The 144,179-nt window shown below is 41.7% G+C and overlaps 2 protein-coding genes and 1 pseudogene across 3 annotated transcripts; 2 read left to right on the forward strand and 1 right to left on the reverse strand.

The window, feature by feature from the left end:
• Window positions 1–15,704: 15,704 nt before the first annotated feature.
• LOC309835253 (uncharacterized protein) lies at window positions 15,705–106,620 on the forward strand (the record flags this gene model as incomplete). Its single annotated transcript, XM_082674666.1, has 5 exons — window positions 15,705–16,018; window positions 16,111–16,229; window positions 78,019–78,130; window positions 98,401–98,544; window positions 106,372–106,620. The coding sequence occupies 5 exons, from the start codon at window positions 15,705–15,707 to the stop codon at window positions 106,421–106,423; spliced, it is 741 nt and encodes a 246-aa protein (XP_082530792.1). The 3' UTR covers window positions 106,424–106,620.
• Window positions 106,621–111,034: 4,414 nt separating this feature from the next.
• Window positions 111,035–123,506, forward strand: LOC309835254 (ferritin light chain-like; annotated as a pseudogene). The gene is made up of 2 exons: window positions 111,035–111,063; window positions 122,873–123,506. The product of its transcript is annotated as a ferritin light chain-like (transcript).
• An 11,432-nt stretch (window positions 123,507–134,938) lies between these two features.
• On the reverse strand, window positions 134,939–138,079 carry LOC309835415 (UDP-N-acetylglucosamine--peptide N-acetylglucosaminyltransferase 110 kDa subunit-like; the record flags this gene model as incomplete). Its single annotated transcript, XM_082674859.1, has 1 exon — window positions 134,939–138,079. The coding sequence occupies one exon, from the start codon at window positions 138,077–138,079 to the stop codon at window positions 134,939–134,941; it is 3,141 nt and encodes a 1,046-aa protein (XP_082530985.1).
• Window positions 138,080–144,179: the final 6,100 nt, after the last annotated feature.

The raw sequence follows: 144,179 nt of genomic DNA on the forward strand, positions 1-144,179 counted from the left end.
CTGATTCACTTTGTTATTAAGCAGAAACTAACACACCATTGTAAAGCAATTATACTCCAATAAAGATGTTTAAAAAAAAATAACCACTTAGAGTTAAGCCTGTGAAAAGTTAGTAGCCTCTGCCCCAATCACCTTGTAAGGACTAGGTGCTTGCTACCCCGCTCTATCTCCTGCTGGCTTGTGACCTGGGGTGGAAGACTGCCCTTCCCCTGGCTCACTGTGTCCCTTTGCTTCTGGGATATATAAGTAATAAATCATTTTTTTATTTTTTAAATTAATTTTTGTTGGAGCATAGCTGCTTTACAATGTTGTGTTAGTCTCTGCTGTACAGCAAAGTGAATCAGTTACACGTATACATATACCCCTCCTTTTTAGATTTCTTTCTCACTTAGGTCACCACAGAGCATTGAGTAGAGTTCCCTGTGCTATACAGTAGGTTCTCATTAGTTATCTATTTTTGAAAGTAATAAATCTTATGACTCTACTCCTTTTGTATGGGTGTATTGAAACGGCACCTTTCCTCCAAATGACCCCGGGGGTTTCATTTCCCCACAGAAGGAGTTTGGATGCTGAGGGAGCTACCTGCCCACACTGTGTGGGCGGCTTGTGCCCCCGGCCAACAAGAAATGAACACTTTATTTGGGCTTTAAACTCTCCCCCAACCCCTGAAAATCTGGTAAGCTGTGCTGGTCCACAAGAGTGAATGCTTGTCCTTGGGTTTGAATAGGTTTGAACTGAAGCAAGTCATGAAGCCTGTTCTAGAACGCTCTTCCCTCTCTGCCTATATCTTACCACTGGAAAAAGTGGGAAGGGCAGCACAGGCACAGCCTTCAGCGGGATGTGCTCTGTGCCATTCCCACCCCTCTCACGTAGGGCAGAAACACCCCGCCCCTGCCAATTCCTGAGTTAAAGCCCTCACCTCTAATGTGACTGTATTAGGAAATAGGGTCTTTAAGGAGGTAATTAAGGTTAAATAAAGTCATAATGGTGAAGCCCTAATCAGACTGGACTCGTGTCCTTATAAGAAGATAGAGACATCAGCGGCCTCTCTCTGTCCATGCACACACACAGGTAAGACCATGTGAGGACTCAGTGAGAAGGCAGCTGTCTGCAAGCCAGGAAGAGAGGCCTCAGAAGAAAGCAACTCTGCTGGCATCTTGATTTTACACTGCAAAATTCCAGAACTGCGAGAAAGGAAATTTCTGTTGTTTAAGCCTCCAGTCTCTAGTATTCTATTATGGCAGCCCAAACAGACTAATGCACCATTTTATGTTGGCTTTTTTCCCCAGGAGAACAGTACCTATAACAGTAGACTAGCATCCTGGTCCCCAGGTCATTTTGGTTCAGTTAAATTCTTAAGGTAGCACTTACATCTTACCTCACACTGAAATAAATCCTTTTGTAGCACGTGAGTGGCACAGAGTGGAGCTTAAAAGATTTAGTGGGCCATCAGGCTCTCTCTAACCCACCCCTCGAACCTGTCTTATACCATCTTCTTTGCTTCCCAGTCCAAACCCTGTGTTCCAGTCTTTTCCCTGTCCCCCATTTATAGTGCCCACTCCTTCCTTGCCCAGTTGGAATTTTCTCTAGCTTCCATGCCGACTGCCCAAACCCCATCTCTTCTTCAGGGTCATCCTAAGCCTTACATCTTTGGGGCCTCTTCTCAACCTTCCAGCCAACCTCTGCATCACTCTGGTACTTCCTGCCTTTGCAGAAATTTAACAGAAAGAGAGGAGGGGATTGGAGGCACTGTGCCTAAGATCTCAGGTGGATGAGATTCTTCCCTGCAAGCCAAGTGTCCGGCTGTAAACAATACCTTCAGGGCCTAAACAGTGAATAGAGGGATAGAAAGTGACTTGACTTTGGTGTATGTATGTGTTTATACCCATATATGTGAAGTCTGTGTTCTTGGAGTAGAGCCCCATTCATTTAGAGAAAAAAGAGCCTGCTCCAAATTCCCCATCTGGAACTAGCAATTTGTCCTTAATGAGGCACATGTATAACACAGGTTATAGATTAAGACTGACCTGAAGAGAGCACACTGACTTTCGTCTAAGCACGTCACACGTCAAAGACAGCTAGACGTGGAAGAAACCAAGAAATCAAGTGTAGGATTTCCCAAACTGCAGTCAGTTACTAGCCACATTAATAACTTTTTTAAACTTTATTCACATTGCATCAAAGGGATGCTTTGATGCAATGCTGAGGTCTTCTCAGCAAAGCTCATGGGAATTTGGTGTATGAGGATCCACAATAGCGATCCATTTCATCGGTGTCAATCTTTCTGGACAGTTTGGGTGGAAAGGACAATTCCTGAAGGTGCGATACCTTCACTGCATGTACTAGCATTGGGTCTTGCTTGTGTGTGTGTCACCGACTTCAGCCTTGCTGTAGCAATAATAGCTAAGATACTGTAGAGCTGAGAGGCTATTTAAGTATTTATAGATATATACATAAGATAAAAGCACCTAACTTTTTTCTACCTATTGCTTACTTTCCACAGCGGTGTACACACCACACTTTAGGAAACAGTGATGTTGTCCAATTTGTCTTCTCATTTGAAGATGAGAAATGAAGGTCTGGAGACCTTTCATTGCTCAACGTCATTCGAGTGTTTAAGGGCAGGATGCTGGGGTTCCTGACTTCCAGGGAACCTAACTTTTCTCTGAAATTATACTGCCCCTTAATCTCTTAGCAGTACATAAAACAAATATTGGTGACCTCGTGACATGCCAGCCCTTGGGTGAAATGGCGGTCTGTGACTGGTTCTCAAACTTTTAAGAAATGGGAGTCTAGAAAAAAAAACCCAAAACAGTCATGCAAAGACTCACTGGGCTGGAAGGGGAGCCCGTGGTCGTCTAGCTCAGTGTTGGGCTGAACCCTGGATCGTCCAAGGAGGGTCTTGGAGGCCTCTCTGGAGGCCAAGAAGTCAAGGCATAAGGGGGAATAAGGCAGGTTTGCTTCTGTGTCTTCAAGTTATTTTCATGTAAGATAGCACTGAAAATTTCAAAAGTAACACTGGAACTGTGCTGTGCTTGTCCATTTTCTTCTTATAGATAATGACATGAAGGCTCAAAGGGGGACCGTGTTTTGCTAGTTAATAACAGACAACATTCCTCATCCAGCATTCCTATAGCTTAAAAAAGCAATAGAGGCAAGTGTGTCCATGAACGTGGGTTTTGTGGTCATGCAGATTTGAACTTGCATCCCAGCAGGGCTTGAATGGAGTTTTTCTCTCCAAATTAGGCAGATTGTTTCTCCAAGGCTCATGGAGTGGTCAGTGTTGTTATAGGGGAGTGAGGTAAAAGCATTTTCCTGCCCCAGACATGTTATCTGAAAGGAAGGAAAGAAGGAAAAATGGGAGGGATATATGGAGAAAGAGGGAGGAAACTAAGGTGGCAGAGAACGTTCCTAAAAGTCCTCCATGTTACTTCTGCTGTGCTTCCACACGCGCCTTGGGACCTTGCTTGCCAACAGAAATGTTGATTAAGCACTCTGGTTCTTATGTACGTTCTGCATTGGGAACACTTATAATTAGGTTTCAGGGCTCTGAACTCCCCAAACTGGGGAACTTGTCATTAAAAGGTCCTTTTAAAAAGCACAAGTGCCCCAAAGTTTAATGGCATTAGATTTTGGCAATGATTTCTTGAATATGACACCGAAGGCACAGGCAACAAAAGGAAAATAGAGAAATTGACTTCATGAAAATTTTTAAAACTCTGTGCATCCAGACCCTATCAACAGAGGAAAAGGGCAATCACAGAATGAGAGGAGACGTTTGGAAATCACATATCTGATAAGGGATTAATATCTAGAGTGTACAGAGAACTCCTAAAACTCAACCACAAAGCAAACAACCTGGCTAAAAAATGGGCAAAGGACTTGATTAGACATTTCTGCTAAGAAGATACATAAATGGCCCATAAACACCTCAAAAGACGCTCAGCATCAGCGATCATTAGGAAAATGCAAGTCAAGACTACAGTGAGATACCACCTTACACACATTAGGGTGGCTACTATGAAAACAAAAAATAACAAGGGTTGATGAGGACGTAGGAAATTGGAACCCTGTGACTACTGGTGAGAATGTAAAATGGTACAGCCATTGTGCAAAATATTATGGTGGTTCCTCAAAATTAAAAGTAGGATTACCATATGGTCCAGTTCCACTTCTGGGTATATACCCAACATAACTGAAAGCAGGTTTTGCAAGATACTTTGTATACCTATGTTCATAGCAGCATTGTTCACAATAACTAAACTGTGGAAGCAACCCAACTGCCCACTGACAGATGAATAGATAAGCAAAACGGGATGTATACACAACAGAATATTATTCAGCCTTAAAGAGGAAGTTCTGACACAGGCTACAACATGGATGAATCTTGAGGACATGATGCTAACCTACCAGTCACAGAAAGACAAATGCTGTCAATTCCACTTGTATGAGGCACCTAGAGTGGTCAAGTTCATACAGACAGAATGTCGAATGGTGGGTGCCAGGGGCTGGGGGTAGCGGTTGCTGGAGGGCAGAGAGTTCCAGTTTTTCCAGAAGAAAAGAGTTCTGGAGATTGGCTGCCGTACAACGTGAATGTCCTGAACGTTTCTAAACTCTACACTCATAAGTGATACGATGATACAATTTTATGTGCATTTCACTACAAATAAAAACAAAACATGGACTTCCCTGGTGGCGCAGTGGTTAAGAACCCGCCTGCCAATGCAGGGGACACGGATTCGAGCCCTGGTCCGGGAAGATCCCACATGTCGCGGAACAACTAAGCCCGTGCACCACAACTACTGAGCCTGCACTCTAGAACCTGCGAGCCACAGCTACTGAAGCCCGTGTGCCACAACTACTGAAGTGCATGCACCTAGAGCCCGTGCTCCTCAACAAGAGAAGCCACCACTGTAAGAAGCCCGCACACCGCAACGAGGAGTAGCCCCCGCTCGCCGCAACTAGAGAAAGCCTGCGCACAGCAACGAAGACCCAACGCAGCCAAAGATAAATAAATAAATAAATTTAAAACTTAATTTAAAAAATTATTTAAAAAATAAAATACCAAACACAAGTGCCTCTCGGAGACACAGTAAATATTTTTGTCGTTCACAGTTTAGAGCTGCCTCATTGTCAGGGTGCTAGTCTTCAGTCAACTAGCTGAGAACTGGTACGGAGGGGATGGGAACTTCCATGAAAGAGCTTCTGAAGCTAAGTAGCCTGGTCCATTTCCTAATTTCTTTAGCGAATATCTGAGTGCTTGCTGGAGCCGGGCACTGTACTTGGTCCTCGAGATAGACAGCTGTGAAAAAATTATACAGAGATCCTTGCAATCTGGGAGTGAGAGGTGGGGTAGGGAAGGACCCGCAAATAAAAGCATGGAAGTTTTTAGCATGTTACCAGATGATGTAGGTTACGGGAACAATAAAGCATCAAAGGGAAAGAGGGCTACCCTAATTTGAGGGGGACATGTGGACAGACTGGAGAGAGCAGCCCCTGTGGTTATGGAGAGAAAGAACATTCTAGACAGAGAGAATAGTAAGTGCAGGACGCTATGGGGAGGGAGCTGCTAGGAACAGCCAGGGACAGCACACCAGTGTCTCTGGAAGGGCTTGAGGGAAGGGGAGGGCCGGTGTGTGTGTGTGTGTGTGTGTGTGTGTGTCAGAGAGAGAGAGAGAGAGAGACAGAGAGAGACAGAGAGAGAGAGAGACAGAGAGAGAGAGAGACAGAGAGAGAGAGGAATGGGGAGGGGGAGAGGGGAAGAAGACTGCTTTTGTTTGAATCCAGATGGGAGCCTCTGAAGGGTTTTGAGCTCCGAGCAACACGATCTGACTTGGGACTAACCAGGATCACCGTGACTGCTGTACCTAGAACGGATTGAATGGGAGGGGGAAAAGCAGAAAAACGCATTTGAAAGGGGTGCACAGAAGGGGAGAGCAGGGCTGGTGGCACCTGAGGGGAGAGGTTTTCTGTCTCTTGCAGGGTGCCAGCTAGGGTTTAGTCTGGGTGTGGCCGCCCCGCTCCCCGTCTGCAGCACTCTGCCCTCCTCACCTCCTGTAAACGGAGGCTAAGTACATCCTTGAGGCTCTCCCAGAGAGTTGATGGCCTGCCTGGGACAGTCCTGAGTCACAGCCCCTTGGCTGTCACCAGCTCCAGGGATGCTCCTGTCCTGAGCATTAACCTCCCTCAGCGGGAGTCCTCATTCTCCAGGGAGGAAATGGATATCTCACTGCTGCGGGCTCTTAACTCCTGTAAAGCTGCAGGACAAATGACTTCGCTGAACATGCTTCATGCAGGGAAGAATGGGTAATCTCAGAGAAGGGAATAAAACTTCTCAAAACTCCGAACCGGGGGATTGCAGAGAAGCTCGCTGTTTTCTCTCTTGGGTGCGTGTGTGTGAATCGGGGAAGGAGAGGGCGGGCACCGACTTGGGTCTCGGTTCGCCCCCGTGGACCATTCTTCCAGGGCACGTTTTTCTTAGCGTCACTCGATTTCCTGAAGTGGCAGAATGAATACCCAGTGTAGAAAAGGGGGAAGAAAAACGTGTTAGTTAGCATGAAATATGGTCATCTGATGACTTGTCCATTATGTATTTGAGGAAGCGAAGATTCTGAAGACCTTCACCTACTCAAGGAGAGGAAATTGCCTCTGTCTAGACCAGGACCTCTTACTTTTGCCACTGGTGACATTTTGTGTCCGATGATTCTTTGCTGTGGGCTGTCCTGGGCATTGTGGGATACTCCTACAGTATCCCTGGCCTCTGCCCAGCGGACGCCGGCAGTCCTTCCCCAGCTGTGACAGCAGAGATGGCTCCTGAACTTGTCAATTGTCCCGGGGGCGGGGAGCTGGGGGGAGGGCAGCAGAGTTGCTCTGGGTTGAGAGCCCCTGACCCAGGCTCAGCAGGCACATGGGTGAAGTCAGGACTGTGTATGTCATGTCCTCTCTGGCTAACAATAATTGATGGAGTTAAAACTAATAGTGGCTTCTGCTTGGTCACTGGGACAGCAGAGCATTCACTGTTCTGCCTTAAGAGAACAATTTTCCTGTGTTTTAACTAATAAGGCCCTTGTGACAGCTGGATTCTGGGCACCCCAACTAATAAGCGTGCCTATAAGGCAAAGAAACCAAAACCAACGTCCTCCCTGATTGCCAGGGAGGGGGCATGTTTTCTTTCCTCTCCCTCTCCTGGATCCATGCAGTAATTAGCCAAAGTAAAATGAATTTTAGCTCATGCTTAATTGCCTTTACAGCATACTCGCCAGCACGGATGCAGTAGTGCTAAACTAATTCTTAAAATAAATTTTAAAAAATTTATTTATTTTTATTTTTGCCTGCCTTAGGTCTTTGTTCCTGCGCGCGGGCTTTCTCTAGTTGTGGTGAGCAGGGGCTACTCTTTGTTGCAGTTTGCGGGCTTCTCATTGGGTGGCTTCTCTTGTTGCAGAGCACGGGCTTTAGGCACGTGGGCTTCAGTAGTTGTGACACTTGGGCTCAGTAGTTGTAGCTCGCGGGCTCTAGAGTGCAGGCTCCGTAGTTGTGGCGCACAGGCTTAGTTGCTCCGTGGCATGTGGGATCTTCCCGGACCAGGGCTCGAACCCATGTCCCCTGCACTGGCAGGTGGATTCTTAACCACTGCACCACCAGGGGAGTCCCTAAACCAATTATTTTTTTAACTTTATGGCTTTAAATAATCCTTGGCTCTGAAATTCCCTGTACTGCTCAGCTACGTAACCACAGGCCCCTCTGCCCTAAATCCTTTTCTTATACTTTTGTAGCTTTTTAAGCAAGGCCCCTCTTTAGGAAGACATAATCCCTTCTCTGTAGAAAACATGAAAGACCTGAACAAATCAAGATTTCTCCATGCAGAATTCAGCTAGTCCTGTGCTTAGCTCCGAACAAGGAAATCCATCTCTCTACCAAGCATGCCATTACCCGGACTAATGCCTGACTTGAATAACAAGCAAATTGTTGTGCTTTTAATTGTACCCTGCTGGGTCACAAAGCTTGTGAGAGAGGAATGTGCCCAGCTTCTGCAGGAGAAACAGGTCAGGCCTCTAATCCTCCTTTTCTGTCACCTTCCCCTCCCCCTTTCCAATCCTTTCTCTTCCCAGCAGAGCAGAGGGACAAAAAAGAGACAGCTAAATTATGTTTAAAATGGAAGAGTCTAAAAGAAGAAAAACGGTGGTCAGTACTGACTTGGGAGAGGATGCATTATCTATCCACAGCCTCTGCACTGTGGCCCATTTGAGGACAATCAGTGTTCCAACCGGCTTGCTGGAGGGCGATATCTGCGAGCCTAAACCAGGCTTTCTCAGCCTCAGCACGACGGCTGGGTGGGGTTGGATGCTTCTTTGCTGTGGGCCTGTCCTGTGATGGAAGGACATTTAGCCTCGCGTAAGCTGTGACCATCCAAAGTGTCCCAAGACACTTTCAAATGTCTCCTGGGTGCAAAATTGCCCCTGGTGGAGAACCACGGCCCCAAGCCCTTCCATATTGGGATGTACTTGCTCTCTCTCTCAATCTCCCCCCACCCCAGTACACAAAACCCAAGAAAATCATGGTTCCTGTGTTAAAACTGGGGAGATCAACGTGCTCTTCATGTAGGTAGAATGAGTGGAAAGGAAAAAGACGCTGACTTGTGTGTAGTCAGGGGACAGAGTGGGAACCCCCTCAACACCAAGACTGAAAAGCGTCTTAGGATGTGGGTGTGTTTGTGGCTCCCACTGGGAAGTGGCAATGCCCCTGGTTGAACAAGCCAACTTTCGAACGCCTCTACCCTGTGCACTTTGGAATAGGGCTTGCTGTGGGCGAGATGAGGAGTGATGGCAAGGCTGCAGAGATGAAGGAGCCTCTGAAGGTGCTGACTGTCTCCTCCCACACTACTTGGGACAGGGGAGAACTACTCACCTTCACAGATATACCCATTGCTCAGACAATGACAATCCTGTCTTGGACCTAAACATCGGGATGAAAGAGGGCTACTGACAAGACAGACGTTGTGCAAGCATGGGGTTGCACTTTCATTACAGACATTGAGGCAAACATTTCACTCCTGGTGATATAATGAGACCTCCCTATTTTTAGGAATTTACAAGAAGCATTATTGCTTGTCCTTACCGGCCAGAAGGAAAGGCGGGAGAGCGAGCACACTGCAGTGAGCCCCCATATCCACTAGATGGCGGTGTACATCTTCCTCAGAAGCCAGGCGGGCAGCGCTCTGGGCAGCTCGTTGGCCTAAGCAAGACAAGGGCCACTTTTCTTTCCGGAGACAAGGCGTCTTTTCTCATTGTCGGTACAAACAGCCCCAAACAATTGCACTGACCACACAGCTCTAAGTCATGTTCCAGGGCACTGCCGTCTGTTCAGGAGTGAATGCTGGGGAAATGAACCACGCTGCTAATTTGCTTGATTGGGGGCAAAAATAAGATCTCAAGTGACAGTGGGTGTGATTTATTTTTCCAACAAGAATAGGGGCAAAGCGATTTCATCCCACCCCCCCACCCCCGCCCCAACTGCTACCATAAATGAAAGCAATCACCTAATTAGTCCTGAATTACTAACTGGCAGGGTAAAGATCTGCTGGAATTCAAGCTGAAGTGGGGAGTCTGGAGAAAGGGATGTGATTTCTGCAGGGGAGGAGGGGAGGGGTAGGGCGCGGTGGGAGGGGCGGGAGGGGAGGGGAAGGCCTGAAGCCCATTGTGAGGTCCTGCGCCCCTGTGGTCTGGGGGCCGTGCTGGCCCTGACCCTGGGAGAAAAAGAGGCTCAGTGATGTCTTCAGGCCGTTCATTTTGTGCAGGAGAATGACTTTATAAACTGAAGGAAAAAGAACCTGTTGGAGAAAACCTATCCGAGAGTTTCTCTGAAAATGCTACAGATGGAGATGAACTGGCTTGGGAAGGAGAGCACAGCCCTGTGGCGCCTGGCCACCCCGCTGCTGGTGGACCCCCCAGGAAGGTTCTGTCATGGAAACGACAGGCAGATCTGAAACCAAGTTGGGCTTTACGTCATTAAGAAATCCCCCAAAGGAATGGAATAAAGGCCTCCTTTCACACTTTGGGTTTTGCATGTGTCCTGAGCAAGCGCCTCTTCCCCAGCTGAGACAGCGCGCTGTCCCCGCGACCCAGTGAGCGGCCCCCGTCCTGCGGGGAAAGCAAAACAGCAGCGGGGTGGGGGCGCGCCCAGAGCTGCCCCTCTTGCAATTGATTTGTTCAGGGGTGACTTCTTGCGTTCTAGTTAGATGTGACTTTAATCGAAGTGCTTTCCTAAGGCGATTTATCACAACTGTGAACCGTCAGTCTGCACAGCTGCTGCTCTTTTAGGGAAACGCACAGGCTCGGGAGGCGGAGGGGCCGGCGCGGGCTCCCCTCTTTCCCACGGACCGGCCCGCGTGCCCCTCGCCCACCAGAAATACGTGCACCGCGTCTTCAGAGGCCGCCGCTTCGGTGCTCCGGCTCCTCTGCTGTTTCTGGCTGCTGAACAGCCATCTCCTCTCTCCTGGGAGGGGCAGCTGGTTTCCTTTTGGGGCGCTCCCCTTCTCCCCGTCTCAGCTCCTGCAGCGGAGACGAGGCTGCCCCTCTCTCCCTGCACGCTGTGGGCTGGGTGTGCAACCCGGCTCGGGCCACAGTCCCCCCCACCCCGTCCCCGCCGACCCCGCTCGGCGCCCACCACAGCCGGCAAAGCCCACACGGGGCGCTCAGTTAAAGCTGAACCTTAGGTGAAAACCACGACTTTTTAGGGTGTCTTCAACATTGCATGCAACATACTTCTACTAAAACAGTTACTGTTTATCTGATTTGAACAGGTGGATCCAGCTGTTCTTGAAGCTGGCCCGGTGGGTGGTAGAGGTCAGGGTGCTGATGGCCAGGAGGGATAATAATTTCCTACCCCTCAAATCTGGGAAGTGAAAACAGCAGGGCTGAATGTGCCCACGGGGCATGGCTTCTGTTCAACTGGAAGAGTGGTGAATGGCTATTGGGTGACCAAAACAGTCAGTCTACTATATTCTTACTTTGTTTGCTAATTGTTTTGCTGCATGTAAACTCTCTGTTGCATTAGCTCTTGTTCATGACATCATGTCTGGAGACAGGGTCTGATAGACTTACATGTGGAATTGGAGACTTCAATTTCAAATCTGCCTCTGCCTGGTTGAGTGGCTTTAGGGTTCTCGTAACTTCTACAAAGTTGAGTTTCTGGGTCTGAAACCTAAGGACAGAGGTGATCGTAATCCATTTGGACTGCTATAACAAAATACCAGAGCCTGGGTAGCTTATGAACAACAGAAATTTATTTCTCATAGTTCTGGAGGTTGGAAGTCTAAGATCAGGGTGCGAGCAGATTCACAGTCCGGTGAGTATCCTCTTCCTGGATCACAGTTGGCGTGTTTTCTCTGTAACCTCCCATGGCAGAAAGGTCGAGGGACCTCTGCGGGGTCTCTTTTATGAGGGCACTAATTTTGTTCCTGAGGGCTCTACCCTCATGACCTTATCACCTCCCAAATGCCACACCTCCTGATACCATCACTTTGGGGGTTAGGATTTCAACATATGAATTTTGGGGGAGGCAAATGTTAAATCTATAGCAGAGGTACTTTCCCCATAGGATGGGGGAGAGGGAAAGTATGTAAGCACCTGTCATAGGGCCTGGTGTGGAGCAGGTGCCCCATACAGATGTTATTACAAAATATTGAGTATAGTTCCCTGTGCCATAGAGGAGATCCTTCTATCTATTCTATGCCTTCTTTGAATGACCGTAGCACTTGTTGTATCATTTTTATGTCTGTTGTTGCTTTGTGACTGAAAACGAAAAATTTCTATTTGTCCATGTCCTGGCCCTTACATAAAAATGTGTTCATTTATCTATTTCATATTTATTGACTACATCTTAGACACCGTGTTAACTGCTGGTTCTAGATGTTAGTAAAATATAGACCTTCCTGCTCAAAGGGTCACAGTATTTGTGGGAAAACAAAAAAATGAACCACCTATGTCTCAAAGAGCTTTGTACTTCCCAAAGAGAACACACCTCGTAGGTACAATAAATCCATGTATCATACGTAAATGTATAAATAGTTAATGGGATTATACACCTGAGATAACTGCTTTTCGATTCTGAGGAAATGATGATTATATTTCACCAGGAGCTCAATACCACTCTGAGAATGAGGGCTTAACCCCCGACTTGACTCACTGCATCGCTTTCCTATATAAAAATACACAAGTCTGTACATACACTCTAGAAAAAGGCTTATCTGGCATGAATTTCAGATAGCAAGAAGAAAACTGCAAGAGGTTCAGAGAAGCATCCAGAAGCTCAGATGATTGTCTGGCACTAATACAACATGCCTGACAGGAAAATAGAGCTGTAAATCTCACAAAATTAGATGATCTTTTAAGAATTTCAAAACCTCCTGCTATTAATTGGAAAACCTAGAAGAATAGCTTCTTTTAAAATGTACTGATAATATGCTTTACAGCTTAATATTCAGAAGCCTATGTTTTGGCTAAGTGAGCTTCAGGAAGGAAGGACATTTGCGGTTTACCTCCACTTACTTTGGAACCGCTGGTTCCAAACATCTACTTCTATGCACAGTCATCTTATCATCTGTAAAATGGAGGCAACTCTAAGACAACAGAGTTACAGAGATGTTGCACAGCTCCATGTGTCATTGTCTTCATTTGTTTCAGAATACCAATAACATCTAAGCGACTACTGAAAGAGGGCTATATTATTTGGGGTCATCTAGTGCAGCTCTGTCAAAGTAAAGAAAAGGGACCTAGAATGACTATAATTTTCCCAAGAGGACACAATTATTTTATGGTAAATCTGGGACAAGAACCCTGATCTCTTGGATCCCATTCCATTGTTCTTTCATTGGGTTCTGAACAACCCAGAGAAATAAAGAGAAATAAAACTCCTGTGTGCTGTGTCACTGGTACAGGACATGGCAAGATTGGAATTGGAGCACTACATATTAAGAGGTATCTGAGAAATTCTTCAAACTAATTGAGATATATACCAGGTACATAGAAAACAGTATGTTTTATGAAGATGATTCTGTGCAATGAACAGAACTGGTAACACACACTGGAAGGTGAATTCTCATTTTCTGGCACCTTGGAAACGCCACCTCAACATACACGTTAAAATAAACATTTGAACTGGGTCATATTTAATTCTGCATGCTCTTGTAAGTCAGCAAAATATTCCATATATCATTTAAGTCGTCACTCACTTTTTAACTTGACTTTCAATTTCTAAAAGTCTTTCCAAACATAAAACAGAGGTGGGAAAATGGTATATGGGAAGCTGCAGAGATGAAATAACCTTATTTCATTAGGCATAAAGATGAATATCCAAACAACTTCTTCATGGCTGAAAGTGTCCAAATCTACTGTCTTCATTTTGTAGTCAAGGCTTCCGGAAAAATATGCTAATGGATTCCTTATTACCCAAATGCCCCATATCAGTTTCAGTAGGTATCATTATATATTATGGAAATTTTTCTCAGTGACAGTGAAAGACATCCTGGCTGAACATCCCCCTGCCCATGACACAGAGATGATGGTCTCAAGCTATCTTGAAGGCATTGGAGCCCACACTATCCGTTACTAATATTAATGGAGGATAAAACTTCATATTCTGTTTGCTCTATATTTGTTCAATCACTTCTTCCCTTTACTAAACTGGATGGCCCATAATTGAGTCTGTAGTGTCTATCATTGGAAACTGAACAAAGTTTTGTTCGTTTTATTAACATCATACGTTTCTAGGGAGGGTCTATTCAATAATTAAGTCTAGTTTCACAGTTACAAATAAATGATGATGTAACTTTGAATAAATTAAGCTCATCATAAAGGAAGGATACTGAGAGTTGCTACTACCCCTTCCTTGAGGGATTCTCGTAAAGCGCTAAGTAAAGTAACAGAGGTGTATATGTATGTATATATTTTCAATGATATTTGTACAGACTTAAAAAGAACTCTACAGAATGCATTATAAAAACCTTAATGCTGTGTGTCCCTAGTTCCCAGCTCTCTCATTAGAACTACTTAAATGAACACAATCTTATCTTTTAGGATAGCTATCAGAGTACTCCAAATACTACTTCTTGCAGTACCCTGTCCCAACCATTTGCCATCCTCTTCCCATTAGTCCTCACGTCAGAAGCCCCGAAGATCTGTTCATTAATTTATGAACACATTTCTTCATCCAGCCAAGAAAACTGATTGATCCCTTACCAAATTTCAGGCACCATTCTTCAGTATGATGTATAGGCATGTTCAGGAAACACAGCAGTGATTAACACAGATGAATATAGTCTCTCTTGAGCTGAGGGGGGAGACAAAAGTAAATAAGCAAATATAAAATCATAAGTATAGGGCTTCCCTGGTGGCGCAGTGGTTGAAAGTCCCCCTGCCGATGCAGGGGACACGGGTTCGTGCCCCAGTCCGGGAAGATGCCACATGCCGCGGAGCGGCTGGGCCCGTGAGCCATGGCCACTGAGCCTGCGCGTCCGGAGCCTGTGCTCCGCATTGGGAGAGGCCACAACAGTGAGAGGCCCGCGTACCGCCAAAACAAAAAAAGCTATGAAAACAAAACCTATGGATGGAGACCTACATGAAAGATGGAAGAGTATAATAATGGCCAGAGTACATTACTGTGGCAGAAGCAGCAGCCCTTAAGGAGGACAACTTTATAAATTACAAATTGGATTTAAATAGACAGGGAATTGAAAGTGGAGACATTATTTTCTGCAGAAGATGATGGACAGGGGAGAACAAAGAAAATAAAACTGAGATTGTTAGCAAAATACAATGCTAAGCATATAAGATAGGACTGAGTCCTTAACTTTCATTTCTACTAATGAGTGGGTGAGTATAGATTACTGACTACACAGAACCAAACCTGGGAACACATTTTATATTTATGATCTTTGTGCCTAAAACTAGATTCTCCTGCAATTTAATATGACACTAGGACAATGACTGGCCAAGTTTTAGATTAATCACTCTTACACAAAGATTTTTCATTCATATAATCTCAAACAAATACTGCGTCACCAATTAACTTCCAGATCCTATGCACTCTGGCTGAAGATATAATATCTTGCAAGCCCAGCGTCACTTTCCTCTTTCTCTGGTAACAAATCACACTTTCTGTTATGACAATGGCCCCAGTTATCGGCCCAGGAATAAACACTTGACTCAGGAAGAGCCAATTAAAGCCCTCCTTTAGAGTTGATCGAGAGCTTTAAGGTTAGAGCATTTCAATCTTACGAAATTTTTGTAAAACAAAATTATTTCAAAATCGACTAATTATTCTTTAAGTTCTAGAAACTGCATTCTGTGACTAAGAGGCCAATTTATTTGCCGTCGTTTCTGCTCTGCCCACTTTATGTTTCTGTTACTGTGAGATAAAGGCAGTGGGGAATGGCAAACCAATTCTGATTCATTCAACACATGAGTGCTTCTTAGGTACAAAACACCATTCTGAACATTGTCCGAGGTAAAAAGATAAATAATACCTAGCCCCTTATAATACCTAGCCCCTTACCCGCAAGTTACCTCCACGTGTATTTTATGTATGTATACCCATACAATTAAGAAGTCTTTGGATGTTTTATCTTCAAGAATAATTCAGAAAATGGATTACTTGAATATCATAAACATTTAGGGTTTAACAGATTTGTTACTTATAGACGTTGTATCATGGATTTAAAAGACCATAGCAAGCGGGCAGCGGCGGGCAGAGCGACCGAGGGGGCGGCGCGGGCTGGGCGGCGGGTGCGGGGGTCCGTGCTTCCTCGCGGTGGAGGGCTGGGGTTCGCCGGGAACGCCGGGTTGCTCCGCGTTGCCAGGTTACCGAGCGCGTGCCCCGCGCCCGCTCTTCCGCCCGGGCCGCCCTCGGCGCCGCCTGAGCCGCGGTGCGGGCTGCGCGGGGGGCCGGTTCCGCGGAAGCCTGGGTCGGGCGCTGCGTGCGGGACTCTCGTCGCTCGTGGACGGGGCGCGAGCGCGCGGGGGACGTAGGGCGCCGACCTGGGCCTCCCCGGCGCTCCGGCTCCGCTTAGGGCCCCCGCTCAGGGGCCTCCGGCGCGAGGCCCCCTTCGTGGTCAAGATGGCGGCGCCCAGGCGGGCCGCGGCGAGGTGAGCTGGAGCCGGGCCCGGAGAGGGGCGAGTGTGCCACGCCCAGGACTTGGACCCCGGGCTGGTCTCCCGTCTCCCGGGGAGCGGCGGGTGAGTGGGCGCGGCCGCGCGTAAGTCCCTCTCGTGGGGTGGTCAGCTCTTCGTGCGTCCGCAGACTTCTGTCGTCTGATAGTCAGATCTGGGGTGGCCCAGGTTGGAGGCGAGGGTGCTTGATTGGGGAAACCTGAGGGGTTTAAGGACTCTGTTGGGATCGTTTCAGACCCCAGCAAGAAGCTGAGCAAGTTTCCTCCTGACTCTCTTCCCGGCTAAGTTTTCTGCCTTCTCTGAAGGCGCCAGCTTTTCTGAATCACCTTGTTCCCCGGTGGGATACAGTTGGTGGTTCTGACCGTGGAACGTAGGACCCGGCGCGGGGAAGCCTGAGCTGGTTCTAGTTACTTTGTTTGCAAAGCACTTGTCTTGTCTTTGGAATCTTTGTGTATGTAACAAACGTTGGGAAGAGCCAGCGTTTTCTCCTCCAAAACACTGCGAGGGGTAACTTTATATGTAAGAAACAAGTGGGCGTTCACATCCATCTCTTTTCCAACCACTGAGTTTTGGTTGTGTTTCCTTTCTTTAAGTTTGTCTCGTTCTGAAGTGATAACAAAACAAAAACAAAAACAAAAACAAAAAAAAGGCCATAGCCAATTACCCAAAGTATACTCTAGTCTCAGTCCTGCCATTAATTAGCTTAAGTCATTTAATTTTTCTAGGCCTCATTTTTCTCATGTGATGTTTTTTCTTTGAAAAAGTATAGTTTCTGGAAGTCTCTAATCTCTGTGTCATAGTTCAGCTTGGAGAAAACCTGTTCTTATCCAAACTCCATGACATTGTATTTCCAGCTCCAGCTTTGGACTTTGAGTGAGTTGGGGGCAACTTTTTAAGGATATTTTCGCACAGCTTTTTTAGTTAATATCAGTCTAGCTGACTTGTCATACTCAGACTTTCTCCCATATTCTTTTACCAGTGTGTTCCTTAGTCATATATATAAAGACTGTTGTGGGAAAAATGACCTCCTGGGTCAGCTTACTGCATGGTCATCGACACAGGGCAGGGAGTAAGATTCTGTGGATTTTACAGAAGGAGATACAGGTTTCATTATCCATGTCCTCTCCCCTTTCATCTTACAAAAACAGCAGGCTTTTCTTGGAGAACTGCCAGATAATGCCATCCTGCCTCCTGACGGGCCCCGGGGATGAGTTGCCCAGGGACTGAACTCCAGTAAAGCAGGTGATTGGCTCATGGGTAGGCATCTGACCTCGGCTAAGTCTGTCAGACTGCTCCCCAGGACTTTTGTCTCAGAGCAAAATGGAAGAATTGTCTTTTCTCTCTGGAATTTCTAAGCTGGGGAGATATGACTCTGGGACTCCCAGTGACCATCCAGCACAAGAAGAGACTTTCTGTAAAATAAAGTCTTGCAGAGGTAAGCAGGGCTGAGCGATGGAGAGAGAGCTGGAACCCTGCTGATACCCTGGAACGTCCAGATCCAACTGTATCTGAATATGGCTGCATCCCTGAATTTCTAGTACTTGTTTGTTGAGGTTGTTGTTGTTGTTTGGTTTTTGTTTTTAAATTTCCTTTGACTATTTTGAATTTGTTTTCAGCCATGTGCATTTGAAAGCATCATAGCTAAAAGAGCTAATTTCCTACATTAATGTCAGGTTTGCTGACTGGCATTCCTTAAGTGAAAAATCATATCCGCTATTTTCTTTAAATAAAATCCTTCTAGCTCAGGTTTGAGATATTCAAAACTCTGCCTCCTACCCCCCTCTTTTCCAACATTTACTGTATCACCTTGAAGCATTTGTGACCACATCTTTCCCATCTAGACGCAGTTGAGAGAGAGAGCATAGACTTCTGATATAAACTGCAACCTATACGCCTCCTACCTGGAAGCTTTAGAACATACTTGATTCTTGTCATTAAAGCAAATCTTTTGTTGTTGTCTCCAGGGCACAGAAGCATTTTCATGGCATAATGGAGTACAAAGTACATTAAGCCTAACTCTACTTCTCACCCTCTTTTACTTTAAATAGGCAGAAAAGAACAATCTCAAACACATTTTCCCAACAAATAAAATACATGTACGATTATGTTTAGAAGACGTTTATGCAACATATAGTTAGACTGATTAATTAATGGACCTTTCGCCAATTGGCACAGTAAATATATATGTTCAATGTGCTCAATTAAAAAGAAGACAATAACATATTTTTACAGGTTAATTATCTGAGAAGAGTATTGTGCCAGCACACTTGATACTACAGTATTTCATGTTTGACAGGTAATCTTCTTTCAGTTATATTTACTGCTAAATGTTTCTTGGATCAAGCTATTAAATTATAAGGTCAAAAGTAAAATGATATGAAATTACAATGGTAAAGGGACACATATCCCACTTTATGAGAATAGAAGTTCTGATTTCTTTTCAGTACTACTAGTAGTGACCACAGTACTAATTTGAGCCCTTACTATGAGCCACTGTGCCCATATACATTTAGTTCTTACAGTAGTTCTGCAAAGGGCATATAATAATCCACAGTGTAAAGCTGAAGAAAGTGATTCTCATAGCTGAAAGTCACATAGCTGGTGAGTGGCAAAGTCTAGATTCAAACTTAGAGTCGTCTGACAATGCCCAGGTTGTTGACCACTATGTACACTGCTCAGTTGTTGTACCAATAAAGAAGTGCTTGAAATAATTATAGATTTGCCTACCCCGAAACTGCAGTGATTTAAAGACATCAAAGTTGCCAGTTGCTTAACCACATCTACTTACAGTAAGAAATTACATTTTATTTCATTTCTAAAACAAGATTAATTCTGCAGGCCCATCGAAACTTGAGCACACAAATCCTACCTCCAAATGAAAGATGCTTGTTTTCCATTATTCAACAGATGGCCCTGTACAGAGGCAATAAATATATAGTAGAATTTTCATTCAAATAAATGAGAAGAGAGGTTTCTTCTTGTCCTGATTCAGTGCCCATCATTATGGATTATGATGGCTCTTCCCAAACTTTACTTCATTCACTCCACTCTTTCTACAAAAGTCCAGTAATGGAATCCATCATTCAGATATATGTGCAAAGCGAAAGGACTGTATTAATACAGTTGCTGAAAGTCAAGTTTATAGAGCACAGGAAATACATCCTAATAAATGCAGCATTAATGTTTGTGTGGGCCTTGGAGTGAGGGGTAGAAGAATTTTCAGTTTAATGGAATATTTTGCCTCTTGCTATGAAAGTGTGGCTTAGTAGTCTTGTAATTGGTCATTTACAGAATCCTCCATCTCTGGGTTTCATGCTTTCTTTACTCTGCAGCTGTTGATTTCTTCTCTTGTTCTGGATGGAAGAGAGCAACGAAGCCACTTCAAAGGGCTCAGCCTGCCTTTTTGTGTTATTGTTTAGATGAAGATATTTCCATTTATTAAAGCAGACTATTTAAACATTTTTATCATGTTTTAAACGTGACTGTGTTCTGAAGGTATGAGCACAGGCAGACATAATGGGGGATGTTTTCCAGGAGAGAACATACCCTTATCAAAGGAATTATCAGAGTTTTCATGTATGGATTGAGAATCAAATTCTGGAGTTAGACCTGAATATAAATTCATACTCACAACTTACCACCAGTCTCATCTTGATCAAACGGTTACCACACTTCTCATCAATTTCCTTATCTTTGAAAACGGAATAAGAGAAGTATGCCTGGTTGAGTTACACATAAAGCTCATCTGATAGAATATTCATAAGGATTTTGCACAAAATGTACATGGAAATATTTTAGCACCGAGTTTAGCATGCGATTCGTCTTCAATACATTTAAGAGCTATTATTTTATTATTATTATGCTATCATTAAATATCACTATTACTTAAATGTTATTATTGCTAACATTGCTGTAAAACTACCGGAATAACCCATGATGAATTCCCCTCTTCTGTTTCCTTTGTTTAAATGGAAAATATATATATAAATCTAGACAGAGAACACTTTAGTGATCCTATTCAGTGGAGTGAGAATTTCCATGGCACTGATTAAAACAAATCCTGAATTGCATGGACTTAAGATAGCAGAGAGGGGCTTCCCTGGTGGCGCAGTGGTTGAGAGTTCGTGACCCGATCCGGGAAGATCCCACATGCTGCGGAGCGGCTGGGCCCGTGAGCCATGGCTGCTGAGCCTGCGCGTCCGGAGCCTGTGCTCCACAACGGAAGAGGCTGCAACAGTGAGAAGCCCGCGTACCGCAAAGAAGAAGAAAAAAAAAAAGATAGCAGAGAGGCTAAGAGATTTGAAGTTAGGCATCCCCAAGTGTGAATTCTACTGTGACCCTCTTCTAGCTCTAGAACCTTGAGGAAGTTACTTAAACTTTCTGAGCTTTACTACTAGTTTCCTCATCTGTATCTTTTTCAGGACTGTTTATCAAGCATCTTCCTGTTCTCTATGCTTGGACATATCAATGAATAAATTAGACAAGAGCCTTTGCCTGCGTGCTCCTTCTTGCATGCTTTCTCCCTCCTTACACTCTCGTGTGGAAACGGATGTTATAAATAAATTCTGTGCCTTGTCACAGGTTGATGGGCGCTACGGGATAAGGAAAAGGATGTGAAGCTCACTGAAGAGGCTTGGGTTGGGAGTGCTGGAGGAGTGTACAGGTAGGTTCTGATTTTAAATAGGGTAGTCAGGGTGGATTTTATAAGTTGACATTTGAGCAAAGACTTGAAGTGAGGGAGTTGTCAGAATGTATGACGGGGAGACCACTCCCTGGGAGCAAGAATAACCAGTCCCAAAACTAAGGCAGAAATATGCCGGGCAGCTTGGAGGAATATCAAGGAGGCCACCCTGGCTGACTTAGTCAGTGGGGAGGAAGAGACAGCAGGAGGGCTGGAGGTCGGATATGTGATGGGATGGATTGGGTAAGTCCTGGGAGGCCATCACATGCATTGTGTCTTTTACTCTAAATGTAGGCAGCCAGGGGCAGGATTTTAGCCGAGGTGTGGCATGAACTGTCTCTTGTTTGAAAAGCATAACTCTATCTGTGGTCTTGAGGATGTGGGGAGAGAGTGGAGTCAGGGAGAATCTCGGGAGGTGACTACAGGATCCTCGAGGTCTATGTTGGTGGCCTGCACCAGGCTGCTAGTGGCTGGTAATTCTCAGAAGTGGCACATTGGGAAGGTTGTGACAGCATTTCGTGGTAGATTGAATGCAAGAATGGAAAGGAAGAGGGGGTCAAGGGTGAATTCGAGATGTAGGGCCTGGGGAACTGGAAAGGTGTGGTTACTGTCACCTAAGATGGAAAAAGTTTGGGGTAGAGCGTGTTTGGGGGATTAAAGACCAGTTTTGGAGGTATAAGATTTGAGATGTTTTCGTGACGTCCAAGCAGAGATGCTGAGTACACAGTTGGATACACAAGTCTGCAGTTCTGAAGAAAGGTCTAAACTAGAGATACACTTTAATACAATGGAGATATTAAGAATAATTACATGGAAGCGCTGTTTTAAAGATAAAATGAAGTAATGCAATTAGCACTCTGTCTTCTCAAAACATTTAATAACTGTTAGCTAAAATAATTACCTGAAATGAAAAAATACCTATAGTTTGTTTGGTTGTTTGCAGTAAAAGTGAATAAAATGTCACAATTATTTTAATAGTATTTGTGACATAGTAGTTTTAGTTAAGACACCATGACTACAAACATTTACACTAAACCTTTCAGTCTCCTGCTTTTCACTGATAGGGTACTTGGAACCATATTTTGTAAGGTTTAAGTTAGTTGTCATAGGGTACCTCTTTAATTAGAAGTAATTCTGAACTGTCTAGTTCCATGCAGTTTTATATACATATATGTATAATTATTATTTTATGATTTATCAAACTCAGTTGAAAATTTGCATCACTGATATACATTAGAATTTAAGCATTTACCCAGGTACTCAAGGAAAAAAATGTACTTGTGTTGTAATTTCCATAGGGGTACTTGCTTTCACATCTTCCCTTCACTTTGCAATTGCAAACATGGCAGGGGAAATATTATCTTACTGGTCTTTGAGTTCCCCTTAGCTATCTGCAAGTCCTTAAACAGCCTTTGTGGCTTAACCAAAATTCTCTTCCATCTTCATTCCGCTAACAGATATTGGTCTAAGCATGTACTTATACTAAGAAATGCATGACCACGTTGTCTCTACACATCTATAATTTTATGTTAACACTATCATTATGTAAGCTATACTTTAATTGTAATTATAACAGATTTTATGTCAACACACATCCATTTCTAGTGTTCATCTGGTGTTCAAGGAGAGAGCAGCATGTCGTAAATTTTATCAAAATAGAACATCTGAAGAATAGAACAGAGGGTAATTGTGTAATTCTGTATTCACTCTAATTAAGTTCAGTGGAGTTGGCATAATAGAATTAAGATAAAAAAAAAGGACATCGAGGTACCATGGCTCCCTCTCCTAACACACCCTTTTCGTATCCGAGAGCAGAGACTCAGCACCTTTCTGTACAGAAATGGAGACAGGAAGAGGCCAGAGGATGAATGACAGGCACGAATGAGGTGGAACTTTGAAGAGCAACATGGAAATGAAATACTTCTTTTGTATTTGGTAGGTGGGGAAAATGTACCAGCGTGTATGCCTACTGGGACCACGTTTTCCAGAACAGTTAAGCCCAGTGTCAACTGTGCTGTCCCACCTTCCTCGTAAGTAGGAACATACTGTTACTTGAATCTTTGCTTCCTGTTTCTTGATAGCTGGTTGAGAAGATTATCACAGGAACTGCATCTTGTTGGCAAATACAGTGTTTTGAAATGATTGACACTCACTGAAGAGTGGCAACTCCAAGCTTGCTCTCTCTTGATCTTGGACTATTTAAGTCTGGAGTGCAGGAGTGGGTTATGGGGAAAGACCATTGGAATTCTTATGTCTTCAGCATAATGGTTACAGCATAATGGTTAGGAGTGTAGGTGCTGGTTCAAATCTCTGCTTTCCACTTGCTAACCATATGAGCTTGGGCAATTTACCTGATTACCTGAACCTCAATACTCCTGCCTATAAAATGATGTTAATAATATTTCATCCCCATAGACTTGTTTTCAATGTTAAAATGAAGTCACTTACACCAAGCACTTAATACAATGCCTAGAGCATAGTAAAGTCTATTATTATTACTATTACTACTACTACTACTATTATTATTATTACTATCACGATGCCAGGTGTTTTTCGTATGTGCCTTATTCCATTATCTTCTGCCCTGTCCCCCCATTTCTGTCTTGTTTCTGTACAAGGGTAGGTTTGTCACAAAGCATTTTCTTTCCCTAGTGTCTGACTCTTAGTCATCAAGGTGACTGATCCACGACCCGGCATTCATTGCTGCTCGTTGAAGCAACCCATTTTGAGAAGGGGAGTTGGATATTGATGCCAAGTTGGGTCAAGGAGAGAGAATTTTCTCTCTTCTGCACTCAGCTAAGTGAAATATTCAGGCCTCAGAAGGAGAATCAGGCAAAGGGCAACATGCTTAATTTCATACCTTAGTGATTAAGAACAAGTCAGACAGGCTGGATTTGAACTCATTTCCGTCATGTACTGACAAGGGGATCTTAGGTGCTTTTGTAACCCGTCTGAGGCTCAGTCAACATCTGAAAGAGACGAATAACATTATCAGGACCTAGCGTATAGCCTCGTTGTAATAAGTGAGTAAATCCTTTTAAAACGTTCAGCACGTTGTTTGGCATATAAACACTTAATAAAATTTAGCTTCTTTGACTACTACCACTGGTAATATTATTAAGTAGCTGAGCAGATCCAAGGCCCATTTTTTTCTTAGATTGCACATAATCGTTTGGACACCCAGCTCACATTGATCAACCGTTGCTTATATATAAACCCCCATGAACCCAAAGGTGCTTTAACTCTCTCCCAGTCAGAGCCTGTTCTGGGGGCAGAAGCAACACCGGCACTACCCCCGTCATCTTTGCCTTTATTGTCACTACACTCGCCTGCCGTACTGAGCACTTTCTGTGTGCCAGGCACCAAATTTAGCCCTGCGTATGCACTATATCATGTAGTTCTCACACTCAGGTGGGAGACATTATCATCATCCCCAATTTTCAGATAAAGACGCCGAGGTGTTGGAAAGGTAAGAAACTTGACCCACAGCAAGAGATGGAGCCGGAGTATTCAAACCCTTCTCTCTGACCTCAAGAACCCTTACATATTAGCATACTACTACATCCTGGTAAGAAAATCTGCTTCCAGCCACTCTGGTGAGAGTAGAAATGATTCTCAGTCCCCACATTCCTCTATTGCCCATGCCACCCTAGCCTCAGGACTAGGGGGGAAAGGAAGTGATCTCTTCAAAGAGCAGCCAAAGGGAACCTACTCCCTTCTGCCTTTTCGTAATCAACTAACCAATATTTTATTTCCTTCTTAAGAGTCCCCACGTGTTCCTTTTGGTACTTAGCTTGGCCTTTTAGAATTCTGACATTCTGTACATGACTCATCCACTGTATTTCATGTTAATTTATTGAGGTCAAGTATAGGGTCTTACTCATCCTGAAGTCCAGTTATCCCCTGTCACATCTAACTCTGTTCTTTTCTTCTTGTAGGACATCTGCAGATATTTATTTGAATTTTGTTGAATTGTTCTCATCAATAGTAAGTACATTAAAAGTTATACAGAAAGTGCTTTCTTATAAGGAAAACCATCTAAATAGATTTCTAGCTCTTTACTTTTTATAGCACTATTGTAGAGATTATAGATCTCCAGGTAATATTTTTTAGATTGAGTTCTTCATATCATCTTATTTTTACATATAATGATAAATCTGAATTTTCTCTATCAAAGCTCCGAGACTTCACTGGCTTGTAACTTAGCGTGTTGATTATGTGTGGTTGACTTTTCCATTTACAATGATATTTGATCCTGGTAAGGATGGGGCTGGATAGGAAGGTACATCTTAGGGCCATCAATTGGTTTTGTAGAGAACTAACATAAAGATCTAAAGTCTCATCATATTTCTGCAGAACTCATGAATCATTTTATTATAATTCCATTCATTCAGGGAGTATAAAACCATTTTCAAATTGTTATTCCTAATTTGTTCATCTTCTCTTCCTTAGTCTTAGTGAGAAGAGAGCAGGCTGAATGGAAGAAAGTCATTATGACCACTGGGGCCACTAGGGTAGGCATCAGTCCCAGAGTTTTGTTTTCGTCTCTCCGCTATGAATATTGGCTAATGTCTTGAGTGCTTACTTGGTGCAAATTACTTAGCCGACCACGGCAAATGGATTGTGTCATTTCATCCCCTGATAGTCATACAAGTAATGTATGTATTATTATGATATCCCATAATGCATACATGGAACAGAGCCTCAGAAGTAGTTATTTGCTCACCAAATTATGGTAGATGTGGAATTTGGACTGAGGTCTGATAGACTCCTAAATCACTCCTAGTGATTTTTACCACGAAATTAAAGTTGTATACCTCTGGAGAGTAGATAGTTTCTAAAATTTCCTCAGCTCTAACGTTTTATAATTAAATTTTTGTCTGATGGCAAGCTTAACAGTTAAGATGGGTAGGAAGGAATGCCAGCCTGTTGAATGGAATTTCCCTGAAATAAGCCTGTTTTATGACACCAGTTCACTCATTCATTCACTCAGCATGTATTGAATGTTTGCTCTGTGCAAAGGCATTTTAGGCATCACAGTGGAGTGAGCGCCCCTTCCATAGACTCTCCTGCAGCACTCAGAGAAGTCTTGGACTGGTTTGCCTGTTATGGAATGGGGCTTGGTGATAGAAGCCTGGTTTGTCCTCCACTGATAAAACTAAGACATACTCATATGAGTTTATAGGCATCTTGAAGCCGTGGGATAGTAACACACATGAATCTTACCATTTTTGCCTGGGATTAATGATATAAAGGCTTTGGATTTGGGTATGGAAATTCGGTGCAATTATGGGTGTGTTGGTTCTACATATATATGGACATCACGTGTCATCAGCCTGCAGCTACCTGCCATTCTCACTACTCTTTCTTTTCACAAACCAAACAAGTACCTTCTTATCTCTCCTGTGGATAAGCTCTTGACAGTGGCACTAGGGCCTCCCTCAATAAGTACATCATTGGCTAAACCAGTGGTTTCTCAGATATGCTCATTGAACAACCCTTAAGGTGAATTGACATTCCACTGCCTAGAATAGAATATGGTGTTCTTTAGAAATCGGGGGGGAAAAATAGGCCACCAGATGTACTTTCTTTAATTTAAATTGTTTATATATATATGTATGAACAATTGTTATATATGTGTATGTATACTTGTTCATATATATGAATGATTTAAAATTGAAGAGGTAGATATATACACACATATATATATGTATATTTAAATTTTGGCTTCTGTTAGCAAGTAGTAAATTAAATTATTAGCAGATCCATACTGCAGGGAAATAACCAATCAGATTTCATTCAATAGCTTGCTTTTTTGTAGATTTATGGTTGTGATTTTATATCTGCAGGTATGTTTGCTGAAGAAAATATTTCTACCACTTTACACAAAATTAAATTCATTTAATACCATTGCGTCATGTCTCAAATGTCTTAATACAGTTTTAATCTTGAATTGCATCAGAAGGATGAAATTAGAAACATACCCCAAAATCATTTGAAGATACCATTACTCTCATTTCCCTTATACTTTTGAGACTTTTGAAAAATAAGTATTTAGTTGTACTTATCTGTTTCTGTCTCTCTAAGGATAGCAAACACTGAAACACAATTCTTTTTAAAAGTCAATATTAAAACTGTATTGTCCAAGATGATCAAAACTAAGGAAGTGGCGAAGAAATTCAAAAATTTAAACTTTCAAAGGGTGCTTTTTTTGTGAATGTGTAGTACTTGTTCTTCTGAAGGAATTAATCTTTTTAAAAATTTAATTAACTTATTTTTTATTGAAGTATACTTGGTTTACAGCGTTGTTAATTACTGCTGTACAGCAAAGTGACTCTTATACATATGTATATACATTCTTTTTCATATTCTTTTCCATTATGGTTTATCACAGGATATTGAATATAGTTCCCTGTGCTATATAGTAGGACCTTGTTGTTTAGCCAATCTATATATACCAGTTTGCATCTGCTAATCCCAAACTCCCAGTTCATCCCTCTCCCACCTGCTTCCCCCTTGGCAGCCACCAGTCTATTCTCTATGTCTCTGATTCTGTTTCTGTTTCATAGATAGGTTCATTTGTGTCATATTTTAGATTCCACATATAAGTGGTATCATGGTATTTGTCTTTCTCTTTCTGACTTACTTTGCTTAGTATGATAATCTCTAGTTGCATCCATGTTGCTGCTGCAAATGGCATTATTTCATTCTTTTTTTTATGGCTGAGTAGTATTTCATTGTATATATGTACCACATCGTCTTTATCCATTCATCTGTTGATGGACATTTAGGTTGTTTCCATGTCTTGGCTATTGTGAATATTGCTGCTGTGAAGATCAGGGTGAACGTGTCTTTTTGAATTATAGTTTGGTCTGGATATACGCCCAGGAGTGGGATTGCTGGATCATATGGTAGGTCTATTTTTAGTTTTCTGAGGAACCTCCATAGTGTTTTCCACAGTGGCTGCACCAACTTACATTCCCACCAACAGTGTTGTAGGAGGGTTCCCTTTTCTCCACACCCTCTCCAGCATATGTTATTTGTAGACTTTTTAATGATGGTCATTCTGACTGGTGTGAGGTGGTACCTCATGGTAGTTTTGATTTGCATTTCTTTAATAATTGGCAGTGTTGAGCATCTTTTCATGTGCCTATTGGCCATCTGTATTTCTTCTTTGGAGAAATGTCTCTTTAAGTCTTCTGCCTATTTTTTTGATTGGGTTGTTTGCTTTTATTGTCATCAAGTTGTATGAGCCGTTTGTATATTTTGGAAATTAAGCCCTTGCTGGTCGCATCATTTGCAAATATTTTCTCCCATTCTGTAGGTTGTCTTTTCATTTTGTTTATGGTTTCCTTTGCTGTGCAAAAGCTTGTAAGTTTGATTTGGTCCCCTATGTTTATTTTCATTTTTATTTCTATTGCCTTGGGAGACTGACCTAAGAAAACATTGGTATGATTTATGTCAGAGAATATTTTACCTATGTTCTCTTCTAGAAGTTTTATGGTGTCGTGTCTTATGTTTAAGTCTTTAAGACATTTTGAGTTTATTTTCATGTATGGTGAAAGGATGTGTTCTAACTTCACTGGTTTATATAAGGCTGTCCAACTTTACCAACGCCACTTGCGGAAGAGACTGTCTTTTTCCCATTATATATTCTTGCCTCCTTTGTCAAAGATTAATTGTCAAAGATTAACTGAGGTGTGTGGATTTATTTCTAGGCTCTGTATTCTGTTCCGTTGATCCATATGTCTGTTTTTGTGCCAATACCACGCTGTTTTGATTACTGTGACTTTGGAGTACTGTCTGAGTCTGGGGTGGCTATGCCTCCAACGTTGTTCTTTTTCTTCAGGATTGCTTTGGCAATTCTGGGTCTTTTATGGTTCTGTATGAATCTTAGGATTATTTGTTCTAATTGCGTGAAAAATGTCATGGGTAATTTGATAGGGATCGCATTAAATCTGTAGATTGCTTTGGGTAGTATGAGCATTTTAACAATGTTAATTCCTCCAACCCAAGAACATGAGATGTCTTTCCATTTCTTTGAATCATCTTCACTTTCCTTTATTAATGTCTTACAGTTCTCAGCATATAAGTCTTTTGCCTTCTTGGTGAGGTTTATTCCTAAGTATTTTATTTTTGGGGTTGTGATTTTAAAAGGCATTGTTTTTTTACATTCCCTTTCCGATATTTCATTGTTGGTATAAAGAAATGCAACCAATTTCTGTATGTTAATCTTGTATTCTGCTACCTTGCTGAATTCGTTTATCAGTTGTAGTAGTTTTCATGTAGAGTCTTTAGAGTTTTCTCTATATAGTATCATATCATCTGCATCTAATGACAATTTTACCTCTTCCTGAAGGAATTAATCTTGAAGTTCTACTAAGACTTTTGGGATACCTGTTTTAATGAGCCACTACTTCCTGCCTGAGATTGCACTATGCACCAGAGATTCTAGAATTAGCATAATAAAACTAATAATGCAAACAACAGCAACAAATCTTCACAAACCTTCCTTGCAAGGAAGTAAAGTCCACTGGAAAAACAGACAAGTGAAACACACATTCAAAATGGCAGTGATTCTCAAACATTTATGTGCTGAAAAATCATGACAAGCATGATAACCAGGGCAATTACTAGACCCCTTCTCCAGCTGGTCAGGTGTAAGGTCCTGTAACTCTATTTTTGGTGAATGCCTCCAGGAGAGTCTGAGACAGATGTTCTCAGTTGTCGTCAACCTTTAGTGTGCATCAGATTTGCCTGAGAATATTGTTAAAACACAGATTGCTGGGCTCCAGTGCCAGAGTTCTAACCAGTTCCCAGGTGTGGCTGATATTGCTGGCCCAGGGACCACATTTTGAGAACCACCTTTCAAAACTCTGCAGTATGCGGTTGTGTGTGTTGTGAATGCAGTATGCGGTTGTGTGTGTGGTGAATGAGACGGGCCCAGAGAACCAAAGGAGGGCAAAGGGACTCTGCCCTAAATTAGCCAAAGGTAACAATAGCAGCTAGAATTGATTGATCCAAGAAAAAATTATAAGAACTTTACCTGCATTTGCTCATTTAATCCTTTCAGTAAGGTACATAGGTGCTACTTAGTGTTCCTCTTTTACAGGGGTGTCCAGAGAAGGTAACTACTTTGCCCACGTCCTAAACTGGTAAGTAACAGATTAAGAATTCAAGTCTAGGAAGTCTGATTCCAGAGCCCACACCTCTACCCTTTCTGCTTGTAGAGAGGAGTAAAGGGTTGTCAGTGAAGCCTTCCTGGGGGCCCTGGCCTCTGAGTGTAGATAGAAGGATGAGTGGACATAAAGATCATTATTTGTGTGTGGTGGGGGTAGGGGAGGAAGTATGAGGGCTTCCAGAAGAGCCCGCCCTCCCCATACATCTGCTGTAAGCAAGTCTGATGATCAGGAGTCCGGAACATGAGTATGACTATGGGATACTGAGAAGGGTTCTAGAACCCTGAGGTTAGAGTTCTGGATCAGTTAGTAGGTAACAGAAAGTGAATGAGTGATTTACCTTACTTTCCACGGGTAGCAGGAAGTTTGGAGATAGTCCCTCTAGCGTTAGTCCAGCTGCTGAAGGGCATCACCAGGGGACTGGGTTGCTTCGCTCTTCCAGCTTCCACATCTCTAGCACGTCCACATAGCTTCAAAGTGACCCCAGAATCTCCAATAGTGTTCCAACAATTTGGGCAGGAAGAAAGAAAAGGAAAAAAAAAAAAGAAATTAAGTAAGAAAAAAAAGACAGTGTCTAACTCAGAGAGCAAATTTTTTACCACAGGTGGTCAGCCGACTTGCACTTAGATCTCATCAGCTCGGATTTTAAACTGGCCACCTTAGCCTTAAGGATAATGGGGTCTCCTAAACCAGGGCTCTGATAGTAAGGAATAAGGAGAGAGTGGTACTGATTAGCAGTGCCTGCTGTCCCAAACAAATATTATCCCCAAACTATTTTTTTAATCCTATATTTTACTTTAAAGAATGGAGGGGAAACATTATGTATCTGTAAATAGCCTTTTAGAAAGGGTACAATTATATAGTTATACAACCCCCTGGAGGGCTCCTTTCTTCTAAAATCTCTTTAAAAACTGTTCAAGGTTAAGGACATTTTTATCTTAATTTAGTCACTTGCAGTCGATTATCTTGGAATGACATCCTCTCTCTGCAGATGTTCTGTCAGGCTTTAGAAAATTCTAGAAGTGGACAGAGAAGTGTTATGGTACATGTATTTGCAATATGCACGTCTTTGAAATGAAATCCATTTAGGGACCAAAAGGCATTTCATGTCTTTGCTATACATTTTCACATATTTGCCTTTCCAGAATTCCTTTGAGCAAATCTGTTAGATGTAACCCATCCGTTTCTCCCATCTGAAACCTTTATTACTAAACATTCTTCAGTATGCTCTCACTCCCCTCTGTCAAAGGCGTTTCTCTGGGTCCTCACCCTTCTCATCTCATATGTGAATGCGTATCTTAAACTGAAGCAACAGTCTGCTATGACTTCTCCATAACTTGAAGAACCCGTCTTTGTGGGAAAAAAAGTAGACTTACTAACTTAAAAGGTAAAATGCGCGCAATGTTTCTGAGAATTAAAAACTAAGATAAAAACATAAGCAATGGAAAAAACTTACAGTGGATCCTTTTCAAAGACTTTATTTTACAGAGAAGGCAACTGAGGTTTAAAGAAAAAATGCGTTAGTTAGACACTAAATAATAAACCTTAAACCTCAGTGGAGCAACACATGGACAGTTCATTTCTCACTCACTCCGGAGTGTAGTATGGACTTTGGTGGTCTGAGGGTCAGTTTTCTGCTCAGTTATTCAGGAACCCACCACCTTCATCGAGTGGCTCTACGTTTGTCCTAAAAAGGAAAGGAGAGAGGAAGCTGCAAGCTACAATTATCAACTCGTTATCCTTCAGACATAAACTCTTCAGGTCACCTCTGGTCACATTCTTTGGGATAGAACCATACCCAGATGCAAGCGGAGATGGAGAATGTTGTTCCTATCTTGGTCCTAGTGATGTCTCTGCAGGCTGCAGGAGCTAATTAAAGTGTAGTCAACAGCTCGTTGTTTCTGCCACAATGAGTGATTAGCCTAAGACTGTGGATTAATTATGTGTGTGTGTCACATATACATATAATACACACAAACATATATATATGTGTGTATATATACATTTTTTAGCATGAGTTGACACATGGGGCTTCTACCGTATCAAAAGAGTACAAACTGCCTCTTGTTGCTTTTTCTTAATTGAAGTTGACTACTACTATCTATTTGCCTTCATTTTGCTACCTCCCACCCCCGCCTTTCAGTATTACATGAAAATTCTGAAAGAAATAATTTCAAAGTTTCCAGTGCTCTTAAAGATAATAGAATACTCAGACCTTAACAATTTTCCTGTGTGAAACTTTTGCCAGACTAAAATGTTAACTTATGAAAAGTAAATTTAGATTGATACAAAAGAGAAAATAAGCTGATTTTTTTTTTTTTTTACACAAATACCCTGAGCCAGGGTAGAAAATAAATGGAAAACTGGAGGAATTTAGATCCTTTTGTTGTAAATTTAAATATTTTTAATTGTAAAAATAATACAGGCTCATTGCAGAAACTCCAAAATTGAGAGGATTTAAAGAGAAAAGGAAAAATAACTCAAAATCCCATTTCTGATAAGTCATCTCTGTAACATTTTTGAGGGTATCTTTTGAAACTTTTTTGTGACGGGGTGCATATAAATACAGTGCAAGTATAAAATACCTTTAATTATTATATCAAACTACAAAACAGTTCTATAACATTTTTATTTAGTAATATAAGTATGATTACTCATCACCTAATAAAAATCTGCAGCATCATTTTTAATGGTTGAACAGCATTCTGTTATTTATTTAACCAGTCCATACTGTTCAACATTTAGATTATTCCTGTTTTGCTTTGCTAAACAATGAGAGAAGCATCCTTGTTCATATGTCTTTGAGCATTTGTTTATTTCCTTAGAATGGACTTCTAGAACTTGAATGGCTGGTTGTCAGTTCTGGTACATACTGACATATTGTCTTCCAGAAAGGTTACCGTGCTTTTTATTTTTACCAAGAATTTAACATCCAATGTGGTTTCTTACACACACTCATCAGTACCAGTATTATCAATATCAATACCAGTATTATCACTATCAATACCAGTATTATCAAGTTTTTTAAAACTTTGTCATTCTAGTCAGTAAAATATGATACCTGAATTATTTTATTTGTATTTCTTTGATTAATAATAGCAAGGTTGAACATATTTTCATATCTTTATTGGCTGTTAATACTTTTTAGTTTGTGACTTTATGGCATCCATTTTTCATCGATGTATAACAACCTTTTATATATCAATGTGTTTATTTTGTTGTTTGTTGTAAATGCAATTTTTTCTCTTCATTTATTAATTTTTATTTTGTGATGTGTTGAACTTCTTTAATACTGTCAAGTCTATTCAAAAACCCTTTAATGAACACAACAAATGTGGAAAATCAGTCATTCTCCTGCATTTTGTAATCAATTTATTTCCTTTTGGGCAGTATGGAAATGTAAGTTCTTATTTCATCTTATGGTTGGAAAGAATCTATTCCCTCGGAAAGGGATTATAGTCTCCATGATGCAGTAATGGGAGATTTTATAGGGTAGACAGGGTCTGCAGAAGAAAAAACCCTAAATCACACTCCATTGGTGGTTGCCTTATTTATAAAAATGGCATTTGAGGTTGTGTGACTGCCATCAGGTAAGCAAAATTAATTTTTAGCATGAAGTACTCCTATCAGCAAGAACAGCCTAGGATAGGCTAGCAGTAAGAAGTGAGGGGTTATGGGATTGGGGCATAGCCTCTGTTTCCTCCAATGCAGCTGGAAATTTAAACTCTGGGGCTCCTGCTTGATCCAGTCAGCCCAGCTAGTATGTGTTGCCAGGTAGGGTGAATAGACTCAGAAGTACAAGAGCTCATCCTTGGTCCCCTCTGGAAATGAGCAGAGAATACTGTGTCAAGCAGAGGTGATCAGTCCATGGTCTGGAGACTTGGATCTCCCCACATAGTCCTTAAAGTCAGGGTGAGACAAAGTGCCAATACAAATTATATTGATGACAGTATCAATGAGGTGACATTGAGTCCTTTGACCCAACGTGTGTCTGCAGTGTGCCATCCATTAGTAAATGGGCAAAGCCATTTGACAGATCTATCTGATACAGTGAATGAATCTGACACTCATAGTTTGAAAAACTGAAACTGTATCCATTTGTCAAGAACAGTGGCTACTTGTTCTGCTTTATTCCCCCTGGTAGATCTAGGTAACATTGCAGGCAGTAAGACGTTCCGGCATTTCACCCTGGAGTAGCCCCCAAACTGAAGAAGCTGTCTTATCAGTAGTTAGCTCCTTGTCACCAAGAATATTAAAGTAGATTTGTATGATTAGCAAATTAAAGAGACTGTAGTGCCTACCACTACTGTATTCACTAAGGCACCCAAGTTATTCTAAAGAAATCCTAATAATACATTAGGACCGTTTTGAATATTTTTATTTGATTAGCCATAATCTTCTAGTTATAACATCCATCACCATTTTGGCCTTCTTTTCTTACAGCCTAGCCCTGTGGTCTTGGGCTAATCACTAACCTGCTTAGATACAATTTTCTTCTCTATGAAATAGGAACATTATTATATGCTTTGAAGGACTGCAGGAAGATGAGCTGTAATGTTTATCAAGTGCCTAGTAAGTAGCCTGGCCCATAATAAATACTTGGCTAATTGTAGATGTTAGTTTCATTTTTAGTTTTATTTCCAAACATTGCTCTTTACTTTTGGAACTCTAAAATTTGTTTTGAGAGTGGAGGACTTGTTGTTTGGATTCCTCCAACACTCTCTGTATATTCTGTACTTCTATCCCTACATCATTTATATTAATGGAACAAATGATCTTTGGTCTGGTGATTCCAAGGTGACGAGGAGCTAAGTGGAGGTTCAGTATACACCTGGAAGTATGGATTTTCATGCCCAGTGCAAATGTGGGAAAGGCATTATTCCCACATTATAAAGGGGGTAAAGACCTCCAACTTGAGGAGACTCTGGGTTGAGAGATGAGAGATTTACAGGTACTGTGTTTATCCTACAGGGTACGACAGGGGCTTTTATGTTCTGTAGCAAGAATTTGCACCTTATACCCTTGTAGTTAGAAGTAAAGCATACCACATAACTAATATCTAGTAAGCATTAGAGGTAGAATAAATACCATTTATTTAACGTTTCCTTTGTGTTAAGCATTTTACAGTTACAACATATGGATGGATACTATATTGTAGTGGTTAAGAGTGTAGTTTTTTGAGCTGGATAATCCTGGATTGGAGTCTCTTCTTTATTACCTCTTTTTTTTTCTGTTTTATTGAGGAATAATTGACAAAACTGTAAGATAGTCGAAGAGTATATCATGATGATTTGATATACATATGCGTTGTAAAAGGATCCTTCCCATCACGTTAATTAATACATCTTAACAGCTTATGACACCTTTTTCCTTTTTTTCTTTTTTTGGTAAGAACACTTAAGTTCTATTCTCTCAGAAAATGTTAGTTATACAATACAGTATTATTGACTGTAGTAACTATGTTATACAGTAGATCCTCAGACCTTATTCATCCTGCAGCTGAAAGTTTGTACCCTTTTACCAGTCTTCCCCTCTTTTCCCCACCCACACCCCAGCTCCTGGCAACCAGTTTTCTACTCTGTTTCTATGAGTGTGGCTTTTTTTCTTTTTAGATTCCATATATAAATGATATCATTCGTATTTATCCTGTCTGGCTTATTTCATCAGCATAATGCACTCCTGTTTCATCTATATTGTCACAAATGAAAGGATCTCCTTCATTTTTTTAAGGCTGAATAATATTGCATTACCTCTTAAATGAGTGACTTTTGGTGCATTGTTTACACTTTCTAAGCCTCAGGGTTTCTTTTCTTCTGTAAAAATATATATATATATATATATATATATATATATATATATATATACACACAGGTTATTTTCTGATATGTGGAATGTTTGTTGAATCAACAAATAATTAGTTGAGATCATAAATGTGACACTTAGCACTTTATTAACATTTATTAATACTCTGCCTGTTAATTTCTACAATAAACTGTATAATAAGTAACAATAATAGTAGTACTACTAGTAGTTTTAGCAAATGCATAGGATGTGCCAGGCATCATATACTGTACTACCCTCCTTCATGTGTACCACAATTTACATGTGGATATCATCTTCCACGTTGTTTCCTTTAAAGAAAATTGAAGCTCAGCAAGATTGAGTAGCTTGCTCCAGATGTGAACTCAGGTCTGAATCACTCCACATAGAGGTTCTTAATGACTCCATGTCTTTAATTCCACATCTGCATTTGTTTGTTGTTGTTGTTTTTAACTTTCCAAGCATCTGATCTGAAATTCCTTTCTCTGGGGAATTTTCCACTTTGTGGCTCTTGGTGAGAAACAGAGCCTTCCTCTCGTTATACAAGCTGAACATGTCAGATACACTGTTTACTCACATGCTCAGTCTCCCTTACAGATGGAAAACAGTCGGGCGACCTCGGGTTGGCCAACTGCACCCCTCTCTTGGATTTTGAATTACAAATAAATGATGTAAAGAAGCAAGGCCAGCAGTGCTGGGTCAACCTCCTGTTTCCTGTTCCTGCTTGGTAGCAAGGCCAGCTAGGACTTATAACATCACTTTGTCCTGATCCTATAATTGCAATAGCATAGCCTTGGCTTTCGGTTGTTTAGTCTAGTTACTGAGACCTAACCATAAACTTCCAAAAGTTTCCTTTTCTGCTCAAATTAGCCGTATCTGGTTCCTGATGATTACAAATAAGACCTTTCCTGATATACAATGGTGACCTACTTATCCAGGCAGCTGTAACATCGTCCTGGCAGGGACAGAGGGCAGGCAAGTTCCTTGAACAGCTGAACAAGAAGAAAAAGACCTAAGAAGGAAGAATTGAAGCCAGTTCTGCTTGTGTTATAATTCTACCCGCAGCTGCCTCTGTTTCACAGAGCACATACTAAGGACCATGTCCCTTCCCCTGTAACAGACGAGCAAAGTAGACCCAGGCCTTCCAACCCAGAGACCAGCTGAGCTGTACCGTGGGCAATCTAGGATGTGAAAGACTTCACTCAATGTCTTTGTCACTTGACACATTGTTCCTCTCTTTGGGAAGTAGCTTCTTTGTGTGACAAGAATATGCTAAACCAACACTTAAGTGGACAGAGGTGAAAGATGCCAAAATTAGCTACAGAAAAAAAGGCGTAAAGACTTGTATTTTCTGTTATTTGAAGGTGTTAAGACCCCACATAGAATATGAGTCCTTTAAAGGAAAGTTGTGAATGGCCCAGGCAATGTTGAATTTCCATGTGGCAATATGTTCTTGATCGGTCATGATGATGATGATGGTAGCATCAGTAGCATTTATCAGTGTTTCCTGGGTGAGAGGCACTTTATCCTGATGACCTTTTATCCCCATGACGACCCTGTGAAGTAGGAAATACTGTTTCAGCATCTTCAGGGTTTTTCTTTTCTTTTTTTTTTTTTATCAGGAATTTACCCTAGATCACAGTTGGGTGGTAGAACGACCAGAACTGGACACTAGCCTTTCCTGAATTCCCAGAGTGTGATCTTAGCTGTTGTATTGCCTGATGCAGAGCCATGTAAATGTTGCCAAAGCAATGAAACGTGTACCTATTTCAAACAGATTCTAACTCAGAAGCTCTGGGGTTAAGTGCAGAGCAGTTGAGTGTGATTGTCTTTACAGACAGTAGATAACTTAAGAGAAGTTGTTTAAAAGTATATTTGCATATTGCACTACACTGTCATATCTGTGATTGGTTAGCTATTGAGTAACTAACACAAATCCCAATCCCAACTCTAATCTCATTCATCTCTTGTATGATATTTGACCTAACTGAGGCAGGTTTTTTTTTGTTCTTCCCCACAAACACACATCGAACATCCAAAACATGCTTACCATTTGTGAGCATATTCTCTTAGTTATTGAGGAGTTGAGTAAGAGTGAGAGAGAAGGGCTTCCCTGGTGACACAGTGGTTGAGTGTTCTGCCTGCTGATGCAGGGGACGCGGGTTCGTGCCCCGGTCCGGGAAGATCCCACATGCCGCGGAGCGGCTGGGCCCGTGAGCCATGGCCACTGAGCTTGCGCGTCCGGAGCCTGTGCTCCGCAACGGGAGAGGCCACAACAGTGAGAGGCCCGCGTACCGCAATAAAAAAAAAAAAGTGAGAGAGAAGACACATAAGTATGAAATACGGTCATCATTTTTTTAATATCTTTTATGTTGTTAATCCCTCTTAGTATTTACTGCCATTCATTCATTTGTATTATTTGGGGTATAGCAGTTTATTCACACAGCATTTTTACATATGGCTTATCATTTGTATTCTATTTTAATAACACTAATAATTATAGACTATTGACAAACTCATCAGACCCTACATATTCATTTCAAAATCATGAAAATAAGGTGTAAAATGAGGTGTAAAGTGGAAAATCTATGTGTATGTTTTCATTGGTGGAATGAGGAGCTACCTGAATATCACTCCTTTAGCTTTTCCTTCAAATGGTGCACTTTTTCCTCCATGCATAGGAGTCCCTTCCATTAGGTAAACAGTAGTCTTGAGGGCAAACCTCAGAAGTAGAAATGGGAGAACTTTTCAGTTATGGTAAAATCAAACATATTGTTCTTCAGTAGTGAAAAAAAATTCTTCATGAGAAGTTCAACCACCGTGAGTTCCATGGTGAAAAACTTTCCACTTATAGATGCAACTTCCCCCAGAATTCTGAGAAATGTTGGTAGTAGAGAGGGGTGTTGCATACACCTGTTTCATTTCCCTCTGACTTTTCCTTCTCCTTTCTCTATTGACATTAAAATCTATAGTGAAAGCACATAGTAAGCAGTCTAGGACAATTGATATGACATTTGATCTAAATCACCAAAGTCTATTTTAGATGGGGATGCTGTGAGAGTCACAGGAGGGGAAAAAATCTAGAATTATTCTTACGTGATCAAATGTACTAAAATAACAAAAGCAAATCTTATTTCTAGCTAATAAAATAGCATTCCTTATATGATGTCATATTATGGCAGAAAAGAAATATGTGCGTCTATTTTCTTCTATATTAAAACTGCTAAGGAGTGGGGACCAATGAACTAAATCAATTGTTTTGGGTTCAAGTTGTAGTTTTTAGTAGCCATCCTTCTTAGCAAGTTTTCAGAAGCAAATGTAGTTTGTTTGCTACCACCACTAAATGTGCCATTGTGTAGATTTGTGGAAAAAAGTATTGTCAAATATATATACTTCAAAATGATTTGTGTAAATTTATCTATTCATATTATTATTCTCCCCAAGTAAATCAAAATCTACTATATACTGTGTTTTTCTTCTATAGCTTAAAAGGGGAATGTATGTTGAAACTTATTCAAATATTTATTAGGTGTCTACTAAGTGCCAGGCACTCTACTAGGCAGTAGAGATGTTGTATTAGAGGTGGAAAATGTCCTTGACCTCCAGAACTGATACTCTTGTAAGAGAAATACTGGGTCAAACTAAGTCAACAGTTTCTTTGCTACAGAGCTTTTTACGAGTCTTGTGAATTATGAGTCTCTGATAAGGAGATGTAGTGGACAACATATCCCAAATTTATTTGAAATCTTTTCCTTCATGGACTGTCTCATAGGATTTATGATCCACTGAACACACCTTGAGAGACACTAGTATTCTGCAGTGGTTAGTTAATTGTTTTCTATTAAACAACTATATACTGAATCCATGATATTATTATCTGGATTTTTTGGAGGATACAATGATGTACATGGCCACTGTGATGATAAGGGGGTCCAGTTTAGTTAAGAAGAGAAACCACAGGGGCTGTAACTTAATGTAACAAAGAAATACACACACATATACATATATTTATATGTAAATTACTATTTATATAGTATACAATGTCTTCTGAAGAAGATAGAGTTATTTGTAACTTGGGATCTCACAGGAGGTTTCACAGAGAAGGTAGACCCTGAGCTGGGCAGAATTTCAGTAAGTTAATTTGGTCCTGACCGTACGATAAAATGAGGTATTTGCACTGGTCAATCTGACCTTGATGGAACAGCATTCCATTTGCAGGGAATGGTGTGATCAAACATGCAGTGGTGGAGATTGCCAGCTTGTAATATTCCAGTACCTGGAAAGTGTTGGAACATCTGCTTTCTCCACGGTCTAGAAAAGTGAATCTCAAGTGAAATGCAAGTACAATGGAGGCCAGTGCTCTTTGCTTTGTACACTGCTTTGATTCTACAACATGAACAATGTAGTGATCTGTTTCAGATTGTCATTATTCGAGAGGGTTCTTAGTAACAGGAGTGGAAAAGGAAGACCTCTCTTCCTGTGTTTCTGCCCTATGCTCTTTTTTGTTGTTGTTGCTGTACGCGGGCCTCTCACTGCTGTGGCCTCCCCCGCTGCCGAGCACAGGCTCCGGACACGCAGGCCCAGCGGCCATGACTCAGGGGCCCAGCCGCTCCGCAGCATGTGGGATCTTCCCGGGCCGGGGCACGAACCCGTGTCCCCTGCATCGGCAGGCGGACTCTCAACCACTGCGCCACCAGGGAAGCCCTGGCCTATGCTCATAAGCCAGAAAAGGTACCAACATCACTGACCTGACCTTGTCTCAGGTATCTATCAGGATCTACTAGAATCATTCTAGTGAAAGGTAACTAGACGTCCAAAGGACTTAAAAGATACACTATAACCTTTGTATACTTTATCTACCTGGTGAAACAAAAATGTCACCTGAGTGGTCCCCTTCCCTAGAAATACCAGTATGTTTTTCCAGTGCATGGCAGAACTTTGCAGGTAAAACTGGGATAAAGGTGAAGAACAGTCTTAAAATTCTAGTCCTTGAACAGCACCTAACACACAACAGGTTTTCAATAATCTTAGCAACAGTATTCACAAATAATGACCATCAGCGTAACTGCTCTTTTGTGCCAAAATACATTACCATATTACTTTTTTTCCTTCAGCTTTACAACTTGGGTTCTATTATTGTTTCCATTTTGCAGATTAGGAAAGTGAGGCTCAGAGATGCTAAGTCATTTGGGCAAGGTCACAGAGCTTGTAGGAGATAAACCTGCACCCTTACTGTTGGATCCTACAAACCAGACCATAATTTAAGTCCTTCAAAATATACCTCAGAACATTTGAGTAAATTAATGAATAAATCCTCCTAGTCAGACTGACCAGATCATTATGTTAGGTTCAGCTATAAGTGGAGGAAAGTCATAATCATAGTTGGACAGTTAATACAGTAATTTACTTGCTTTGAATTTTCTAAATGATATTTAGCTGGTAGTTTCATGATGATAACCATCGAATAAAAACAGGCATATTTTGGTGTTTGGAATAAGATCTCATATTGAGTAAAATACATATTGATTCCTAGACCTATATGATGTGAGTAACAGATGACATTGAGATGTCATCTAGAAGTACTCCTGTGCAGTTCATCATGTCAACCCAGCTAATAATTTTAGAATCTTCAGAGTGAATAATATATGCAGCCATAAATCATATATCTAATCAATGCAAATAATATTTTTCCTATGCTAAACCCAGAGTGAAGTTATAACACGCATCATAAGATTAATGGGCCATTTTTTCTTCATCACTTTGCTAAATTACTTAGTCTGGAAACCATTCAGAAGGTTGCGAATTGGAGCTGAACAGTAGTAGTGAGACTGTGCCTCTGATGATGAAACTTTCCACCCCGACCCCTACTGCTCCCTTCTTGGGAAAGAAGGCAACATTTCTCCTAGAAAAAGTCACAGGTTTATAAGCTGGCTTGAATAATACGTTTGGAGGAATAATGTCTTTTAAGCAGAGCCTATCTCGCCATATAAAATAATTTTTACCTACCATTTAATGAAATTAACACTCACTTTGAGGCTAGGTCTTTTGTCATTTGACTCCTGGATCACGTCTATGGATATATGTTTTTCTTGAGACGAAGTGTGAACCCAATATAGTATGCATCATTCAGTCTGTCTAGCTGATGTACATCCTCTGAAGCACAAGCTCCGTGAGGCCAGGCACTTTATCTGCTCTATCAGTGTAGCCCTGATGCCTAGTGTCTAGCTTTTGGAGATTCTTAATAAACATTTGTACTGAATAAGGTATGTACATGGTGAGCAAAAGTTGGCTTCCCATTTTACAGTCAAGAGTATCCCACTCATGTTCTGTGAACACTGGATAGCAGAACCTTACTATGTTATTTTTCTGTTCCCTTTGCAAGTTTCCTGAAAGGGCATTCCTGTCCTTAGAATGTCCATCTCCTCCCATCTTCCTGGAGAATAACTCTTCTTTCTTAGATACTTAGCCCCATTATTGACTCTTTAACATTGAATGTATTACCTCCTTACAAACAGGAAAATGCAGTGCTTTTTTTTTCGACATTTATCACCAGAAAATTATTCTAACACCTGAAATTCTGGACCTAAAATGCTTGGACTAGTGGTTCTCAAAGTCTGGTACCCAGACCAGCACATCAGCTGCACGTAGGAATTTTTAGAAGTGAAAGTCTTGGGCCCTGCTCCAGACCTACAGACTCAGACACTCTCGGGGTGGGGCCCACTACCTGTTTCAGCAAGCTCTCTTGGTGATGCTGATGCATACTCAAGTTTGAGAGCCACTGCTTAGACCTAGAACTTAAGGTTTAGGCTTTGGACAGATCTGAGTCCTAAACACTACTGAGACACTGGGGTGACCATGAGCAAGTTACTTCTGGGAACCTCTTAGCATCTGTGTGCCTTGCTTAGCTAATAGTGATTTTAATTAATTAGAATAATGCATACGGTGTATTCAAGAGAGTAACCAAAGCATGCTTTATGTTCCATAAATTCTAGCTGTTTACCATTATCATCAATCAGAGCTTACTGACATATCCTGAAGACATTCTTCTAATAAGTGTAATAATGTGGTTTGTAAAATTAACAGCTTAGAAGAGCATATTACGAAGTTCATCAGACAGGGTCTCAGCAGGAAATCAGGGGTACATCAATAAGGATAAATTGAGCCCACTGTAGAGAATCAAGAGAGAGTGTAGTGCCCTGGGTTCAGTAAAAGTGTGGCTACTTTATAGGAGATGAAAGAGAAAGGAAGCCTTGCTGGAGAGAGAGTCCTCCCCAAAGATGCTGTGATGCCCCACAGAGAAGCACTATATGTTAGTTGGGGGATGCAGCCAACTTCCAGCAATTTGGCAAGAATTAATACCCTAACTTGAGTCCCCTCCTTCATTCCCTACAATCTTCTATTGGTACTCTTCATTTCTGAGCCAAACAGAAGCCAGAGCAAGGACACTTACTAAGATAGGCCATGCAAGCCATCCATATAGAGTTGGGTGGAGAAAGGATGTGGAAGGGCAAATAGGACATATTTCCCGTAGGTGGTGAGCGAGCTGTAAAATCACTCACCCTTCTAACATCATTGCCATTGCAGGAGCACGGAGGAGCAAGTGGTTAGTTCTGACTTGGCAGATCCAGGAGACTGCAGGACAGAACTGGTATATGAATTGGGCTTTAAAGGTAGATTTGAATTTTAATGGAGAGTATGGAGTAAGAAATGGTGAAGAACCAAGGGAAAGGGAGATTCATTGCAAATGGAGAAAAGAAAAGTGGCATAAAGACAAGAAAAGTCAAGACTTATGGAAGAGATAGCAAATACTCTGTGTGTGACTGGAGCAGAGAATGGGCAAACGAAGGCTGGAAGTTAAGATGAAGTCATCCTTGAATAACATTAAAGTTTCCTCCTTTAACCTGAATTTCCACCTTCTACTCCCTTCATTAACATTGGAAAATTAAAAGTGAATTTGACTGGGCTGGTGACAATGGCAGTATGAAGCAAAGAGAGGAGAATAAGAGTAAAAAATTTAGTAGTACCTTTGTGAAGCTGGGTAAATGATGGGTGGTGGTGTCACGTCAAAGCATGGGCAAGTGATTGTGACAAATATAGGCTTATTTCTTGACTATATGACTTCAGTTAAGGTACTTAAGCCCTCTAGGCTGCAGTCTCCCAACCTGTAAAATGGGGATAAAACCTCGCTTCCTCCAAGGTTTCTGTGAGGATCTAATGAGAAATGGAAGTAAGAGTTGAGTCCAGTAATCAGTTTTTAATACATATAAACTAATGTGAGGATAAGTGTAAGAATACTTGCTATCATTTATTGAATACTTATTATGTGTCCAATATTGTGCTAGTCTATTTACATATCTTTTCTCGCTTAGCTTTCTTTTCTCTTATCTGCCTTTCTATAGGCAAGAGATAACTGATGGCTCAGTTATGAGGAAACCCAGTTGTGAGGAAAATGTCAGAGGGAAAATGTACCAGAAAGTTAATTCCTAATGGATCTGTCAGCCTTAAACAGAGCATGTCTGTGCTAAACTGTGTAAAATATCTGGCTAAAACTACTCAATTGGACAAGTTTTGATAAAGTATTAACTTAATGAATAGGCATAAACAGCTTGGAGCTTTTTGGAGGGTATGTGGTAATATTAGTATTGGTGTGATGACTTTTGAAAGTTCTATGGCGTGTAGAAGTCAAAAAGAAGACCCGGAAAGGGGCAAAACTCTCTCTGAAAGTTATTGGGGAAGTCTGGCTAGTAAGACTCCAAAAGGGAGAATCAGTAAGAGGCCAGGTTATTCATAGGCCTTCTAAGAATGTGTCCATGAGAAATATTTACAATGATTGGATGCCGGAATAAAGGAGAACACTGGCTCCATAAATGGTAACTTATTTTACACAAACAGGCTAATGATAAAAATAATGAAAATCTGATGGATTTTTGAGAGTTTCATTGACCAAACTGAGACAAAAGTGCATAACAGCTAGATGCTCATAGTTTTAATCAGTTCACTTTGGAGTCAAGCAAAGATAGCACCTGAAATGGTAAGGGACGTTTATGCAAGGTCACAAAGATTTTTGGTGGTGCATTTGGGATATAAACCCATTTCTGTAAGAATGCTTTCAGAGGTCAGATGTTTGCTTGTCAAAAATAGCATGAACTTACTTCCAGGAAAAGTTCCTAAGAAAAAATAATTTGAGTAATGAAGAACACTGATGTAACAGTTAATTTAAGAACCCAGAAATAGAGGTAAAGAGTAAAGCAATTAATGGTTAAGAGTCTGCATAAATTCCCCTGGAAGGGGGATATGGTCAGAGATGGCAATTTGAAAACAGTGAGTCACCAAAAGTAAAAGTTTAAATTACAAGCTGTTTTGGGGGTCTTCAAGAGAGATTTTATAGATTGAACAACAACAGCAGCAAGGATAAGATATAACGCTGTCATGTAGACTGCAGCCTGAAAAGAAAGCATTGCAGAAAAGCCACATCATCCTGAATTTATATTTCCGTGCATTTGAACAGATTGGAGAGCAGTAAAGTTGTTTTAAGAGCGAGTGATTTAAGTCAGCCAGCTTGTGAATAATACGAGATATTTTTGCATTTACATTAACTTATGTCCATAAATAACGAACTTTAACAATGAACAAAATCCGTAATCCTGATAATGCTAAGAAAACTGGAAAGATACCGTTACCTTGAAAAGACAGGATAAAGAAGACAGCATAGAAATTTAGGGAGATTGCAGTTTTGGAAAAATTATATTAACATTTATTAGCTGCTACAGCTTTGAAATGTGATGATTTAAAGAAAGAAGTAGACTGTTGATTTCTAAAAGGTAATGTGTTGGCTGAAAGAGAAGAGAATCTTGTTGAGACCTAAAGTGTTCTTTTAAGGATATATTTCAATGCCATTTCAAAAAATAAATGCATTTCCCATAACAAAACAGTGAGGTTAATGTAATACAGGTGAAAGCTTTTTGGCCCGAAGGAGTTCCATCCTTTGGAACAAAGTTTTATTGTTGAACACACCATGACCCAGGCCTGTGAGTGCCAGCACAGTGACTGTTTTTACAAGATCTGGTACAATATGCACAGTAGTTCTGGCCTTAGCACTAGGCAAGGATCATTCTTTTTGTATCTTCCTGATTGCTTCCTCTACAGAAATGGGATAATCCCTCCTCTTCTAAACTGGAAATTAGTTTCTTCCCTCAATAAAACTAGTTTCTTCTCCAGGTTGAGCTTTTCCAACTCTTAGAGGTCTAAAATGAATGATATGAAACATACTATATTTGCATCTATTTTTATTTAAGAGTTATCTAAGGAGATTTATCTAATAGGAATTTCCTAAGAGATGCCAAAATAAACAATCAACAAGTTTTCTTTAAAGATCATATATATTATATAACAAGATCCATCTAAGAGTTAAAATATAAGTAGGTATACAATTTAACTATTTGCAGATAATTTTTCTTCTTACCACTGAAGCAATAAGCAGGTAGTAGTACAATTTGGGGAAAACAGTATTTCTGGCTTTTGTTTGTTTTATTTTAATTTGTGATATTCATGAGATCTTTTGTGAAGCCTTTGGGTATATAGTAAAATTCATGGGTTTTTAACTTTGTATTGACTCGTATTTTTGTAGGTTTTAAATTTTCTTCTGGCTTTAATTTATACTATCTCTTTTTACTTCTTCATTGAGAAATAATGTATTTTTCTCAGGATTGCAATCTCAGTGCAGTCCTCTACTTTTCTATTTGTTGGACGTTCTCTTAGACATCTACATTTTTATCTAGTTAGTACATTTCTAGTTTTTTATACAATTGATAAGAACTCTTTAATCTTATGAATTCTTTATATTTTCTCTTTGGAGACAAGATTTATAGGGATTTCCTTGGGCTTAAACTAGAAAGAAAAACGAATTTGCATATGAAATGTTGAAGGCTTTGTTACAAAGTGGGTTAACATTATATGTGTGTTTGAAATAAACTACTTCAACCAGAGCACCTAGCTGTTAACCTCCAGATTAATATCTATCATAAAATATGTGCATGCTTCCAACACATGGCATTGCCTCCTATTACTGCATGTCCAGGAGAAGTTGTTTTGTCTTGTAGCAAAAGGCATTAGCTCTTTGCACATTTTTTTTTTTTTACTGACAGCTATCCAAAAATCAAGCTGAACCCTTGTATGTGAGGACAGAAAAGGACAATTTTTAGACAGGTCTAATATCCAGTTGTACCTTTCAGTCACTTAGAGAGAAGGCTTAGACCCCTGAAGCCCAAAGTCACAGGTTTTTTAGGATTATGGTGGTATATACCTCCAGTTTATAGAAAAAAAATGCATTGTAGAAAATCCAAGTTAAATTAGGACTAAAATCCAAGTTAAATCTAGAACTAAAGTTTTACTGCCCCAAATACTTGTAAACTCTAGGTTACTGCTCTGTTGTCCATTTCATCAGTTGCAGAATATTCAAGTTAGTCTTTCAATGCTAACAAGAACATAAAAATGCATTATGTCTAAAAGCAGAACATGATTGCCAAGCCAGATCTGCGCATTACCTGAGAGTTTGGGGGGCCACCCAAGCGGCATCTACTTGTTTGCTACTGACCTTCAGATAGACTTGCTCAAGAATTGTTACAATGTAATAACATATACCCTTATGTACTCTTGAGTTTATTGAAAACACACAGCAAACGTGCACACACACACACATACATACCAGCACACCAGCACGCACCTACTCTAGAGCCTAGAATTTTAAGAGTCAGAACTGTTTATTTGCTTCTGGATTAAGATGGAGCCTGTATTTCCTCAGCATGCTAATTAGAAACTCTATAAACAATTCAAAACCAGCTTCTTAAAATTCTGTTTTACAAAAATTGATGTTAAATATTGTCCTCAGAGAGTTCTACTCTGACTTTTCAAATTGTTTTTTTCTCCCTTCATGGGATAAACAGTTAGGGTTTCTTTTTGTTTGTTTTTTATCTCTCATTGTAAAAAATTCTATCTTAAAAGCTGATTTATTATTTCTTCCTTAGCATGGATGACATGGGAACAAAGATGATATTTCATCAGTCTTGTTTTTATTTAAGTTGAAAGGTTATATATTTCTACTATCTACTGCAATAATGCTAAATATTTTTATAGTACTTGTAAATCTTATGACATTATTTTTTTAGTTTGTATTTAAGGCATTTACTCAAAAGGGACCATATGCCTCAGTTCATGTCACTCTATCATCAGTGTGTATGGTCACTCTATTTTCTAATACTTTTAAGATTGGTTTTGGCCCCGACGTTCCTCTGCCAGATTTATTTCCTTTATTTTCCCCTATATAGCACCATTTGGGCCATTTAATATGTAATTTCCCAACTCACCTTTCATAGTTATTTTAAACATATGTATATATTTGAAATACCGAATTGTTTTGTATTTTCTAATTTTTGCAAAAGTAGTATTGACTAAAAATCACATCCTATTCTTTTATTTTTTCTACACAAAGTTATTGTTTTAAAATTTGTGTTGCTCCATAGAAATTATTGCTTCTGGCCACTGTCTAATATTCCACCATATGTTAATACCATGTTTTGCTTATCCGTTACCCTGGTGATACATAGGCTATTTTCAACACTTTATGTCCACCATAAAGCATTAATACACTCTTTCCACATGTCCCCTTGAGTAACAGTGCAGAGCAACAGTGCAGCCGTGGAATGGCTGAGGTAGAAGTCATATATATGCCTTATTTCACAGATTCCTCCCTGGAATAGCTGTACCATTTTCCCCTCACCAGCAATACTTGGAATTTCTCTCTTGCCATATCCTTTGTCACCACATGCTGTTAATCTGCACTTTTAAAAATTAATCAATTTATTTATTTTTGGCTGCATTGGGTCTTCGTTGCTACACTGAGGCTCTCTCTAGTTGCAGCGAGCGGGGTCTACTCTTCATTGCGGTGCGCAGGCTTCTCATTGCAGTGGCTTCTCTTGTTGCGGAGCACAGGCTCTAGGCGCTCAGGCTCAGTAGTTGTGGCTCCCAGGCTCTAGAGCGCAGGCTCAGTAGTTGTGGCGCGCAGGCGGAGTTGCTCCACAGCATAATTTGCACTTTAACTTCTGGAAATTTGGCATGTGTGGATTCATATGAAGTAAGGTGTTTTAATTCTGCATTGCTCTGATTCTAGAAAAGTTAGGTCTTCATATACTTTCTTGCTATTCATGTTTTCCATTCTATGAATTGCCTATCATGACCTTCGCTCATTTTTCTATTGAGTATTGTGTGTCTTTAGAGATGTAGAAGTTTTTGTATTCAGATGTTGAGTCCTTTGTTAGGTTTTAGATAATGTATATGTCTTCTACCCATCAACTGTTTTTCAGTCTGACTTTGGTATCCTTTATTGTACATAAAATTCTAATTTTTTATTAAAGTATAATTGATTTACAATATTATGTTAATTTCAGGTGTACAACATGGTGATTCAATATTTTTATAGATTATGCTCCATTGAAAGTTACTATAAAATATTGGCTATATTCCCCATGCCCTACAATATATCTTTGTATCTCATTTATTTTATACATAGTTGTCTGCACTTCCTAATTCCCAGCCTGTATCTTGCCCCTTTCGCTTCCCTCTCCCCACTGGTAACCACTAGATTGTTTTCTATATCTGTGACTCTGTTTCTGTTTTGTTGTATTCATTCATTTGTCTTATTTTTTAGATTCTACTTATAAGTGATATCATTACAGTATTTGTCTTTGTCTGACTTATTTCACTAGCATAATACCCTCCAGGTCCATCTATATTGTTGCAAATGACACAATTTAATCATTTTTTATGGCTGAGCAGTGTTCCATTGTGTATATATGGCACGTATTCTTTATTCATTTATCTGTTGATGGACACTTGGGTTGCTTCCATATCTTGGCTATTGTAAACAATGCTGTTATAAACACTGGATGTGGGTGCATGCATCTTTTCAAATCAGTGTTTCTGTTTTCTTCAGATATATACCCAGGAGTGGAATTACTGGATTATATGGTAGTTCTGTTTTGTTTTTGTTTTTATTAACATCTTTATTGGAGTATAGTTGCTTTACAATGGTGTGTTAGTTTCTAACACTTTATAACAAAGCGAGTCAGCTATACATATACATATGTCCCCATATCTTCTTCCTCTTGTGTCTCCCTCCCACTCTCCCTATCCCACCCCTCTAGTGGCTACATCAGTTAACATTCCCACCAACAGTGTACCAGGGTTCCCTTTTCTCCACATCCTCGGCAAGGCTTGTTAGTTTTGTTCTTTTTTATGATAGCCATTCTGACATGTGTGAGGTGATCTCTCATTGTGGTTTTGATTTGCATTTCCCTGATGGCTAGTGATGTTGAGCATCTTTTCATGTGCCTGTTGGCCATCTGTATGTTTTCTTTGGAAAAATGTCTATTCAGCTCTTCTGCCCATTTTTTTAAATCAGATTTTTTATATTAATAAATTTATAATTTTAATATATAGTTAAATTCATCACTTTTGCTTCATACAATGTATGCTTCTTTATTTTTCAAAGATCTATTTCATCTCTTACCCTGAAATCACAAATATATTACCTTGCAATTTCTTTTATTCTCTCTAGATTTTATATTTCACATTTAGATATTAAAACTATTGTATTTTAGTTTTGTACATTAGGTGGAATTATATAACATAATGGTTAATAGAATGATTTCTGTGGGGTTTAAGTTCCAGCTCCACCATGTACTTTTTAGGCTAGTCATTTTATCTCTCATACCTCAGTTTTTCCACCTGTAAAATGAGGATAATAGTTTATGCCTTGTGGATTTTCTTGTGAAGATTAGGTGAGCTATATAGGACTGGGTACAACATAAGTGATATCACTAGGTTAAGATCCAGTCTCATATCTCTTTTTAAAATGAGACTGTTTCCCCAAAAGCTGTAATTCAGCTTCCTCCATTGGACTATAATTCCATCTCTTTCATGTGCCAACTTCCTATCTGTATATAGCTCTATTTCTAGGCCACCTGTTTGATTTGTTTTCTTGTTTGCTGTTTCTTCCAAGGGCATCACACAGTTCTTATCTATCATGACTTCCCAATATATCTTAATGTGTAGGGCACATTCTCCATTTTGAGCTTATTTTTCAAAACTACCTTAGCTGTATGGAGAACTTTATTCTTCCAGATACATTTTATTTTATTTTATTTTATTTTAATTTTTTTATAGAAGATAGAGCAATCTGCTCTTTTTTTTTCTTTTTTTTTGGCTGCATTGGGTCTTCATTGCTGCATGTGAGCTTTGTCTAGTTGCAGCGAGGGGTGGGACAGGAGGCTACTCTTTGTTGTGGTGCACAGGCTTGTCATTGCAGTGTCTTCCGTTGTTGAGGAGCACAGGCTCCAGGCTCGTGGGCTTCAGCAGTTGTGGCTCGTGGGCTCTAGAGTGCAGGCTCAGCAGTTGTGGTGCACCAGCTTAGTTGCTCTGTGGCATGTGGGATCTTCCTGGACCAGGGATTGAACCCATGTTCCCTCCATTGGCAGGCGGATTCTCAACCACTGCGCCACCAGGGAAGTCCCCCAGATACATTTTAGAATCACTTTTTTATGCTGTCCCTCAAAAAAAAAAAAATACAAACGAGCTTGGCCTTTTATTACAGTTGCATTTAATTTTATAGATTAATATAAGGACATTTATATTATTATAGTAAGTCAACTCATCCATACCTGTGATATATATTTCTTTTACTCATGTGTCCTCTAATAAAGTTTTCATTATGAAGATTTTCTGCATAATTTATTAGGTGAAACCCCATACTCTCTATAGGTTTTGTTACTATGGTAAATTCATCTTGTATTGTATCTAGATATTGATGCTATGGAGGAACACAATTGATTTTGGTGTATTAATTTTTTTCCAGCCCCTATGTTGAGCTCTTTTCTTAGATTTAATAGCTTATTGATTTTCCTGTGTTTCCAATGACATACATAATCAAAACAATCTATAAATATGACATTTTTATCTATATTCTTCTAAACCTTCTCTCTCTTTCTATTTCTCTCAATACACAGCTCCAAAAAGGTCGGTTCCAATAGACCAGTAATGTTAGAAATCTTTATCTCAATTCTCTCCTTAAAGGAAATGGTAATTTTTAAAAAAAATTAGTAGTATAATAATTTTTGTTAGTGTATACATGTGCCATGTATTTTTGGTATATAGCCTTTATCAAGGAAAGATAGTTATTATTTGAATCTAGTTTTATAAAATTTACCCTACCCAATAGATTTTGAACCTCATGGGATGCTTTTTATCTCTCCTATCTAAAAAGAATGATGATATGATTTTCTCCTTTTATTTAACTAATACAGGGAATCACATGATTTGACTGGCTGATACTGAACCAACCGTGCATTCTCAAGGATAAACCCACTTGACCAAATCGTATTATAGTATAGATTAGCTTTTGCTGTATTACAAACCACCTCAAAACTTAGTGGCTTAGGGAGATCAGCTTGGTGCTTTGTGACCACCTAGAGGGGTGGGATAGGGAGGGTGGGAGGGAGGGAGACACAAGAGGGAAGAGATATGGGAACATATGTATATGTATAACTGATTCACTTTGTTATAAAGCAGAAACTAACACACCATTGTAAAGAAATTATATTCCCGTAAAGATAAGAAAAACAAAACAACAACAACAAAACCTTAGTGGCTTAAAATAGCAATTACTTGGCCATTTGGGACTGGATTCATCTGGGTAGTGTTTTACTTTTGGTTTTATCTGGGCTCCTTCATGCAGTTTTAGTCAACTGATGGATCAGCTGAGTGAGAGCTGGTCTGAGACAGCCTCACTCACAGGTTTGGTGGTTGGCTTGGACAGTGGGAGCACCTGGTCCACTTGTCTTCAGAACCTAGTGGGCTAGTTCTCGGCAACTGAGCCATCAAGCTCTTTTGCTATTGTCTCATCATGTGGGTTGAGTATGCCAAACCCAGTCCTGCTGAAGTGGTGACTCAGGAATGAGGGTGTCAGAAGGGTATTGTACCATAATTTTTGAAACATCCTATCACAATGTTTTTAATATACCTTAAAACTCTGTGGAATAATAGTGTATTTAGGTTTTTGACTTATATTTTTAATAAGGAAAATTTGATTGTAATGTTTTTTTATATTGCCCCTGTTTGGTATAATATTCTTCTTGCACCTCTAGCCCCATTATTCTAGCTTGGGGTACTTAAAATGTATTGAAGGGGATAGAAATGAGTATTGCATCTTAAATAAAATAGTCTTGGACAAGTGGTTCCCACTTATCACTGAGGTTGTTCAACAGGCTGCACTCTCACAGTGGACTGTTGAATCCTTATGCACACCAAGCATTACATCTCACTTATACCTTACTAGCATTCTTGTGCTGGTTCCTTGATTTTAATTTAAAAAGTAATAAGTACTTGAAAAATACAAAGTAAGAACCAAAAACCCTCCATCACCCTAGTCTCTTTTCCTCACAGGGGAAGCAACTATAAAGTTAAGATGTCAATTTAAAAATATTTACAAGATGAAAATGATTCTTAAAAGTCCTTGGGGGCATTTAATCATTGAAGGGTATGCTGAAGAAGGTAAGTGACAGTTTGACCTCCAATCCAGAGACTATTGGCAATAAGTGTAAACAGTGCTCTAACAACATGGCCTAATAGAACTATAGAACTAAAGAAAAAGCTAGGATTAGGATTATTGGGCCCAAATTCACATTGTTCCTAATGAAGAACCTTAAAATCATGAAATATTGACTGATCTCTAATTCTAAGTCATTCCAGAATGCTATTTTCTATGTCGAGGAGTGGAGTTTGAGAGAGAAATAAGAAGGAATAAAGTCCAATTTGGTTTTAAAGAATCATGGAGAAATGAAGATTATTTCTTTCATAATTTCCCTGTAGATAGAGCTCTTCTATGACTGACTGTTTCACTAAAGCAGGGAAATACAGGGTGTTATCCAGAAAATCATATCAGTTTACTTCAAGTCAGTCCTCTTCTGGGCAAACACATCTTTAACTTCATTTGTATTATATAGTATTTTAAATTATGAATTGTTTTGTCTTCTCAGGTCAGTTTCTTTTAGCCACGTGGGTTTGTTCTCTGTTTATTCCTTCCTCCTTCCCTCTCTTCCTTCTTCTCTCCTGTACTCCCTTTTTTATTAGTGAATTGGAAAGACGATTTCCTTATATACGCTCAACTGTGCAATAGCAAACCCCCAAAATATAACTAACGTTTTATGAAGAAGACAATAACGAAAAAAATTACAGTGGAAAAATCTTAGGAAACTGGAAGGAATTTGGGGGTCTTTCTGTCTCGAAGTAGATTTGGAATGTGCATTTCAGGTTCTCTTTTTTAATGCAGGGTTCCTAGTTGAGGCTTTATTTTGTTTCCAGAAAAACAATCAGCTTACATATTTTTTTTAACAAGGTTTGCTTCACCTTTGGAAATTAGTAATGATTAAAAAGAATATTATATAGTTAAGTGATGTCTAATTTTTTTCCTCATGGGTTCACCGTAGTTCAGGTTATAGCCCTGATCTGTTTAATCCTCCAACAACCCTGAGAGGGAGCAAAGGGGCAGATGTTCTTTCCTCATTTCACAGATGAGAAAACTGAGGTTCAAAGATTCAAAGTGAGGTTAAGTGCTTCTGCCAAGGTCATTCTCTGAGGTGAAGCCGGAGCCAGGAATAGCACCTCATCCTCTTGTTTTCTCTCATGTGATTCTCCATCCGCTGACCCACTCTCACTATAAAAACAAACTGTACCAGGCCTCACACAATCCCTGAAATGTCCTTTTAGTAGGACACTATGGTAGTGACAAGATTGAACAGATATAAAGAATGCTGTAAAAAAGGACCTGTCTTTTTTGTTGACTCCATCCCATTAACTTCCACAGCCACACTGCATGACAAACATGAGACATCCATTAAGATCATGTTCCCATTAGTGCCCAAAATCTAGCTAGAACTAGATTTTGCAGAAATTGAAGACACATCTTGTGGCCTGACTGCTGAAAATGAGTGTCTCAGGAGTCAGAGAGGCATTGCTGCTCAACGAAGTCAAGAATGCCCTTTGCTAATTGTTTCTCCTCCATTTCTGAGGGAATTTAAATTCATGATCGGCACCATATATTATACTTCAATACTATTCATCATCCATCTTGTACGTATTTGCAGGAAAGAATGTTGCCCAAGTCATTATATCCCGCCATGATTCACAGTCGTATGACTTTGGGTGGCAGCTCAGCAGGAGCTTACCGGTGCCTTAAATCATCCCTGTTGTGGACAGACAAGAGCGTGACCTCTGACTTCCCAAGCTGTCTCTTCATGAAATGAAAATGGAACTGAGAGTTTAGGGGAAAGTGTCTGGCTCTTGTAGTCATCTAATGAGGTCCTCATTTCTAGCTGCTAAGCATGCCCTTTAATTGGTGGTCACTGGAAAATCAATGATAATATAACTGTCCAACTCTTTGGAGCTATTTTCCTCTCTGCTTTCTATCCTGCAAGTGCATGATAAAAGAAACCACCCATTCAGCCATTATCTTGTGTCACTTACTATTCAGAGATCAGTCTTCCTTTATGTGCTCTTTCAGGAAAGACCTGGGTTATATTTTTCACTTGCATTTCAGGCAGAGAGTAGAGTCCTTGGCACAGATTAAGTCCTCAAAAATGTTAGATGGGTGGTGGGTGGGCAGTTGGTTGCAGCACATGAGCAACTACAGTAGCATTGTGATACATGACACGGAAATGACCTCAGTTGGGGAAATAAATGCCTAGCACATATGCCACCACTTTCCCCTTCCATCTTCATTACAGTCCTTACTAATCTATTATGACATTTTTTCCCATTGGGTCTAGACATGACCTCAGGATCCTTGTAGAATATAAACAGTCCTGTGCAATGTAAACCTTGTATAATGTAAACAATGCTTTACTGTTTGATTTGAGTTGGGACACGAGAAGAATCCTATTTTCCGTCCATAACATAGACGTTGGGAATAATAGCTAATGCTTATGTAAACATATAGATTCATAGGATAGAAAAAATAATTTTTAAGAAATGACCTAGTACAGACTCAGGGGGAAAATATATGTTACCTTGATTATAGAAATTTGGTTCAGCCACTCAGCTTCAACCTTCAGAAATCATGTCACTTTTTATTTTAAACCAACATATGAATCCAAGGTGTAGCAAAATAAACCATAAACCTTGCAGAACAGGGCCCTTCTAGATACGATCTCGTTAGGACCTGATCCTCCATGGTTGTATCTACACAGAGGGGTAATGCCAGGTCCCCTACTGGGAAGTTGAATTGGGGGAAGAGATAGACATAGAGGTACTATGGATAATTCTAGACTGACATGGTCATCAGGAAGTCCTATGAAAAATAATTTCTGGTGAGTATAGAGTAAATCAGCAATGAGAAATGGAGAGGATTGGAATTAAGTAGACTCATCACTAGTCCGTGGTTATTACCGGTGTACCAGTTTAGCAATGAATTACTCAAGGTAATTGATGCTAGGTAGTCTAACAAACACTCCTGAAAGCCAAGTGTCTTAACTTAATAAATGTTTATTTCTCTTGTCAGAGACCAGTGTGAATTAGGTGGTTCATTCTTAGCAGATTGCTTTCAAGTAGTGAATCAGGAACCCATGCCCCCTCCACCTTGAGGTGTTGTCTTAAATGCATGACTACCTAAACTACAGCAGAAGGGAACATGGGCAATCATGCATAATATCTCCTGGCCAGGCCTGAAAGTGGTAGACCCATACCCTTTCAACAAGAATGCAAAAACTTGACCTCTGCCTGGCTCCAAGGGAGGTTAGAAAAGGTCATTGTTCTGTGTGTGCAGGAAGAGGAGAATGGAATGCATCTCACTGTCTCATCCATAGCTGAAGGCAGGTAATCTGTGAGAGAGAGCAATGTTTGCAGATGGTGATACATGAAGATTGAGGAAGATTGATTTCTCAATCATTGAGGAGTACTGTTCCATCTAACTGAGTTCGGAATGGTAATAAAGTCATCCACTGAAAACTTACCAATCTAGTTTGTGTGCAAGATATTATGAATTATAGTCTTACCGTTAATTTAGCAGACCCACAAATATTTACATCTACCAAGCACCGTGCTGGCAACTGCAGCTTACCAGTACTTCCTTCCTGGGCCCTGGATAATTTCCAGTAGTTGGTATCAGGATCTAAGCTATCCACTTGATGTGGACACTACTCCCCTTGTAGCCCTGTCACAGGAGCCTTTAACCATTCGTGGCCAAAAACAAAGGAAATGGGCAAGAGTTACTGCTCTGCTTATCAGAAAGTGTCTCCTAAAGTCTTGTCTCCTAAATCATTTTTCTGGCCCCTTTATAGTAATTCTTTCTTTATTCACATTTCTTGGCCTACTGAACGCTATAATCAAATCCTCCTTCAATTTTCTTTTTTCTGAAGTATATAAAACTACATTTTCTTCAGCCTTTTTTTAAAAAATGATAATTATCTTGTTTATTTGTATTTGGAAAATCTAATGATATCGCATATTTAAAAATCACATACTATCAAAAGATAAATAGTAGTAGTAATTCCTTCTGGAATATTTTTGCCCCTCATCCAACCAACGTTAGGTCCCTTGCCCCCTTTCTTAGCAACTTTTATTAATTTCTTATGTGTCTATCAGAAGTTTTTTGTGGCAAAGGTACATGTGTATGTTTCAGAGGTTACTGTTGTCATGAATTCACAGAAGCCAGAGCCTGGAAAGCATTAAGTGGTCCTGAGCACCCCATTTCCACTGAGAGAGCGTAGCAGTGCTCAAACGGCTGGGTGTCCTATAATTCAACTCAATTCTGGCACTATCTACCTATAGATAGCATCAGATCTCACATGTTAAGGGCTCAGTCCAGCAGGAATGCACACACACACTTCAGGTGTCAGTCACCAAGTATTATGTTGTCACCTGTTCTTCTGACCCTTGTACCACAGGTCAGAGGTTCCAACTACCCCCTTCTTAGCTTTAATTAATTTGCCCAAGTGACTCATAGAACTCACAGCAATATTATATTAACTAGATTAACCGGTGTATTATAAAATGATAAAACTCAGCAACAGCCAGATAGAAAACATGTATAGGACGAGGTATGGAGAGAAAGCATGGAGCCCACTCTCCCCAAATCTCCATGTGCTCACCAACTGGGAAGCTCCCTGAACCCTGTCCTTGGGGGTTTATGGAGGCTTCAGTACACAGGCGTGACTGAATAACTCATTGGCCATGGGCGATTGAGCTCAATCTTGAGTGGCTGTTCCCCGCCCTGAGGGCAAGGGGGTGGGACTGAAAGTTCCAACCTCTAATCACAAGGTTGGCTCCACAGGCTGCCTGCTTCCATCCTTAGGTGCTTTCCAAAGATCACCTTGTTAACATAACAAAAGACACTATTATCATCTCATCACTTAGGAAATCCCAAGGGTTTTAGAAACTCTGGCAGAAACTGGGACAGAGACCAAAAATATAATTCTTATTACTCCTAAAGCGCAGTTATCTAGGTAAATGTTTGTATCACCCCAAACAGGCAGTAGTCACCAGGGAAAATAAGTTAATTGCCAGTCTTTTCTATTAATTTTTAAAAATCAGATTTAAGAAGAGAATTTTTTGAATGGCCAGTGAAAATGTCTCTTACTTTAGCTCTTGCCCTTTTCTACTTATTATTTATTTTTTCAATTTTTAGTTTAGTTTTGAAAAGTGTCTTTAAGTTGTTTTAAGGTTAGAACCGAACCTTCCAGGGTTAAAAAAATATTGCGTCTCTTGAAAGATTATTTTAGACTTAGTGAAATGGATTTGATGCTAGAGAACATGTGATATCATACATTTGACCTTTTTGAAATGATTTACATTATATCAGCTACATTTTAAGTCCAGCAACTGTAACCAAAAAAAAGAAAAAAAACCCTACTAATTAAGGCAACTTTGTAGATTGATGGCGTTAGATTATCATTTAAGATCTCAGTTTTAAACCAGATTTTTCCTCTAAATAGTGATCCAAAGAACACTAGTTTTATGGTCATTCTAATTAGTCAGACAGCCTTCTGATTGTTTAGTGCCTTCACTTGAAGTTTGTTAAATATTTTGAATAGCACCTATGCTCCCATGGGACATTAGTGAACGTGAAGTCAACAAAAAAGAAAAAAAAAGTAAGAAAAAGGATTTTGTAGTAAAATAAACTTGAGAAATCCTGGGTTCAGGAAATTTAAACATGTTTCGTGACTGGAGGACTTTTGAGATGTGGAATGAGCTATAATGTGCTCTGTGAATTTCACTGTTAAGTAGAGTTTGGTCTGAAGTGTTTTTAAACTTTATTTGGCTCTACAACCCTTTGTCAGTGGAACATTTTAAAGGACTCTTTGTTTCTAGCAACTTTGGAAAATGCTGTTCTGGTCTCAGTTAAGCCCTTGAAATCTTAGCATTTGGAAGGAGATCCACACACAAGCTCATCCAATTTCTGGTACAGAAATCTACCATGTATCCATGCTATAGGCTCACTCAGCTGTGGATGAGTATTTTGGTAACAAAATGCTCACTACCCATAAATCAGCTGATTCTATAGTCGGAATGCTGGTCTGTTAGGAGGTTTTAACTTTTTAAGTGCCTTTTACTATTAGAAAATTTTAAGTTTTAAAATTTTGTCTATTGGACCTAGATCTGATCTCTGGATTAAGATAAGTCCTACTCAAGTAAAAGAATCCTTATTTTTCAAGGATGATTTGTACATGAAAAAAAAAATCCATATACTTAAAATCATCTGTAAATAGTGATTGAAGAGTAATTGAAAATACATTTGAAAATAATTTTCATTTGAAATTTATGTCAAAATATGTTATTATATAAACGAATCCAGTATATTTTCTCTTATAGCCAGTAAAATTTAGGTTAAATTTTAATTAAGCACAAGTGCTACAATTAAAAAAAAGAATTACATTCTGTTTCGAGTGATTATTTCAGCAAAACTGGTTTATGGGACAGTAAACTGTCCTTCCTTGCATGTTCAATGTTAGCAGCTCAAACAGGCTAATTCTGGTAAAAATTCAACAGTTTTCCAAGGCCTTCTCTTAATTATTTGATACTCAATTGTTTTTTCTTTTACTTCTATTGTATCTCTTTTTTAAATTGTTAACTGCACATCCTCATTTATCAATGGCTTTGTATGTTTAACCCAGCAGATCTCTGGTATTATTTACAATGGCTTCATGATATTATATCTTTAAAATTCAGAATTTCACTTTAAAGTTGATTTGAATTTTATTTCTATTATACAGTATTATGTTTATGTTATGAATCCATCAGTGAGTAATTTTCTGAAACAGGATGAGCAGTTTGCTGACTTAGAAGGGCTGGAATCTATAGACACCTTAAAATTAGGATGTAGATAACGAATAGTTGGATGACAAGAAACCCTGTTATATGAAAACAGGAATAATAATGAGTGTTCCAAATCTTATCTTTTCTGTTCTTACTTTTCTCCAAAGGTTAGTACTAGAGACCTTAATTCTCCATTCAGTATTAAATGATTGACTATTTGCAGCCTTCCCACCATTCTCCCCACTTCTAGGTCTGAGTTGGATAAACCTTTTGGTTTCATCCTTTCTTTGTGAAGTAGTGTTCCTAGTCAAGCCAGAAGGCTGTTCCATTAAAGGTTTAGCATTTTAGTGATTTTAGTAGTAAGGGTAAGGATAAGTGGTCTTCAGCCCGTCACAGTCTTCCACCCAACCTTTCTTCATATGAATTTCCTGCAGTAGAAAAATTAGACAACCAGGCTGAATGATTGAGTCCCTGACTATGACTAGCAATGAACTACTCAGCCCTGGCTTCCTGAGCATGCCATCCTTCAAAAACAGCCTGCCAGATGGAATCTCAATCCCCTAGCTTGGCATTCAAGATACTCATACTCTAATCCACCAAAATCCAGTTCCAGTAGTTCTCCCCACTTCTTTCATACAGCAAATATCCATTCACCCAACTGCATTCACTCATCTGGAGTACAAGTTCTTTTCCTTATATTCCAATATATCCCTATTTCATCTGCCTAGGAAGTCTTTCAACTTCTTCACAATCTTAAATCCTACATGGTCTTTACTTTCCTACCTTTACAACTTGACCTTAAGAAAATTTTTGCTTTCCAAGATCTATAAGTCAATCAATCAATAAACCATTAATAAGTTCATAGGCTGCTTCAATACAGTTCTCCTCAATACAAATATAGTTGTCAATCCTTAATAATAACAGCTTATATTTGATCACATAGAAATGTATTTTAACTCACATATTTGTTATCTAAAATGATAGTATAGCACTCTTCATTTTGTTGGTTATTTTCACGTATTTTAATGTCAGTATCACCTCTTTGAAGACTTAAAGTATATGTTGTCCATTTTTTCAGTATTTTAGTATCCTGCCCTGTTTTACACTTAGTGGGTGTTCAATAAATGACTTCAACACTTCACAGAATGGAGAAAATTTTCCCAAATCCTATAAGCGTTGACCCTCTCTGACTTTGCACATCACTTGTTAATGGCAGCTGGGTAGTTGTGTTTGATAGAAATTCAAGAAAAAATTTCTCCATGTTTCAAGACCAAAGCCACAGTCATATGAGGACCTTAGTCAGCATCATGAATATATTCTTAAACATATACAATGGAGAATTGCACTTTTATGATTTTGTGATGAACCACATGTAAAACAGTCATTCACATTTTATTTATTTATTATTATTTTTAAATATCCTTATTGGAGTATAATTGCTTTACAATGGTGTGTTAGTTTCTACTTTATAACAAAGTGAATCAGCTATACATATACATATATCCCCACATCTCCTCCCTCTTGCGTCTCCCTCCCACCCTCCCTATCCCACCCCTCTAGGTGGTCACAAAGCACTGAGCTGATCTCCCTGTGCTATGTGGCTACTTCCCACTAGCTGTCTATTTTACATTTGGTAGTGTATATATGTCCATGCCACTCTCTCTTTGTCCCAGCTTACCCTTCCCCCTTCCTATGTCCTCAAGTCCATTCTCTATGTCTGCGTATTTATTCCTGTCCTGCCCCTAGGTTCTTCAGAACCATTTTTTCTTTCTTTCTTTCTTTTTTTTTTTAGATTCCATATATATGTGTTAGCATATGGGACTTGTTTTTCTCTTTCTGACTTACTTCACTTTGTATGACAGACTCTAGGTCAATCCACCTCACTATGAATAACTCAATTTTGTTTTGCTTTACAGCTGAGTAATATTCCATTGTATATATGTGCCACATCTTCATTATCCATTCATCTGTCGCTGGACACTTAGGATGCTTCCATGTCCTGGCTATTGTAAATAGAGCATCAAAGAACATTCTGGTACATGTCTCTTTTTGAATGATGATTTTTTCAGGTTATATGCCCAGCACTGGGATTGCTGGGTCGTATGGTAGTCCTATTTTTAGTTTTTTAAGGACCCGACATACCGTTCTCCATAGTGACTGTATCAATTTACATTCCCACCAACAGTACAAGAGTGTTCCCTTTTCTCCACACCCTCTCCAGCATTTATTGTTTGTAGATTTTTTTGATGATGGCCATTCTGACCGGTGTGAGGTGATACCTCATTGCACTTTTGATTTGCATTTCTCTAATGATTAGTGATGTTGAACATCCTTTCATGGGTTTGTTGTCAATCTGTATATTTTCTTTGGAGAAATGTCTGTTTAGGGCTTCTGCCCATTTTGGGATTGGCTTGTTTGTTTTTTTGATGTTGAGCTGCATGAGCTGCTTGTATATTTTGAGATTAATCCTTTGTCAGTTTCTTCATTTGCAAATATTTTCTCCCATTCTCAGGATTGTCTTTTCATCTTGTTTATGGTTTCCTTTGCTGTGCAAAAGCTTTTAAGTTTCATTAGGTCCCATTTGTTTATTTTTGTTTTTATTTCCATTTCTCTAGGAGGTGGGTCAGAAAGGATCTTGCTGTGATTTATGTCATAGAGTATTCTGCCTGTTTTCCTCTAAGAGTTTTATAGCGTCTGGTCTTACATTTAGGTCTTTAATCCATTTTGAATTTATTTTTGTGTATGGTGTTAGGGAGTGTTCTAATTTCATTCTTTTAAATGTAGCTGTCCAGTTTTCCCAGCGCCATTATTGAAGAGGCTGTCTTTTCTCCATTGTATATTCTTGCCTCCTTTATGAAAAATAAGGTGACCATATGTGCGTGGGTTTCTCTCTGGGCTTTCTATCCTGATCCATTGATGTATATTTCTGTCTTTGTGCCAGTACCATACTGTCTTGGTTACTGTACCTTTGTAATATAGTCTGAGGCCTGGGATTGTAATTCCTCTAGCTCTGTTTTTCTTTCTCAAGGTTGCTTTTGGTATTCAGGGTCTTTTGTGTTTCCATACAAATTGTGAAATTTTTTGTTCTAATTCTGTGAAAAATGCCGTTGGTAGTTGGATAGGTATTGCATTGAATCTGTAGATTGCTGTGGGTAGTATTGTCATTTTCACAATGTTGATTCTTCCAATCCAAGAACATGGTATATCTCTCCATCTGTTTGTATCATGTTTAATTTCTTTCCTCAGTGTCTTACCGTTTTCTGCATAAAGGTCTTTTGTCTCTTTAGGTAGGTTTATTCCTAGGTATTTTATTCTTTTTGTTGCAGTGTTAAATGGGAGTGTTTCCTTAATTTGTGTTTCAGATTTTTCATTATTAGTGTATAGGAATGCAAGAGATTTCTGTTCATTTATTTTGTATCCTGCTATATAACCAAATTCATTGATTAACTCTAGTAGTGTTCTGGTGCATCTTTAGGATTCTCTATGTATAGTATCATGTCATCTGCAAACAGTGACAGCTTTACTTCTTCTATTCCAATTCAGATTCCTTTTATTTCTTTTTCTTCTCTGATTTCTGTGGCTAGAACTTCCAAAACTATGTTGAATAATAGTGGTGAGAGTGAACAACCTTGTCTTGTTCCTGATCTTAGAGGAAATGGTTTCAGTTTTTCACCATTGAAAACGGTGTTGGCTGTGGGTTTGTCATATATGGCCTTTATTATGTTGAGGCAAGTTCCCTCTATGCCTACTTTCTGGAGGGTTTTTATCATAAATCGTTGTTGAATTTTGTTGAAAGCTTTTTCTGCATCTATTGAGATGATCATACGGCTTTTCTCCTTCAGTTTGTTAATATGGTTTATCGCATTGATTGATTTGCATATATTGAAGAATCCTTGCATTCCTGGGATAAACCCCACTTGATCATGGTGTAGGATCCTTTTAATGTGCTGTTGGATTCTGTTTGCTAGTATTTTGTTGAGGATTTTTGCATCTATGTTCATCAGTGATATTGGCCTGTAGTTTTCTTTCTTTGTGACATCTTTGTCTGGTTTTGGTATCAGGGTGATGGTGGCCTCGTAGAATGAGTTTGGGAATGTTTCTCCCTCTGCTATGTTTTGGAAGAGTTTGAGAAGGATAGGTGTTAGCTCTTCTCTAAATGTTTGCTAGAACTCGCCTGTGAAGCCATCTGGTCCTGGGCTTTTGTTGGAAGATTTTTAATCATGGTCTCTATTTCAGTGCTTCTGATTGGTGTCTTTATATTTTCTATTTCTTCCTAGTTCAGTCTCAGAAGGTTGTGCATTTCTAAGAATTTGTGTGTTTCTTCCAGGTTGTCCATTTTATTGGCATAGAGTTGCTTGTAGTGATCTCTCATGATCCATTGTATTTCTGCAGTGTCTGTTGTTGCTTCTCCTTTTTCATTTCTAATTCTATTGATTTGAGTCTTCTTCCTTTTTTTCTGAATGAGTCTGGCTAATGGTTTATCAATTTTGTTTATCTTCTCAAAGAACCAGCTTTTAGTTTTATTGATTTTTGCTCTCGTTTCCTTCATTTGTTTTTCATTTATTTCTGATCTGATTTTTATGATTTCTTTCCTTCTGCTAACTTTGGAGGTTTTTTTGTTCTTCTTTTCCTATTTGCTTTAAGTGTAAGGTTAGATTGTTTATTTGAGTTGTTTCTTCCATCTTGAGGTAGGCTTGTATTGCTATAAACTGCTCTCTTACAACTGCTTTTGCAGCATCCCGTAGGTTTTGCGTCATCGTGTTTTCATTGTCATTCGTTTCTAGGTATTTTTTGATTTCTTTAGTGATCTCTTGGTAATTTAGTAACATATTGTTTAGCCTCCATGTTTTTGTATTTTTTACAGTTTTTTTCCTGTAATTGATAGCTAGTCTTGTAGCATTATGGTCAGAATAGGTACTTGGTACGATTTTAATTTTCTTACATGTACCAGGGCTTGACTTGTGACAAGTCAGTATATGATCTATCCTGGAGAATGTTCCATGAGCACTTGAGAAGAAAGTGTATTCTGTTCTTTATGATGGAATGTTCTATAAATATCAATTACGTCCATCTTGTTTAATGTGTCATTTAAAGCTTGTCTTTCCCTATTTATTTTCATTTTGGATGATCTGTCCTTTGGTGAAAGTGGGGTGTTAAAGTCCCCTCCTATGATTGTGTTACTGTTGATTTCCCCTTCTATGGCTGTTAGCATTTGCCTTATGTATTGAGGTGCTCCTATTTTAGGTGCATAAATATTTACAATTGTTATATCTTCTTCTTGGATTGATCCCTTGATCCTTATGTAGTGTCCTTCTTTGTCTCTTGTAATAGTCTTTATTTTAAAGTCTATTTTGTCTGATATGAGAATTGCTATTCCAGCTTTCTTTTGATATCCATTTGCATGGAATATCTTTTTCCATCCCCTCACTTTCAGTCTGTATGTGTCCCTAGTATGTGTCTGAAGTGGTTCCTTTGTAGACAGCATATATAGGGGTCTTGTTTTTGTGTCCATTCAGCCAGTCTATGTCCTTTGGTTGGAGCATTTAATTCATTTACATTTAAGGTAGTTATTGATATGTATGTTCCTATTCCCATTTTCTTATTTCTTTTGGGTTTGTTATTGGAGGTTTTTTTCCTTCTCTTGTGTTTCCTATCTAGAGAATTTCCTTTAGCATTTGTAATAAAGCTGGTTTTGTGGTGCTGAATTCTCTTAGCCTTGGCTTATCTGTAAAGGTTTTAATTTCTCCGTCAAATCTGAATGAGATCCTTGCTGGGTAGAATTATCTTGGTTGTAGGTTTTTCCCTTTCATCACTTTGAATATGTCTTGCCACTCCCTTCTGGCTTGCAGTTTCTGCTGCAAGGTCAGTTGTTAACCTTATGGGGATTCCCTTGTATGTTATTTGTTGTTTTCCCTTGCTGCTTTTAATGTTTGTTCTTTGTATTTAATTTTTGATAGTTTGATTAATATGTGTCTTGGCATGTTTCTCCTTGGATATTTCCTGTATGGCACTGTCTGCGCTTCCTGGACTTGATTGCCTGTTTCCTTTCCCATATAAGGGAAGTTTCCAACTGTATTCTCCTCAAATATTTTCTCAGTTCCTTTCTTTTTCTCTTCTTCTTCTGCGACCCCTATAATTCGAATGTTGGTGCATTTAATGTTGTCCCAGAGGTCTCTGAGACTGTCCTCAATTCTTTTTATTCTTTTTTCTTTATTCTGCTCTGCAGTAGTTATTTCTACTATTTTATCTTCCAGGTCACTTTTCTGTTCTTCTGCCTCAGTTATTCTGCTATTAATTCCTTACAGAGAATTTTTAATTTCATTTATTGTGTTCTTCATCATTGTTTGTTTGCTCTTTAGTTCTTCTAGGTCCTTGTTAAACGTTTATTGTATTTTCTCCATTCTATTTCCAAGCTTTTGGCTCATGTTTACTATGATTACTCTGAGTTCTTTTTCAGGTGGACTGCCTATTTCCTCCTCATTTGTTTGGTCTGGTGGGTTTTTTCCTTGTTCCTTCATCTGCTGTGTATTTCTCTGTCTTCTCATTTTGCTTAACTTACTGTGTTTGGGGTCTCCTTTTTGCAGGCTGCAGGTTCGTAGTTCCTGCTGTTTTTGGTGTCTGCCCCCAATGGCTAAGGTAGGTTCAGTGGGTTGTGTAGGCTTCCTGGTGGATGGGAGTGGTGCCTGTGTTCTGGTGGATGAGGCTGCATCTTGTCTTTCAGGTGTGCAGGACTGCATCCTGTGGTCTGTTTTGGGGTGTCTGTGACCTTATTATGATTTTAGGCAGCCTGTGTGCTAATGGGTGGGGTTATGTTCCTCTCTTGCTAGTTGTTTGGCATAGGGTTTCCAGCACTGTAGCTTGCTGGTCGTTGAGTGGAGCTGGGTGTTAGCGTTTAGATGGAGATCTCTGGGAGAGCTTTCGCCTTTTGATATTACGTGGTGCTGGGGGGGTCTCTCGTGGACCAGTGTCCTGAACTTGGCTCTCCTGCCTCAGAGGCACAGGCCTGACACCCTTCAGAGCACCCAGACCCTGTCAGCCACACGGTTCAGAACAAAAGGGAGAAAAAAAGAAAGAAAGTAAAAAATAAATAAAATAAAGTTATTAAAATAAAAAAATTTTTTAAAATTAAGTAATTTTAAAAAAGAAAGAAAGAAGAGAGCAACCAAACCAAAAAAGAAATCCACCAATGATAACAAGCACTATAAACTATACTAAAAAACAGAAAAACAAAAGACGTACAGACAGAACCATAGGACAAATGGTATAAGCAAAGCTATACAGACAAAATCACAGAAAGTCCACCGCCTCAATTTTGGGATGATTCATTGTCTATTCAGGTATTCCACTGCTGGGATAGATTTCCCTTTTTCTTCTTTGTTCTCACAGCTTCTGGGGCTCAGCTTTGGATTTGGCCCCACCTCTGCGTGTAGGTCACCTGAGGGCGTCTTTTCTTCACCCAGACAGTACAGGGTTAAAGGAGCAGCTGCTTCGGTGGCTCTGGCTCACTCAGGCCGGGGGGAGGGTGGGGTACGGAGTGCGGGGCGAGCCTGCCGCAGCAGAGGCCAGCGTGATGTTGCACCAGCCTGAGGCGTTCTCCCGCGGAAGTCCCTGGAATTTGGGACCCTGGCAATGGCGGGCTGCAAAGGCTCCCGGGAGGGGAAGTGTGGACAGTGGCTTGTGCCTTCACACAGGATTCTTGGTGGCTGCAGCAGCAGCCTTAGCATCTTATGCCTGTCTCTGGGATCCGCGCTGATAGCCGCTGCTCACGCCCATCTCTGGAGCTCGTTTCGGCAGTGCTTTATTAATCCCCTCTCCTTGCGCACCCCGAAACAGTGGTGTCTTGCCTCTTAGGCAGATCCAGACATTTTCCTGGACTCCCTCCCAGCTAGCTGTGGCACACTAGCCCCCTTCAGGCTGTGTTCACGCAGCCAACCCCAGTCCTCTCCCTGGGATCTCACCTCTGAAGCCTGAGCCTCAGCTCCCAGCCCCCACCTGCCCTGGCAGGTGAGCAGAGAAGCCTCTGAGGCTGGTGAGTGCTGGTCGGCACCGATCTGTGCGGGATGCTCTCCGCTTTGCCCTTCGCACCCCTGTTGCCGTGCTCTCCTCCGTGTCTCCAAAGCTTCCCCCCACCCACTGCTCCCTGTCTCTACCAGTGAAGGGGCTTCATAGTGTGTGGAAACTTTTCCTCCTTCACAGCTCCCTCCCAAAGGTGCAGGTCCCATCCCTATTCTTTTGTCTCTGTTTTTTCTTTTTTCTTTTGCCCTACCCAAGTACGTGGGGAGTTTCTTGCCTTTTGGGAAGTCTGAGGTCTTCTGCCAGCGTTCAGTAGGTGTTCTGTAGTTGTTCCGCATGTAGATGTATTTCTGATGTATTTGTGGGGAGGAAGGTGATCTCTACGTCTTACTCCTCTGCCATCTTGAAGGTTCATTCCTATTTTAAATACTCTTCAGAGCACAATTTTTTAACTTTTATTTCTCTAAACATAATTATTTAATAATTAAGAGGTGTCAAAATATTACAGTTGGTTTTTCTTGTCATTCTGTTTGTTTGTTTGATCCCATATTGTATCTTGGAGATTTGGGGGCAACTTATATTCTGTAGCAGTATACAGTATATATGCACAATGTTTTAAAAATCTGATGTATAAATATTGAGTTTTACTGTCACCTAGATGGCAGATGTGCAAAAAATAAATTCATTAAAATATTTCTAATGTCCTGGTTTTAAAATAGGGAGCACTTTCTCAATGTTCACCTCCTCACATAGTCATAAAATTTCCTACTTTAACAAAAGTCACTTGGTTCTCTGCGCACCAATGAACTTGAATGTCAGATTTACAAGTTCATGCTAATGTGTTCTCTGCTAAATTTGGGAAATTTTCTTTCTGTGTATCCATTGATATTTCACTATTTATCATGGTGGTGTAAATGCTTGGGTTAGCTTGACCTAAAGGCATCCAAATTCATGGAAATGAATGTGGAAATGGGACAATATAATTGAATATCACAATTAATGGGCTTGATGCTCCTATTTCATTCTTCACACAAACATATTAAAAGTAGATTTTTTTTTATTATGTAAGACTTGGTTCTGTATATAGTTCAGCCAGAAGTAAAATTATTCCTAAATCACCCTGTCTCTCAACCTAATGCATCAGCTTCAGCCTGTACACATAATGACAGTCAGACCTTGATTGGCTTTTTTCTCTTCCAACTGGCAGTGTAGACAGCAAACAGGAACCCTGTCTGAGAAGAGTTTGTGTATAGACCCAGAGAAAAATTTTAACATGGCACTGTTGTTTATGTTATGATCAACCAAATTTACTGATCCAGTCATTTATTTATTTGTCCTTACAAAGTCCTGTATTCATCCATCCATCACATTTCCTGAATACTTACCATGCACCAAATACTGAAAGTACAGTAATAAGCAAAACAGACATAGCCCACGTAGTCCCGGATTTCATAATTTGGAAAGCACAGCTGGACTAGAGTTACCCTTAGGAAAAATACGTTCAAATATAATTAGATAATCACACAAATATGTGAAATGAATAATAAACATATGATGCTGTAAAAGCAACGAGACCCAGTATTTTCAAGAGGTCAAAGAAAGGCTTTTTTGTGTCAGTGCCATTTGAACTGAGATGGGAAGGACTCATTAACTAAACAATGGCGGTGATGGGGAAAGTAATCACTAGCTTTCTGACCTCAGACAGGTTACTTAACCAGTTTATGCATCAGTTTTCTCATCTATCAAATGACAGGGTTAATAGTACCTACTTTATAGGGTCTGGTGAGGATTTGGTAAGAGTTTAGGACTATGTTCACTACATGGGCTCTATGTAAATATTACATATTGTTACATGGCATTTTTACCCATAGTTTGCTAAGTTAGAAACATACTGAAGAAAATAAAAATAATTAAATAGTACTGAATGTTGATTTCAGATTTATTCAAAGTAAGATGCAAGTGATAAACTTTCCATACAAAAAGTCACAATTCAGGTAGGGAGACAACATGGAACATGTTGAAAGCGATGAAAATGATGATGTGAACTGCTTACAATATATGCATTATGAAATGACACCTAGAAAAACTGGAAATCAATGAAGTTGTGTTAATTGCTAGTTTTTCTGGAAAGGGAAGATGGATGCTTGCAATAAACTTAAATGAAAGATTTCTAAAAATGGTGCCCTGGGAACAGAGAGGCACAAAAGCATGCTCATAATTTTGTGGCTTGGGCTGAAGCATTTCTCAGATGTCCTTGAAAGTTTCCAAAGACAGTCTTTCCTCAGGAAAGTATTTCTCCTGTGAGTAAATAATGTTCTTGCCTAGAAATGAAATGCAGTAATATATTACATTGCAAGTGAACTGTTAGCAAGACTGGCAGCAGAAGTTCAGAAACAAATGTCGCATTGCAATCTAGAGTTTGAGGCTCTGTATCTGAACTTCCATAACTTCTAAAGGGATGCCCTTTGTATGAAATCAAAATAGTCCAGAGAAGAATTTTGACTTCTCTTTACTTAACTATTAGAAGGATTTATTTGGAATTATTATTGTGTCATGCATTTTCCGCCTTAAATTTTCTGTGGTTGAGTTGCACAATTGATAAGCTAAGGTTTCTTTCCACCATAAAAGGCTCCTTTTAAGGAGTCCTATAATAATGACATTTAAAATACTTGCTTGCTTTTGAAGAAAGCTTCATGCTTTCCAAAGTGCTTTATAAACGCATTTCTGTGAGGCAGGTGGAACATGTCCTGTCAACAGTATTTTACAGAAAAGAAAATGGAGGCTGTAAAGGAAAGCTGCTTGGTCGAGGTCATTCAGTGTGTTAGGCGAGTTTTCATCACAGGAGTACTCACAGTTGAGCAGGGAATCCAGCAGGGAAAGCTTAAGGCTTTAGTCTATCTTTACACACGTATTTTTGCATAAATGAAAAATTTACCCAAAATGAAGTGCATTAGGTACCTAGTACTACCTTCTTGTTCCTTAGAGTCTAGTGAGGGATATAGACTGAGCATATTCTATCCCAATGAAGATAACTTAGATTTTTCTGAGGATGATCACTTGGGCTTTAGAATCTGAATTCCAGCTTGACCCCTTACATGAAGGAAGTTACTTAATCTTTCAGAGCCTGTTTCTCCATCCCTTAAATGGCAATTTGAATGCTCTCTTATATGTTTATTAACTCATTCACTTAACAAAGCACCTGCTAGATCTCAAGTACTCTGCTAAGAATGGTGAAGCTTTTCTAGGAAGCCAGAAGGCATCCTTCAGTGGATAGCGGAGGTCAAGAGAGGTTAGAGTTAAAACTTGAATTTGACAGTGGGAGAAGATGAAACGTTCACATGGCAAGGAAAAGAGAAAAAGACTATTATACAGGTTAAAGAGCTAGACCTGGATATATTTGGAGTGACAAACTTTCTGAATTTTGATGTACCTTACTTCCTGCCTCAGTTTCCACATCTTGGAAATGGGAGTAATGATTAAACATGTTTCACAGTATTCATTTGGTAGAGATTAAATGAGGATTAAATAAGCATGGAAAGTGGCATAGGACAAATTTGATAAATTATTATGTATGAAAGTGTGTATAAGTAAAATCAATTGCCATGACCCCTCTTCGTACCGAGTGATCACAGCACGCTTTAATTTTCTAGCTGAGTCTGGATATGGATTCGTAACTTTATTCAAACAGTGTATCAGGCACCACTTAACCTTTGGATTGGCTGGAAATTTTTGCTCCTCTGCTCTAATACAATTTAATTTTAATTTTGGTTTTTCAGGTACATGGGTATAAATAAGAATGTTAAATATATTTCAGATTTTAAATTCAAAAATGTAGAAAAACTTTCTTTTACTATTTTTCATTTTACCTTTGGGTGCACTGATCAGCTACTTTTCCTTCTGCACCCAGGCAAAAGGGATTCTGAAGAAAACACTTTAAAATTTTGATTTCATATATAAGATAGTGGGAGCCTCTGCCTGCTTGATTTACATTTGTGCTCACCTTCCACTTTATGCGGGAGGGGGCATACGAATAAAGGAAACTTTTATATGATTTCAAGTTATTTAATTCCTGATATTATATTTAGCCATGATAGAGTGTTATGATTTGCCTACAACATCCATCCTTCCTTTTCTTGTACCTTACCTTGTTCAGAGAGGACTTGTGCCTGTCCTGCTTTGAATTTCTCAACCAGTTCAGGTGCTAAAATCACAGGTGAAGCTTAGTTTCTGCTGATTTAATCCACCCAATCGAGATAGAGTTTCTCATTTTATTCAGCAAATATTTACGATGCCTTAAAAAAAGATTTTTAAAAAAATGCATGGTCTTATTTGCTGATGCTGCTGGGAATTAATTAATTAATTAAGTTTTAGGTTCACAGTAAAATTGAGCACAAGGTACAGGGATTTCCCACACATTCCTCTGGTGGGAATGTAATAAATTGGTACAGCCACTGTGGAAAACAGTATGGAGGTCCCTCAAAAGCTAAAAATAGAATTACCATATGATCCAGCAATCCCACTCCTGGGCATATATCCAGACAAAACTATAATTCAAAAAGATACATGCACCCCAATGTTCGTAGCATCATAGCGGCGTTATTTACGATTGCCAAGACGTGGAAACAACCTGAGTGTCCATCAACAGATCAATGGATAAAGAAGATTTTATATATATATATATATATATAGTAATATATATAATTTAAATTTATATATTTGCATACATATATATATATAAATACTACTCAGCCATAAAAAAGAATGAAATTAATTTTGCCATTTGCAGCAACATGGATGGACTTGGAGGGCATTATTCTAAGAGAAACAAGTCAGACAGAGAAAGGTAAATACTGTATGATACCGCTTATATGTGGAATCTAAGAAATAAAACAAACTAGTGAATATAACATAAAAGAAGCAGACTCACAGATATAGAGAACAAACTAGTAATTGCCAGTGGGGGAGGGGGGAAAGGCAATTTAAGAGTTGGAATTGGGGAGTGGGAAGTACAAACTATTGGGTGTAAAGTAGGCTCCAGGATGTATTATACAACAGGGGGAATATAGTCAATATTTTGTAATAAATGGAAAGTAGTCTTTAAAATTGTATAAAAATATTTTCTTTTTTAAAAAAGATACTTCTTAGCTGATAGAAGCTTTAAAAGTCTACAGAGGCAGATAATTTTAAAATTGCAGCATATAACTTCTGGAGCCTGGCTGACATTCTCACAGGAAGCTGCATGAAAATTACTTTCAAAGGCATTCATCACCTTAGCTTAAAGGAGTCTGTTCCTTCAGTGTGTATTAGTCCATGGTGCATCCTTACTTTAACTTATCTGTGAGGTTCACTTCTCGCCCCCAGGAACAAAGCCTGCAGAGGGACAACTTGTTTGGCTTGGGAGCCTGCCCAATATGAAAAGTTTGCAGGCAAAATCAGAAAGAACAGCTGCAGGAGGAGAGATGAGGTTTGCCGACAGCTAACGATTCAGAAAGCAATTTGCATGAGAGCCTTCTGTTTAACAGGAGGCAGCATGTGCTGGGCAGTGGTTTACCATCCACTGCCAAGCTGGTTTCTACACCCTGAGTCCTCATTCCATCAAAACACGTGTCCTGAGGGAACGCCCAGCCACCAGCTTCCACATACCTGAGTTAGCAAGACCTGCCATCTAGAATTTCAGAGAGCTTTTCATTTATTAACTCACATGAATCTACTTTATCCTGAGGCTCTGGATACTAGTCCCATGCAAACTGATTTAATAACAAACATTTAAGTGCAAATCCAAGGTCATCTAGATAATATTCTTTGACAGCTTATTGCCTATGAGGCACTGCACTGTGCACTTTTTATACCATATCGGACTTCATAACAGACCTCTGAAGTGGGTGGTTAAGTTTCCTGCCAAGGGATCCATACACAGGAAACGATCATCAGAAAAGACCAAAGTATTATTTATTACTAGTGAGCTAGTCGCTGTTACTTCATTTTGGAATTCTAATAGAGGCTTTCCTTCTCTCTCTCTCGCCCCCAAATCACAGATGACTAGGTCATGGGACATGCTTAAGCTAACATGCCTTATTCTGTGAATCATAAGCTGAGCTACTGGGACAGAACCATGTGACACGTTTGTCCCTTTCAAATGTAATAATTCTACCCATTGCTCCATAGATGTTCTGGTTACTGACCAATAACATTAACAATTCCTCTTCCAAGAATAGGATGGAGGGGAAAGGCACTGGATCTCCTATGCCTCCCAAACATGTGAAGGCCAAAGCATGGTGGGAGGAGAAGCATATCTCTTTGTAATATGTTTTATTCCCTGTTTTATAGATGTGCATATGGAAGATTAGAAAGGCTGAGTAACTTGTCCATGTCATGTAGCCCATGCTTTTAACTTTTTTATTATACCACTTACCCTTCTCACCTATCAGTTTGCCTTTTATACTGATATCCTGAGAAACAGACCACTGTATGGTATAGAAATGAACAACCATAAATAAGCTGGAAATGCATTTCTATTTACATTAACTAAGATAGTCACTTGTTTCTTTTAAGTGAGGTCCTCCGCCTTTTTAGGGACCTGAGTAAACTAACGATGTGCTTCCATTGATCAAACAAGAATTCTCCAATATTCCATAGAAGAATCATACATTTCTTTAAGCCCTGTGTATGCTTCTAGGGTTTAGATTCTAAATGAAATAGGTTTCTGTTTTTCATTAAAAAAAACGAACACAGGATTTCATTTGTAAATTTATTAACTTTTTTTTTCTGTCTAGCAACAAGCAGTGACTGTTGTTGGGTTGGTGGACATAGTAGAGATGGCCATTCAGAAAATCACAAATTTTAGGAACTCTAGCATTCATGTAGCTCAGAACTGTAAGAAGAGACCAGAGGAAGATCAACATGCTTTAAAGTATATTACAAATCAATATTGAAATAGAGCTTAACGTATAATTCATCTGGAAAGAAGCTCAGAACGTGATTGCCAGTTATTTAATATTCTGATCAAAGACAGTGGAAGCACTATTAAAGTATGGCATTTTGACTGCCATTGGAAAGGTCAGGTTTCAAACAGCAGTGCACTAGTTGTGCTCAAAATGACTAAAGAATGATGAATAATTAAGTGAAGAGGAAATGGGAGACCTGCACTCTAATCTTGTCTTGGCCACTGATGGGAATCATGTGGACTTTAAGCCCATCACACATTTACCACCTTGGTTTTCTCACCTGTAAAATGAGGGAGTGACTATAGTTCTTTAATAATCCTTGATGATCTTTAGCTCTGATTCTAGAAGCACCTTGATTTAATACAGTTTGAGGATTTATGTCTAAACTCTAGCAAGCAGAAAAATGTTCTTTTATTTTTAAAATGGACTTGACATTGTGTTAACAGAGCAAATGAAATCTCTTGAGTATTGTTCAAAGAATCACCAACTTAAAATTCATCCCCATTGTTGGTTTTTATTGTCTGTTTAACTTTTACTAGATCTATAATAGTTTTATTTATTTTCCTTTGCACCTGGACTGGCAGCCTGTGTGGTTGGAGAAACACATCACCACTTATTTTAGATACTTTGTTATCAGAGCCAACTCTGTAACCTTTGCTCTGCCTGTGAATTATTTATTTAATTTGATGTGTTTTTTCCTGGATTCATAGAATTTCCTTTTGTCATGATGCTTCTTTCCATTTATGGGACTGTAAATACAGCTGACTAAACCTCTCTAGTGGCCGAATACGTATCAGGTCTTTTGTGTGAAGGATGCTAGCTAATCTTCCCGTTCATAGGCTGACTACATTTTTATTCATTTGCTTTTTTTCTACTCACCCCTGACAGTAGTATCTGTGGAATAAATAAAATAATGATACCTACTACTTATTTAACTCGGATCAGAAAACTTGACCTTTTCCTAATTTTTTACATTTGCTAGCTTTGTGGCAATATGCACCCCTATTTTTCTCTGAATCTCAGTTCACCCTCTACATGGGAATAATTATGCCTACCATACAACGTGGTGATCATAAAAGAAATTCCGCCCATCTACTACCATATTGGGGAAAAATATTTGGATTGACTTTTACCAGACTTGGAGGCACATGTTTGCAGTGGCCTGTTTGAAAATACTGACTACATGGGGTACAGTGGGATACTCTGAAGGCACCTTACAGAGGTAGATAATATCTCTCCCAGGGCATCAACACTAAAAGTGAGAAGCATTTTGATTTCTCATCAAGAAAGGAATGTTCTATGATGTTAATGGTTCTTAACTTTTGGTGATTCATTAAAATCTCCCGGGGAGCTTTTGATAATCTTAAAGCCCAGCCTGTAATTTATACCAATTAAAAATGAATTTCTGGGGGTTGGACTGAGGCATTGGTATATTTTAAGGTTTGCAGAATGTAATGGTTAATTTTTAAGTGTCAACTCAACTATATCCTGAGATACACAGATATTTTTCTAAACATTATTTCTGGATGGGTCTGTGAGGGTGTTCCCAGATGAGATTAGCATTTGAATTGGTAGATGGAGTAAAGCAGATTTCCCTCCCCAGTGTAGGTGGGCCTCATCCAATCTCTTGAGGGCCCCAAAAGAATAAAAAGTCAGAGGAAAGGAGAATTTGCTCTCTCTGCCTGAGTGTTTGATCTGATCCCCTGCCCTCTGACTGTGGCTTACGTCAGTTCTGCAAACTACACCCCTGGATTTCCTAGTTTCCAGCTTATATTTAATATACGATATATTTAATATTTAATATGTTTAATACCTATTACATATGTTAAAGCAATTACATACATTACATTATATTTATTATATATCTCCTATTGGTTCTGTTTCTCTGGAGTACCCTGACTAATATGGTGCTTCCAATACACTGTAAATATTGAGAACTACTATATATGTTAAAATACTATGGCTAAGGTATTACAAAAGTGGATGCTCTGACAGTGTAGTTCTGCTTCTTAAATGGGCAACTCAATGAGGATAAGTAGCAATGTAAATTATTTTTTTCATTTTAAATGGTGGCCAGTCATATATATATATATATATATATATATATATATATGTGTGTGTGTGTGTAAACACTTTGGGAGGCTAAAAGACACTAATTAAAAGAACTTATAGGATATAAGCACTAAGACCACATCGACTCGCCACTCAGTAGAAGGAATTCTAGGCCCAAGATATAGAAACCTCCGTACCTGAATCATTGGAAAAGATGTAGAAAAGACTCTAGAACTATTGAAATTTTCGGAGATCCCTTGTGACCCTTTTGGAGGTCATGATATCAGGACTCACTGGCCCCTGAGTCTTGTTTTGTAATACAGAGAGGGACCCACAGTTACATAGTAAATTGACACCTGAGACTTGTTTTTTTTTTTCAGCCAGAAGTGGAAAGGAGAAATATCTTTCACTGAAGCAGAGAGTAGAGGTATAAGTGGGGAAGACAAGGTAAAGAAAGAGAAAAGAAAATAATCCATTTAGAGAAGACTTGCTCTTGGGGCAAGCCCTGGACATATAGTCATTTATATATCCTATTTCAGGATACATTGCATGCTTTACTGTAAGTAAGCATTTAATGATTTGTCTTCCACATACTTTGTTTCATTAAAGAGATTCACTTCTGCTGGCATTTTGTTTCATGGGATCCCAGGCCCTTAGCATAGTCCCTTAGTAAAGTATTTGTGGAATGAATCAGTCAATATGTCCTCAAACTCAGTATCCTTCTCAAATCAGTTACCTGCTTTATACCATAACTGAGATTATATTATCATAGTGTTAGGACTCAAAGGGAAATATGATCTCGATTTTAGGGTTAGCGGCGAAGCTGCCGAGCGCCCGCGTCGCTGCCGCGGCCGGAAGACAGACGCCCCCCAAAGCCCCTCGCCTGGCTCGGACCAACGGAGCCAGCAGCCCAGCACTCCGGTGAGTGGCGCCTCCTCCCCAGCCCTAGAACCCCGCTGGGGACGGGCCACCCGGGCTGTTTTGTGCAGCGCACCGGGGGTGCTCTGCGCCCCCTCCGCGCGCCCGGGTCCGGTCCGCCGGACCCCGTGGCTGCGGTGCCCGCGGTGCGATCGGTCTTTGTTTCCACCGGGGCCCGCGGCTCGGCTAGGCTCGGCTCGAAGCCTGGCAGGCAGCGCCGGGAAGGGGGAGGGGGAGGTGGACGAGAAGGGGACGCGGGGGGTGGGGGTTCTCGGGTTTCCTGGCCGCCCCGCGGCTCCCCCGGCTCGGGGGCGAGGTGCGCGCCCAGCGCTGCCGCGTGCCCCCTCCTCCTTCCCCCTCCCTCCGTCTTTGGATTTAAAACTGCAGTTTGCTCTCCAGCTTGCTGAGAATGTGGCGGGGGTGGGTGAATGGGGGGACCGTGGGACCGGAGAACAAGGCTGGATTTTAGGAACGGCCCTGGGAAAAGGGGAGACTGCGGAGGGAGGAGCCCCTCCCCTTCAACCCCCAAATCCCAAGGTTCTGCTGGTGCTCTGGGAGTTGAGAGGCGGGGACCTAATGACCAGGAGCGGGTGTGGGGCGGAGGAGGGATTTGGGGGCGGCCAGGGCCGTAGGGGTTGGGCCGCGTGCCCGGTTACCTGGCGAGCAAAGTCGGCTCACTTTTGCATAAATAAATAAATAATCGCCTATCAATGCGTTTCCTCTGAGGCTCTGATTGAATCGGGCCCCCTCTTCCCCAGGGGGTGGGGTGCTGAGTGACTGCTGTCAGCCCCCTGGGCCGGTAGCTGGGGGTGAATTGCAGAATCCCTCTGCTTTCTGGCTAAGGGCGCATTACCCTGCTGGGTCCTGGTCCCCAGGCAGAGCCAGAGGGGCAGAGAGCTGGCTCTGAGTCTAGGAAATAACCTTGTTTCCTGTTCTACAGGAAAAGGGACAGTAACCCAGAGTTTGGGGGCTGGGGTGAAGACTGATGGGAGCTGGAGGGGTTCCCCAGCAGCCTGACGCCCCAGCCTCCTGCCAGGCGAAGGGGCCAGCTGAGGGAGGAAGGATGTGGGCCTTGCTGGCCTGAGGCGGGAGCTGGGGCCGTCCCTGAGACGGGCAGCGGGCACTGAGAGGGAGGAGGGAGGGAGAGAGAAGCGGGGGTGGGAATTCTCTACCGCAGACCCTGGGGGCCAGGGCCGGATGTGGAGGGGTGGGGAGTCCCCCCTCCCTCCTAGCTTGGGGGCCCTGGGGCTGGGCGGGGCTGAGCCTGGTGCCCTCCGTTCTGCACCAGTGCCTGACTGGCAGGGCCAGCTGAATTTGGGCCCAGGCGTCACCCTGGGAGGTAGGGCCAGGCTGCACCAGCCTGGCCCCTGAGCACAAGGAGGGACCCTTGGGGGGCCTGTGGCTGTCTGGCTGGGCAGGCGTTTCCCGCCGGACCAGCTGGTGTCAGGCGGGACTTGGCCCCAGTTCCCTGTGCAGAGCTCAGGATGTGAGGACAAGTTTGCCTCCGGGTCAGGGTGGCCACATTTTGTCCGCTGCTGCCGCCAGCAGGGCGGGGGCATGCGCCCGGGCCTGGGCAGAGTCCTGCCAGGAGCACTTGGGGTGTTTCTATTGTTGGCTTGTTCCTGTTCCGTGTGGCCCGGTGTGTGTAGCTGTGTGAGCTGGGGCTGTAGGTGACAGATTACCAGTTGGTCGTCCCCCACCCACACACAGCCCCCACCCCTGCCGCCTGGAGGGGCAGGCTGGGTTGTGGTGGTGAGCTGCAGGGGGACCCCCCAGGTGGCATGTGCCTGCAGCTTGCCATCTCCCTCCTTTGAGCAGATGTATATTTTTATAGTAATGGAAAATCAAACTGGATAGTAAGTTGAATTCATTTTTTTCTTCTGCTGTGTCAATAGTTGGAATAACCCCTAGAGACTAGTGAACTTCTTGCCCCAGAGCTCCTACCCTCCAGAGATTGCAAAGATCAGTGAGGGCATGAGCTTTGGGGGACCAGTTCAAACCAGTGACTCTTGTCCCTCTTGGTCTGGCATTGGGGCAGGTGCCCAGGTGGGCGGGCATTGCCCCCTCCCCAGGCATTCCCCCCACACCCCACCCCACCCCAGGTGTAGTCTGTCCTCTCAGCCACCTCCTTGGTCAGTGCCTAAGCTGTGCCCAAGCCCTCAGGGACCTTCTCCTGGTGGGCTCTCTCCCCCTGCCTGGGCTCCTGGCCCACGTGTTGATATTTATTTTGTGTAGTAAAATCCATTTTTAATGCCGTTACTATTGAAATAATATAGAGAGAAACAAATGTGATGTGTTTAAGTTGCCCTCTGTTGAGTTTTTAATGTGATCTATGGCTGAGGTAGTGATGGAAGGAGCTGTTCGGCTTGGAGGAATTTGGTGTCATAAAGAAAAAGAGCTTGCTGTTTATTATGGTTGCTGGGCTGGGGGTTCTGGAACAGGGTCGTGGGGGCAGGGAGCCCCAGCACCCCGAGGTGCTGTGGATGGACAGGGTTGCTTCTCAGTTTGAAGGTGCGTGGGTTCCAGGATTGTTTTGCATTGCTCCCCAGCCCTTGATGGGGCCTTTGGTGAGGGGGCTTGGGAGCTGGGGGGCTTTGTCCCCTCCCATTCCACCTGGTTAGATTGGGGCAAGGAGGCTTATGGAACCCCCTGCTGAGCTAAGTAGAGGTGTACTGTAGGGAGGATGGATTTGGATTCTAAAGGAGATTAAGAGACAGAGACGCGGGATCTTTACCTGCTTGGTGTGGCTGTGCTGGAGGCTTGGAGGGCAAACTGTCCCTGGCAGAAGACCTTTTTTTTAGGGGGGGCTGATCTGGACCGGCAGAGCCCCAGAGGGACATTGCTTGTTCTCTATCAGCCTGGAGCGCTGGCTCGAGCCACTACCTCCTCTTGCCTCTGTTCCCCATTGGACAGGGGCTTCCTCCAGGCAAACCTGATCCCCCTCACTTCCCCTCTTCTCTGCTCTGCCCCACCCCAAGTCAACTTCTTTTTTTTTTTTTTGGTTTGTGGAATACAGAGCTCTGTGCCTCAGGCCAGCCACCCAAGACCACAGGGTGCCATGCCTTCATACCAGATGCCCAGGCACTTCTGGTGTGATTAGTGAGGTCAAGCAGACTCACCATTATGGGATGGAGCCCAGCTCTGCCTCTGGGTCCCCTGGGTCTCTCGGGACAGAGCCGGGGAGGGGGAAGCCAGGATAGGGTGGAGCTGGGAACTGAAGGGGGGGAGCAACGGTAACATTGTTGCTAATGTCAGCAGATGGGCCCCCCAGGGAGAGAGCTGGGGGAGGTGGGGAGGAAAGAGACCCAGAGAGCCCGATGTGAGGTGGAAAGAGGAAAAGATGGTGACAGAAGCCAGTGATGAGGGGGTGAGAGAGAAAACGGTCAAGGAGAAGAGCCAGGATCACAGCCCCTGGAGATGGCATCCAGGGGACCAAGAAGGCCTAGGCATGTGCCACTCCCCACCCCACAGCCCAAAATGAGCGGGCACTGAGAGCCTCTCACCCAAGATCAATTGCTGCTAGGATAGTATCTGAAGGAGAGACAAGCAAACGTCTCTGGGAAAAGGGAGGAGGACAGGTGGGAGAGAGAGAGAAGGAAGCTCTCCCACAGGAGGAGGGAGAACGGGGAGACAGGGGGATTCCAGGGGTCACTTGACTAATTTTCCTGCCCCAGGGCAGCGTCTCCCCACTCCCCAAATGTCTGGGAACAGAGCCGACCTCTTCTTTGGACCTGGGGGCGGAGCCTGAGGCAGGTACAGCACCCCACAGGTTGTGGGCGCTCTGTCAGGAGGCACCGGGCTTTTAAAAGCGGGGAACATTAGGACTGTTAGAGACACCAGGGGTGTCATCCGGTTGGCTCCCCCCCCACCTTGTTTGACAGGAGGAAATCCAGTCTAGAGGGGCCCCCTCCCCTTGCTTGCCTGGGACCTAGGCTCTTTCCGTCCACCTCTGTGTAGTTAGAGAGCTGGAACAGCTGCAGGGGGCCTCCTGGGTGCGGAGGGGGCCAGAGCCTGGGGAGAGGAGCAGGCGGGCACCCTTGTGGCCAGAGCCCCCCCAGGGGAGGGGGAGGCGCCGCTGCCGGGAGAGAGGGAGGGAGGGGAGAGAGGAGGGGAAACAGTGAGTCAGGCTTCCAAGAGCTGAGGATGGGAGAGCCAGAGCTGGGAGGGAGAGGGTAGGGAGGGCTGCTCAGAAGTGAGGAGAGGGAGGGAGCCCAGCCAGGGGCAAGGAGAGCTCTAGAGGGAGGGAGCCAGCCCCTGGCCCTGGCCCAGCGGTAGGGCTGTGCAGGGCTGTGCAGCCAGCATGGACTTTGCCCGTGGCAGGTCAGGAAAGAGCCAGATTCTTGCCCCTGCGGCGTCCTTTTCATTCCCGGCGTCCTTTTCATTTCCTATTCCTCGTTTATGATCCCACCCCAGGGTCTCAGGAAGAATGATTGACTGTGTCATCCCATCCCTTCCTCAGTTTCCCCATCTATTGTGGGATTTGGACTGTGAGCTCTTCTTAGAGAGGGAGGAACAGAGCTTCCTGGGAAGTGTTGGGGGTACTTCCTCCAGCTGCTGGCTTTGTGCCGGGGGCCCTGCTGGAGGCTGCCACCAGTCAGTGTAGGGTGCAGGTCTTCGCGGTAGGGCTTCTCTTGAGCCCTCAGAGTTGCTGGGCCAGGGAGTGGCGGTGGTGGGCCACGAGTGCTGGGGTGCAGTGTGTGTGTGTGTGGTGCCGGGCTGGCAATGGTAGGTGGACTGCCTGGGGCCTCTCAGGATGGCCAGGGCGTAGACAGGGCCACGAACTCCAGATGTCCAGAGCCAACCTCCATTTGGGGAGGGAGGAGACACCCTTGTGATCCACCCCCCTCCGCCTTATCCCTGTGGGTCAGAGGTTCTGGGGCAGCTGGGAGGTAGGAATGGTCCCTGTGGGAGCTGGTGAGAACTGCCTATGGGGCCCCTCGTGTCCGGAGCTGGGACCAGCACTGGAGGGATCCCCAGGGACTGCCTGGGAGGTAGGAGGGAAGGAGCCCCCCTCCCACCCATCTGACAGGAAGCTATGGCTTCGTCCAAGGCCTGGCATCCCCCAGCCCTTCCCTCCTGGATCCCCAGCATCTCTTCCATTGGTGAGGGGATGAGGGAGGTGGGCACTGAAGCTTCCTCTCCTACAGGGCCTGGCTTTGGGGGGAACGGTGAAGTGAAGGCAAAGTGAGGCCCCCTGCCTCCCCCTACGCGCGCACACACAGACTCAGCTGCAGTGAGGCCCTGCTTTCTCCTCTCTCTGCTCTGGGGTCCTTGGCTTGGGAGCCCAGGGGAGGGGCCACTTCTGCAGCTGGCTGGCCCCGAACTCCCAGCTCAGCCAGCTGCTACTGAAGCTTCCAGAAGCTGCAGCTCTGCACCCCCTCCCCACCCCCTGAGCCAGGAGAGGCCTTTGCTGACCTGGGGGAGGGTGTCTTGGTGAGCGAGTGGGCACCCTTAGAAGGACTAGCACAGACAACCAGACAGATGGGTGGCGGAGCAGATGGACAGAGACACCCACGCACAGGCAGACGGAGAGAGACAGACAGATGGACCAGGGCTGGGAGAGACGGACATACAGAGGTGCTGGCAGAGACAGGAGTCAGAAAAATGGAAGGGCCTGGGAAGAGAGTAACAGACAGACAGAGACAGAGACTTGGAGACAGGGAGATCCAAGGGGGGAGACAAGGTGACTGAGATGGGAGAAGGAGAGATAAGGGGGAGAGAGGGAGGGGCAGGAAGAGATAAAGAAAGGGGGATACCCAGACTGAGAGAAAGAGAGAGGAGAGACTGAAGGCTACAAACCACAAACAAGGATTTGATGAGAATCTGGAAGGTGTTTTCTCCTGCTTCCCTCCCCAAACCCCCAGGCCAGCCAAGTCTCCATTCCTTCCACCCCTGGCTCAGTTTCCAGCTGCTAAAGAGGTCAGGGAGAAAGAGAGAGAGGAAGACACATATACACACACACACACACACACACTCCCCCCAGATCCTAGAGACCCCTTTCCCCTGATCTCTTTGTAGGGGGAGGGAGTTGCAGAGGGTGCCTCTCCTAGCCCTGACCCCTACTCACAAATGTACATACCTCTTGTCTCAGAAAATATCCCAGAATACTTCCCACTCACTCCCCACTCACACTCACCGTGTGTCTCCCTGTGTAAGTGCAACCCCCATACTCACACCTGTCCACAGGGGCCTGGCCTCACACACACTCACAAATACACATTTTGTGGCATACATGTCTCTGCTCTCACACTCATCTTGAATCTCACAAACATAACCAGTGAACCTGTCCCTATGCTTTCTTACCCATACAGGCAGTGACACACAGGCCTCATCGTGGCTTCTCAAAACATGTTGATACACACACATACACAGTCACACTCTCACACAACAGTGGCAGTCACCCCAGAGCAGAGAGAGGACTCTTTCTCTCTGGAGGGGAAGATCAGGGTTCCCAGGAAGCCATGGTGTCATGGTGGGGGGGTATGCCCCCCACTCTGACCTAGCTGGCAGGGCAGGGAGGCAGGAGACACTTTCAGCCGGTGGCAGCCTTCCTGCAGGGCCTGGCCTGGACACAGAGAAACTGGCTGGTGTGAAAGAGCTGAGGGCTGGTGAGAGTGGGTATGCACGTGTACAAACATGTGCACGTATGTACAGGTATAAGGGATGGTGAGTGTCTGTTACAATGTGTATGAGAGAGACTGAGTGCATATGAGGTGGGATATGGGTGACAGGGAGATCCACTCCCCAAGGTGTGTGGAGTGTGTGGGTGTGGGTGTGACAGCTACTTGTCGGGTATGTCTGTGTGGAGGCATGCATATGTGACAGGTGCATGTGGCTGTACCTGGCTTTGCAGTGTGCGGGTGTGTGTCATGGGCGTACACATGTGAAGGACTGGGACTCTGGGGCTGAGGGCATGTGTACCAGGGTGCAGTGTTCTGCAGATGTGAAGGTGTGGGGGATGTTTGCGTGTGAGTGTAGTGTAGGCAGGGTGCATGGATGAGGAGGTAGCTGTGTGAGGCTGTGAGCTCGTAGCCTGGGTTGGAGGGCTGTTTTCCAAGGCAAGGATGCTGCTTGAACAGAGGCCACCGGCATGAACACATGAGAAGGGGCTCCAAGGCACACAGTTGGGCGCTGACCCGCACGACGTACAAGGACAGACATACCCGCCCCTGTCCTCCCTCTTGGTCTCTCCTGGCGTCAGTGGTTTTCAAAGGAGCCTCCACGAGGACTGTTTGCTGTGCAGTTCCCCCCACCCCCCAGCCCGTGCCTCTTCAAACACAGGGATGCCCTCCAGGCAGCTTTGTGGAGGCTCCTGCCTCGACCATCTGAAGGCAGATGGGTGGGCTGGGATCTGCTGCCGCCCCCCCAGGGAGCGAGGAGGCGGCACTGCTCCTTCAGCCTGGGCACAGGAAGAGACAGATGGACTGCCTGTCTCGACACCCGGACGTGGGGTCTGGGGGTGGGCGGGCACCACCGGCAGAGGGGCTCTAGCGGGCAGCCCCCAGGTGGGCCCCTGAGCAAAGGCCAGGACTCTGCCCTTCACCTCCTCAGAGGGGCACCCGCCCTCACCCCGCAGCCCCATCACCTGTCTGGGCACAGGGGCCCAACTCCAGCCCCTTGTACCTCCTAAATACACAACCACTTCCCCACTCACAGCTCCAGCACCCCTAAACACAGCCCCAGCACGCCCCCAAACACACAACCACCACATGCCTACCCACCCAAACACATATTACAGCCCTAGTACTTAACCAAAACCCAGATGTTTATGACCCCCAATATACCCCCAGACACCCCAACACACACACAAGGCTTCTACCACATCCTGAAACAGATCAACTCTTCCTCCAATCCCAGCACCTCCCCAGATACACCCAGGACCCTACTGTAGCCCTAATACCTTCCACACACTCAGGTTCTCAGAGTCCCAGCACCTAACCAGACACCCACAGACTCTCCCGACGGCCCCAGCGTTTCCCTCCGCTGCAGCTCATCACGTCCCCAGACACACCGATACAGCCCCCTACACCTCTCCAAACTCTCCCCGCGACATACACGTACACACACCGCCTCAACACCCACGCAGAGGAGGACACCCCTGTAGCCACACCATTTACCTCAAACACACAGACACGGTGAATCTTTGAACAGTAATGTCCTCTCAGCTTCTCGTACCTTCCAGGCCGTGCACGTGCATGCGCATCCCGCACATGCACACACACCCCCCAGATCCCAGCACCTCCGCAAACAAGCAGTCCTCTGTGTGTTCCCCAGCAAGCTCCAGCTCCAGTACTTTCCTCAGCCATCCAAGGGCCCAGGGACAGCCCCCACCCCTCTCCAAACACCAGTCCCGCACTCATACACAAACACACAGGGCCCCAGCCCAGTCACCCCTCAGAGCAGCTCCGCCCTGCGCCCACACCTCACCCTGCAGCCGCACTCCCACCATCACACGTTCCAGCACAGCCTCCCTCCTCAGCGCTCTCCATCACCGCTCCCCCACCCCACCTTGTCCTCCCCAGCCTCCCTCCCCCAAACTCCCCCCAGATAGCCTCAGCCTTGCAGACACACTGGCCCACTCTTCGGTGCTCTCTCTCATTCTCGGCTGCCTGGTCCTCCCCCACTTCCCAGAGCCTCCTCTGCCTGGGGAGGCATCTCCAACCCCCCTCATTGCCCCAGGCCTTTCATTCCTGGACAGTGAGGCTGTACATCTGGTTCAAAGCTGCCCCACCCAAGACCCTGTGCTCTGGGCACCCTGGCCTGGGCTTTGGGGGTTTGGGGCCTCTTTGGGGGCTCTTGGCACCTGGTCATCCTGGTGTGTCAGCCAAGAACTCTGAGTACCCAGCCATGCCCTGACTCTGTCGTGTATGCGTGGGGGTGGGGGTGTCTGGGCAGGGGAATTTACCCCCAGCCTGCACATTCTCAGGTGCTTGCCAAATCCCCCTCTTCTTGGGCTCACCTGAGGGGGACATTGGGTCTGGAGCTTCAGGAAAAAAAGATGGAGAAGGTGCTGGCTTGATATGCTTCCCCTCCCACCCCACCCCACCCCCAGATCCGGGCTTGGGGCTTGGTCTCCCTGGGAGTCAGTTCCAACAGTGAAGGTTACTTTACTAGATGCATGATTTTAAACGGAATCTCCACCATCTGTTCCACCCCCTAATTACAGATGCACAGAATCCGCCTCAGAGGGCAGCGTGAGGGGAGTGATTTAGAGGCTGAGCTCTGCCTGCATTAGGGATGGGGAGACTGGGGGGGCCTCTGGGTATTGCTCACAGCCCCCCATCCCATCTCTTTCCCAGGGGCCCCTCGTGCCTCTTCTCTTGTTGGGGGAAAGTCTCCTAGAAAGGTGCCCCAACCCCCTAGACCTGAAAGAGGAAGCAACTGCAGTGCTGAGGGAGGGGTCCCTGAGAGATCGCCTGTGTCCCAGGCCCCAAGTCTGGGGAGGCAGGCTCATTAGAGCCTTAAAAAATTCAGTGGATCGATCTCTTGCCTGCTTCTTGTGCCCTGGGGAGCCACAGGCGCTGGCCTGGCCCAGCTGTCTGCCCACCCCAGGGGTAGCAAGGATTAGTGAGGTTAGGGAGGGGGCGGTTAGAGCAGAGGTGGGGACATCCAGGTTTTGGCAGCAGAGGATGTGGCCAGGCACGCCAGGACCCACCAGGTGTGTTTGCACGTATGTGCCGGTCCTCCTTGGCACAGCTGACAGGCCCGACCCCAGCTTGAGCCTTGCCCTGTGGGGCTGGACGGGCACCAGGGGCCGGAGGGGATGGGCCAGGGCCTGGGCCTCAGAGGGTTCCGAGGGACACCCCGAGGATGGGCCTACCTTTGCCTGTGGCTCCGGGGACCTGGGGCCCCGGCCAGCTCGCTGGTGGTGGTGGCAGCCGCGGGCATGCTGCGGTAGAAGCTGGAGCATTCACTGTGGGGAGAAAGGGAGAGAGGCCGGGCTACAGGAATTTTAAAGATTGCTGCAGGCAGGAGGGTCTCTGGAACCTTGTGGAGCGGGCAGTCATGCAGAAGTAATCCTATCGCTGCCTGCCTGGAGGAGAGGAGAGGGGGCTGGGAGCGGAAGGATGGCGCAGCCGCCCCTTTCCTACCTCAGCCCCTGCCCCAGCCAGCTGTGAAGGGAGCCCGGGACCCCAGGGGGCTCCCCCGGGGAGGCACCACCCTTCCACCGCTGCCTGTGCCCCCTGGAGGGGCGGCACCGCAGCTGTTGCTCGGCTAGGAGCTCTGGGTTTTATAAATAATGCAGCTTGGAGGTGGGGGCCAACTCAGCCTTGGGTCACCCACTGTGGCATCATCTCCAGCTGGCAGTCCTGTGGCAGAGCCCCTCTGCCTTCCAGCCTGCTCCTCCTCTTTTGCTATGTGAGTTTGGGCCAGAGGCCCAGCCTGTGTGAGCTGGGCCAGGGCAAAGGAGTGTGGAAGAACCCAGAACCCCCTGTCCTTTTGTACCCCGCCCCCACCAGCCTTCACAGGTTAACTGGCCACTGGCTCAGCAAATCCAGGCTGGGAAGGGATGACCCGCTGTACAGGGGCCTCCCCAGTTCCAGCCCCTCCATTTTGCAGATGGAGTAACCAAGTCCAGAGAGGGCAGGGATGGCCAAGGCCAGCCAGCTGATGAGCAGCTCCTTCCTGTCCCATTCTGCTGTCAGTCAAGGCTCTTCTCAGCCTCAGCTCAGCTAAGAGCAGGGCCTGGGGGGCAGGGGGGGATGTTTGGGAAAGTGGTTGCGGCTGCGACGTTGCCATGGCGATGCTGCAGGATGCCGAGCTGAAGTGGGGGTCTTACAGGGTCTCTGGGGCCCCCAGCTCCACACCCCTGTGGTCTTCTCCTCCCCATCTCCTGTCCCCCACCCAGAGGCCTGTCAGGCAGCTCCGGTGACAGGCTGGGTGGGTGACAGGTGGTGCAGGTGATGGGCTGGGTGGGTGACAGGTGGTGCAGGTGATGGGCTGGGTGGGTGACGAGTTGGGTGGGTGACAGGTGGTGCGGGTGCGAGGTAGGCAGGTGACAAGCTGGGTGGTGACGGGCCCTGCTGATGACAGGCAGGGGGTGTGGTTGGCGGGGATGCTGTCTCCTGGCTGGTGGCCTGTCGCAGCCCCCCACCCTCACGTGTGTGCACATGCACAGACTCTGGGCTCAGAGCTTGGGGCTAAGATACTAATGAGGCTTATTACGTGTGGGGGGGCAGGTGCCCAGGCTCACTAATGAGAGGCCTTTAACGAAGAGGGGAGACAGCTGGGGGGCTCTGAGGTATTTGGCTGGCCCTCCTGGTCTGGAGGATGAGCCAGGTCGGGACCCCACCTACCCTTTCCCCCGGCCACTTGGCTTTGTGTTAATACTACCCACAGTCATGATAGTTACCACTGTCCAAGCGTTTGCTACACTGGCCGAGCCCTTTACGTGCGTTTTCTTATTTCAACTCAGCAGCCGTAGGAGGGAGGCACTATTGCCCATTTTATGGATGAGGAATCTGAGGCTGAGAAGGCAAGGGACTTCACGTAACAAGTTTCTGTTGCAGCTGACATTTTAATCTTAAGTCTTTCTGTCCCCAGAGCCCGTGCTCTTACCCATCCCACCAGTAACACTCAGGTCTTGGCGCAGACCCCGACCTTCTCTCAGGGCCTCAGTTTCACTCTTCTGGAAAATGGATGTGCGGTGGAGGAGTGAGCACCATACGTTCTTCAGCTCTGACTTGGGTGGCTTCAGGGGCTCCTCCAGTTAACTGCCAAAGCCTCACCCCATCTGGCCCAGATTCTAGGTGACACCCCTGGACTGGAGAGAGGGCAGGGCTTAGCACTGAGGGAGCAGAGCTGAAGGGGGGATGCCTGGGGTATCCAGACCACTTCCTGCATTGTGTGGTGGGGAGGCTGAGGCTTGGAGAGGAGCAGCAAGGGCCCAAGGCCACACACCCTGTAAGCTGTAGGGCCCCATGGGATCCCAGGTCTCCTGGCCTGTTGGAAGGGTGGGGCTGGGAGTGGTGCCAGAGCTGGGAGGTCACCTCCTCCTGGACCCACCCACCAGCCTAGCTTCTTTCCTGGAGGTTGTGAGCCCCTACATCCTGGGAGGGGGCAGGGGGCTGTTGGCCACCTCTTTAGGGCCATGCCCCTTCTCCGTCAGTCTGGGCCCGTAGTGTCAGTTGATCTCCTCCCTTTGGGACCCATTGGGGTGGAAACTCCCTGGCAACAGCTGATGGATGGGTTAAGGCCTTGACATTGGCCTGGGGCCACAGCATGACCCTGGAGGGACCAGGCTAGGGCTGGGGGGCTTGGAGGGGAATTTAAGGGAGAAGAATTAGGGTCATAAATCTTGGAGCGTCTGGGTTCTCTTCTCCTCGACCTTAATCTCTTATCAAACCTGCTCTCCGGCTGCTCATCCAAGTCTGAGGGTTGAGGGGGGTCCACCTGCCCATTCCCCTCTCCCTCCAACTGATGCCTCCCCCCCCCCGAAATTGCACCCCAATGGGGAAGAACAAGTTGCAGCCACTGCCGCTGGACAGAATTAAGAACTTGTGTGTCTAGACTACTGGATTTGGCCTCTGATTCATAACGGTAGGCAGGGCAGAGAGCTTCACCTCCTCAGTTTCCCCAGCCTTGGGTTTGAAATCCTCTCCTGGTGCCTGACTGCTCAGTCAGGAAGGAGTGCTAAGACCAAGAGGGATTTCACAGCTGCGGGACACATGGCCCTGTCCTCAGAAGCCCCATTCTGAGATAAGCAGCACAGTCCTGGCCTTGAGAGCCCTCAAACCCAGAGGTGAGGTCTTGAACTCAGGCTGGGTGTGCGCTGAGGCTCAGGTAGGGAGTGGGTGGTGCTGGGTGGCTGGTCTGCTTTCTGAAGCAAAGGCTGAGGCTGGGGAGAGGCCAGAAGAAGGGTGGCGGTTTGCCTGGGGGGCTGAGGAGCCATCTGTGGTTGGGGGTGGGAGCCTGGAAGGGTCTGGCTTTCCCATAGTCCCGGGCAGCTGTAGCCTGAAGTTCTGGGGCCCTCCTAGCTCCCCAGGGAACCCGCTGCTGCCCGGCCCTGGGGACCCAGGCGTCCTGGCGGGTGAGGGCGGGTCTCCGGCAGGCGCCCTGCCAAGGCTCGCAGCCTGCTCACCAGGAATCTTGTTGCTGAGAGATGGAAGATCCAGGTCAGGCCTGCAGCTCATCCCTCCCCTCCGGAAGGAGGAGGGGCCCAAAGATTCCTTCCTGCACCTGCCCTCCCATCTGGGGCAGGGCCCTCCTCAGCAGTGGGTGGGGCTGGGGGGGGCCCAGGACAGGCCTCTAAGACTCCGTCACTTGTCCTGGAGCCTAGCCCAGCCAGCAATGGGCACCGGGGCACTCTGGAGGCAGAATGAGCCTGGTGTGGCAGAGGAGAGGCGGGGGTAGGGTGCTGAGGCCACAGGGGGCCCTGCATAGGGGCCTAAGCCTGGCCCTGGCCCCCACTGGCTCCCCCAGGGCGGAGGGTGAAGAGTTGGTTCTCTTCCATTATGGGAGCGTGATTTTATTCCACGTGTCACGGAGTCTGAGATTAACCTGTTCACCAGTCTGTGACAAACCCCTCACACCCAACACACACATACACACAGGCACAGAGACACACGGAGATCCTTGGTCTCACAAACGCACCTTCCACAGACACACATAAGCATTTCCATGCTACAACGCATGGCAGACTCTCACATGCAGATACACAAGCACACACTCACACTTAAAGATACACCGAGATCTAGATCCACAGTCTCCAAAGCACAACGTTCTCCCACTCACACTAAGGCCACACAGACAGAGATACAAACAGGCGGTCCAGGGGGATGCTCGCAGCCCTACCTAGACATGCACAGATCAAGGACGCCCGGTGCCCCACAGGCACAGATACACATAGACACACACAACCCCAGACACAGTCTTGTGGGCAAGCCTAGACCAACCGCCACACACACTGAGACAAAGGCCCAGATACATACAGAGACAAAGACAGGCACAGACACACAGCCGGCAGCACGCACACAAGCACAGGCGTGCACACCCAGACACAGACAAAGACAAGTAAATGCCCAGAGGTTTTGCTGTGGACAAAATGTGAGGCGCACACACACATCTGGGCCTCCTGCTCGACCTCTCTACCTGGGGACGTGGTGATCTGGCGCCCGTGGCTCCAGGGAGAACTCTGAGGAAACTTCTGCTCGGTCAGAGCCCCCCATCCTGGGCCCAGGGCCAGCCCCCACCTCTGGCTCCCGGCCCGTGGCCGAGGCCATGCAGCCACACCCTCAGCAGCGCCCTGACATCCTACCTTACCCTCCGCGTCGTGCACACTCACGGTCACACCGTCTCCTCCTGCACGTGCTCACAACACCCTCCACGCCCGCACACTTACGGTTTCTCCCTCACACCCCCCTCAGGTGTCCCCTCCTTGTTGTCTTTCTCAATCACTGTCCCCACCCCCTCGCTCCGCAGACATGCACAACCTCCGGCACAGCCTTCGTGGCCCACACCCTCGCCTTCTCACGCAGACCCCCATGCACAAATAGAACGCACGGGCTCTCCGCCACAGACCCACAAGCCACGTACACGCACTCCTTCACATACTTCCTCAGCACCGCTCTCACAGACTGATTCACAAATGCAGCACACTCACACACGCACACTCCCCCGCATACATCCCCACCGCCTTCTCACATGCGTGTGTGCGTGCACACACACACTTTCAGAGCCTCCCTCACACCATCACTTTCCTTCCTCTGTCTCTCACAAACACTCCCTCTGCCAAGAGCGTGGCTCTGCTGCAGAGCAGCCCCTGAAGTACTTGTCACTGTACTCCACCACGTCCTTGGCCTTCCTGGCCTCAGTATCTTCCCTTCCACCTCCAGCCCTGCATACTGTGGCCTTGTATTCTTTTGCCATTTCTCCGATTAGTCAACAAGAATATATAGAGTATTCATTTATTCATTCAACAAATGTTGACTGAGCACGGATTATGGGTTAAGCATTGGGGATTCTATGATGACACAGGTCCTTCCCTCGTAGAGCTCTCAATTTTGTGTCCAATTCGTTTGCTGCTTGTCTCATCTGACTAGAATGGAAGGTAACCCTTGATCTTGGATGTTGAGAGATGTGTAGGAGTTCACAGGAGGAAAAGTAGGGGAAGGGTGTTCTAGGCAGAGGGCAAAGCATGTGCAGAGCCTACAAGTAAATCAAGGTACAGTAGGCTGGAAACTGAGGTGATGCTCAGAGACTAGAGGAGAAGCTGCAAAGAGGGAAGAAGCCAGATGTCACAGAGTTTAGATGCCATGCTCAGGGGTTTAGATTTTGTCTAGTGGGCCACAAGGAGTCATGGGAAGTCTTTAGTGACAGGACAGGGTGAGGAAATGATGGTGGTCTGACCTAGAAGAGGTGAGTGGCAAGGAAAGGAGACTCATTTAGGCACAAGAACCAGTGGGGTTCCAGTTCCAGAGCTGTGACCTCAGGAAAGTCACCACAACCTCTGTGACCTGGGTCCATCACATGAGGATGGGAGACAGTACCAGAGCCGGGCTTATGGTATATGCTCGGTAAACAATAGGCATTATTGTCAATTATCGGTAGGACATGGCAGGGCATCAGATGAGGAGGAGATTTTACTGAGCACCTACTGAGTGCTGGGTACTGCGCCAGGTGCTGGGGCCCAGAGGGGAGGTGGTCTGTGGCTTCAGGAAGCTCACACACCGTAACGACAGCTCACGTGGACAACAGAGCGCGGGGTGTGAGGGTGGAGGCAAAGCACCTCGGAAGGTTAGAGGAGCATAAGGGCTCTGGGTGGCTCACGAAGGAGCTGGCATTGAGCCGGACCCTAAAGAGGCTGGTTGAACTTGGGCAGGCAGAGGTGGGAGAAGGAGCTTCGGGGAGAAGGAGCCCTGTGAACGACAGCCTGAGGGCAAGGGGTCTAATCCGGCTGTTGTGTGGGACACAGGAAGGGGGTGTCGTGGGATGGGATTATGGAGGTGAGACCTTGGTGGCCAGGCTAAGAGGGGGGGTCAGCACGGGCTGAGCTGCACTCTAGAAATCCCATGTTTTGGTGGTAACATGGAATGTGTCCATTAGAGACTGCTCCAGGCTCTGCCAGTAAGCCGTTGCCCTCTTCGACCTCCCACTGTGTGATGACCTTCCCCATCTGTGTGATGAGTTCAGTCTTGTTTAGGAGGGACTTCCGGTATCATGTCCTGGGGCTGGCCTAGCCTACTTTGTTGGGCATCTTCTGGCCTGGGATTCTGGGTCTCAGCAGTGCTTCCTTCCTGAGCACCCTCAGCCAAAGAAAGGAGCAAAATGAGGGGTTCCCCAGAGGCAGGTTTTGGGCGCTGCAAATGAGGGGCCAGGAGCTCCACACGGAAGGGAGGGGTCTTTGCCTGGATCTGACTCCAAGCCCCAGAGGGAAACCAGAAGAGAATGTCAAGGTCCCTCTTCCCTCTCGCCCTGACCCGTGTGGTGGCAGATGTGGGCCATGTGCCCAGTCCCTGGTCCAGGGGGTATCAGGACTATTCTGCCCACTGACAGAGGAGCAGAGCTTGGGTTCAAGAATGTGGCCCAGGGCTTAGAGTCCCCTGGGGTTAAGGAGCCAGGAGGCCAATCTTAGGGTGGCAGAGCCAAGTAAACGCCATGGGTAACAGGGTTCATTTATATTTGGTGTTGCCAGGAGTTGTGGTCTAAGGCAAGTCCTGGTGACACCCAAAAAAATAAGAAAAAAAATGCTGATTTTATAAAGACTGCTTTCTTCCATAGTTGACAAACTTATGATGGTACCGATGGTTGGATACTACTCTTAGAGATGAAAAAGGTCTTAAGGATTCTTCCATGTTCCATTCACCAATCTGTGTTCTTGTTCAAAGCAAAATTAATTCCTTTCAAAATTAACGTATTAGCTTAATAATAATTTTTAATCTTAAAATAATCTGTGAGAATGGGAATTTTGGATAGGAAAAAGTGACAGAAGATGGGACAAAAAGAATTCATAGAAAGACAAAACAGAATTTTTTAAATGGTGGGTACAAACTTCTGTTTCCAACTATATCAGTTTACCTTAGGAAAACATACTAGAAAGGCCAGATAAATCATAAGCAACATTTGACTGTGAGCGTTAGAAAGCTACTGAGGTAGCCATGACCTAGAAAAGTAAAATAGAGAAAGAAACTCACTGAAGTGAGAACAATATTCTGCACATGCGATTCTAGCCCAGTCATTTAGGAACTACTGATGAAGAGCAAAAGTCTGAGAAACCAAATGTGGCTCCTAAGAGGCAGAAAAGCCAGTAGATCTTAGGACAATGTCATAGGACTAAGGAAACCAGAGTTGGAATTGAGAAATAACAAGGCAGCTAGAATTTTAAGGACCAAAATCACAGAGAGAGTAAAGATTCAGAGAACAGAGCTGGATTCAGCAACAGTGTTCCCTTGCAGTATTTTCCATGTATAAAAGGTAGACAAGACAAGATGCTAAGAAGTCAAACAAAAGCTAACTGAAGTCAAAGCAAAGACTTAGTTGGCTCATAATGCTGAAGAGACAAAATTGGGGTTCAGAACCTATGAAAGATTTGTGGCCCAATGGAAAACTAATGATACGAATTAGGACACTGGAAGTCTCTACATATGTCTGTGTGTGTGTGTGTCTGTGTGTCAGGAAGGTTGATGCAACATCTACATTGAACCTTATAAAGAAGGAAAATGAGTATGAAGTTGGTCCAGGTGACTGAGGTGATCTTCCCCTACCTAAGAATAGGAAATTCTCTCCTCAAGAAAATACAGTTGACCCTGGAACAATGTAGGATTTAGAGCCGCTGACTCCCTGTGCAGTCAAAAATCCACATACAACTTTATGGTCGGCCCTTCTTATCTGTGCTTCTGAATCTGAGGATTCAACCAACCACAGCTCATGTAGTACTGTATTACTTATTGAAAAAAAATCCATGTATAAGTGGATCTGTGCAGTTCAAACCCAGGTTGTCCAAAGGGCAACTGTAATGTCATTCAGATTCTCTACAACTTGTCATATCCCAAGTCTGGTATTCACTGAAGAACCACCAAGACTACCAAGAAAAGGAGAATTAGAATAAAAAACAAAACAAAACAGAATCAGAATCATAGATGACCTAAACATTAAAGTTCATACATATTTCGGTAAATATTATGAAGTTCAAGAAAATAGATGACAAGGTGAAGAATTTAACGACAACTAGAAACTAGAAACTGATTGAAGTTGAACTGATAGAATTAAAAATTATACGAAATTTAAAACTCGGTAGTGGATTGGACACAGGTAAAGAGAGGTAAGTGAACTGGAAGATAGAGTAGTAACAATATTAAGACTAAAGCACGGGAAACGAAAAGAATAAAAAGTACACATAAGCACATTTGAGACATATGGGCCACAGTAAACATTTTTATCATATGTGTAAACTGGAGTCCAAAGGAAAAAAGGAGAGAGAGATTGGGATGAAAACAATATTTCAGAAATATTAACAGCTGAGAGTTCTCTAAAACTAAAAGGAATATATGGAGCCATAAATCAATAAGCACTAAAAAAATGCAACAAGAACAAATACAAAGAAAACCACACCTAAGATCACCACAGTACAATTCATGAATAGCAAAGAAAAGCATGACATCTTAAAAGCAGCCCGAGGAAAACGAGAGAGATTACTTTCAAAGGAACAATAGGATTAAGATTACAGTTTACTTCTCAGCGAAACTGAATGGATACTAGAAAATAATGGAATAACATTTTTAAGTGCTAAAGAAAAGAGCTGCCCATTGGGAATTCTAGAGGCAGAGAAATTGTTGTTTGGAAGGAAAGATGCAATAAGGAAATTTGCAGACAAACAAAATTTAGAAAATATTTTCTCATCAGAACTGACTGAATTAAATTATAAAGGGAGACCTGCAGGCAGAAGGAAGATTATCACAGATGAAAATAAGGACTTTATAAAGAATTATGTATAACAGAAAGGGTAAATAAGTGGATAAACCTAAATAAAATCTAACAACACAAAAGGGTAATAATAAAATATATCAAAACTTAGAATGCATTAAAACAAATGGAAGAGGAAAATATAGTAAAAGAAATTTAAGATCTCAGCATTGCCTGAGAAGCAGTAAAAGAGCTAATAAGTCATGGTACGTGTGTAACTGCTACTTATGTAAAAATAACAAGCTAATACAAGGGAAAATGGAATTTGAAGAAATCTCAAAGGAAGAAAGAAGAGCAAAAGGAACATAACAAGGTGGGACAAATAGTAAACAAGGAGTAAATGATCTGTAAGAAAATACATTAACAGTAAATACTCAAAGGACAAGGATTATTGAAACAAAAAACCTAATTCTATGCCACCTACAAGAGACAAGAGTCAGATTGAAAATGAAAGGATTCAACAATTATGTCATAACAACAATAAGCAAAATTGAAGAAGATTTTTTAATGTTAACATAAATTTGAAAGCAAAAAGTATCACTGGCGATAATGCAGGATAATAAAACCCACTGTTACTTTACAAGGAATATATTATAAATCTAAACTTCAATGCAATATATGAAGGGAAATTCCAAAAATCTAAGTAGAAATAGAAAAATCTGAATTACCTAGATCAGTAACATAGAACCACAACAATAAATCAGCAGATTATAGAAGATCTGAGTACCATCATTAAAAACTTTGGCCTAAATTTATATAAAACCCTGTACCAACAATGATGGAATATATATATCACGCAGAAATTTTTAGGTGCACGTGGCACATTTATAAAATTGACTATATTCTGGTTATAAAACAAGACTCCGAATAAGCAAGAAATTTAAAACTATATAACCAATATTTTACCAAATAGTTGGATATTAAAGACATACTTCTGATCATTATGTAGGTCAAAGATAAAGTCGCAATGGGAATTAGAATTTTATTAATTGAATGATAATGAAAACATGCCATAACAAAACCTGTGGGTTGCAAATAAAGCTGTGGTCACAGAGAAGTTTATGTATTCCAAGTATACTCTCTAAATGTAAAAGGGAAAGGAATAAAGCAACTAGAAGAGAACTTATCACCCTGAGGTAGGCAGCTCCTGAACTGTACCTGTTGGGGAAGGCAGGGCAGAACTTCAGGAGGCCAGCTGAGAGCACGGTGAACACCATCTCAGGAGCAGTCTCCAAGAAAGAGAATTTAATGTACAAAGGGATGACTAAAATATATTTAAGAGCTAGCACCCTGACCCCTCTTAAGGATGACTTATGTTGCTGGGGAAAAAATAAGTGCTCGATGTAGAAGGTGAATAGCTTTATAATTCCCAGGAGAATCTTGGTACCAGGACCACACAATGAAGAACTTGGAGTCCCCATGGCTAATCCAGCAGAGAGAAAAGGAGGAACAGAGATGCGAGAGAAAATAAAGGGAACTCTTGGTGCAATTTGGTGCTGCTGCAGGCCCAAGTCCAGGTATGTGCTCTCTATCTCCACATCTTAAATAAAAGCCACCATGTTCCTCAGTCTTTCAGGTACTTAGAATTTCTCTTTAGAACCTGAAAATGGGGTCACGTTTCCGGTCTGCATTGCTAGAGTACAAAATAGAGGCAGGATGTTTGAAATAGTTCTCCATCTGGCAGAGGAGGCCTTGAAGCTGTGAGCCACTCACTGCAAACCAGCAGGACATGAAGGATTCTTGAGCAGATCTGAAGCTACTGGGAGGCCTTTGAGGAGTTAAATCCCATAGTAAATACTGTACCTTCAATGGCCCCTTCTCCCTCTCTGTCCAGCCTTCCTCCACTCCCGTGGGGGCCCAAAGGGGTTAAATGAGCACTCTTTGACTTGTACTTGGTGGTCCCAGAACTTGACGTGGGCTTGGAGACTTCCATGAAAAGTCTGCCTTCCATCTACTGGCTTGGGTTTCTTGGGCTCTCTGCTCCAGGCTAATCCCTTCAACCTGCTTTTCCCATTTCTGCCAATAATCCCCCTCCCCAGACCTTCCTAATGCTCTTCTGGGGCAGGGGGGAGACGTACTGAGGGCAATATTTATTTCTAGAGGGAGAGGTGACCACATGACTTCACAGTGGTCGTCCCCTTGATGATTCAGTTTCTGTCTAGATTAGTCGTGGGTGTTTGTGCACCCCAGCCTCACCCCCAGGAGGCTTTAGAACACTGTCCTTGTCTCAGCACTGAGCCTCTATCTAGCCTCCTTCCCTCTCTCTCCTTACCCATCTTTACCCACAGACTCGCAGGCTTTCTGGACCTCTGAGGAAGATAAGCACTTCACAGAACCTCTGCTACAGAAATAAACATATTGAAATGACTCTTTACGAAGATACTGAAACAACAGAAAAAGAATACATGACGATTGTTTCTCCTGAGGGTTCAGTTACCTAGGGGGCCTTTAGCAAACTTTGACTGATAAATGTAACCTTTCCGTCCTTGGCAATAGTTGATCACACTGTGAGGAAAAAAGTTAGAGAATGGAAAAATAATATTTGGATTTCAACGAAATAATAAAGATGCAGGGACTATCTTTGACTCTTGCAAGGTAAGAAGAGAGTTTACATTTTGATTATTTGATGGCAGGAATCCCTTTTAAAACAGGGCCAGTCTGCATGATGCCTTTAAAAATCAACCTTTTCAAATATAGCCATAACCCCCACAAGATTTCTTGATTTCTCTGGGGTCAGATAAACCGTCACATTTCACAGTGGTGCCCTGTACATGAAAGTGATAAACATAACCTGGAAGCACAGCAGTGGCTAAAACTATGGAGCTGGCAGCCATTCGCTGAAAGGATCTTTTGCTTTTAATTCATTGCAGAAAATGCTAATGTCCAAATTCAGGCAGGTAGATCTTACCAACCATCAAGAGCTTCAACCCTGCTAACAGCTAAGTATGCACTTTTAAACCCTACTTTGACTGCTCCAGAAACTTACTGGGTTTCGTTAATGCCTCTGTTACTATTTCCTTTGTGTCGTTTTCTTTTTCTTTAAAAACACAGCTGTGTGATCTTGGGGAAGTTATATTATTTCTTTGAGACTTGGTTGCCTTCTCTGTGAATATCTGGGTATAATTTTAGTATTGCTCAGTAGAATTTTTGGTGATAATGAAAATATTCTATATCTGTACCATGCAATGCAGTATTCAATAGCTACATGGAGCTAATAAACATCTTTGAAATACGGCAAATGCAACTGAGGAACTGATTTTTTAATCTTATTTTTAAATTTGTTTAAATATAAATAATGCCATGTGGCTAGCATCTGTTGACTGTACAGATCTACATAATATTTTAAGGACACTCTCCACTCAAAAACTCTACCATTCATTAACTCAACCTAAATATTTTTGCCCTCTGACAAACAGAAAATAATTTATGCTTCCCTTGAAATTATCTGTCAAGACCTTTATCAGTTTGGGGACATTATATTCTTAAAATTGACTTTGCTTTATGAAACTTTAATAATGCTGGAGTTTCCTGCCCTTGGTACCACCTTTGTGTTGATGGGAAATATTGTGGATGATCAAGGACCATTTCAAGAGATCATGGAGAGAAACCTCCTTCTGGATTTAATTTCATTATGAGGATGTCAAAATGCTACATTACTTAAAATAAAACCCGTACCGTTTTTATGCTAAGTTATATTCTACATGTAGATGGAAAAATGTTAAAAAGATTTTTAAAGAACTGCGCATCTATTTTTGAAGCTGATTTGGCTGTTCAAGGCTTGCTAGCACTTTATCCATCTCAGTACTATTTCACTTAGTAAACAAATGCAGTTGCCATAATTGTTGCTTATGTGTCTGTGTTTCCTTCTAGGCTGTATGTTTTTGAAATTAGATACAATATTTATATCACAGCCCCTATGTATAGCACAATACCCATTGCTAATTCAGATTGTGTTTTAAGATATGAGACAAAATGTAAGACTTTTATTATAGTCATAAACATCTAGCAAACCAACCAGAAAATAAATGCTAATTTTCAGTTGGTTGGCCGAGAACAAAAAAGCGAAGAATACCTAGTGCAAAACCATATCTCTGCTAACTACTGTTGGATTTAGAGCACACACATGCTAAAAAATATCTTCTTATCAAAGATATGAGGTTGGACCTGAAAAAATTATATCAGAAGTGAAAATAATCATGTGGTCTGACCAGCGTGGATCATACAAAGTAAGTGTATACTATATATAAAGTAGATAGACTACGAGGTCCTACTGTATAGCACAGGCAACTATATTCAATACCTTGTAATAACCTATAATGGAAAAGGATCTGAAGAACAAATACATATATCGGAATCACTTGGCTGTACACCTGAAACACAACATTGTCAATCAACTATTCTTCAAGTAAAACAAAACAAAAAACTGAGTGTAAAGGGAAGTATAGTTTTATAAATTCACCTCTGATATCCAATGGACCAACTGAAAGACAACAGAAACTACAACTATCTAGGAGACAGGACATGGCCGGCAAACCAGGCCGTTACCCTCGGTAACGGTCATACCTGCCAAAAAATATACAGACTACCCTGCATTCATGAATACATAGGAATTCTTCATTTATCTGGCATTGTTAGGCAATGAGGTATGTTAGGAGAAGTTTTTTTAAAATGACAAATTTAAGAGGAGTTATTTTAACCTTCACTCGGTAATTTTTTTCTAAAATTAAGAAATGTATCTACTGGTGTATCTAATGTTTCCTTTATAACTCGGGGTCATCAGTTCAATCAACGTTTGCATGAATAATGCAAATGGAAACAACACAGGCAGGCTTACTGAAACTGAAAATGACATAGCAATGGCTGGAATAACTGATGAGAGAGCAAGAAAAAAGCAAAACTGAAAACAAACCGTGATCAGGAAACAATCAGTCAAGTTCTGACTTTCTGTACTTAGTTTAAAGAAGAGATACCACAAATCCCAGCGAGAGACTCCAGCATCATTAGCTGTCTTCCTCCTTTGTTTCCACCTTCCTCTCCTTTTCCTTCTACCCTAGATTGTTCCAGGAAGTGTTTATAGCTCCTTGCAAGACACATTCTAATACTTGCTTTCTCTCACACAAACTTCACAATATGTCCATGTGATAAATGGTGTGGAGGTGAAAGAGAATTCATCACAGGGACAGCTCCTACGAAAATAAAATTAGAAACTAGCTTCTAAACATGCAGAGAGAAGGGCGTGGTGTCAGGCACTAATTTTCTTGCGAATTCCTTTCCATTTCTAATAGACGTTCTTCTTTACCAAGATCCCTTTTTATTGGTGTCCTATTCCAGACTGCTCCACTCCGCCCATCCTCATCCTGTAAAATACATTCACACTCTTTTGTGACCCTACTTATTTGCCCATTAAATAATCAATCATAGAACTGTCGGAATTAAATATAGAGTGAAATTAAAATGCTGGAGTCACTAGGAGGGTTTAAGCAGCTCCACCAGAAAATACTGGGCATGGATTTAAAAGAGGCTGCGTGGGACTTGCTCTTGTCCAAGTTCTTTCTCAAGAAGTATCTGAAATAAGCCTAAATTCAGAGTTAATCAGACTGGCCTGCTTTCTCAGGTGGACTGGAATTCATTGCTCTTTCCCCTCAACTCCCTGATGTCAGTGGCACTTTCCGGAGAGGAGGTGGACTTCTCTGCCTACTGCAGAAGCTCAGTTCCCCCCGGGTCCGCTCCCTGTCTGAATCCCACACTTGAGGCCAGATGCCAGCCTTCCCAGAACATTCGTGGCCTCCTTTCAGTTTCCGACCTGCTCAGATTGAGTCCCTGTAGACTCTTCCTCAGCTTGAAACCTGATCTTCCACACCCTCCCTGACCTTGATGGTTACCTTCCTACTTTAGGCCTCAGGTGCTTTAGCTATAAAATGATATAGTTGCCCTTAATTCTAAAGTCTTCTTTCTAAAGCGCTACAATGTGCTGGCTCCTTGAAAATGTTTCTCTTTGCTGGTTTTAATTTTGTAGAGAATTAAAACCCCAGCCACTCTAAAAGACAGTAAGTTACATTGGATAAGGAAAGTGTGCTTTTGTAGTTAGATTAACAGGGATGGAAGACGACTTAGTATGTTTTAAGATACTCATGATCCGTTCTCGTGAGAGTCGGGGAAGAAGGGGAATGGAGTTAATAAAATACCAAACCATTGTGACAAATTAAGTTCACCAAGATGTAGCTGATTAGTTACTACTTGAATAAGCCACACAAATCCAATCCAAGTTTTCCTTTAGTTTTCTAAGAAGGATCCCAGTGAACTAAGTCCCACGTTCAGTAACTCCACGTTCAATGGCTTAGTCTTTAAAAACTGTTATGTTGCTGGAAGAAGAAATATTGCCCATCAGTCCTAATTGATGTTTAGCTATCCCGCACATTTGAAATAAATTTATTACTTTGCCTGATCTCAGTGTAATACATTCTAAAGGGGCAAAGAGCACACGAAAAGTTATGGAGTCTCCATCTTCTACACTAAAGTGTGCAATAAATTACATATTATTTGGCCGAGAAATTCACAAGGCATAGAAACCACACCATTAGCAATGTATACAGTGGTAAACAGCAGGTAATGAGAATGATATAAAACAAAACAGACTGTGTAGGTTGGCACTGCTGCCAATAAAGCAATCATTAAATGCATTCATATGCATCTACGCTAGGTAAGCTCTTTGAGGGCAATTGCTATGAGTTCTACATACCTGTCAGGATATTATATATAGCCCAGTTTCTATGCCCTTTATTCAAAGACGCTGAGAAAGGGTTACTCTGGGTAAATTCAGACCTTTTCTCAATATAGAATTTGGTCAACATGCATTCTGAACAGCAAAATTTCACAGTATTTTCCTACACTAATTGCCACCTCAGCAAATGCAGGATTAAGTATAATGGATTATAAGAAGTTAGAAAGGAAAGATGGAAGAAAAGAAGGAAGGTAGAAAAAAGGTGGGTATGGAGTACTTCAACATTTATGTAGAGTGGACCTAAAACTAACCTGAGGTTTCCCTGAATTATTAGCATATGCTATAGAAACTTAAATGAAAAAATAAAAAAACCCAGCAAGGGAAACTCAAAGATTCTCTGTTTTTTCACTTTACTGCATATACACGTCCATCTTAACCAATCTATATGCTTATATCCAACAAGAGAGCATTGTTTTGCAAGGCTATTTGGGTTCTATCAGCATGTAAAGGTCGGACAACTCAACTTTAGCAGAGTCAGCTTTCAGGTGAATAATTGCTTCTTTCAGGTTGCGAGCATTTGAATTCTCCAGAAATGTTTCCCAAAACATGAAAATTAAGAGTCCTAGGACAGCGTCCTTTAGAAGTTTTATAGTATCAAGGTTTTTGGAGGAAGAGTATCCTTGTCCATTATCAACACAATGATTCCAAGCAGATCAGTTTATGCTGAGAATATTATATAACAGAACCCACTTCACCTCCATTATACTGACAGTGATCTTCATTACTTCAACCTTGTGCTTCTTATAAAGTTGAAAATACTGAGCCAAGAACAGACAGTGACAATGCCAGAGACTCAGATGTACCTATAGGTGCCTTCAGACAACATCAGCCACCCAGGCTAAAGTCCTGGTTTAAAACATCCCAACATGAATGAATGTCAAAGACCATATGCTGAGCAAGTGAAGCCAGATCAGAAGGGCACCTACTGTATTATTCAACTTACATGAAATTGTAAACTGGGCAAAAGTCATCTCTAAAGATAAAAAACAGATCCGTGGTTGCCTTGGGGTGGGAGATGGGGATACTTTTGCAAAAGCCTGGGAGGAAACTTTCTAGGGTTTTAGAATTGTTATCTATCTTTATGGGGGTGGTAGTTATACAAATGTATACATTAATTAAAAGTCACCGAACTGTTGACTAAAAATGTCTGCATTTTATTGTATGTAAATGATACCTTAATAAGGTTGATTACAAAATGAACCAAAACCAAAACAAAGCAGAAGAAAAACCTCTCAAGACCTTAAAGAAAATACACTGTTTTCTTCCAGGGTACCAGATTGGAAATGAGACATTGGTCTGTTCTACCCTCAGATTATCCCTAGGATTATCTAGTCTATTTTAAAGCACTAGAGTCCCCTATCAGGAAAACTCACCCCATGTTTAATTACTTGGATTTCTTCTGTGCCTCTTCTCCCAACACAGTGAAGCCATTCACGGAAGAAAAACCAGCTTTTTCCAACTTTGCATCACCATATATTCTTTGCAAAGCTATTATTTATAGAATAAAATTTGGTGACACTTTGTAAAAATCTAGCTTTTTGAGGCTTACAAATCTTAACAGTTAACCTATTGCCTCCATTGGAATTTGGAAAAAAAATTATTTTGAAAATGAATAGCTGAGAATTGACATTTTTGCTTTTTGTGATTTTCTCTTCCCCTAAGATAGAAGTGAGTAGGAATTAGAAACACATACATAAAGAAAAAATTATCTTGCTGCCTTTGCATGGTTATAATTTATAGGAGGCCCTTTTCAACAATAATCTATTATCAGAATCAATAAAATATAATCTCCATGAAGGCCAGGCCAGGATATTTGTCCCTTTTTCAGCAGATTGCAATACAAACCACATTCATGGATATGCTTCTTGATGATCTTTGTAATACTGGAACAGTTGACCATTTCCTCATGCCTCTTCACCTTAACTTCAACCTGGTTTTTCACTGATGACCTCACATTTCCTTCTCTATCACTTGGTTGTGGGCCTCTTTTCCAACTCCAACTCCAACTCACATTTCACTCTGGCACCAAAGGAAGACTCACACCTTCCTGCTTTTTAGTGATACCTCAAGGTCATTTCCATATTGTGATCACCCTGAAGAATAGCCAGACAATTGTTATTTCAGAGCCATCTGACAGTTTGTAGCTCTAAAAATTAACTAAGGACCAAATTTGTCAAAAATATCCTAGTTTAAGATTTTGGTAATACAGCAACAGTAATCCCGAAGTCACTTATGACAATCAGTGTGGGAAGCACCCTCCTTCAGGAAGATCCTTTGCCATACAATACACTTTCCCTGTCAGGTAATAAGGAAGCACGGCTGAGGAAAGTAACCTTTTCTGGAAAGAAAGACTTGGCTTCGAGAAGGCTTGCAGTTCATATCTTTTTCTTGAATTAGATTCCCCATTAATTACTTTATCCACAAAGAGGTAATTATCAGAGTTATGTAAGCAATTAAGGAGATGCTACTCCACATTCTTTCAGCTTGTTGACCTTTCTCACTTTATTTCATGTGGCTATCTGAAACATCAGTGATTTACATGTCTTTCTGTTTTTTTTAACAGATTTCTTTGTGTGTGTGTGTGTGTCCCCATGATGAAAATATCATTAAAGTAAAATATCATGAATAGACTCTTAAGAAGCAGAGTCTACTGAAAGTCCTGGAAAATATGAAAGCACTAATATTCATGGACAGCTCTACACTCTGAAAGTTACTCCAAATGTTGTTGATCTCTCTTTTGTCTAGGAGTTTTTCAAATTTTCTACCATGATCATTTGTTAGTTTTATAATTACATAATAAAGGCATTACATCATACAATCTTTTGTTATCCATTGCAGTTTTAAAACTATTCCTTTCCTTGTCCTCAGCAGATATGTCATAGATTATTAGTACACAAACAAAGACTTTCAACGTAACAGTACTTTATAGTGAGAAGAACTATACTGAGCTATCTCTATCCTAAGACAATGCACTAGGAAAGCACTAGGAATTCTTAAGCACTAGGAATACAGAGACGATCAAGGGGCAAGTTCCTTGCCTTCGAGTATACATGATCATTATAGCAAATGCTTAAATAGCACTTAGTATATAACTCACCACAGCAGTCTTATTATTCTTTTTAATAGGTGAGCAGAGGAAGCCACAGGGAAGTCATAGGGTAAAGCCAGAATTTGAACCTAGGTAGACTAGTACACTCTCCACGGCTTTAACTACTACATTAAAAAAAAAAAATATATATATATATATATATATATATATAAACTCCAAGTATTCCAAAGTTACAAAACACTTATCTACCAAAACTCAAAAAAGAGCACACAAACTTGCATAGAAAATAAACATGTAAAAGTTCATAAATAAACCACAATATAACCTGCTCCACATAATATACTGACTGCAGTGTCCTCGGCCTCTCCCATCCTTAGGTAGCCGGAAATTACAACAAAATAATACTTTTCACCTTTGGAAGCCACACCATCTCTCATACCAACCAACCAATTACTTCCTTAGATAGAATAGGAAATTAACCTGAATATCATAAAAATATATATATATATAGCATTACTGATGTAGAATCTTCATTTAAAGACAATAATTTCAATAGCAGAGGGAACGTTACCATTGCAGGCTTCAGATAACATGTATATTTCTCAGATTTCATGCTAAATCATATAATGCCATATTGTGTCTGAAGCTATTTTTTCAATAGTCCATTTTCTTAAATGGACTAGCAATGCCGTAAATACTGAGGAACATTTTGGCTCCCAAATCCTAAAGCCATTCTGATTATGCCTGGGTGATCATGGGGACGTCATCGGAACTACCAGAGGACTGGCTGAAATACCAGTGTTCTGGCCAGCTTACAAATCAGAAATTATACAGAATCCAATTTTATTTTTTTATTAAGTAATTCCTATGAGGCTGTTGGGATGTCAGTGTAAAGTCCTTTCATGTGTAATCTTTATCCATTAGATAGGGAACAATGCCAATCCCCGTCATAAATACTTTCACAACCTGACACTGAAAATCCACTGTAGGGCATAGGACCTGCAAATAGGATGTGAATCACACACATCCACTCATTCAGACAATCCACAAATATTCATTTTTAAGTCTACTATATGCCAATAATCTACCGGCCTCTCAGATGCTAGACCATGCTAAATGCTGAAACAGACATACTCAGTTCGGGCCCTCCTGGAACTTGTTACCTACAGAAGTGCCTTCATTGTAAATGGTCAGGTCTCAGCCAATGCTATTATCATCAGCATGTGACCAAAGGATAGAGCTTGCTTTCTAAACAAGCTCCACATTCTTTGCTTTGAACATATTTGCTTTCCTTCAAGGCACATAATCCAGTGGTCAGTTTCTCACAGTTAGTGAGGTTTGGGGAAAAGGTACCCAGTGAACAATTCCTTGTGGCCTCACTCTTTCCTCACACTCTCCTCTGTGCTTTTGAGCTAAAGAGACCTGGATTAAAGTCACTTGCTCTACCCTTATTATTTTAAAATACGGCTGCTCCTGCTTTGAGGATTTCCACTGGACCAACAGAGCAGCAAAGCAGCACTGAATCAGAAGCAGGTAAATTTCAAAATGACAGCTCTAAACATATCCACTCTCCTTTTGTTTTCCTCCTATCCCTTTGCTCTGAACACCTCTGCCCTGAGGCTTTGCCTTTACCCTTCTCTGATTACTGCTCCAAAAGGGTTTCCAAGAGCGGGGAGTATTTATGGTTTCATTTGCTCCCAAGTCCTTGGTGGAAAAGGATGCTTGCTTCCTGATTCTTACTAATTCCACACTCACATCATCAACACAAAAATCATCATTAAAAAAAAAATTTCCTCAGCTTCATATTTCTTCTGGGCCAACACTGAAAGAATATTTTCAAAGAAACACTGTCCTCTCTCCTTTGCTCTTCTGAGTTTCACGTTCTTACCTCCAGTCTCATTTTCAACCCTTATTACAGGATGCATCACAAACACAGAAGAAAGTTCTTTGTGCTGTCCTGTACCAGCTAATTATTCTAATTTGTTCTGTCTCTACGGAACAGAATGCGAAATCAACACAAAGGCTGATTATGCGACCTCTTCCAAGGGAATGGCCTGAGAGTTGTCTATTTACTAATGAAGCTCGGTGTGTATTAAGGGTTGACTGAAGCAATCATCAGGAATTTTCATCCCTTAAATTAGTCTTTTCTACCAGATGCACATCTTTCATTTCGGATAATATAACTTTTAAGTTCAGGATACAACTGGACAAAAGAAAAGAAAAACAGGTAACCAACACAACATTTGCAGTAATAACACAGTAAGAGCTCTCATCCTTCCCTGAGGAATTCAGCCCACTTTATGGACACAATTTAGTACAAACTCATAAGAAAGCTAACAAAGCCTCAAACCCCTTCACAAGAGCGTAGAGAGGTAAAGGTCAGAAATTATTACTGCCAGACCCAGCAGACAATGGCACCTACCGGAAAGAGCACAGGACAGGAAAACCTGGAAGCCTGTGTTCCAGTTTCGGTTAGTCCTTTAAGCACTAGTACGATCTGAGTGAGCTCAGCCTGCCCTGCTTTTTCCGTTTATAAAAACCTACATCATCCTCTCCGTAGAATGAAATGCCACATCTGAAAAGTTGCAGATCTCTTTAGGAAAGAAAAAAGCTCATGCTTTCCAACCAAAATGGAATAATTCAGTCAATGGAGACTTAATAAAACTCTGCCATAAAGCAATTGTTTACTTGAAATCTATCTTTTGTGGTATATTTATTGGGGTAAGGAGTGTAAGCAAATCCTAATTAGAGTTACCGATTATTCCAGAAATCAAGGTCATTGAGTTCCAACTTTGACCCTGACCCAGGCTTACGGAGATGTAAGATGTCCCAATACCTCATATCCAGCATACATGGGACAAACAAGGTATGCAGACAGATCCTCTTATAAATATCCCATATGTCGTGGTTTTAATACAGGGTCTCAGATTCATTGCCATTCTTCGCATCCAGATGTGGGCATTTTCCCTTGAATTTAGGCAGGCTTTCCATGGCTTCAAACAATAGAGCAGGGGTCAGTAAATTATGGCTGGTGGGCCAAGTCTAGGCCTCTACCAGCTTTTATAAATGAAGCTTTATTGGAACACACCCATGTTCCTTAGTATATGTATTGTTTGTGTCTGTTTTCACATCACAGCAGCAGAGCTAAGTAGTTGCAAAAGAGACTGTATGGCTTGTAAAGCCTAAAATATTGACTGTCTGACACTTTATGGAAAAAGGTCTCCAACGCCTGCAATAGTATATAATGAAAGTGATGCTATGTAACATCTAAGACTAGGTCATAAAAGGTCATGCAGCTTTTGCATGATTCTCTTGGAATGCTTCAACCCTGGACACTCATTCTCTTGGAATACTCTATCTTGAATCCTAACTACCACGTTATGAGAAGTCCAAGCCACCTGGGCAGCCATCTATAGGCACTCCAGTCAAGAGTCCTTGTTGGGCCCAGTCTTCAAGGGCCAGACATGTGAATTAAAATTATCTAGATGATTCCAGCTCCAGCCATCCGAATCCTCATGAGCTGAGGTTTCAGATATCAGTCATGGAGTAGAGACAAGCCATCTCCTCTGTGTACTGTTTGAATTGCTGACCCACAAAATCTGAGCACATATTAAAATTTTTGTTTATTTCACCACTAAGCTTGGACTTCTTTATTATGTAGCAATAGATAACTATAGCACTGTGTCTGTACACAGGATATCTACATTTCACAGAGCACAGATTTTTAGATGTGAATGTTGACTGCTCAATTTCTAAGAAGAACTTATACACACACATAGGTACAAAATGTTTATGCATATGTAAATATTAGACCTATATAAACTAATCTATATTATCCATAAAATGAGGGGGCCTTGATAATGGCTAACATTATTTTTCAGTATTTATTGTGTTCCAAGAACTGATAAATTCTTGCATTGTGTGAATTTTCTTTCACCCTCACAGCAACTCCCTGAGAGAAGTAATGGTATCTCTATTTTATAGATGAGAAAACTGAGGCAAAAACAGATAACATGCTCAAGAGTACTCAACAAGTAAATTTTAGAGTCAAGATTTGAACCCAGGTTCTCAAGTTTTAGATCCCTTACTCATACTCACCAAGCTATATACTGAGGAACGGGATGAAAGCTGACGCCATTACCTCATGCTCAAGAAGTTAGACAGAAACTTAGCAGGTATGGTTGAAAGAAGACAGAACTTGGAGTCGTAAGTCCAGAGGCTGAGTTATGAGATGAATTCTCCTCTCATCTAGATATAGGTTTGTTTTTAGAAAATGAAGAAGATCACTGCATATTTTGATTGTTAATTTCTGTACTTAATGATTACCAAAGAATGGAATTTTAGCAGGGAGCTATTTTGCAATGACATAAATTATTGATTCAAACTCAAACCTTTATTATAAATTATTGATTCAAAATCAAATCTTTATTAAGTCTCCCTTGCATCAGAAGTTTTTCCCACTCTTCATTTCTTTGAAACCCTTTCCTGTCTACTCTTGGCCAAAGCTTGAAGCCTAATTTAACACTTGGAAATAAAATAATGAAATAGTCATAACACAGCAATTCCAATGCCTACTGAAATGGAAGCTCTAAATAATTTTTCAGATAATTTAGGAAATTAAAAATATTTACATCATAGATGCAAAGACAGAAGTTACTTGTGTAATAAATGGTGAGACAAAAAGTTTCTGGTCAAGTAGATTTGTTTATATATGATCACTAATGTGAGTTCTACCCCTGTGCTAAAACCCAGTGACAGGTTGCATACAGCTTCTAAAGGGATAGTTCAGTGCATTGGGTCAAATTCATGCCATAAAATGGGTATTAGTAGTAGTACTAGAAGACAGAGTGACTGTCTTCTTTGGGACATAGATGAAGACCCCAAGATAGACAATATCAAGGACAAATTATGTAGAATAAGATATTATCTCAGTCCTTGGAACATGTCATCCAGGATAGAACAAGAAGTAGATTTATTATCAAGTACATGAAGCCAGAGACAGTAAGCAATGAGTGGTAGTTGGTTAAAATAGACAGGTTTTAGAAGCAGAGGCACGGATGTAGAAAACAAACTTAGGGTTACCAGGGGATTGTGGCAGGGAGGCTAAATTGGGAGATTGGGACTGAAATATACACACTACTATACATGAAATAGATAACTAGTAAGAACCTGCTCTTCTTATTAGCCCAGGGAACTCCGTTCAGTACTCTGTAATGGGCTATTTGGAAAAGACTCCCCAAAAAAAATAAAAGTGGGGCTTCCCCGGTGGCACAGTGGTTGAGAGTCTGCCTGCTGATGCAGGGGACACGGGTTCGTGCCCCGGTCCGCGAAGATCCCACATGCCGCGGAGCGGCTGGGTCCGTGAGCCATGGCCGCTGAGCCTGCGCGTCTGGAGCCTGTGCTCCACAACGGGAAAGGCCACAACAGTGAGAGGCCCGCGTACTGAAAAAAGAAAAAAAAAAGTGGATATATGTACATGTATAACTGATTCACTTTGCTGTACACCTGAAACTAACACAACACTGTAAATCAACTATACTCCAATAAAAATTTTTTTAAAAAATAGGTTTTAAGAACCATAGTCAGGGAGCAGTGTGGATTCGAAAGACCTGGCAAGAAATATTTCTGCATCCTCAGACAATGCTCCCCAAGCTGGCTATTGCAAGGGTGAGCATTTAAGAGATCTTTGACCTAAGGAGGACATGAGATTAACAATCTATCCCAATGTGCATGAATTATTCTCCTCGGTGCTATCAGAAATCAGATGGCATCCTAGAGCAGGGGTCAGCAGATCTTTTTTGTAAAGGCTCAGATAGTAAATATTTTGGATTTTCTGTACCATACGTCTCCATTGCAACTGCCCATCTGCTGCTGTAGCACAGAAACAGCTATGCACAATACGTTAAGGAATGGATGCGGCTGTGTTCAAGCAAAACGTTATGTACAAAACCAGGAGTCAAGCGAGATCTGATCAGTGGGCCAGAGTGTGCGGACGCCAGTTCTGGGTCAGTGTTCACAGCTGAATGAGTCATGAGGCCTTAAGTTCCAGTTCTCGTTGTACTACTTTCTACCTGGGTGAACTTGGGTTCATCCTTTTATATATATGGGCCACTGTATTAGTCAAGCTTCTCCAGAAAAACAGAACCAACAGCATGTGTATACAATGTGCCCATATATACTGATAGATATAGATCTAGATATCGTTATTGATATCTAGATCTATATCCATATCTATATAAAGATAGAGAAAGAGAGAGAGATTTTAAACAATTGGTTCACACAATAGTAGAGGCTTGGTAAATTCAAAATCTGCAGGTTAGGCTGTCTAGAGACTCTCGGAAGAGTTGCAGTTCAATTTCTGTAAGTCTTCTAGCAGAATTCCTTTTTGTGACAGGGAGGTCAGTCTTTATTAAGAGCTTCAACTGATTGGATGAGGCCCATGCATATTATGGAGGATAATCTGCTTTACTCAAAGTCCACCACAAATTTAATTATGAATTTCATCCAAAAACACCATCACAGGGACTACCCTGGTGGCACAGTGGTTAAGAATCCGCCTGCCAATGCAGGGGACACGGGTTTGAGCCCTGGTCTGGGAAGATCTCACATGCCGTGGAGCAACTAAGCCCGTGCACCACAGCTGCTGAGCCCGTGCACCTAGCGCCCATGCTCTGCAACAAGAGAAGCCACCGCAATGAGAAGCCCGCACACCACAACAAAGAGTAGCCCTCGCTTGCTGCAAATAGAGAAAGCCCACGTGCAGCAACGAAGACCCAATGCAGCCAAAAATATAAATAAATAAAACATAAAAATTTTTAAAAACACAAAAACACCATCACAGAAATATCCAGAATAATATTTGACCAAATAACTGGGCATGGTGGCCCGGACAAATTGACATGGAAAATTCACCACCTAAGCCATAGTTTTGTCACCTTTTACTGAGAAATATGACTTATGTGAGCTATTTTGATACCTAGAAGATACCTTCTAGAGGTAACACCCTCAGTATTTTACGTGGTAGGCAGTAGAGGGAATGAGCCCATTTGCCCAGTCATATGACACCTAAAGGATAAAATTCTGTCTTCTCTCTCCAACCCACAAGGATGAATGCCAAAAATACATCACTTATATCTGCTTTAGCTAACATAGGATAGGTCTGGAACAGACCTATGCTCCCAGTAAGTCTCATGAAATGCTGTTTCATTAAGGAGACACTTTACTTGCTAAGATTAGAAGCAAAAGAGGGTGGTGGATGAAAAACTGCCCAAGGATATAAGCTCATGCAAGGAAGCAGGCGAGAGAATGGGTATCTGAAGATGTGCGCTCTGAGCCAACACTAATTCCACAGCATCAGGTTATAATTCAGGGAGCCCAACCGCTGGGGGTTTTTTCCCCTTCTTCTTTTCCCCCAAAGAGGGACAAGCATACTGACAAAGGAAGAGCATCAGTCACCACAGATAAATTGCTTTTAAGAGGTGATCTCGCAAATGATTTGGCTCAGTGTAGACTATGATTTGGCTCCCCAAACCATAAGCTAGAGCATTTCATTCCAGGTCCCTCTTCAAATATCCATGATAGGTAAAACCCTGGCATCAAGTAGGTCTTGAAATCTCCCCAGGTGATTATAATATGCAACCAGGGCTGAGAATCTGGAGATGTAGAGCAAACTTAAATTGAACTTTAGTTAAACAGTAAAACAAGCTCTGACTCTACTGGCTGGAGCTAGACAAGGGATATGGATTTAGTGGGATGAGAAGATAAAGGACACCAGGGAGTAAATCAAATGCTTTACACCTGTGCTTAGCTAATTGTTACTCAGATAATTCAGACAATCTTACAGCACCTGAACCCTGAAATTCCTTAGTTCTGTTTAAGAAAAAGGAACTCTTCAAGTAACTAAACTCTGAGAATCATGCCAATCATAAAGAAAAAGAAGAAATCTTATTTTTTGAATTAGTTGATTTCATATATACTGTTTCACTTTCATGATATTAACTAGTTATCTTTCCATTTTATGTTTGAGGAAAGTAAGGCTTTAAAGTCTCAGTAATTTTCTCAAGGTCACTTGTTAAGGGTGTGGTAGGCAGCATAATGGCTCCTAAAAATGCCCTCACCCTAATCCCTAGAACCCAATAATATGTTACCTTACATGGTAAAGAGGACTTTGCAGATATGACTGAAGTTATAGGCCTTGAGATAGAAAGATTATCCTGGATTACCTCATGGAACAAATCTAATTGCATGAGTCCTTAAAAGCAGAAAACCATTCCCAACTGTAGAAAGAGAAAGAGAGAGATGTCCTAATAGAAGCAGAATCAGAGAGATGCAACATTTGGGGTTTTGTAGGTGGAGAAAGGGGACTCTGAGTCAAGGACTAAAAGTGACCACTGGAAGCGGATAAAGTCCAGGGAACAGAAACACCCCTAAGAGCCTCCAGAAAAGAATGTAGCTCTGCCAACACTTTTTTTTCTTTTTTAACCATCTCTTTTGGAGTATAATTGCTTTACAATGGCATGTTAGTTTCTGCTTCATAACAAAGTGAATCAGCTATACAAATACATATATCCCCATATCTCCTTCGTCTTGCATCTCCCTACCACCCTCCCTTCCCTATCCCACACATCTAGGTGGACACAAAGCACAGAGATGATCTCCCTGTGCTTTGTGGCTGCTTCCCACTAGCTAGCTATTTTATATTTGGTAGTGTATATATGTCCATGCCACTCTCTCACTTCATCCCAGATTACCCTTCCCCGTCCCTGTGTCCTCACGTCCACTCTCTATGGCTGCGTCTTTATTCCTGCCCTGCCCCTAGGTTCTTCATGACCATTTTTTCTTTTTTTTTAAATTCCATATATATGTATTAGCATATGGTATTTGTTTTTCTCTTTCTGACTTACTTCACTCTGTATGACAGTCTCTAGGTCAATCCACCTCACTACAAATAACTCAATTTCATTTCTTTTTATGGCTGAGTAATATTCCATTGTGTATATGTGCCACATCTTTATCCATTCATCTGTCGATCCTGCCAACACTTTTACTTAATTGAGACCAATGTCAGACTTGTAAGGTAATAAATTTACGTTGTTTTGAGTCACTAAATTTGGGATAATTTGTATGAAAGCAATTAAAAAAAATACAGAGGTCCTACAAGAGCCAGGCTATATATTTATACTTAAGTATTTCTGAAATGAATTTAACCTTGTGATTGACAGCAGCAGCAGCAGCTTCCAAGGGATCCCACCACACACCTGAGGCAAAAGGAGCCTAATACAAAGCAGTGACAGCAGCAGGTCACTGCCCCACACTTGGGGTAGAGGGGGACTTGATCTACTGTAACAGCAGCATAGCCTGAATGGGAACCCACCCTCCTGTGGCACTAGTCCCATCAACATTAGTCTAATCTGCTAGCATCTGCTGTGCCAACAGGCCCAACATATACAAACCCTCCAACTCAGTAGCATTAAGTGAGCCAGGCTCAGTGTTTCCTGAAACTCATATCCAGTTGCACTGGAAATCCAAGATATCACCTACTGTTATGAAAACATAAACAATAACAGAAGACTGGGAACTTCAGAAAGAAAAGGGGAACAATGGAATGGGTGAAAACAAATGGGGTAAATATAAGAGACTATCATTAGCCTCATGAGTTTCTTAAATTCTATATGATGGTCAAAGCAAAAGTGATGACACCATCTGATGGGGTTCTCAATGTAGAGAAAGGAAATACTACAGAAAATCATACTTTAAAACTGGGGAATATTAAGAGACCTAAATGGAAGTAAAATTTTGAAACTTCACTTGAAGTAATGAAACACTGATTCCAGTAGGCTATGATAAGTTACATATGTATACTGTAATGCCAAAAGCAACCACTAAGAAAACTATACAAACAGTATACACAAATGATTATAAATGAATTAAATTAAAATGGACTTATTAAAAAATGTTTAAGTAACCCACAAGAAGGAAAAATAAGGGAAACACAGGATTGAGAAACTAAGGTAAAAGACAAAACAAAAAATAACATGGTAGACCAAATCTTTGACATGGCAATAATTACATTAATGGTAAATGATCTAAATAACCAAGTCAAAGATAGAGATTGGAAGAGTAGATTAAAAAATCGCAAGCATGATCCAACTATATACTGTCTATAAGAAGCTTACTTTAAACATCATGATATAGGTAGTTCAAAGTAGAAGGATGAAAATGATATATCATGTGAACATTAATCAGAAAAAGCAGGAATGGCTATATTAATATCAGATAAAGTAGACTTCAGAGCAAAGGAAATTATTAGGGGCAAAGAGGGTCATTACATAAAGATAACAGGAATAATCCACCTAGATGACCTAGTGATACTAAATGTGTGTGCACCAAACAACAGAACTTCAAAATGCATGAAGCAAACACTGAAAAAGGTAAAAGGAGAAAGTTTTAAATCCACAATTATTATTTGAGACTTCAACACAGCAATTTATACAACTACCAGAGAGAAAAATCAGCAAGGATATGGAAGAACTGAAAACATCATCAATCAACAGGAATATAACTGACATTTAAAGAACACACTAGTAAGAGCAGAATACATATTCAAGTGTCCATGGAACATTCACTCATATACCATATACTGGGCGATAAAAAAACATTAGCAGATTTAAAAGAATTAAAATCATAGAGAGTATGTTCTCTAGCCATAATGGAATCAGACTAGAAATCAATAAGAGAAAGACAACAGGAAAATCTTCAATCACATGAAAACTAAACATCACACTTCCAAATAACTCATGGGTAAAAAAGACAGCATCAAGGAAAAAATTTTTAAATGCATAGAATAAAAGAAAATGGAGATATAACAGATCAAAGTTTGCGGAATGAAGTGAAAGCAATGCTGAAAGGGAAGTTTATAGCACTAAATTGGGAAAGAAAATGTTTCAAAGCAATAATCTAATTTTCTATATTAAAATAGTAAAAAAGGAAGAGGAAAAAACACTAAACAAGCAGAAAGAAGGAAATAATAAAGATGAAACAGAAATCCATGAAACTGAAAACAGGAAAATAGCGGGGGAAATCAATGAAACAAAAGGCTGGTTCTTTGAAATAAACAATCTAACCAATAAAGATCTAGAAAGACTGATAAAGATAAACAGAGAGATGGCACAAATCACAGATATCAGAAATGCAACCAGGGATACCATGACATATCCTGCAGGTTAATGAGGGACAAGTTACTATGAACAAGTCTACACTAGAAATTCAAAAATGTAGATGAAATGGGCCAATGTTTCTACACCCAAAACTACCAAAACTCAGCCAAGATGAAATAGATAATCTCAATTTTCCTGTAACCATTAGAAACACTGGTTTTTCATTTAAAAACTCCCAAAAGAAATATTCAGGCTTAGATGTTTCACTTTTACCCAAGACTTAAAGAATTAACACCAATTTTACATGATTTGATAAGAAATAGAAGTAGAGGGAACAGTTTCTAATTAATTTTATGAAGCCAGTATTACCTTGATACCAAAACCAGACAGGGATAGTATAGAAAGAAGAAACCTACAGACCAATATTTTTTATGAAATTGGCTGAAAAACCCTCAGCCAAATATTAGCAAATTAAATCCAGAAATATATGAAAAGAATAATATACCATGACCAAGTGGGATTTATTCCAGCTATGCAAAGTTGGTTAAATATTTGAAAATCAAACAGTGTAATCCACCATATCCAATAGATTAAGGGGGAAAAGTCATGTGATCCTATCCATTAATGCAGAGAAAGCATTTGACAAAATCCAATCCCATTCATGATTTTAAAAAAAGAAGAAAAAAAACTCCAAGCAAACTAGGAATAGAAAAGGAGCATACTGAAACTCATAAAGATGATCTACAAACAACCTATACCGACATGATATTTAACTGTGAAAGACTGGATGCTTTCTCTGTAAGCTCAGAAACAAGGCACCGATATCTGCTCTCACCACTTTTATTAAATATATCACTGGAGGTTCTAGTAAGAAAATAAAGCAAAAATAAATAAATACATAAATTTAAAAGTTAAAGTTTTAAAAAGTTTATTTAAAAGATAAAAGGACTATTCCTACTACGTTGCATAGGAAGGAACATATCCTACTGAATGTTGAATAGTAATATATCCTATTATACTGAATAAGGAAAAGTAAAACTGTCTGTATCTGAAGATGAGATGATAATCTAAATGGAGAAAATACCAAGGAATCCACAAAAAGCTTGAGAAATAATATTAGTTTGTAAATGATTTAGAGTACAAGATCACCACAATTTTATCAAATTATATATTAATAACAAATGTGTAGAAGCTTAAATAAAAATATGTGATGCCATTTACAACTGACCTAAATAAATACTTAAATATAAGCCCAATAAGACATTTATAGGACCTCTGGACTGAAAATTACAAAATGCTGATGAAGAAAAATTTTTAAGTCCCAAACAAATAGGGAGACACACCTTGTTCATGGATTAGAAAACACAACATGATAAAGATGTCAATTCTCCCCAAGTTAAGAGGCTTAACACAATTACTCTTAAAATGCCCTCAAGGTTTTTGTGGATCTAGACAAGCTTATTCTAAGATTTATATGGTAAGAAGAGGCTGAAGAATAGCTAAAACAACTTGTAAAGGAAGATGAAAATGGGAGGAATTAATCTACCCAAGTTCAAGAGTTTGCAGTAATGATGGAGGGTAGATACATAGGTCAATGGAATGGAATAGAGAACCCAGAAATAGACTGACATAAATACATATAACTTGTTTTTGACAGCAGTGCAAAAGCTATCAAGGAAGAATAGACTTTTCAAAAAATGGTACTGAAACAGTTGGACATCCCTCGACAAAAACAAACAAACAAAAAATGAACCTTAACCTCCACACCTTACACAAAAATTAAATCAAAGTGGATCATAATCTTAAATGTAAAAGCAGGGCATTTTTAGAAAGAAAAATAGGAGAAAATGTTTGGCATCTAGAACTAGGGGAATAATTCTTAGACTTGACACCAAAAGTATGATCAATAAAGGCACAAACTGATAAATTGGATCTCATCAAAATGAGTTAAAAATGCTTCATAGAAGATCCTTTTAAGTGGATGAAAACTCAAATTACACAGTAGGAAAACATATTTGAAAATCCCATATGAGACAAATGACTTGTATCTATAATATACAAAGAACTCTCCAAACAACTTAAAAAAATCCAACTAGAAAATAGGCAGAAGACAGGAACAGACATTTCATGGAAGAGAATATACACACGGCAAAGGAGCACATGAAAAGATGCTCAGCATCATTAGCCATTAGGGAAATGCCAATTAAGACCATAATGAGATGTCAGAGAGTAACTAAAATTAAAGTATAGTGACAACATCAAATGCTGGCGAGTACACAGAAAAATTATATCACATCACTGGTGGGAAAATAAAATGGTTTATCCACTCTGATCAACAGCTTGACAGTCTCTTTTAATCCTAAAAGTAGATTCACCCTACAACGCAGTAATTGTACTCTTGAGCATTTATCCAAAAGAAACAAAAACTTAATTAAGTTCCCACAGAAACTTACACATAAATGTTCATAGCAGTTTTATTTATAATAGCCAAAAACTGGCAACTACCCAAATGTCTTTCAGTGGATGAATGTTGAAACAAATTGTGATAAAATCTTATGATAGAATACTACCGAGCAACAAAAAGGAACAAATTATTAATATATGCAAAAATTGAAATGAGCTTCAAGGGAATGATGCCGAGGGAAAAATTCTGAAAAGCCGATCTCCGAAGATTAAGTAATTCATGATTATGTTTACATATTATTCTTAAAATAACAAAACCGTGGAGATGGAGAACAGATTAGAAGTTGCCAAGGGTTAGAGATGGAGGTAGAAGGTACAGCGGGGGAACTCTGTGAGGTTTTTGTGGTTCCAGTACAAATAATACAGCAATCTTGGTTTTAATCCCTAAAGATTTCTAAAAGCAATTCCTAATAAGAGGTGTCCAGATATTTAGCAATGGCAGCAGATTAGAGGTATAGCTCCCCAACATAACAACTTCAAAAGAGAACATACTAATTCAATGCATATGTTAATTTCAAAAAGGCCAGTCACAATACTTAAATGGTATATATCTTAACGATATTATTCTAAGTATCCAGCTATACCAGATGGACTAGCAAGATTTTCTGTACATTCAACCTTATTTAAGACAGTAAATCTTATAGTAAGACAGTTAAAAAAAGAAAAAGAAAAAAAAACAAACCTCAACTACAGTTGGATATTCTCATAGGAAGATGAGGTGAAAATATGCAGCAGCGGTTCAAAAGCTTAAGCAGTGGCACCTAAATTTGGTTGTGCATTAGAATCATCTGAAGCACTTTTTAAAAACCCTCACACTGACGGTTGGTCATCGTAGACCAATAAAATCATTTTAAATCTCCTCAGACGATGCCAATGTCTAGCCAGAACTGAGAACCAGCGGACTAAGCAGAAGGGGATGTTTCTACAAAGATCTCTTAACAGTAAGTCCTTTCACCCAATCAGATTTACCTCCCCGCAAAGGGCTAAAGAACGCTAGTGTTGTCCATACTTGCTTACCTTTAATTAGCACTTGTGACTTGCCCAAAACCTAGATCATGTTTCCCCTAAATTTCATGTTATTCCCTATGTTTTTCAAACCCAGGGCTAAGGGGTTTGCCAGGATGAGATTTTAAGTGCTCACACAGGGGAAGTCCCTGGCAAACCAGGACAGCGGTCCCTCTACATTGAAATGTAAAGCATCCTAAATAACCCTGCCACTGCTCCCAGATCCTAGTCTGTGCCAACCAGTGGAGAAAAGGCATTCTCCATTACTACCACGGCAAATGCTGCTGTACTTGCCTTGGCTGGTCCCTATCTTTTCCAGGCACCACTCCCCTTCACCTGCTGGTGGACGCTTTGGCCAGCTGACAATGCAGATATTTTCAAACTTTAAGGTGAATAAAAATCATCTGGAGGGCCTGTTATAACAGAGATCACTGAGCCCCACCAGAGCTGCTGATTCCATAGGGCTGGGACAGGGCCCTAAAACTTGAATATCTGACACATTATCAGGGGACGCTGGTAAAACTGGTCAGGTTGTTACCGAATGCAGGTTCGTGTGTCTGAAGCACAGAGAGGCCAAACAAACCTAAAGGTTGGAGTCTGGAGCAGAGAAAGGTTTACTGCAGGATCGAGCAAGGAGAGGGGTGGCCCGAGTTCCAAAACACCCTGAAATCTCCAAAGGATTTCAGCAAAGCATTTTTAAAGGCCAGGTGAGGGAGGGACGTCCCAGGGAATGTGATCAGCTCGTGCACAATCCTCTGATTGGTTGATGTGGAGGCCACAGGGCAGGTAACATTATCCATCCTTAGGTGCCAGAAGGTCTGGGGGCTACGTGCTCATGATCATCAAGGAGTTAATTTCTTCCATTGGGTGGTGGTTTTGAGCATCTGAAAACTCAAGAAATATGCCTGAGATACTATTATCTGAGTACTTCAGAGAGGAACTACAGCAGAGGATATGGGGGATGGGTCTGTCCTAGGAAGGCCCCATAGGGTACTGCTTGGTTACAAGGTGACCATACTTTGAGAACCACTGCTCTAGTGGCTTGGAATGTTCAGAAAGTAATGGAAGAATCCCTTCCCAGGTCTAGATTCTAGTATCGCCAGCTATTTTGGTGGGGGGAAGGGTAAGTTTTGTCCTTGCTTGGACTTCTTGTTCATTTATAGCAAAGCCTATTTGAGGCAGTGCGCTCGGCAGTCCTGCAGTTCTGTCTTTTGCTTCAACAGTGTTTGGAATGAACAGACCCAGGGACGCTCCTTGCTCCAGCCCCCGACCACCCTCCAACCTTTCTTCCTGTCGCAACCTTTGGAATCAGCCACTCAGCTATCCTCAGCCTCCTGGTCAGGCCAACACCGTTTTTTGAGCTTAGCTCTTTATCACTGATCAACCACGAGTTCCCAGGTTCGTCAGAATTATTCCATCGAGGTGGAGGCCGCCGTCCACCGCCTGTTCAACATGCATCTGGGGACACTTACCTCTCTCTGAGCTTCTATTTTGACAGCAACAATGGGACTCTGGACACTGCGGGCCACATTTTTCGCCAACTGGCTGAGGAGAAGTGTGAGGGCGCCCAGCGTCTCTTGAAAATGCAAAACCAGTGCTGTGGCCGCGCCCTCTTCCAGGATGCGCGGAAGCTTTCTCAAGATGAGTGGGGTAAAACCCAGGACGCTGTGGAAGCCGCCATTCTTAGGGAGAAGAGCCTGCACCAGGCACTATCACATCTGCGCGCCCTGGGTTCCGCCCGCGCAGACTCCCACCTCTGTGACTTCCTGCAGAGCCGCTTCCTGGAGGAGCAGGTGAAACTCATCAAGAAGATGGGCGACCACCTGCCCAACCTCCGCAGGCTGGCTGGTCCGCAGGCTGTGCTGGGCGAGTATCTCTTTGAAAGGCTCACCCTCGAGCACAAACAGGAGTCTCTGAAGTCCAGCGGCCTCTGAGGAGCCCCTCTGGCATCAGAGCTTCTGCCTGAAGCCCTGCTCTGCAGCTACTAGGCAGCTTTGTAACCGCCCTGGAGCCCTCTCCCAAGCCTTGGACCAAATGGAAACAATAACGCTTTTTGCAGAAGGAAAAAAAAAAAGCCTATTTGAAACACAAACAGAATAAAGAGGAAAAAAAGAAATATATATCTATATCTATATATATATATATTCATGTTTTTTTCTTTTTTAAAAATTTATTTTACTTAAGTATAGTTGATATACAATGTTGTGTTAGTTTATGCTGTACAACAAAGTGATTCAGTTATACGTATATATAATTTTTCATATTCTTTTCCATTATGGTTAATTACAGGACATTGACTATAGTTCCCTGTACTATACAGTAGGACCTTGTTGTTTATCCATCATATATATAATAGGTTACCTCTGCTAATCCCAAACTCCTAATCCATCTCTCCCCCACCTCCCCCTTCCCCTCGGGAACCACAAGTTTGTGTGCTATGTCTGTGTCTGTTTGTTTCATGGATAAGTTCATTTGTATCATATTCTAGATTCCACATATAAGTGATATCATATGGTATTTGTCTTTCTCCTTCTCACTTCATTTAGTATAATAGTCTCTAGGTCCAGCCATGTTGCTGCAAATGGCATTATTTCATTCTTTTTTATAGCTGAGTAGTATTCCATTTTATATATATCACATCTTCTTTATCCATTCATCTGTCAGTGGACATTTAGGTTGTTTTCATGTCTTGGCTATTATAAATAGTGCTGCTGTGAACATAGGGGTGCATGTATGTTTTCGAATTATAGTTTTGTCCAGATATATGCCCAGGAGTAAGATTGCTGGATCACATGGTAGCTCTATTTTTAGCTTTTTGAGGAACTGCCATAGTGTTTTCCATAGTGGTTGCACCAATTTACATCCCCACCAACAGTGTAGAAGTCAGTCAGAAAGAGAGAGACAAATACCGTATGCTAACACATATATATAGAATTTAAGAAAAAAAATGTCATGAAGAACCTCGGGGTAAAACAGGAATAAAGACACAGACTTACTAGAGAACGGACTTGAGGATATGGGGAGGGGGAAGGGTAAACTGTGACAAAGCGTGAGAGAGGCATGGACATATATTCATGTTCTTTTAACATATGAATTGCCCCACTTTATCTGTGTGAAATAAGTTTATTCCCGTTATTGGGCTGCTTCTCAAGCTTTGCTGCTCATTTGAATTACCTAAAGAGCTTTTAAGAAAAACATTGGTGTCTGGGTCCCAGCCCCAGAGATTTTGATTCAGTAGGTCTAGGGAGGAGCCTGGGCACAGGGAGGTCTCAGAGTTCCCCAGGTGATTCTAATGTGCAGCAACTTTGGGAACCACCTCTTGGCTTCAATCCAGCTAGTGAGCAGATATTAAATCTAAGACACATGGGCTAGTGCGTGAGCTCTAGGAAGATTCGTGCCAGGGAAAATGATCGATAGTTGTGTTACTTCTCTGAAATGGATTGAAATTTCCAATTAGCATGAACAGGGGAGGGTGAATGGGTGAATGCAATAAGGTGTATCATTTACGTATTGCCCTGTGTGTATGGCTAGAAGCTTTTGCAACTGAGGTCTGCCCTACTTTTCATGCTAATGGTAATGCTTGTCCTCCTAATGCAGCTGTAAACTTTATAAGCCCATAGGTAGACAGCATCACAAATATTTACCCCTCCCCATTGGCCCACTCTCAAGCTTCTCTCCCCTTCCCCAATACACAAATGTACATCAATGCTCTTGAGACCACTATCAACATATTGACCTTCAATTCTTCTACTTTGCAGCTTCCCTCTTATCAGGAGATGTCAGCATTTAGTGCAAGGACAAGTGCTTGCCTCTTGGTGAGTAATGTAGGCAATGCCTCCAAGAGACAAATAGCCCTTAGGGAGGGGGAAAAAGTCTTTCAAAAAGGTTGATGCCCAGAGGAGGCATTTTCAGTCATCTCAGCTTAGAGGTCAAATATCCAAAATTAAAAAGGTTAAAAAAAAGAAAAAGAAGAAAGCAAGGAAGAAAAGAAGGAAACAATTTTCTTATCTCATAGTAATAAGGCAGTTTTCCTTAAAAAAAAAAAGACTTAAGCCATAAATTCTCTTTCCTAATCAAAATGTGCTTTTCCGTCTTTAGACTCTTCCTCTTATATCCTGTATTATTCATGACGTTTAATTCTTGAAATAGCACATGGCTGAAAACAGAAGCTAACCTCTTGTCCACTATGAATTAAATCTTCTTTTCCTAGGACCTGTCTACAATGTACAATTTGGGGTTTGCCAACATAATTATTTTCTCTGAAATAAGTTACAGCATTTTGCCTTTTCAATATATAGTTATACAATATATTCTTAACACAGCATAGTTAATATAGTCAATATACTAAATACAACTATAACACACGTGATATGATGCCACTTTGGTGATTTTCTTCATCCATGTAATTCTGAAATTTGACAGTATAGTTTTCATATTCTAATGAGCTGAGTATTACCTTTGCAAGGATAGAAAAATAAAATAAATTCATAATATTCTTGTGTGGTTTGCCCCTGGGGTGGATTACCATAATGGGGGGATATTTGAGCCTTTCCCCAAGTCATTAAAAAACCTCCAGCGAGCAGCCAGCCCCTTGTCCTCTACAGGGAGTGGGGGAAAGGATCTTTAATCATAATAATCCTGGGGGGAGAAATCTCAGAAATAAGACATCTGCTTCTGTGCCTTGTTGTTTTGCAGAATAGCAATGATTGCTTTAGCAGCTTCTATTGCCATGTGTGTACAATAAGTAAATGAACATAAAATTGAATGAACGCATAAAAGAAGGATAAACCCACCCAGCTTAACAAATCCACTCTCTCACCTGCTGTGCCCTGAAACATGAAAGAAAGAATCATGGGATCATAAGGATTAATAAAATAACAGTCTCTGTTAACAATATTGACAGAAGGTATAGGAAAATTTGTCTGATGTGGGACCAACAGCTTAACTGCTTAATCCTTTTTCTTTTTAAGGGCAACTCATTCATTTATTGTTTAAAGATTGCAAGACAACTTCTGAATTCTGTAGCACAATTTAAATGTTTTACTTTTTTGATAAATCAGAGTATAATAGAAAAAACAATTAGTTTCCAGTAATATCTATATCTCTATTCAGAATTAAGTCTTCCACAGACATGTAACCTGGAAACAAAAGCCTGTTACAATAAGCAAAGCTTCAACAGAGCTGCTACTTTTTGGGCCAGGGAAAGGTTCATCCCTATAGGAGGAGGATGTGCTATGTAAAATGGCTGCAAGGTCGCAGTCTTGAGGGCGCTGGAAGTCTATTATCCTATCCCACATTAAGTAGTTTGGTGAACTTCAAACGTCCGTTCATCTGCAACCAAGCTGGCAAACTTTAACTGATATCTCAAGCAGGTAAAAAATAAATTAAAAGAAATCCTTACACTGATGTTCCTTGATTCACACTGTTAAATGGTTCATTAACATGTAATTCTGGCTAAGAATTACTTTTGATTTTGGTTAACAGTACAAATCTTTGAGAAATTCAAGTTCTTATTAATCAATAATTTGTCAGCTAGGCTACATTCAGGCATCAGCTGCAACTACAGAATAGGTGCACTGCCTCAGCGCTTTGGAAAGACATAATCTAGAACACTACTAGCAGACAAAATATCTGTTACTAGACAGCACAGGTGCAGTACAGCAAGACAAAAACATATTCATGTGTGCCGCGGACCAGCCGGAGAAAGAGGATCTCACCACCCAGGGTCAGAAGGGAAGGGGTAAGGAACTGAAGTGGCACCGACGAATGGGGTCAGAAGGACCAAGACAACTGATGGTTGCAAGGCAAATTTTATTGCGCTACAGTTGCAGATTATCTAGACTAGAAAAAGGAAGGTTGCCAGATGGTGGTTTACATTATCTACAGACTGTCTCGGCTCAAGGTTAACTTCCCTGGGAGGAAACCCATAAACCCAGAAGCATCAAAAATAACCTGCATGTGCAGGGGGAAGACAGCTTTGCTTGTCTCATTTTACATTCTTTCTGATCTCTGGGCCCTGGTGATTTATCTCCCATGGAATGGAACAAGGAGGGGAACAAGTAGGGACAGTCCCTTCGAGCAGCGGCGGCATGCCTAGCATGTCCTTACCTGCTCTCAAGGCTGACTGCTTCCCACAGGTCCCCCATTTTTATTTTTTAACTTTTGCTGCAAAATAATTCCATGAAGTTTAGTGCCGAGAGTAGTGTACTGTTGCATGAGGATACGAAACAGACATGAGAAGATTATTATCAATAATAGGCAAATTATGGCCACGGTAATAAATCCTGACAACCTTCCAGTAATCCAAATCAACACAGGATCAGGACCACGCCAAGTGCTGGTTAACGGATCTTTCCAGAGGACCTCCGGAGACTGAGAGGCCAATCTTGGCTCAGCCACCAACCTTCCCCCTGCAGAGCAGCCAAATTTGTCAACAGTGAGAACATTTAAAATAAACAGAGCATCATTTATAAGGTTATGTGGCGTTGTTCTATACAATTCCCCCCTTTTTATTTTTTCAATAGTTAGCTTTAAAGATCTATTTGCACGTTCTATAATACCTTGTCCTTGAGGGTTATATGGAATGCCTGTAATATGGGTAATTTTGTAATGAATTACAAAATGTTGCAAAAGCAGCGGGCCCATTATCTGTTTTAATAATTTTGGGAAGGTTCATGAAAGCAAAACAGTGTAATAAATGAGTGATAACATGTTTAGTAGCTTCTCCGGTCTGTGCTGTAGCACAGAGGAAACCAGAATAAGTATCGATAGTGACATGAACAAACTGTAATTTCCCAAAAGACGGGATATGAGTAACATCCATTTGCCATAAATGTCTAGGTAATAATCCACGAGGATTAACAACATAATGTGGAACAGGAAGGTGAGGTAAGCATTGTGGGCATTGCTTAACAATTTGTGGGGCGGCTTCACCAGTAAGGGAAAATTGTGTGTGTAATGTAGCCGCTGACTGACGGTGTAAAGCGTGCAACTGCTGTGCTGCTTGTGAAGCAGTTTGATCATAACTTACCATAATATGAGGGTGTCCAGGACATGGACCATGAGTATCAAGAGTATGAAGATAATGAATGCAGTATATTAGCCATTTTTGACAGCATGACGAACGGAAAGGAGGAGTACGGTAAATTGGGACATGTCCTGCTTTAGGGAAAAGAGATTGAGGAGGAGGAGTAACTTCAACTCTATTCTTGGGAGGAAAATGTACAGGATAAAGATCACGTTTAGATCGAGTTAAAACATCTGCAGTCGCATTAAGTTTAGTCAATGGACCAGGCAAGTTAGAATGAGCACGGATATACAGACCTGCGACAGGACCATCATGGGAACGAATAAGCTGTTGAAGCAAACGAAAAGAGGATGATAATTCAGGGTCATTAGTATGTCCTATGCTCGCAGTCTCCAGAAGAAATCACAAGCTAATAAGATATTTACTATCAGAAAACAAATTAAAAGATATAGAAGGCAAATGTATAAAAGACATAATGACAGCATACAGTTCAACACGTTGAGCTGAAGTCAAGGAAGTTTCTTTAACGAGGTTTGTTCCGTCGTCAATGATTACAGTAGCCACTCCTGAAGAAGAACCGTCCGTAAAAACCAAAGGTACATGAGGAACAGGCTGTTGCCTAATTATAGAAGGAAAGATATGAGTTAAGTTTGCTGAATTGGATCAATTTATCAGCAGGGTAATGGCATTCCAAGGTACCTGAAAATCCTGCAAGAGCAAGACCCCATTCATTACTATGTTGAAAAAGCCAATTTTGTTGACTAACTGAATAAGGGATAATAATTTGAGAAGGTTCTATACTTATAGGTTGTAAGCATCTAGTTCTACCTTGCATTATTAAATTACTAATAAGTTCATAATAAGGGTTAATAACTTTAGAGGGTGTAGTTTTCATATGAATCTATTCAATAATTCCAACAGTTTGCCATAAGACGGCAGTAGGCACATGAGGAGTTGGACAAATTATTAAGAAAATTGGAAGGTGAGTATGAATTCTAGTTAATTGTGTAGAACTGATAGATCTATTGACTATTTGTAAAGCTTGAAATCCTTCTGGAGTCATAGAGCGTGAAGAAGAAGGATCTGAGTCACCTTTAAGAATATCAAACAAAGGCTGTAATTGAGCAGTAGTAAGTTTTAAGGAAGGCCTTAGCCAATTAATATCTCCAAGTAATTTTTGAAAAGCATTTAATGTTTTTAAATTATCAACTCGAATTTGCAGTTTTTGAGGCCTAATAGTAGTGTTATCAATATATTTTCCCAAATATAAAAATGGAGATTGTCTTTGAATTTTTTTTGAGGCAATGACCAAGCCAAATGATTGTAAGGACTGTTGTAAAAATTGAAACGCACTCTCTAATAAAGAAATATTATCAGTGGCTAAAAGTATATCATCCATATAATGTATGCGATATAACGATGGAAACCTTTTTCTCACAGGAGTCAAGGCCTGAGCCACATATTTTTGGCATAATGTAGGACTATTTGCCATGCCCTGAGGCAATACTTTCCATTGAAATCTCCTCATGGGTTCCTTAAAAATTAAGGCAGGCAAGCTAAAAGCAAAATGTTTTCTATCTTCAGGAAACAAAGGAATAGTGAAAAAACAATCTTTTAAATCTATAACTAAAAGATGATAATTGTGTGGTATGGCTGTTGGAGAGGGTAGGCCTGGTTGAAGAGCTCCCATTATTAGCATAGTTTTATTAACAGCTCTTAGATCCTGTAATAACCTATATTTTCCAGATTTTTTCTTGATAATAAAAATAGGAGTATTCCAAGGACTACTGGAAATTTCTAAATGCCCTAATTGTTCCAGTACTAATTGTTCTGCAGCTTCTCATTTCTCCTTTGTGAGGGGCCATCGGTCCACCCATACAGGGTCATCAGTCAGCCAAGTAATTGGATCAGCAGTGAGTGGAGAATCCAAGGCCCCTAAGAAAAACCCAAACCTTGTCTATCATTTTTTATTTTCACATCAATAGGACAGACAGTTCCTTGTTGATTTGTTCCCAGCCCTTTTGTGGGAAGAAATCCTTGATCCAACATCATATTAGAGACTTCAGAGTTTGGACTATAAAGTAATACTCCCATTTCTTCTAATATATCTCGGCCCCAGAGGTTTAAAGGCAGCCCAGGCAAAACATAAGGCTGGAAATATCCTGAATGGCCCTCACTATCTTGCCATAAAAAAAACTGACTACTTTGCATAGGAGAAGAACTTTGTCCTATTCCGTGAAGTTCTGTAATAGTAGGACTAATGGGCCAACGTTTAGGCCAGTGTACCTGCGTCATAACAGAGACATCAGCTCCAGTGTCTAACAAACCTGAAAAAACCTTTCCATTAATGGTTCATTTCATTTCTGGACGTTCTTTCCCTATCTTCTGAATCCAGTAGGCAGCATTAGACGATCCAAAAGCCTTTGTTTCTCTCTTTTGATGTTGTAAAATTTGTCCATGAGGTACAAAGGGCAAAAGTAGCAATTGTGCCATTTTATCACCAGGAGAAATAGTTATTATATTTTTAATAGTTTGTGCCATGACTTTTATTTCTCCTTCGTAGTCAGAATCTATGACTCCTGGCATAACAGTTAAACCTTTCATGGTGACACTACTTCTTCCCAATAATAGTCCCATCAAACCCTTGGGTAAAGGTCCACAGATGCCCGTAGAGAGGGCCTGAGGACCCATTTCAGGAGTTAATACATATCGGGCGGAGGTACTGAGCTCCAGTCCTGCGCTTCCTGGTGTTGCTCTGGAGAGCGAGGATATTGTATGTTTTTGTTTTTGGTTAATGTCTGATTGATAATTTGAGGAGGATACACAGACATTGCGCTTATTATTTGTTGGGGCCGGGGAAGGCCCTGGGAAGAGTTTCCCGACAGTGGTGGCCCATCCTTGTGGGCCACTGAGCAACAATCTTGTGCCCAATGTTTTCCCCTATTGCATTTAGGGCATTAAACCAGGGATTTTCTGACCATCTGGAGGTTTTTGAGTAGGGAAGGAAGGACTAGGGTTAGAATTAAAAGATCTACATTCTCTAGCAAAAGGACCTGCCTTTCCGCATTTAAAACAAGTCTTTGTTTTCTTTTGATTGTTTTTAAACCCCACTTTAGTTAATGCTGCAGCCACAGCAGCACCCTGTATATAAGTAGGCCCAATGTCTGCACAAAGGTGAATATAATCCTCCAATGTTCCCCGTTTTCTCCAAGGTCGAATCGCAGCCTGACACTCATTATTAGCATTTTCAAAAGCAAGTTGCTTAACTACAATTGTACCAGTGAGTCCATCCACAATGAGTCTCCCCACCGCCTGTGACACCCTATCTACAAAATCAGCATATGGTTCATCAGGTCCCTGTCTAAGTTTTGAAAGATCTTCAGTTTTGTGTGTAGAAGGACATTTCCTCCAGGCTTGTAATGCCAAATGATTTATTTGAGGATAAGCAACAAAGGGATAAGTTAATTGATCTTGTAAAGAAAGATATTGTCCTTCCCCAATCAGCATATGATAATCAACTGGAATATTATGGGCAGCATTCTTTTCTGCTTGTTCAGCAGCCCGTTCATAAAAATCAAACTTCCATATTAAATAATCTCCACCATTTAAACAAGCTCGTGCAATAGACTTCCAATCAGCGGGGGGAAGAGCTTCTCCTGTCAACCATAGCAGTAGTAAAAGGAGCAGTGGGCCCATATTGAGCACAGGCAGATTTTCAATCTTTCAAAACTTTCAAAGGGAGAGACTGATGCTCCCTAGTAGCTTGTTGAGGATTATTAGGATCAGGTCTTTCTATGACGGGACAACAGAAAATAGGATCTTCTCCTCGTTTTATTGCTCCTTGTACAGCGCGCTGCAAGGGACTGAGCATTTTTACAGATGTAGATTTTTGAGGAAGACAGTCCTTATTAACCTGCAGCTTTTTCACTGACTTATCTATCACAGCCATTAGAAAATCATCCTCAGGATATTTCTCTCTTTTATGTTTACAAGCCTCATCTGTTAAGTCAAAATGTTCCTCTTCATCTAAAATATTTAAATTAATTAGCTCTTTCGGTTTAGGAAGTGGCGACACAGTAGTTGATAATACAGTCTCTCCTTCTGTCAGAGGCTTATGTTTTTCTGACTTTACATTCAAATCAACACTATCATGAGAAGAATCTAAACATATTTTTATCAGATTCCACAAACTGTATGTAACAACAGGAGTATGAGTAGGCCCTCGAGACTCGTAATAATTTTTTAAATCTTCTCCAACTTTCTGCCAGATTTCTATGTCAACAGAGCCGCCATCAGGAAACCAGGGAGATACACCATGGATATGCTGTAAAAATTCAGTCAACAATAAAGTTCAGAAACTTTATTACCCCGAGCTCTAAGCATCAAAAGTAAAACCTGAGCAAATAATTCATACATCTTTGAGCCCTTTTGCCCCATCTTATTTTACTTCTGACTATTGCCTTATGCCTCTATTCGTTTCACTTTTACTGGTGGCCACACATATTTTGCATAAGGGTTCTCTTACCTGCACTTTCTTTTTCTTTTAATTGCCTTCACGCTTCAGGTCCCTGTTCGAGTGCCACTTGCCGCGGACCAGCCGGAGAAAGAGGATCTCACCGCCCAGGGTCAGAAGGGAAGGGGTAAGGAACTGAAGTAGCACCGACGGATGGGGTCAGAAGGACCAAGACAACTGATGGTTGCAAGGCAAATTTTATTATGCTACAGTTGCAGATTATATAGACTAGAAATCGGAAGGCTGCCAGATGGTAGTTTACATTATCTACAGACTGTCTCGGCTCAAGGTTAACTTCCCTGGGAGGAAACCCATAAACCCAGAAGCATCAAAAATAACCTGCATGTGCAGGGGGGAGACAGTTTTGCTTGTCTCATTTTACATTCTTTCTGATCTCTGGGCTCTGGTGATTTATCTCCCATGGAATGGAACAAGGAGGGGAACAAGTAGGGACAGTCCCTTCGAGCAGCGGCCGCATGCCTGGCATGTCCTTACCTGCCCTCAAGGCTGACTGCTTCCCACACGTATGTTGCCTTGTTTAAGCCTCAAGCCCTCGATCCTTTGTTGAAATACAATAATTTCATTCCTATGGTTTTCAATACCAAAAACTCAACCTCCAGGAGGGCTAAAGTCTAATTTGTACTCCAAACCAAGTAGCAGTGCAGTTCGCTACTACTGAGACTGAATCCATAAAGACTTCAAGACCACGTCCAGAAGACAAGTTATTATATATAATACCCTAGAAGGTCTGAAACATAATTATCATATACATAGCTGGTCCTTCAGAGCTTTTTACCTATAACATGTTTTTGGATGAAAGTTATTTAATGTACTGGAGATAACTGTGACTTACTGATCAAATATTTGAATACTTATACTTACCTGGGATTTCATTTCTGCTGAAAGAAAAAGGTAGAACAGGACTCACTAAAACAAACAAACAAACATTAGAAATGAAAGTAAAAATCTTAACACACACTATCACTTTTGGAAGCAGCATAGAGGGGCAGTCAACGGTAAAACACTGGTGAAATAGGTCAAAACTCTAGGCCAAAAATCCATTATTATTATCATCAGTGACAGTACCACAACTGTGCCCTTCAGAATTAATAATCACTCCTAAGAATCTTCATTTGGCACCAGATGATGCGGTTAAGAGAAACACTCTGGGAGGTTTTGAATCAGACTTGGTTTTTTGTTAGCCAAGTTACAGGAGAATTTTTAAAGTAGGGGGAAGGGAAGAAGGAAACGGACCAGGAAAAGAATTTAAGCCATCATCTATAAACCAACAAAGCACTGATAGTTCCGAACATTATGTCAGACACTAAATGACAGATATAGGCTCAAGTGGTTTACAAAACCTATAAAAAGACTATACCAGCAAAGTCCCCATTTATCTGTCGAGTTCAGAAACTAAAACAAGGAATATTTTAGCTTAAAAGCTTATCTCAAGAGAATCATACACACTTCACATGAATAAAAATACCTGAAACCAAACATTTTTAAAAGCTCCAATACCCAAAATATAAAGAAAAATATTAATTCAGAGGACTCAATCAATCCATGATAATCACAAAACGGCTGGGCAATCTCTATCTCCCTTCCACACTAACCATCCATCCCATGGAAGACCAAGGGAGATCAGACCTTCCAGACTTACCTTCCAGACCTTCCAGACACCTGGCTGCTGCAAAATTCTATGGAGACTCCTTGTGGAACAGCAGTTTCCCATCTCTTGTGTCTCTCCCTATCGTGATCATGATCATGCAGGAAGCAAGTCTGGCTGTGCTATTTCTTATCATTGTCTGTCACCCATCTGCAGCATGGTATTGTACAGATAAGGAAAAAGTAGTTCCCTTTCCCCCAGAAGGTTGAGGCTCAGGTACAGGGTAATTCTCTTGTGCACACAGTCATTATTTAGGCCGACTCAGTGACTTCAACAGGCTTAATCATGTGATCAGGTTTGTTGCCAGCTGCGTAATGCTCCCACATCTGTAGATAGAGCCGCTCTAGGTCCATTGTGTATTGTTTGGTGTTGAACAGAGGGCTAGATGTTCTCTGCTTCCAGACTTTGCCACGAATTTTCTTCAGGTATTCTAGATCAGTTCCCAGTTTCACAGCTATGTCTTCATATTCTTGTCTATTTTGAGCAATAAGCTCAAGACAGCCTAAACAAGTGAGCTGGGAAGCTGCAACTCGGGAAGCAAGAGTCTCTCCTGGCATAGTCACCACGGGTGTCCCTGACCAAAGGACATCCATCCCTGTGGTGTGTCCATTACAGAGTGGAGTGTCCAAGCAGACATCAGCCAGCTGGCCTCTCCGAACATGTTCCTCTTTAGGAGCAACAGGTGAAAAAATGATACGCTTCTGGGGAAGGCCCATATTTTGTGCATACTGTTGAATATTAGGTTCTCCTACTGCTGGAAAACGCAACAGCCACAGCACACTATTGGGAACACGCTTCAGAATATTTGCCCACATCTGCAAAGTAGATGGGTCAATTTTATATAACTGATTGAAGTTACAGTACACAATGGCATCTTCCGGTAACCCGTACTGAGAACGTGTGGTTATAATAATGGTACGGGGAACCTCCTCTCCAGTGGCAGCCTTAATGTTGATCTGGGTAGTTGCCAGTCCATTGCTAAGACTGAATCCATTAATTGTTATCTGAATTTGTCCTCTGTTAATCATTTCAATAACTGCCTCTGCAATAGTATTCATAGGAATGACAGGCATATTAAGAGCCGTATTACTGCTGTCTGCGTTGTCTCCTCCATCAGGACATTTCATCTTGACAATCTGCACATCTGGGAGACTATCAAGAAATGCTTTGAGGTCGATGCCATTCAGCACAACCCGATTGTCATAAATGTGCCCATTGGACTTAAAATCGATGACTGCCTTCTTCTTCAGGTGAGGGAACATATTAGCATGATCACCAATAAAGAGAGTATGGGGCATATAAGCCAGTTTCTCAAAATACTGCTCAGCAACTTCAGCAGGTGAAGTTTCCTGATCAGTGATGATATAATCCATGAAAAGCACACCACTGGTCCCAGGGTAGCCCAGCCACATTGCCTGAATAGGAGCTGGCCTGAGAGCAAAGAGTTCATTTCGAGCACCCCTGGTATAACCATTCATATTTACAAGGATGTGTATACCATCTTGATGGATGCGATCAGCTGCTTTCCCATTGCATGGAATCTGAGAAAGATCAATGAAATGATGGGCTTCTGCCATCACCTTCGCTCGGAAGTTTGTGCCATCATCTGGGCTCAGGGCATAACAGAATACCTCAAATTTATCAGGATTGTGCATGCCTGGAATAGACTGCATAAGATGAGAAGTAGGATGATTCCCGAAGTCAGAACTCACGTATCCTACACGCAGTCGACCATCACTGAGCTTCAAGTCTTTTGGATGTTCGTACGGTGGTTTATGAAAGACACTGATCTCATCCAAGCAGAGGTTCCCGTGGCTCTCAGCAATAGCCTTCCTGAAGCCATGAGAAAGAGGATAGAGCATACTATGATGAGGCTGCACAGAAGGCAACCTATTCTTCTCCAGCTGGTCAGCCACAATGCTGACCAACTTCTTCATTCGCTCATCATAGTCTGTCCAATCACAGACAATCTGCAGGCAATGAGCCAAATCACAATAAGCGTCAGGAAAATCAGGTTCAAGCTTCAGAGCAGTGCGATAAGAAGCAATTGCTTCTGGAATATTCCCTGAATACTTGTGGATGGAAGCCAGATTGCTGTGGGCATCCGCAAGTGCAGGGTTAATCTGAATGGCACGAGTATAACACTGCAAGCCTCCCTGAACATCCTGCATCTCCTTTAGAGTGTCTCCCATGTTACAGTAGGCATCAGCAAAGGTAGGACTGATTCGAACAGCCTCCTTATAATGCATCAGAGCTTCCTGCAGTTTTCCCTGCTGCTGCAATACACTTGCTAAATTTGAATGGGCAACAGCAAACTCTGGGAAGACTTCTAATGCTTTACAATACAAGCGAACTGCCTCTTCAAAGTTTCCCTGGTCTCCTTTGATATTGGCTAGGTTATTCAGAGAGTCTGCATGGGTGGGACACAGCCGCAGAGCTGTATTATAACACTCTTCTGCTTCGGCAACACTGCCCTTCTCTTCCAGAGCGTTGGCTAGGTTGCAGTAAGCATCAGGGAAATGTGGTTGCAATTCAATAGCTCGCCTGTAGGTGTCTACTGCCAGATCCATCAGGCCTTGCTCATAGTATACACAAGCCAGGTTGGCATGTACCACTGCATGATTTGGGCTCAAGCTTAGGGCACAAAGGTAAGCTGCCACAGCTCTGTCAAAAATCCGTGCCTCTTTCAAGACATTTCCTAAATTGATATAAGCATCCAGAAAATTGGGGTCAAGCGTGACAGCCTTTTCAAAGTGATGAATGGCAAGCCAAATCTCCCCTTGTGCATTGAAAACACAGCCAAGATTACTCCAAGCTACTGCAAAGTTCGGTTGCGTCTCCATTGCTTTCAAATAACATGCCTTGGCTCCTTCCAAGCGACCCAGGGCTTTGAGCAGGTTCCCCAGGTCACTGCGAACACAGTACAAATCAGGATTGCACTGAAGAGCAGAGACGTAAGCTTGTACTGCCCCTTCCATGTCGCCTGCTGCTACCAAAGCGGCTGCCAGGTTAATATAACCATCGATGAAATCTGGTTTGAGATGCAATGCCTGCCGGTAATGCTCAATTGCCTCCTGCAACTGCCCTCTTTCCTTGTACACATTCCCCAAATTCGAATAGGCTTCTGCCAGAAGAGGGTTCTGTTTAATTGCCAGAGTACTAAAGTGGGCAGATCTGTCCAGCCTTCGACACTGGAAGTGTAGAGATGAAAGTAATAAAAGTACTCCAGTATTGTCTGGCTCTTGTCTCCACAGCTGCATGCAGTGTCTCTCAGCTGCCTCAAAATCTCCTGCCTGATACTCTCGATGTACCAACTCAGCTAACCCTTGGAAGGAAAGCATACGTTTTGTTGGTTCTGTGCTGTCGGCCACGTTGCCCACAGAAGACGCCATCTGGAGCTTCTGGAGAGAGTGAGAAAAGGGGGTAATTGAGTCCCGCTGCTGCCACTACTGGCAAGAATGTTTCTAGAGGTAGCAAATACGAGGGCAGCAGCCATACCACTGCTTTGGCAGGCTTAAGCGGCGGCAACAGTTACACGCACTGAAACTTAGGAACTCTGGTTGGCCATCTACCTCTCACGCTCTTGAAATCTTAATTCTTAACCCTGCCCTCTTCCACCATTTTTCTCCTAATCAGGGAATAAAAATTACCTATACACTTGCCTTAGAAGAAATCAAAAGTCAGCAGTCCAAACACTTTTTAAAATTTTGTTTTCTGTCCAGTTGGAAAGGAAATACATGATTGACTTTACTTCATCATTCATATAGTCAATGTGGAAAACATTAGGGCCGTGAATTTCAATACAGTAAGATCAGAAAATCTTAAATTGGCCTTCCCAAACCACTAATAAGTAACCAATGTTGTATATAATGCTAAAATCTTAGAGACTGAGTTTGATATTTTAAAAGTTCTGAAAGGATTAGCTAATTTCTCCTCATCATACTTCTCATGCCCCAAACCTGAGTATTACTTTTTTAAAATTAAATTTATCTTTATTTATTTATTTTTATTTTGGCTGCGTTGGGTCTTCAATGCTGCGTGCAGACTTTCTCTAGTTGTGGCGAGCAGGGGCTACTCTTTGTTGCGGTGCCTGGGCTTCTTATCACAGCAGCTTCTATTGTTGTTCCACAACTCTATGGGTTCCTTTTTAGGTCCTATGAAGAACCCTAGAAATTAGTTCATGGAATTATAAGTTTTTGCAAAATTGTCAAAAGTGAGATATTTTAACTTCCATCAGGTAAGACCAGCATCTCTTTCTTTGCCAATTTTCCTTCTATCGTATTCCGCTATGTTGGATCATATTGGAATGGCCACAGGCTTTTTTGAAATCTGGCTAAGGAGATTTTCTTTATTCAGTGGTACGCGGGCCTCTCACTGTTGTGGCCTCTCCCGTTGTGGAGCACAGGCTCTGGACGCACAGGCTCAGCGGCCATGGCTCACGGGCCTAGCCGCTCCGCGGCATGTGGGATCTTCCCGGACCGGGACACGAACCTGTGTCCCCTGCGTCGGCAGGTGGACTCTCAACCACTGCGCCACCAGGGAAGCCCTAAGGAGATGTTTTAAGTGAGGCTATTATGTGATTTTCAGACACCGCCATATGTAATTGACTATATACTATCCCATTACAGGAATAACTTCCAGTACTCATACTGACTACTCTACTGACTTAACCTAGCACAAGACATAGAAGCATAAGGACAAAAACCACCTTACAATATAGCCATGTCTTGCACTTCACAGCTCTCAAAGCATGTGCGTTTGAAGAAGAAAAAAAGAACTGAAAAGTACAAAACCAGAAGCTAATCTGTGGAAAATTATTTCAATCATCAGGCATGTGAAAGATAAGTCAAAGATTCAGTTCTCATCAATGCTTAGTCAAAACGGAAATTTTCTTCTGTCAAGAATATACTCCAGGGGCTTCCCTGATGGCGCAGTGGTTAAGAAGCCACCTGCCAATGCAGAGGACAAGGGTTCGAGCCCTGGTCCGGGAAGATCCCACATGTCACGGAGCAACTAAGCCGGTGTGCCACAACTACGGAACCTGCGCTCTAGAGCCCGTGAGCCACGACTATCGAGCCTGCGAGCCACAACTACTGAAGCCTCCGTGCCTAGCGCCCGTGCTCTGCAACAAGAGAAGCCACCGCAATGAGAAGCCTGTGCACCTCAACGAAGAGTAGCCCCCAGTCCCTGCAAGTAGAGAAAGCCTGCGCACAGCAACGAAGACCCAACACAGCCAAAAATAAATAAATGAATGAATGAATGAATGAATGAATGAATTAATGAATATACTCCATCAACAATGTGTGCAATGGAATGGTATGAATGAGTATTTTATCAGAATCCCTGTAATGCACAAACCTATAGCAGTACTGAAATCAGTAATGCATTTATAATAGTAAATACTTATGAGGAAGTAATCCATAGAGGTTTTCTCAAAGTTAACAACGAAAATTAATGTGACATTATCAATAATAAATTGTGAAGCTGAAATAAACTTTTCTAAACTATTAATAACTAGAAGCAAATTCTAATCAACCATGCTACAAGAAATCTATGTCTAAAAACTACAAAGTTTATTTCTTAAAATTTTATTTCGAAAATACATAAACTGTCGTATGAGGAGGCAGTTAAAGAATATATAGCTAAAAGAGTGGGGGAAAAGTTTTATAGAGACACATCTGGCAGTAGTTCATTTTTAAATGTCATTTTTCTAGGTTTTGTGACACCTATAGTATTGATATTTGAAAGCATTTAAAAAATTGTAATTTGAAGATTTCCTACTTCCAGGTAGAATAAAATATTTTGAAGCAAAACAACGTTTGCACTGAGAAAAACAAAAAAAGCCAAATAAAATAGCCAGCATTCAATCAAAAAGTTCTAGACAAACCAAGAGATAGAATCATATGGCTAAAATTCTAAGAAAAGAACGGATAATACAAAAATATTTATATAAGATATTGTGTGTCTTTATCAGGAAAAGTCTTTATCAAGAAAAGACTTTAAAATCATCAGAATTAATATTATATTTTATTTATTTGTATATTATATTTATATATAGATATTTATCTATTTATATAAAGAACTTAAAGATAAAGCCCTAGTTAAGGCAGTGACAATAGCAGTAGCAGTGGGAGTGAAAAGAAATGGTTATATTCAAGCATATTTTGTCAGGAAAAGTCCATGATCAAATGTCTGACTGCATACATGGGATGGATAGACGGAGTGGGAAAAATCAAAGTTAACTATAGAGGTTCTAGTGAAGATGGGGTTGCCGTCACCCAACCCAAGGGGCTGCGATCATCCCCAAGGTCTAGGAGACTCAAAGGGAAGGTCATGGTCAGAGGCAAAGTTAATTGGTGGGAAAATAAGACTCCCAGTCTCTCCATCTCTTTATACCAGTTTTTTTGGTAACATCTTTATCGGAGTATAATTGCTTTACAATGGTGTGTTAGTTTCTGCTTTATAACAAAGTAAATCAGTTATACATATGTCCCCATATCTCCTCCCTCTTGCATCTCCCTCCCTCCCACCCTCCCTATCCCACCCCTCTAGGTGGTCACAAAGCACCGAGTGCATCTCCCTGTGCTATGCGGAAGCTTCCCACTAGCTATCTATTCCTTATAACAGTTTTGTTTTTCTGCTCATATACGTAGCAGCCTTTCATTCAAGGGGAAGTCATTGATCTGACTGGTCAAATTAAACAACATAGTTCAAGGCACATTTACAGTGGTTAGTTCCTCCACAATTTAGAAAGTCACATTCATAATTTCCCTCTTCCTATGCCGCGCAACACATTGGCCATTCCTCCAAAGTTTCCACTCCACAGAGTGGACCAGAGATGACGTGAGCCCAGAACTGAGAGCTTGGCATGAGATGGTGTCAGCCCCACGTAGAGCTCTGGCATAAGTTATAACCCAACCCAGCTCTACAGAGAGCTCTGCATGGAATCCTGGGAGTAAACTCAGCCATAATAATGGGATTCTGTTTTTCATTTGCTTTTCTTCCTTGCTTAACTTTCCCTGGCCACTCTGACAAACAAACTTTCAGGCATTCCTGGGCCACTCACTAACTTTATTCCATTTTATGTCATCCAGATTCCCAAGAAAATTACTAACTATAAGGAGGGAAATTTGGAACATGCTGAGTTTTAGATGCCTGGAATATACAGGTCATTGAATCCAGTTAAGTAGCAAATTATCTGGATCTCAAATATGCCAGTAGAATAGCAGACTAAGCTCAATTTAATGTACTCTTACTGAAGACACATGTAAATTCTGGGTCAATTTTGAAAAAGTTAAAAGGACATAGCTGAGATTAAAAGAAAGAAAGGAACACCTGCATGTTTCAGAAAGTAACAGAGAAATTAAATCCAGAGAAAGAAGAGCGGACTGATGTCTGTGGGTTCCGTTCCTTAGTATAGGCCTTATGTAAATAGGGGCTGGAGCTAGAAATCTAACATTACCTTGAGGCCAGGAATTTAGACTCAGGATGGAACAATATTGAGAAGTTGGTACAGATATCCTACAGAAATTTCACGAGGAACTGCTTAGTCCAATAAGAGGGCCAAGGGAGGTGGTGAGGAAGATTGATATCTCTTGAAAACCTTCAGGTACAGAAAACATCAACACCTCTGAAAAGTAGGCCTCTCCTTCCCAGCGTTGTGATGGCCAGGTTGTCACTAACCTGTAAGGCCCTGTATGAATCAGAAACTGCAAGGAGAGTAATTCAAAGAAAAACAGATGCAGGATGGGTGTGGCAATAAATCCTAGGACCCTATCAGAAACAAAATTAAAACCACTCTAAAGGGAAATTTTAACAAACCAGAGCAGATAGTATCCTAACCAGAATAGAATAATAATTCTGAGGAAGTTACTTTAGTTATTTAAGTAATATTCAACATCCAGAGCAAAATTCACTTAAGTACTGTACTGGTGGAAATTGGGCAGCACTATGGAGACAATAAAAAGGTGTTTACCATCAAAAAACATCAAGGTAAGAAAGATAATGTCTAATTTTTAATTATCCTGTGGTTTATTGAAATCTTTTGGAAACCCAAAATAGAGAAAACCTAGCAGGCAATGAAGACTTAAATATTTAGAGATTTATCAACTCATCTATAAAAGCTTTATTAATCTCTTCTTTTAATACCACTCCTGAGAGGTATAAATGTGTCCAGTGATAGGGTTGAAGAAGCCTGAGAGAATTTCAATTGTTTACTATTCTTGGTCAGCTATTAAGACCTTTCAGGAGCATCTTGATTTTCATGGCATCATCCAACAAAAAGCAGGATATTTTACAGAAAGTCCTGGTCCACTTTTTGGCTTGCTTTTGTGTTTATGTTTTTGGTTTTCTCACATTGGGCGGTACATTAGGCTACCTATTGCACACTCCCTCATTCATGCATGCATTCATTCAAACAATATTTACTGAGTTGAGATATTTAATTAACACCCAATAAATGATGTTTAGATGAATGAATGCGCTTTTTATCAAAGTAAGTGTAAGAACTGAGAAAAATTACAGAATGTATGATCCCAGCCCCACAAAAGCGTATAATTGTGTTGAGGATATAACATATGCTGATGAAATAACTAATATATCATATTGGACAGTCTCTAAGTTCAAAAATGAGTTTTTATAAATAATCAGAGCCTAAGGAGGACAAAGAAGGGACAGTTCATTATGCGTTGAATCTATCAATAAATGTACATTTCAGATGAGATTTGAGATTGACCTTAAAGAAAGAAGAGGACTTAGATATATGAACAGAGAACAAAAAAGGCATGGTGATAGCATGTGCATAGATAGTGTGGCCAACATTTATGTTCTTCATTAAAGACAGTCAGAGATAACCCAAATGTAACTGTTTCCATGGGTCCATTCTCAGTATCCAAACAAAACGGCAAATCCTATCTTAGTAAAACTAATGAAAAACACAGTCTTTAACAAAGACATTGTGAAGGAAAGGGGGAGAGAAAGGCTTGTGTCCCACACCACACAACAAAACTTATTTAATTATTTGTTTCATTTTCTCCCTCTGAAAATTTCCTCTCCCCCTCTCTGTACGTCTCTCTTCTCCCACATCTGGCCACACACTACCAGCCACCTTTCCAGATCTTTCCAGAACTCTCCATCCTAGTTTCATTATGCCACAAGTTGAACATCTCACAGGTCTCCAGGATGCATCCTCATCACTTATTCCACAAAGACAAACAAAGGACACTTCTCAGGATCAAGTTTCTTGGAAGGAAGAGGTCACGAGGAGTGATTATAAATAATATAAGGTGGAGAGCAGTGACTTAAAATACCGTTTTTCCTCTTAGAATGTGAATACAGGGAACTTTGGGAAACTAGAAAATCTAGAAAGGATTCATTGATAATTATTTATTTTCAATGAATAAAATAAAATGTAATAATACGGATAAACTCTGACAGATTAACTTTTTCAAAAGTTGCTTTCACACACCTTCACTATTGGGATGTTTCATAAAC

Source organism: Grampus griseus (genome assembly GCF_964374135.1).
Source record: "Grampus griseus genome assembly, chromosome: 17".
Classification (NCBI taxonomy): domain Eukaryota; kingdom Metazoa; phylum Chordata; class Mammalia; order Artiodactyla; family Delphinidae; genus Grampus; species Grampus griseus.